The sequence below is a fragment of the Anabrus simplex genome, chromosome 11 (genome assembly GCF_040414725.1).
Source record: "Anabrus simplex isolate iqAnaSimp1 chromosome 11, ASM4041472v1, whole genome shotgun sequence".
Taxonomy (NCBI): domain Eukaryota; kingdom Metazoa; phylum Arthropoda; class Insecta; order Orthoptera; family Tettigoniidae; genus Anabrus; species Anabrus simplex.
Window position 1 is genome coordinate 93,795,781 of NC_090275.1, and position 144,179 is coordinate 93,939,959.

General features: G+C 42.8%; 1 protein-coding gene across 1 annotated transcript; it reads right to left on the reverse strand.

The window, feature by feature from the left end:
• Window positions 1-16,072: 16,072 nt before the first annotated feature.
• On the reverse strand, window positions 16,073-48,662 carry LOC136883157 (valine-rich protein-like). The gene is made up of 3 exons (XM_068229615.1): window positions 48,552-48,662; window positions 30,545-31,111; window positions 16,073-16,204 (listed from the first exon to the last, which is right to left on the reverse strand). The coding sequence occupies exons 1-2, from the start codon at window positions 48,660-48,662 to the stop codon at window positions 30,545-30,547; spliced, it is 678 nt and encodes a 225-aa protein (XP_068085716.1). The 3' UTR covers window positions 16,073-16,204.
• Between the last annotated feature and the right edge of the window lie 95,517 nt (window positions 48,663-144,179).

A 144,179-nucleotide genomic window follows, 5' to 3' on the forward strand; every position in this document is an offset into this window, starting at 1 on the left:
CGTCGCGTTAATTAACGTATGTGTTAAAATGGGAAACCACGGAAAATCATCTTCAGGACTGCCGACAGTGGGGTTTGAACGCACTATCTCCAGAATGCAAGCTCACAGCTGCGTGACCCTAACCCCACAACTACTCGCTCGGTATTTATCTTGTTGTTGTCGTTATTATTATTATTATTATTATTATTATTATTGTTACGGAGATTTCCGTGGTAGTTAGAGGTGAAAGAAGGTGCGGGGTGGTGAACAGGTCTCAAGCTACGAAAGTAAAATTAATTTAAAATTTAACAAGGTTATATTTTCTTTTCAAAATTAAGAAATAACAATTACGGCAGGTACAGAGTAGCAAGGCAACAAAAGGTGCAATTACAGTATTTACAGTATTTGGGCTTCGAGCCCCGAATTCACACTTCTAGGGCAATTAGCCCAACTTTACTCCAAAATAAGTTTTACCAGAGGGGCCGAAAACCCCATTCATGTTCCAGAGCACTTGCTCCAAATTACACAGAAAAGCCTCCTCGAGGCATACAACACTTAATTTTCAAGAAAGAGCCACACGCTCTCAAACTTTAAGCCTCTCAAAGGCCACACCAAACTCCACCTTCAAGTTGTCCTCTCTGGACATAGACACAGGGGTAAAATACCCAACCTACTGAGGTCTATTAAGTGAGAAAAAGATTAATTACATGACCTCTAAAATAACAATTTGAGGGGAGGCGAACTTGCGCTCCTAATACGCTTTGTTTCAAAACCTAATTTGGCTCTAGGCCACTGATGCAAGGGCTAATCCCATACTACGGAGGTGACTTTAGAAAAGAAACAAATTTACATAATGTTAAGGAAGAATAGGTTGAGAAAATAAGTTCACCTCAAAACAATATGAGTGGGAGCTCGAGAGGGTTAAGCACTCTCTATCCCAATATATAGTTTAAAAGATAGAATAGATACAAGTTTCTTTACATTTTAAGGAAGGTTACATAATGGAAAAACTTCGGACCCGCCCCGAGAGTTAAACTGCTGAGCAAGCAAGAAAAGAAGTAATTAATCGGCCATTACCTGGGTGTTGACTGCCGCCGAAGAAAGAGGCGCTTCCCGCCCCCTGCTATGTACTTTACACACCGAAAGATGGAACAGAAGTGGCCCGGAGACCCTAAAATCAGCAGTTTATATACTCTCGCGGAAAGTTCGAGGCGTTTGGGGAATGAGAACAACCTCCCACAAAAACTTTATTGGCTAACCAAGGAAACCCCTACACAATATGAAGAAGAGACACATAATTGGTGGAAAATTAATTCAAGAAATTCGGGATTGGCTAAATACAAAACAAGGGGAAAGAAAGGGTTAATATTGCCAACTTAAACAATGACTGAAAGAAATTTAGCAAAGAACTAACTTTTGAAATTAAATCTTCTCCAGAAAAACAGTTCTTTCACTCCGCACTAGGGTGCACTATTGTTGATCTTCAGTAGTGTCCTCTAGAAGAGAAAGTTCACACTTCTTACTACAAGCAAAACAAAAATACGTCGAAAATGACACAGTTCAAAAACTCCAAATTTTCCACGTAGTGACATCTTCTGAGAAATTTGAAAATTAATGCCGTCAATAAAGTTCAGACTTCCTCCAGCAGAGGAGTTTCAACTGGCGCAAATTTTAAATAAGCGGCATGGCGGTGTACCGCCCGGTACAGACCTCCCCCCCCCCAAAGGTTCCTCCAGGGGTGACACATGAAATTTGTTTGAAAACAAGGTCCAAGTTATGATGTGGATATGAAGATTGATTGCAGAAGCATTTATCGAAATGGCTGAAATTTAGTTTGATTCAGTTTCAAAATTTCTTTTAGTAACAGCGGAAGTACTGTCTTACTGTTTGTAGAAGGTTGAATTGAGAAGGAAAACTTTAGTTTTTAAAGTTGAGGAAAATTTTCTAAGTCCACCAAATATTGCAGCAGAATACCCAAGAAAAGGTAGTAAAGTTGATCTGGAATGTCCATATAGTTGATGTTGATTAAGTTGGATGGCCAGACCGGCCGTTGCAGCTTGCGTCCAAAGGCGGCCGCTCGGACCCCTCAAGTACCCTGAGATACCGCTCGCCCGCACTATGAGAGGAGTCGAGGTGTTGAAGCACGCCGCGCCCGCGGTGAACATATACAGGCTGCGGGCAAGTAGCAGGTCGTGCGCCGCACATCAGCCTTGGCCGGGAGGAGGGCTTCGGCTCGCCGTACACATGTGGTCCTCGCTGGGGAAGAGGGGGCCCTTCCTCTAACCCAGTCGCAGCACGGCGCCGCGCGGCTGCGGGGGCACTGAAACATTAAAGCTAGGCGGCAGAATTGTTGGACCATCATCATTTTTTGAGGGCACAGGCTTTGTGGAGAGGTTGAGGGGCCAGCGGCGTGCAGAAATTCATTTCAGATGCGAGCCACTGTGTGCAGTGGAGCAGGAGACGGGAGCGTGGTAATGGCCGTGGTAAGGACAGGATGGCAGTTTAACTAATCGGGGGAGGTTTACCAAAAATGCTTAAATATAAAAAAATATTATAGAAGGGGCAGAATGCCTTAAAAGTGAAAACACAAAAAAATATAACCTTCATAATCCTTTCAAGATTATATGAAGCAAGTTAGCACAGAAATTATACAGGTTTCACCTGCGACAGGTGAACCCTAAATATCCTCTCGGTGGCTGGATTGCTTAATAATAATGTGACCGGCGTAAGGAAATCGAGAATGACACACGGCCCATGGAATCTGGGGGCAAGCTTGCCCGCGGGAACAAAATTCTTGACCATTACTTGGTCACCTACCTTCAAAGGGGTGGGTCTCCGTCCACGATCATACCTTTCCCTAACCTTTTCATGAGAGACTTTAAGATTGGCTTTAGCCTTCTTCCAAAGATCTTTAATATTATCCGGACCTATTGTCTCGGGTAGAATGTCACTCAGAGACCAGAGGTTAGAGGGCGGCGTGTTGGGAACGAACTTGAACATCAAAGAAGCTGGAGTAAACTTGTGAGATTCATGAACCGCCGAATTCAAAGCAAAAGCTAACCAATGCAGGGACGTGTCCCACCTGGAATGATCTTCATGATGATAGGCAATAAGCGCGGACCTGAGATTACGATTAACCCGTTCAGCCAGAGATGGTTGAGGGTAATAAGCAGAGGTTGTCACATGAGAGATGGACAGGTCAAAGCAGAATTTACGAAATAAATTAGATGTAAAAGCCTTAGCATTATCAGATACAATATATTGGCACGGACCAAAAGAAGCAAAAATAGAATTTAGGCAAGTAATGGTGGACTGAGCGGTAGCCAGCTTAGTCGGAAATAACCAGGAAAATCTAATAAAGCCATCTACGCATACAAAGATGAACTTGTTGGCATTTCCCTTTGACTGGGGGAAGGGTCCTACATAATCAATATACAGGCGTTCCATGGGGCGCGACGCTTGATGCGAAGACAAAAGGCCTACCTAGGTGGACATGGTGGGTTTACTGAGCAAACAAGATTTACAAGCTTTTACTAGTTCACGGATTTCACCGTCCATACCCTTCCAGATGAACATTTCACGAATCTTCTCACGAGTTTTAAAGATACCAAGATGCCCTCCTAATGGGGTCTCATGATAATACTTGAAGATCATAGGTACAAGAACAGCTGGAACGACAACTTTCATCATCTTATCATGCCTCGATGGGCAACATAAAACACCATTCCTCAGAACATAAGGGACCACATGTTCCCCAGAAGAAAGGGTTTCCATTATCGGAGCCAGCGTCGGATCTTCACGTTGGTATTTCTCGATATCCCTAAAGAGCATGGGAGCATCTGTTAAGATGGCATTAACATCAGATAGTATGGACTCGGAAGGTGATGAACTGTTGACCGGTTCATGGGTCTCGACGTCGTTGGAAAACATACGGCTGAGTCCATCAGCAACAACATTTTCGGTACCTCTGATATGCCTGACATCGAATTGGAAGGCAGAAATACGGATGGCCCAACGGGCTATACGACCAGTACGACGCGGCCTACCTAAGACCCAGCTTAAGGCTTGATTATCTGTCTCCAAGTCGAATTTGACATGTTCCAGATAGAGACGGAACTTTTCTAAGGCAAATAAGACTGCCAAACCTTCGAGCTCATAGATGGAATACTTGGCTTCTTGAGCCGACAAGGTCCTAGATGCATAGGCGATGGGTCGCCTCCCTAGTTCAGTCTCTTGAAGAAGGACTGCAGCTACTGCTGACGACGACGCGTCGGTTTGGACGATGAATTTCTTTGAGAAATCAGGCATAGCAAGTACAGGGGCATTACAGAGAGCTAATTTAAGATCTTCAAAAGCGGCTTGTTGAGAAGGTCCCCACTCGAATTTGATGCCTTTCCTACGAAGAAGGTTTAAGGGCGCCGCTCTATTAGCGAAGTTATTAATAAACTTCCTGAAGAAATTGACCATACCAATGAATCTGGCGATACCTTTAACGTCCTTGGGAGGTTTAAAATCACGGATGGTCTGTGTTCTAGAATGATCGACTGCTACACCATCAGGTGACACAATATGCCCTAGGAATGACATAGAGGGCTTAGCAAAGGCAACCTTGGACAACTTGACGGTTAACCCAGCCTTACGAAGGCGATCGAGAACTTCTCGCAGATGATCTAGATGTTCTTCAAAAGTCTCTGAAAATACGACGACATCATCCAAGTAGTGATACAAGTACTCAAATTTGATGTCGGAGAAGACCCTATCTAGTAGCCTAGTGAGTACAGCTGCTCCCGTGGGGAGCCCGAACGGCACGCGGTTGTATTCATACAAATTCCAATCCGTGGCAAACGCTGTAAGATGTTTAGACTCTTCCGCTAGGGGAATTTGATTATAGGCCTGATTCAAGTCCAAGATAGTAAAGAACTTGGCCTTACGAAACCATGAAAAACAAGAATGAAGGTCAGGAAGGGGCACAGATTGTAACACCACCTTCCGACTGAGAGCCCTATAATCAATGACAGGCCTGAAGCCTCCTTGGGGTTTCGGGACTAGAAAAATAGGGGACGAATACGCCGACTTAGAGGGCCTAATAATACCGTCCTTCAACATCTGATCGATGATTTCTTTCAGAGCCTTCATTTTAGGTGGAGATAGCCTATAAGGTGGAAAACGGACAGGAATCGAATCCGTGACCTCAATTTTGTATTCAATAAGGTCAGTAACACCAAGAGTATCCGAGAACACCTCTGGAAATGACTGACATAATTTACGAATACTATCAGCCTGCTCCTCAGGTAGATGTCTAAGGTCTAACAACATCTCATCCTGGGTAGGCGAAATAGATGAACATGATACAGAATTACACTTTAACAAGGGAATTTTACAATTGGACGCAAATTTGAATGTGCACGACTTGCTCTGAAGATCGAGCACAAGACCAGTGTGAGAAATGAAGTCCGCTCCCAGTACGATGGGGCAAGACAAGTGCTTAGCCACAAACAGTTTGGTTTTCCATGTAAATTTAAAAATACGAATTTTGACCTGTACAGAACCTAGAATTTCTAATGGAGATGAATTAGCCGAAACATATTGAACAGTAGATGAGCCATAGTCAGGTAATTTACAAACAGACTTCAATTTTGAATACCATTGGTCCGAAATAATTGAACAAACACTGCCTGAATCTAATAGAGCGGTTATAGGCTCGTTATTTAACTCAATCTTAAGAAAAGGAACAGGTGCGGGGGTATCCGCCGCAATCCTAAGACATTCTTTGGGGCATTCGAAAGATGAATTTGAAGATAGAACATTCCCTGAATTTTCGACCTGTTTACCAGGGGCTGAGCCTCGGGAAGAGGGATTAGTCGACTCAGCCGAAGCCGCTAGTCACATTTTATTATTGGCATTGGTGGAATTTGCACCAGAAGTTGAGCAGGAGGGGGTGCTATTTGAGTTTGGGCAATTCTTGGCGATATGTGAGAAAGCCCCACATTTAAAACAGCCTTGTGATGAACCAGCTCCATTATTTGCCCTACTAGACTTGATCAGTGGACACTTATTGCGAAGATGGTCAGGCGACCCGCAAGCATAACATTTACGAGGTGTGACTGATCGGCGAGGTGGAGGCCAAGTATTACTAAAAGAAGGCGGGGGTTCTTTCGCGACACGCAAGGAATCGGCGTATCTCACTCCTTCCGCTGAAACGGCCAATGCTTCAAGTTCCGAGAAGGTTTGCGGGCACGCCGCGAAACACAAGTATGACCTATAGGGTGGTGAAATTCCTTCTACAATAGCCTGTACAATCTGATCTTCAGGAAAATGAAGGGCAAACACCCTAGTATAAAACTTAATGTCTTGTATGAAATCAGCCAGATTTTCATCCAATCTCTGTACTCGATAATAGTACTTCTGAATCAGAGATGACCTCGCGCGGGCGGGAATAAAATTTGCAAGCAAGTGTGCATGAAAATCTTCAATAGATGACTGTTCGGCTATGGCTCTTACTATTTTGTCAGAGAGAATACCAATTGCATAAGGATAGATGATTTGCAAAATTTGACATGGAGAAAGAGAAAACACAAGGGCATGATCCTGAAATTCAACTAAAAATCTTAAAAAGGAAATTACATCACTGGTGGTATTAACGGAAAACTTAGAGATACCTCTGAGCAACATTGCCAATGGATGAGGCAAACTGCTGAACCCGGGTGACATAGTAGGTAAAGGTTTCAGTGGCAAGGAAGTTAATTCAGAACGTACATTATTTAATGAGTTATGGCGTTCAGACTCGTCCAATGGGGCAGAGGTTGTTTGAGCAGCGATGGTTTTCCTATTTACTTCTCCCTTAGGAGGCTCTTCCTCGCTACCTACATTCACTGTGGTGGGTAGATCGCTTTTGGGAGGAACCTCCCCAGTTAACAATTGAGTGACCTTGCTAGATAATTCAGAAATAGTTTCAAGCAGCGTACTAGCTTCCTTTTTCTGAACGTCATTCAGCTTTAGAGACAACAGATCGTTAACTCTATTTGAAAAATGAAACAGCCTGGCTTGCACACGCTTAATTTGATTAGGAGAAGGATCATTTTCATCAAAAAAAAACCAACTACAGATGCTAGCCCAGTAATATTCTCGACGATCGTGGAAAGAGAGTCGTCAATTTCTTTCTCTCCGAAGGTGGGGATGGAAATGGGCAAATCAAGGGACTCTCTAAGCTTGTTTGTGTCTACCGCAACCGTGCCTCCAGATTGCACATTTCTAATAGTCAATTCATAGATCAACTCCTCTTTGCGCAAATAGTTAAGATGGAGAACATCGCGAGGGCCGGGCATGATGACAGAACAATTTTGAAAAACTCAAAAAATTCCAGCAACTGAGAAAATGGTTAGAGTTTGGAACAAAACAATGTTTAGCCGTCAAAAGGGGCTAAATTGAGACCCCTTCAACCACGCTCTGCTACCACTTGTTACGGAGATTTCCGTGGTAGTTAGAGGTGAAAGAAGGTGCGGGGTGGTGAACAGGTCTCAAGCTACGAAAGTAAAATTAATTTAAAATTTAACAAGGTTCTATTTTCTTTTCAAAATTAAGAAATAACAATTACGGCAGGTACAGAGTAGCAAGGCAACAAAAGGTGCAATTACAGTATTTACAGTATTTGGGCTTCGAGCCCCGAATTCACACTTCTAGGGCAATTAGCCCAACTTTACTCCAAAATAAGTTTTACCAGAGGGGCCGAAAACCCCATTCATGTTCCAAAGCACTTGCTCCAAATTACACAGAAAAGCCTCCTCGAGGCATACAACACTTAATTTTCAAGAAAGAGCCACACGCTCTCAAACTTTAAGCCTCTCAAAGGCCACACCAAACTCCACCTTCAAGTTGTCCTCTCTGGACATAGACACAGGGGTAAAATACCCAACCTACTGAGGTCTATTAAGTGAGAAAAAGATTAATTACATGACCTCTAAAATAACAATTTGAGGGGAGGCGAACTTGCGCTCCTAATACGCTTTGTTTCAAAACCTAATTTGGCTCTAGGCCACTGATGCAAGGGCTAAACCCATACTACGGAGGTGACTTTAGAAAAGAAACAAATTTACATAATGTTAAGGAAGAATAGGTTGAGAAAATAAGTTCACCTCAAAACAATATGAGTGGGAGCTCGAGAGGGTTAAGCACTCTCTATCCCAATATATAGTTTAAAAGATAGAATAGATACAAGTTTCTTTACATTTTAAGGAAGGTTACATAATGGAAAAACTTCGGACCCGCCCCGAGAGTTAAACTGCTGAGCAAGCAAGAAAAGAAGTAATTAATCGGCCATTACCTGGGTGTTGACTGCCGCCGAAGAAAGAGGCGCTTCCCGCCCCCTGCTATGTACTTTACACACCGAAAGATGGAACTGAAGTGGCCCGGAGACCCTAAAATCAGCAGTTTATATACTCTCGCGGAAAGTTCGAGGCGTTTGGGGAATGAGAACACCCTCCCACAAAAACTTTATTGGCTAACCAAGGAAACCCCTACACAATATGAAGAAGAGACACATAATTGGTGGAAAATTAATTCAAGAAATTCGGGATTGGCTAAATACAAAACAAGGGGAAAGAAAGGGTTAATATTGTCAACTTAAACAATGACTGAAAGAAATTTAGCAAAGAACTAACTTTTGAAATTAAATCTTCTCCAAAAAAACAGTTCTTTCACTCCGCACTAGGGTGCACTATTGTTGATCTTCAGTAGTGTCCTCTAGAAGAGAAAGTTCACACTTCTTACTACAAGCAAAACAAAAATACGTCGAAAATGACACAGTTCAAAAACTCCAAATTTTCCACGTAGTGACATCTTCTGAGAAATTTGAAAATTAATACCGTCAATAAAGTTCAGACTTCCTCCAGCAGAGGAGTTTCAACTGGCGCAAATTTTAAATAAGCGGCATGGAGGTGTACCGCCCGGTACAATTAATATTATTATTATTATTATTATTATTATTATTATTCCTCTTCTTATTGATGACACCTATTCATTGTATTCACTCCATTAAGAGTTAAAGGTAACGAGGGCGATGCAAATATTAACTGAAAATGAAAACCTACAACCTGTTTTCCAGTCATTGACCGGGTCAGGGATGTAATGAATGAAGCAGATATAGGCTGTTAGTACGATGGGGTCGCCACTCCCGAAGTTATTTATTAATGAATGATAGATGCTATGAAATGAAAATGGAGAGTGTTGCTGGAATGAAGGATGACAGGGAAAACCGGAGTACCCGGAGAAAAATCTGTCCCGCCTCCGCTTTGTCCAGCACAAATCTCACATGGAGTGACCGGAATTTGAACCACGGTATCCAGCGGTGAGAGGCCGACGCGCTGCCGTCTGAGCCACGGAGGCTTACGCAAGTATTAACTATTCTGAGTAAATACATCTTTTCCTTAATATTTTTGGGTCATTTTTCGCACATTTTAAGTCTTTTTTTTTTTTTTTTAGGATTTTAGGTCATATTTTGGCATTTATTAGATCATAGAAATGTGGGCCCTGCTAACTAGAAAGGAAATAAGAAGAGGTCCAATTCCGAAGAATAAAGGAATCTGCAGAATAACGGGAAGGATGACGAAGGGCATGAAAATACAAGCTTCGCTAGGGCTCACAAGAACTTAATATCGTCGTGATTGGAATAGAGTAACCGTTGACCAAGGGAGGCCAGATAGAAAATCTAGGAACCCAACACAATGAAGGTATGCCAGGATCAGCTACGGCTCTGTAGTTGCTAACTCACGCTTCCAAAATCAAAGCCCCTGTGGGTAGGAGCCCCTTACGACAGGCAAAGATACAGAGAATGTATTCTAACGCCTCTGGTGGGTCCATGACAGAAGTAGCTGGAGCTATTCCGCACTCAGCTATGAGCCTCATGGTTGTAATCCAGGGACCCCTGGGGGTGACCTTGTGACGTGACGACTTACAGTTGAGCCACTCATGTTTTGACACGTGACACGAGAACTGGAAAAGATCCAAAGGAAATGAAACGGCGTCTGGCTTGTAGTGTCGGGAGTGTCCGAGGACAAGTCGGCTCGTCAGATGCAGATCTTTCGATCTGACACCCGTAGGAGACGTGCGCATCTTAATGAGGATGAAATGTGGATAGAGACGACACATACACCCAGCCTATGTGCCAGTGAAATTAGCCAATGATGGTTAACATTTCCAACCCTGCCGGGAATCGAACCCGGGACCCCTGTGACCAAAGGCCAGCACACTAACCATTTAGCCATGGAGATGGACGATCCAAAGGAAAGCAGCACGACTTGCTCTGGGTTGTTTCCGACAAGAGAGTAGTGTTACGAAAATACTGCGAACTTTGGGCTGGGAAAACTTGAGAGTAAGGAGACGAGATGCTCGACTAATGGTAAGTTCCGAGCTGACAATAAAGAGATGGAGTGGAGCTTTTAAAAGTAGGAAAGACTATAAAATGAAGATAACATCGGAATTCAAGGGGACAAATTGGGACAAATAATCCTGTTCATACATATAATTATGTGACGCACATTATTCCGAGATATGTTGTATAAACGGGCGCGGTATTACTTTATAGAGCGAAAAATAGAGACAGGAATAATTTACCAAGGGAAATGTTCTACAGATTTCCTAATTATTCGAAAACATTTAAGAAAATGAAATAAAATGAAATGAAATGAATTGAAAGAGTTTTAATAATGGAAGGCTGTTTGACTTGAGGTTATTTCGAAGTCTAACCACAATCAGTCGGCCTTTCTGGCAAATAATTAGTCTTTTTTTGCTATGGGCTTTACGTCGCACCGACACAGATAGGTCTTATGGCGACGATGGGATAGGAAAGGCCTAGGAGTTGGAAGGAAGCGGCCGTGGCCTTAATTAAGGTACAGCCCCAGCATTTGCCTGGTGTGAAAATGGGAAACCACGGAAAACCATTTTCAGGGCTGCTGATAGTGGGAATCGAACCTACTATCTCCCGGATACAAGCTTCACAGCCGCGCGCCTCTACGCGAATAATTAGTCATATAAAGTCAAGTATTGTGGAGATAATCCTGTTGGATCGCATTGAATCCGACTTTACCCAATCGATGAAATTTGTTCGAACTTACTCATATCGATTTTGAGCGATAATTCCCGTAATGGTATTTGTGTTACTTGAATTCCATGTGCCTATGTGCGTGTGCTGTTTGAATTTTTTAAAAACTCTGTAAATCCTTGTCCCTTGTGCTTGTTTATTAGAAATATCTCTTCACTAGTCCTCCTGAAAACCTGTATTTCCTGTTTGAGCACACCTCAGGGGTTAGAAGCTGAATGATTCTATTCATGCATTTCTATTTATTTCCTGTCTCAGTGCATTTAATTTCGATATTTTTTAGTTTCATGCGTTACTTGGATATTGCTGTTATATTTTGCGTATATTGTGCTCCTGCTGTCTTGATTTTAAAGGGATTTATTATTTGTCATCATGTCAGCTTTGTGTTAATGTGTCAGTCGTTAATTTAAAGGTGAAGTTTTTTTGTAATGTGAGGTTATGCTCTCAATAACACAGAATGCCATGTGAAAGAGGAGTATCGGATCATTATTTGTAACATAGAAAGTATTTGAAAATAAATATACAGGGTGTATCATAAGTATACCGACGAAAAATTCAGGGATGCTCTTCGTGTTATGGTGCAATTGGATTGGCGAACAACATTTTTCTTTTCGAGAAAATGAGGTGCTTTGTTACTTCCGGGTGCGCGATTCAAATTGACGAACTTGCCATATTTGCTATGCTAGAGCACAGGCCGCTGCCGTGGGAGCGGAAGTGGGTGGGAGGGAAAGGTGAGATGTATGATGGAGACAGAGATAATGCTCCATGCGTATGCACAAGTTTCCTCTTTCGACTCGCACAGGATTGTCCGTGTCTCTTACAGACAATATCCACAGTTCGTTTATTAAACAACCGTAACTGCACGCATGGTACAAGAACATAATGTATTATCCGCGTAACTTTTAGTGATACTTGTATTTATGGGGGTAAGGAGTAAGGAGGGAGCTACCCCGGTTCCGGAAATACTACCAACTGAAAGGAAATGAAATCTGAATTGAATCGATAGTATGATCGATCGATAAGAATTTTCTAAACCTTCAAATTATCTTAAACCAACAACTGTGTGACACACACATTATATAACATTTATCGATGAGAATGTTGTTCCTAGCATGAATTCTATATTTTGGCTTTGTTGTATAAACAACAACCGCAACAACAGTACTAGTACGTAAAGTGTACACCAGATGTCTCACGGCGATTCATAGTTTGTGTGTCAAAGGTTGCCAGTACGAATCTCGAAGATAACCGAGGTCTACCGATTCAGGACTATGGAGCCGAAGTATCACTAAATGTTACGACTCGCTTGTCAGTCAAGGAATATGTCAGGTTTTAGATGTAGGCTCTTTCTGTCAGGTTTTACATGTAGGCTCTTTCTCTCTTTTGCCTGTGTGGTTTTTCCCTGACCCTTAATACCACACCTTAACACCACCTCACCAACACAAACTCTAGCCGTGGTAGCGAGTGATACTCCTTGTATCACTTCCCACTCTTCCCTGCTATCTCTTTTCTTCTTAGAAATGAATAGCATGTCGGAGGCCATGTAGATTGAGTCGATGGTCACGCGGGGGGAGCGGGCTTCGTTGACCCCCCACGAAAAGAAAAAGTCAGTCAAGGAATACAACAGATCGTTTTTACTCTCGTCTGTTGGTCGCAGTAACGTTCTTTATTATTTAACGTGATCGAAGACGCAACGCTGCCCCCCCCCCCCCCACGATTGTGTATTCCTTCACTCACAGTATTGTAAATGGAATTAAATATAAAACTGTGCACTGTCTACTGGGGCTGGGAAGTGACTATGCGAAACGAACGAGAAACTTATACATTCGCACTGAGGATTACCCCTGTCTACTTCCTATTTCCCTTCTTTTCCCTTCCCTCATCTAACGCACAGCAACGAGCAGTGGCTGGCGCTCTGGCATAGCAAATACGGAAAGTTCGTCAATTTGAATCGAACGCCTGGAAGTAACAAATCAATGTCATTTTCTCGAAAAGAAACACCTTCTCTGCCAATCCTATTGCACCACCGTTCTTAACATAACACGAAGAGCATTCCTGATTTTTTTATTGGTATAGTTCTGATACACTCTGTATATGAATTATAATTTATTGGGAATGGAAATAGTATAACTGTACCGCAATCGCCATGGCTGATGGCGGGGATGGTTGGGGGTGAGCTGCTTCTTGACAGGTTATATGCAGTGAAGTTATATGGAGGAGGATAAGATATCTTCTGGCATTCGTATTTTAATGGTTTTAATGGTTCATTACATTTTTGAGACGCGTAAGTTTTTTAAAGTTTTTATGGTGTTATTAGGTCATTTTTTTGCTGGCGACTGTTATTACACGTGGCTTTCATGACCTATTTTAAGTTATTTCCACGTAATTAGTGATGTTGAGATTTGTTTCCATGGTTACCATGGACTGAGGAACACGATAAAGTTTTCGTGTGTGGCTGTGCGTAGTAGCGTCTTTAATGCACATTTCCTTGTACGAATTATGTTTTTATGCCTATCAGTGGTTTTGTTATCTGTACCTATTTGAGTTAGATGGACCAACATAGAACTTACAGCTTCTTGGCCTTTGTTTTCTTCTTTTCCCAGAACCTATTGATTCTTTCACTTGCAGTCGCTTAAGTGCGGCCAGTATCCAGTATTCGGGAGAAAGTGGGTTCGAACCCCACTGTCGGCAGCCCTGAAGATGGTTTTCCGTGGTTTCCTATTTTCACATCAGGCAAATACTGGGACTGTACCTTAATTAAGGCCACGGACGCTTCCTTCCCACTCCTAGCCCTTTCCTATCCCATCGTAGCCATAAGACCTATATGTGTCGGTGCGACGTAAAGCAAATAGCAAAGATTCTTTCACTTCTCATCTTTCACTCCTCTTCGGAAATGATCCGTTTGGGTCTCCTTTATAATGGTTTCTCTTCAAACGATTTTTCGACTGTTGGCTCTTCTTCTTAACTCTCTTTTATTATGGATCATCTGCAGTGTAATACCAACTTCTGCACCCCTCTTGACCTCTTCTACCCACTAGGAGGTGGTCATTTACCCCATGATGTATTTGAAGATTTTTTTGGTTAGTCGTTTGTCATTCATTTTTACTACGTATGTATCCGTAGAATTTCAGCCTTCGCTCCCGCATTGTGGCCGGGTTTTCAGTGTACATGTAGAGCTCCTTACTTCTCCTTCTCTTCCAAGTCCCTTCAGTAGTCTTCTGCGGTCCAGAAATTTCTTCAGAATCGTCCTTTTCTTATTCTCGAGTTCTTGCAGCTCTCCTTTTTTTTAATTTAAAAGAAAGGTCTCTGGCTCTTGCCTTGTTTGCCTCTTTGTCCAGTCCGTTGTGTTGGATCCATAACCGGGTAAGTTATATGAACTTGTCTGTCCTTTTAATCTTGTCATGTTTAACCTCCACATACCTCTCACTTTGGGGCTTGTACTCCATATATTCCGTCTTTACATAAGAGACTTTAAGACCCGCTTTTTCTAACCCATTATTTACAACTGTTACTAGGCATCTTTCTGTTGTGTAAATTTGCAACATTTTAGGTTATATTAATTGGTTATACAGGTTGTTACTATGTTATACATTTCAATGAGTTATATTTTTCACATCGGGAAGGCTGAAAATGAATTCTATGGCTAGCATCATACCGTATGTCTTTCGTATTTCTAAGTTTTTTCGTTCACTCTTCTGCCAGCCAGTCTACAGTTATGCCTTGTAATGCACTTCTATGTGCACAGATTATGCTGTACGTTTATATGTTTATCAAAGGATTTTAATGTTTATTTCGTTTTATTTGGAAAAATAGTAGATATATTAAACGTCTGCTACCATCTGCAGAACCCAGTGTGGTTGTAGACTCAACCGAGGCACAGTTGATGAGTCTTCACTACCAAAGAAATGCAAGATCAACATAAAGCTCAACACCATCATCTTTACGTTTATAGATCTTGTGGAAGTCTTCGATTCTGAAAACGAAGAAGTTCTTTAGAGAGTTCTAGCTTTCTTGTGTGTCAGCCGAAATGCACTTCTTGACAAAAAAAGTGATCGTCTGAAAATGGTAAGTCCCGGAGCATAATCACGAACTAGTGGGAGAACCACAATGTTTATTGGCTAGTTAATACACGAAGCTTTATCTACACTTCAATAATAAATGGGTTCACATCCATAATTTTAGAACGAGTTTCAATGGTATTGTATGTATGTCCAACCCTTGTCCCGTTTCTTTACGAGGTTGGGTATGAAGTGATATGTATCTTCGTAGCGAATTTTATGACTGCATGCCCTTCCTGACCAGAGGAGTAAATGAGATTAAATGAATGACGTGATATATGACAGTAGGAAGGGAGAGGTTGAAACTCGGTGCTGGCACATAGCCTACGTCCCCATCCGAAAGACGAATCACCACCAACAACGTCATATGACCTCACTCCATATGAACCCTGCGGAGAGGTTTGGAATTTAACCCAGGCTTTTGGCACGCAATCTAGTGATCAAAATCGCATATAACTACCTCCTCTACCCTGCCGGCCAACATTCTGATGATGAAGATTTTTCGACCAACGGGACTCGAACCGGCCAACCATGGTGTCAGACCATTTATAGACTTCACGCCTTAACAATCACCAGGCGGACTAACGAGTTTAAATGGTAATATTCGCTACAAATTGCTCTAAATGCTACTTGACATTTTCTTACGTATTTTCGGTTTTTGGCAAATTACGGAAGATCTTTGGATGGGATGAGGTACACGAAGTCTGACGCTGTTCCCGTCAGTTTATATGTCAGGAAGTGCATATGATTCACATTAGCAATTCAAATCAACATTTTTCTTGTTTCTGCTGTGTATCCTGCACAATTCAGAATTTTCAGATGCACTTTCCATAATAGGTTCCGGATATGAGGATGGAAGGATAAAGTACAATATTACTGTTAGCATGTTTTATTATAAAACACAAAACAAATAAAAAATAAACAGCACATAAAACTGTACACACTAATAACTAGATAACAAAAACTGTACATAACAGGTGTGAGGTATTGTGAGATGAAATGATTTGAAATGTGGCGTTGGTGTGTCTCGAACAACTCAGCTACCTTCCTCAGGCATCCATTCACCAACTAGAGTCTGTGAACAAGAGAGAAAAACATTATGTATTAGACATAATAATACAGCTTTTGGACATTTTCTGTGAAACAAGAAAAATATTGATTTCAATTGCCAATGTGAATCAGTCTGGCATGCATTGCATGTAAGCTTTGGGAAAGCATAGTTTCCGATTATATTAGACGTGTTTGCAAAATTAATAACTGGTTCGACAGAAGGCAGTTCGGGTTTAGGAAAGGCCATTCCACTGAAAATCATCTTGTAGGATTCCAGCAAGATAGCCTACAGCAGGAATCCTGGATTCATGAGGTCAAATGGACTGAATCGCGATTGACCTATCTAAGGCATTTGATTGGGTAGATCATGGGGGACTGCTACCAAAAATGAGTGCAATTGGACTAGACAAAAGAGTGACTGAATGGGTGGCTATACAGTATTTCTAGAAAATAGAACTCAGAGAATTAGAATAGGCGAAACTTTATCTGACCCTGTAACATTTAAGAGTGGAATTCCTCAAGGCAGTGTTATTGGACCTTTATGTTTTCTTATATATATCAATGATATGAGTAAAGAAATGGAATCAGAGATCAGGCTTTTTGCGGATGATGTTATTCTGTACAGAGTAATAAATAAGTTACAAGATTGTGAGCCAACTGCAAAATGACCTCGATAATGTTGCGAGATGGACAGTAGGCAACTGTATGATGATAAATGGGGTTAAAAATCAGGTTGTGAGTTTCACAAATAGGAAAAGTCCTCTCAGTTTTAATTACTGCGTTGATGGGGGTGAAAGTTTCTTTTGGGGATCATTGTAAGTACCTAGATGTTAATATAAGAAAAGACCTTCATTGGGGTAATCACATAAATATGTTTGTAAATAAAGGGTACAGATCTCTGGGTTGTAGTAAGGATGCAAAGGAGAGGGCATGTAAGTCTCTGGTAAGACCCCAACTAGAGGATGGTTCCAGTGTGTGGGGCCCTCACCAGGATTACTTGATTCAAGAACTGGAAAAAAATCCAAATAAAAGCAGCTCGATTTGTTCTGGGTGATTTCCGACAAAAGAGTAGCGTTACAGAAATGTTGCAAAGTTTGGGTTGGGAAGACTTGGGAGAAAGGAGACGAGCTGCTCGACTAAGTGGTATGTGCCGAGCTGTCAGTGGACAAATGGCGTGGAATGACATCAGTAGACGAATAAGTTTGAGCGGTGGCTTTAAAAGTAGGAAAGATCACAATATGAAGATAAAGCTGCAATTCAAGAGGACAAATTCGGGTTAATATTAGTTTATAGGAAGGGGAGTTAGGGCTTGGAATAACTTACCAAGGGAGATGTTCAATAAAGTTCCAAATTCTTTGCAATCATTTAAGAAAAGGCTGGGAAAACAACAGATAGGGAATCTGTCACCTGGGCGACTGCCCTAAATGCAGAATGGTAGTGATCGATCGATCGATTGATTGATTAATTAACATTGATTGATTGATTGATTGATTGATTGATTGATTGATTGATTGAAGAAAACAATGTGAATCTCTTTACGTTTCGGAGAGAACTTGCTCCGCGTCTTCAGAAGGAAATCTCGTCTGTACACGAGGAAGACTTTTCTAATGGAGACGATTTGAATTTGAGGATACGTATAGTTGGTCTATTTACGGCCGACTTGATGCGTCGCTCTAGCTAGCTAGGTTTCCTGAAAATTTAGGTCTATGCTCATCTTCTCAGTGAGTGAACATTTAGACGGGAAGGTTTTTGAAAAAGATTGCGTGCTAAGAGCTGCCTTTCTCGTTTCACTTGCGGCAGATTGCGTGCTAAGAGCTGCCTTTCTCGTTTCACTTGCGGCAGATTGCGTGCTAAGAGCTGCCTTTCTCGTTTCACTTGCGGCAGATTGCGTGCTAAGAGCTGCCTTTCTCGTTTCACTTGCGGCAGATTGCGTGCTAAGAGCTGCCTTTCTCGTTTCACTTGCGGCAGATTGCGTGCTAAGGGCTGCCTTTCTCGTTTCACTTGCGGCAGATTGCGTGCTAAGAGCTGCCTTTCTCGTTTCACTTGCGGCAGATTGCGTGCTAAGAGCTGCCTTTCTCGTTTCACTTGCGGCAGATTGCGTGCTAAGCTGGAGAAACTTGAGAACGTTAAATGGATGAATTAGTGACGTATTTGTGGATGTTGCAACCATTGCCCGCTGGATTCTTGTGGCTAAATCACGGAACTGACTCCACCGAAGTCAGCAGAATTTTGAAGATGCCTAGATTCGACTGGGATTTCTGACCCTAATGTCCTAGACAGCTCGGAATTTTGTGATATGGTTAATTCTTGGTCGCTATTCGGGAGATGGTGGGTTCGAATCCCACCGTTGGCAGCCCTGAAGATGGTTTTGCGTGGTTTCCCATTTTCACACCAGACAAATGCTGGGGTTGTACATTAATTAAAGCCACTGCCGCCTCCTTCCCACTCCTAGCCCTTCCCTATCCTTGCTTCGCCGAAAATCACGTGTGTTAGTGCGACGTTAAACCACTATAAATAAATAAATAAATAAATAAATAAATAAATAAATAAATGAAAATTAAAATCCACAGCCTGTTTCCAGTCATTCGACCGGGTCAGGAATGGAATGAATGAAGCCCCCATCTAGCGGCGAGGAGAGGAATTGTGCCAGCTGCCGAAGCCTGTCGCACTCCTCTGGGGCGATGATTAATGAATGATGGATGAAATGAAATGATCTAGGAGAGTGTTGCTGGAATGAAATATGACAGGGAAAACCGGAGTATCTGGAGAAAAACCTGCCCTGCCTCCGCTTTCTCCAGCACAAATCTCACATGGAGTGACCGGGATTTGAACCACTATAAATAAATAAATAAATAAATAAATAAATAAATAAATAAATAAATAAATAAATAAATAAATAAATAAATAAATAATCCACAGCCTGTTTCCAGTCATTCGACCGGGTCAGGAATGGAATGAATGAAGCTCCCATCTGGCGGCGAGGAGAGGAATTGTGCCACCTGCCGAAGCCTGTCGCACTCCTCTGGTGCGATGATTAATGAATGATGGATGAAATGAAATGATATTGGAGAGTGTTGCTGGAATGAAATATGATAGGGAAAACCGGAGTACCCGGAGAAAAACCTGCCCTGCCTCCGCTTTGTCCAGCACAAATCTCACATGGAGAGACCGGGATTTGAACCACGGAAACCAGCGGTGATAGGCCGGCGCGCTGCCGCCTGAGCCACGGAGGCTCAAATAAATAAATAAATAAATAAATAAATAAATAAATAAATAAATAAATAAATAAATAAATAAATAAATAAATAAATAAATAAATACATTCTTCATCCCCACCATCCAAAATTACTTAAGTCCCGATAATGATTGTCAGAGGGGAGAAAGAAAAAATGTTAGCCGGGCTCAAGAGATATCAGGAATGGAAACGAGCCTCCAAAAATGAATTAGTCATAAGCGCTCCATAGCGGGCTTATTATTATTAATAAGAATAGTAGTAATAATAATAAACAAATTCTCAAAGGAGTCATCGTCAGAGTGCACACAAAAGCGATCACATCAGATTTTTATCTTGTACGATCTGGAGCTACGCTGTTATAGTTATTTTCACGATAAGTAGCTTCACGACAGTTTAAAACGCATTCGAAGCTCGAACTACTACACGTGATAGAAATTTAGTTTTCACATTCGCCCGTGATACTGACTTTGATCTCTTTCCATAAGTATATTACTACTCATATCACAGACCCACTTTGTCTTCAAGATTTTAAAAAAGATGATTAAAATAAAGTAATGCAGTGTGTACAATAACATTGAAAGTCATACCGATTATATATTTTATTTCGAAAATAGAAGTCCACCAAAACTTGCGACCTTCACCCCAAAATAGCTCAGTTAATTTTTTTTTTTGTCAGATTCTATAATGATTAATGAAGGAGTGAATATATACAATGCAAGATATAGTAAAGCTGAAACAAATAGCAGGCTTTATTTTAATTTGTATCAATGAAAACATGTTAGGTAAGTCATTAAATTGCTTGTCATAATCATTAAAGCATCAAATCTCTATACCTCTGACACAGTGGTTAGCCGATTCGAGTCCCGTAGACCGAAAATAAATTCACAATCAGAATGTTGGCCGGTAGGTATAAAATTTTTAATCACTAGACTGCGTGCCAAAAGCCTGCCTTTAATTGCAAACCTCTCCGTAACGTTTATATGGAGTGAAGGCAATGGCGCAGTTAGAAAAAGGCACTAATACAACTACAACATTAACAAAAGTTATTAGATACTTTGGTGGGAGAGCAGTTGTTTTTAACGAACAAGAAAACAGTCTTACTTGATATGTTACAGTTACATGTTTCAATGACTGTACAGTGTAATTACTCGTAGTTAAAGCAAAGTCATCTTCGTACAGGCCATGAAGGCCTTTGGACGGGTGGAAGGTAACGGCTTCCACTATCCGTAACCTCGGCACTTGATGGGGTAGAGTGGTTAGCTCTACGCCCGGCCGCCTTTGCCTCCAGGAATTAACCTGGTACTTATTTTTGGTGTAGGCTGAGTGAACCTCAGGGCCATGCGCACCTCCGGAAGTGGAAATGTTGTTTCTTAAATTTTTCGACTTCCTGTCGGGGAATCGAACCCACGGCCTTCCGGGTGAGCCGAGCACGCCTTTACCGCCTCGGCCAAGCAGCTCTTACTCGTAGTTAAGGAAATGTTCAAAGTGTCGTCATTTACATACAATCAAGTCGGTGGTGGCTGTTAACCACAAATTCTAAATTATCTCACAAACGGCTCGTTTGCGGACCCATGTTTACTAAGACTTTTTTGCTTCTAGTATCGTGTACTTACAGCTGTTTCGATTTGCGCTATTCATTATGACACATAATTACCTCCGTAGCTCAGGCGGCAGCGCGTCGGCCTCTCACCGCTCGGTTCCGTGGTTCAGATCTCGGTCACTCCATGTGAGATTTGTGCTGGACAAAGCGGAGGCGGGACAGGTTTTTCTCCGGGTACTCTGGTTTTCCCTGTCATCTTTCATTCCAGCAACACTCTCCATTATCATTTCATTCCACCTGTCAGTCATTAATCATTGCCCCAGAGGAGTGCGACAGGCCTCGGCAGCCGGCACAATTCCTATCCTCGCCACAAGATAGGGGCTTCATTCATTCCATCCCTGATCCGGTCAATGACTGGAAAACAGGTTGTAGGTTTTCATTTTCAATTATGACACACCCTGTATTATCACGACGTCATTCGTTTCAACTCCTCAGATGAGGCTGACATCAGAAAGGACATTCGGTTGTGAAAACTCGCTATATAATACACACACACACACACACACACACACACACACACACACACACACACACACACACACACACACACACACACACACACACACACACACACACACACACACACACACACACACACATTAAGTTGAAACGGCCACATCTCATGTTGCTTTGAGAGAAGAAATAGAAAGCAGTTCTTCCCTTTCTTTCTCCTCGTGCGAGCAAGTGATCTGTAACTCGCCTTGCATCTCCAGTGCCCTACAGCCTGAGGGGATACTCAACGTTATTCTGAACTTGAATGTTCTGCTCCGATGATCAGGTTGGATAATTAACGGCAGAGATGGCACTTGCCGGATTGTTCTGTTGAAGTTCATTTAAGAAAGTGGTGAAAATATCAGTACCGTAGGCATATAAAGTTAGTGTTGAGGAGAGGTTTTTTTTTTACCAAGTGAGAGTGACTTTTTGTTTCTTTTACGTTGCACTCTCACAGTTCTTATGGTGACCATGGGGTAGCACAGGTGCATGTGTCTGGTGTGAAAATGGGAAACATATCTTCAGGGCTGCCGTCAGTGTGGTTCGAACCATCTCCCGAAAGCAAGCTCAAATCTATCAATACGTGGATGGTGAGGTATAGCTATCTATAAAAGTAAGCATAAAACGGACATGGATTAATGAGCAATTTCCAAGCACCCTACAATCTTAATACTATACTTGGTATATTCTATATTATTATTGGTTCGTTTTGGCCTACTAGAGACCACGGGGCTCGTTTTAACTCTTAGCTATGATCTGATTTTTCTTGGCCCAGTACGCTTTCGTTTTCTCGCTGTTTGCCTGCTTCCTCCCATCCGTCCAATTAGGTCTGGTGCTTGTGAGGGACAGTGGGGAGACTGTCGGTACTGAGATCGGTTCTCTGTGGTCTATAATGGGATCTGCAGTTCCTCTAGGTCTGATTTTACTGAGATGATCCACTTGGTCTTGGAAGCCTTTTCTCTACTTGTCACTGTGAGGATTCTGTAGGTGAGCCAGCAGGATTTCAGGCGGGTCATATGCCCGTAGAAGGTCAGTCGCCTTTTCTTCACATATGTGACTATGTTTTCCTGATGTTCGTAGAGCTCACTGTTGTGCCTAATCCTGTAGGTGCCATCCTATTATTAATATTCGTAAGGTACCTGTCATCTAAGGACCGCGCTAAACAGCTATCTTAGCTTTTTTCTTCCTCCACCACTCCATCTTTTTTCTCTCCTCATTCCAGATGTTGTTTCTATCCGTAGACTCCCGGAAACCATTCCACATTTTGAGATGTTATCTGAATCGTGGTCTGTTCTGTATGTCTGCCTCTCAAATGTTGGCTTCTTCCATAGTTTTACGTATCTCTAGTATCCGCGTGCATTTTGTCTTTGGGTTGTTGTAGAAGTGATTGGTTAGCCTATCAAACAATCACTACTGATCTGCATTTAAGGCAGCCGTCCAGGTGCCAGATTCCCTATCTGTTGTTTTCCTAGCCGTTTTTTAAATGATTGCAAAGAAATTGGAAAATTATTGAACATCTCCCTCGGTAAGTTATTCCAATTACCCCAATTTGTCCTCTTGAATTCCAACCTTATCTTCATATTGTGATCTTTCCTACTTTTAAAGACACCACTCAAACTTATTCGTACCGGGCGAGTTGGCCTTGCGGTTTGGGGCGCGCGGTTGTGAGCTTGCATCAAGGAGATACTGGGTTCGAATCCCACTGCCGGCAGCCCTGAAGATGGTTTTCCGTAGTTTTGCATTTTCACACCAGGCAAATGCTGGGGCTGTACCTTAATTAAGGCTACGGCCGCTTCCTTTCCACTCCTAGGCCTTTCCTATCCCATCGTTGCCATAAGACCTATCTGTGTCGGTGCGACGTAAAGCCACTAGCAAAAAGAAACGTATTCGTCTACTAATGTCATTCCACGCCATCTCTCCACTGACAGCTCGGAACATGCCGCTTAGTCGATCAGCTCGTCTCCTTTCTCCCAAGTCTTCGCAGCTCAAACTTTGCAACATTTTTGTAACGCTACTCTTTTGTCGGAAATCACCCAGAACAAATAGAGCTATTGTCATTAATTCATTCTTACTAAGTGTCCGTAATACATCAATCTCCTGTTTTTTTTTTTCATTGTATTCGTTATTCTCTCGATATAGTTCTTCATTTCTTCTCTTATCGCTCCGTGCCGGGAAGGTCCGAGGACAACACCCTCTGTCGGCGTTGCCACAGAGAGCACAAAGCTCTTGCCCATGTCCTGGGTGCCTGTCCTAACGGGGAGGTATTGAGAGATTCCCGCCATCATTCAATACGACACATGATCGCAAACTCGCTGAGAGATCACGGTTTCACAGTGCACGGAGAGGTTTCTAGCCTAGCTACCAATGGGAGTAACAGGTGTATTGACATGACTTTTCAAGCAACCAGCAAGCAAGGACTGATCTTAGATCCCACAGTGCGCTTCGAGTCGCACATTGGCCAGGCCAAAGAGGTGGACTTTTTTTTTTGAGAGTGAGTACGTGAGAGTCCCAGGGTGAAAACTATACGGTCCCTTCTACTAATCTGTTTCCGCGACATGCCGATGAGTCGGAAAATCTCCATCACATGCACTGGCGGGGGAAAAGCGATCTGTCTTGAAGAAGAAAATGTTTTTCTCCACGTCAGGGAATGAACCCCCTCTTCGCTACTGTAATAAAAATCTAATAATGAGTTCGAAGTGAATTTAGTGGAGAAGAAGAATTTGAGGAGGTGGAAAGCTTCTCGTTATGTTAAATTTGGCCGAAAGATGGGGAGGTAACCAGTTAAAACAGATCGTAAGTTAACCAAGGGCTGCGATGTTTGAAACTGGTTTCGGCTTCTTGGTCCTTACGACCTATTTTAAGAATAGGATGCCCGGGTCGGTAGAATAATTGAAGAGGTTTCTAGACTTGGCCGGAGATCTAATAAGTGGAATACGAAGTTCAGTTCGTATCTTTTTATTAGATCTGAGAACAGGTGCTTTTTTCATTCGACGGAGGGTTTTATTTTGGAAACGTTGAAGTTTTTGCATGTGGGTTTTCTGAATATAGCACCAGCCCTCACAGCCATACAGCAGGATGGGCCTGACACAGGCTAAATATAGGTTTCTCTTTATGCAATTGGAGCTGTACCGTACATTTTATAAAGCAGAGGTCTCAGGGCTGCCAGCCGTGCCGCGGCTCGCTCTAAGGCCTGTTCTGTATTCTCTTTCCATGTTAAACCACGGTCCATAATAAGACCTAGATATGTAATGTTATTAGATCAGGAGGGTGGGACATTGTTAATAGTCAGATGACCAAGTTTGGCCGGCGCTTGGTGAAAACAATTGCCTGTGTTTTAGCAGGCTTTATTTTCACCTTATTCCGGACGCACCACTTCGAGAACAATGATATCCATTTTTGCAGCGCTCTGACGGCATAGGCATATCTCTTCTGAGAGGTATAAATGGCTATGTAGTCAGAGTACTGTTGGACTTTTTTTTAAAAAAATTAATTTATTGGCTTTAGGTGCCAGACCAAACAGCCAGCTAGATATACATTAGATAACAAAGCATATACATTAAATATACACTTAGAATATATATACACCTATGAATCTTCCATAGTATTATAATGGTATTACGTTCCGAGCCCGTACAGAATGCGCGCACACACATACGAAGAGAAAAAAAAATAGAACAAATTGGGACACTGCAACTGTAGTATGTTTACGTAGTTTTTCTGAAGTAGTATCACATCAAACTTTATAATCTTAAATCGGTATCTTTTAAGAATATGGCGATTGCATTATACGCTTCTGGTTGTTGGGATGATAAAATGCACTGGATGTTGAGTGGTAGTTGGAAGTTCAATGAAAGTAAAGTTGTTATAAATTTTTCCTGCTGTACATTATAAAGATGGCACGAGAAGAAGATGTGGTTGAGGTCAGCGATTGCTTGGCGGTCACAGGAACAGTAGGGCGAGTTTAGGACTCCTATCCGATAGAGATGATTTGCAAAACTGCCGTGGTTGAACCTCATGCGAATAAGAGAAGTGATGTATCGGCGACAAGCATTCCATTTGGAGAACCAAGGTGAGTGAGGAGGGTATGGTTGGACTGCAGCGTATTGTTTTCCCCGTTGCCCTTTTGTAATATACCATTCTTCTTCAATTTGCGTCCAGGAACGCTGCTTGATACGTGGCACGTAGTCTCGAATAGACACTGGTGAATCTAGCCGTTCGCCCAAATGCGTTGCTGCTCTAGCGAGCCGGTCAACATACTCGTTGTGTTTGATACCTTTATGACTAGGTATCCAAAGAAAGTGTACAGCAATATTGAGACGAGTAAGTTGTCGAATTCTCTGAATGATCTGAATTTGATGAACCGTTAGTTTGTATGTGGCAGGTGACTGTAAAGTCTTCAAGACACTGAGAGAGTCAGTAATTATAAGAACTGCAGAAGGTTTAACTCTTAAACTGTATGCTAGAGCTTCGGAAATAGCGACAGCTTCTGCTGTAAAAATAGACCAGTCATTTGGTAAAGTGAATAAACGAGATTCTTCAGTTGCGGGACAGTAAAAAGCGCATCCCACTGCAGGTGGTGAGGGTATTTTTGAGCCATCAGTGAAGATTTGAAGAGCATTGGGCCACTGTCTTTGAGTATATTCCACAAAGTAAGACTGAACTGTGGTTAGAGGAAGTAAGTCTGTTGTAAAAAGATGTATTGGAACAGAAAACAATAAGTAGGAGTACGGAATCTCAAAAGCAAGGCAGGACTTGTGGGGTGTTGACGATGGAAGTATGGGGCGTAGAAACTGAAGACTGTTCAGAAGGCATATATTTTTCATCCATTTTCGGTGTCCGTGTTCTCTCATAACTGTTTCTAAATCATCCAGACTGCTGCAGATTGGTGGTTCATTGTTGTACATCCTGGATAATACAAATTTGTCTGCTAAATATTGTCGACGTACAGCAAGAGGAGGTTCGACGCACTCTAGTAACAACGCATTTGTTGGGGTCGAAGCCATTGCTCCAATGCAGGTTCTGACACAGCTATATTGTATTCTGTCCAGCTTGCGCAAAGCGATTTTGCTTCCGTTATGATAAAACATACTCCCATAATCCATTTTGGATCGGATCAAACTGCGATATAGGAGAAGGAGAACACAGGGATCAGCCCCCCACCATGTTCGGGTGAGAGCACGAAGAATATTCATAGATCTTTCCAGTTTTGGTGTAAGCTCAGATATATGTGGCGACCATGTCAGTCGAGTGTCATATGTGAGACCTAAAAACCTTGCCTGAGGTTTGACTCTGATGTTGTATGGACCCAAGTTCACTACTTGAGACTTGGAAGGCGATAGGGATAAATTATTTTCAAGAAGCCAATGGTCTAATTGATATACAGCTAAAGCCATGTGGGCTTCTACAGTCTGGAGAGAGCTTGCACTAGTATATACACACACATCGTCAGCATATTGTAATATTTTAATCCTCGGTGAAAATATGGTCTCTAGATCACTGGTGTAAATGGTGTAGAGCAGGGGACTAAGCACAGCACCTTGAGGCAGACCTTGTGAGACTTTCCGTGGGCCAAGTAGTTTGTCATGATAACGCATATATATATCCATCTGGTGTGTAGAAGATTGTAAATGCCCTTGATGAGCGGATGAGGAAGGCCGAGGTCCATCAATTTAGATAATAATCTTGAGATATCAATATTGTCGTATGCAGCAGAAATATCCAGAAAAAGGGCAAGCATATAACTGTTCGAAGCAAATGTCTTATATATGTCCGTAGTGAGCAGTGCATGACTATCATAGGTACTTCTTCCTTTTCGAAAACCATTCTGAGTTCGTGGTAGAAGATTGTGAAATTCTAGCCACCATTCGAGTCGAAGTTTAATCATACGCTCGAGGGTTTTCAGTATACATGAAGACAAGGCGATAGGACGGTAAGCGTTCGGATCCTCAGGTTCTTTTCCGAATTTGAAGATGGGTATCACAATCTGTGTTAGCCAGGATAATGGAAATTCTCCTTGAGACCATATTTCGTTTATGATCCGAAGCAGCCACTGTAGAGCATGGATTGATAAATGGGCCAGCATCGGGTAACAAATATTATCAAAACCTGGTGCAGTACTGGAGGACTGTTTTATTGCATTTTGCAGCTCAGCCAATGTGAAGGGAGAGCATAAAAAATGAGTACTCGGGTTCGTGTTGAACTGAAGGGGTTGAGAATCAACAAACGGTGGAGCTATTTTGTCAAAGAATCCCTCTATACAGGCTGGTGAGATCGTATGGGATCGTGGACTATGATCTTTGTGGCGGAAGGCTTTGATTTTGTTCCAGACGACGGAGATGTTGGCATTCCTATCTAATGATGCACAGAATTCCTTCCAGCTGTGTCTTTTCCTTTCTTTCAAGAATCTCCTTACTTGAGCTGTAGTGTGCAGACATTGCTGGTACCTCTCAAAAGTGGGTTGTTCCCGGTATTGCCGAAGCGCTGTCCGTCGTCGTGCAACAGCTCGAGAGCAGTCTGGGGTCCACCAGACAGCTGGTTTTCCCTTGTGTATAGATCCAACTTTCTTCAGGGGAATCGACTCGGATGCAGCTTTCTCCATAGCGGAGATATAGAGGTTGTAGCTGACACCACTAGGATTTTGCAGTGGAAGGCGTAATATCTCTTCATCCATATTGGCTGTAAATACTGGCCAATTTGCTACCTTATAAGGTGGGAAGATCGTTCACATATAGTCCGTATAACACCGGGGAGATACCCCCCCCTGGGGTATTCCGGCTCGGAGGGCCCTTGGAGTCGATTTCTCCCCCTCACAGGAGACATAAAAACTCCTATTTGTAAAATATGTTTGGATAATTTTTACTAAATAGGCTGGAACCTTACATGTTTCCAGCAGTGTGACAATTACATTTTCGTGCCACGCAGTGTCGACGGTTTTTTCTACGTCGAGATGTACTGCTGGACGCCGAGAAGTCGACTTACAGCCAATCGTAAACTATTATAGACTATAAAGGCAAATATCACCTAGACAACATATCCGTCCATGGACTCATGATCGGAGCTCGAGGCATAATCTCTAAATTTCTCGTACAGCTATGGGATTCTCTCGGTCTCAGCCGAACACAACTTCACGACATCGTTATCGCCGCAATACGAGGTTCAATAACCATACTCCGCAATCATCTACAGTATATAGCATTTGACGAACCATACATCATGTCATATTCCAAATTTATTTCTGAGCCTTGTGATCTAACAAATTCACCAATGACTTAGAAGACATAATATTGTGTAGTTTCTTTGTCCTTGTGGCAGCCTCCTCATGGGGGAAGTTGTAATAAACTTTCTTACGTGCACCTAAACATTTTCCCAGTTTTTCTTTCTTTCTTATATCAAGTTCGTTTCTTTCTATTTACCGTCAAGCATTATGCTGCGTATAGGCACTCTATTTTGATATTATTATTTTTTCATTCTTCTTCTTCTTGTCCGTTTCGCCCACTTTGGGTGCGATAGATCAATCAATGGCTAGTGAGTCGTGTTTTCCTGTCCTCCCACTACTTTTTCATCCTTTCAGATCTTGCCTTTCTCTCTTCTTCAGAAATTCTGTATAGTCGTTTGGGCTCCACCCTGTCCTGAAACCTCTTTATTTTATCTTTGGTTATTTTTTTCGCTATTCCATTTGCAAGCATCTCTTCTGTAATTTGGAACTCTCATAGGTTCTTCTCAGTTTCCTTAAACCAGTTCGACTTGCTTCTTATTGCGGAAATAGTCGAAGATTCTTTTAGTTATCCTTTTCGGGCCCATTCTTAGGATGTGGCCTAAGAAGTCAATTCTCCTTTTCCTTATTGGGTCGGTAATCCTTTCTGTTTTCCTATACAGTGTTTCATTGCCGATGTGTGAAAGTTCGTTATTATGGAATTTGTGGCCTAAAATTTTTCGTAGTATTTTCTTTTCCTTGATCTCCAAGTTTTCCATTGGACCATATGCAGTTATAGACAGTGTTTCTGAAGCATAAAGGGCTTCAGGCTTCACTACTGTATTATACTGTCTGATCTTGGAATTCCAGGAGAGGGATTTTTTGTTATAGGTGTCTTTCGTAAGCTGAAAGGCTGTTTCTGTTTTGGTTCATCGAGATTTCATTGCTTTCTTCTCAAAACCATTTCAACTGATCCATTCACCAAGGTGTTTGTAACCTCTGACGATCTCTATTTATGTTCCCTCACTTACAAATATTATTATTATTATTATTATTATTATTATTATTATTATTATTATTATTTCGCCTCCGTGGCTCAGGCGGCCTCTCACCGCTGGTTCCATGGTTTAAATCCCGGTCACTCCATGGGAGATATGTGCTGGACAAAGGGGAGGCGGGACAGGTTTTTCTCCGGGTACTCCGGTTTTCCGTGTCATCATTCATTCCAGCAACACTCTCCAATATAATTTCATTTCATTTCATTTATCAGCCATTAATCATTGTCCCAAAGGAGTGCGACAGGCTTCGGCAGCCGACACAATTCCTATCCTCGCCGCTAGATGGTGGCTTCATTAATTCCATTCCTGATCTGGTCAAATGACTGGAAACAGACTGTGAATTTTCATTATTATTATTATTATTATTATTATTATTATTATTATTATTATTATTATTATTATTATTATTATTATTATTATTAGTATTAGTATTAGTATTATTATATGACGCTTTTCTCACACCCTGCTGAGATTATTGGTGCGAACTGTGTCACTCATGTGCACTTGGCCCTCCCTGTTTTACGGTCGAATGGCCTTCCTGACGCTAACTCTATGTGGAGTGACGTATTCATTGTGTGTTGTGGTGTGAACAGAAAGAGGGTAGTATAAAGACAAACACAGCACTAACACTCAGTTCCCGAGCTAGATGAGTTCCACGTTTAAAATACCCAAACCGCAGGGATCGAACCTAGGACCCTTTGAACTGAAGGTGCCGACGCTGGCAATTCAGCCAAGACGACGAAATCTTATTTAGTATTATTGAAATAAATATGCACTGTGGTACTTACTTAGTGCCAGCCCTTGACAGGGTAATGATGGATGTGTTTCACAATGGGCACGTGCACTGGGTATGGCTTAGGAACTGCTACTGGAACGTGTTTCTCAACAGTGACAGGGTACGGCTTCTCCACCGGGTATGGAACGGGCTTCTCGACCGGAACGGCTACCGGCTTCTCAACGGGAATTGCTACCGTCTTGACGACAGGAACAGCGACAGCATGTGGTATTGCTACGTGCACTGGGTACGGCTGTGGAACAGGAACTGCTACAGGGTGCGGAACGGCTACAGGTACCGGATGAGGTACCTGGACTCCCACGTACTTGACGACAGGGACGGCTACTGGCTTGGTCACCTCCACCGTCTGTGAGATCGGGTACGCCCCTCCGTGTCCATACCCGCCATAACCCCCATATCCTCCAAGGTCACCGGCTACCTGCGCTCCCCCGTAGCCGCCAGCATCTCCTCCTCCGTGGTCTCCAACATCTACCACTCCTCTCTTGTCATGCTTCTTCTCGGCTGACGCCTGGTCCTCTTGAGCGACTACCGCCCCGGCGACCAACAGTAACACAGGCACCTGAAAAAATGATTAATTTGTGGGTACCCGCTCACAGAGGCAATGAAAGAAATAAGAATTTTGTCTGTACATTGCTCAAAATTAAAAGAGAATGGTATTTCTGTATCGGTCGTGTCCACAGTAATAAGGAAAATGCACCTTTTAAATTTCCGTCATTTCTGTCTGTCTATCCGTACACGCATCACGAAAAAATGGCCGAAGGGAATTTAATAAAATTCCGTGTATAATATTGGGGGATAAGGCACTAAAATCTAGGCTATAAATAATTGTATACCAAGCTCGATAGCTGCAGTCGCTTAAGTGCGGCCAGTATACAGTAATCGGGAGATAGTAGGTTCGAGCCCCACTTTCGGCAGCCGTGAAGATGGTTTTCCGTGGTTTCCCATTTTCACACCAGGCTTATGCCGGGCCTGTACCTTAATTTTTTTCTTTTGCTATTTGCTTTACGTCGCACCGACACAGATATGTCTTACGGCGACGGTGGGGTAGGACAGGCCTAGGAATTGGAAGGGAGCGGCCGTGGCCTTAATTAAGGTACAGCCCCGGCATTTGCCTGCTGTGAAAATGGGAAACCACGGAAAACCATCTTCAGGGCTGCCGACAGTGGGGCTCGAACCCACTATCTCCCGATTACTGGATACTGGCCGCACTTAAGCGACTACAGCTATCGAGCTCGGTGTACCTTAATTAAGGCCACGGCCGCTTCCTTCCACTTCTTAGGTCTTTCCTATCCCATCGTCGCCGTAAGACATATCTGTGTCGGTGCGACGTAAAGCAATTAGAAAAAAAAAATTGTATTCTCGCTGAGTGAAATGTAGTTCAGGGAAAACTCTAAAATTCAATTCTCAAACATCTATGTTATTAGTGGTCCTATCGATAAATACTACGTACCTAACTAAAGTTATATAGGATTAAATTTCCAGCCATTCATGTCTGATGTCTTTTACGGTGCCGGTTATGTTAAGAGATATTAATGTATTGATTGTGCGTCGCTCATGCAAAAATTCAATCAGTAAAATGCCTCGCCGATCGAATAAACGGTTGCAAGAACCATGCCAGCTGACAGTCGAGTCTTGGCTTTCACTGGCTTTTTGCATTAAGTCCATATCAAACAGAATTTAATGAAAGTCCGTATGTAGACCTAAAGTCGGGGAATAAAGCACTACAGTCTAGTCCAGGGCCTCTCAGGGTGCATGCGCGTGGTGCATACACTGTGCACGGCGCATAATCCGACTTCGCTTGGTTGACCAGAGTGCAGACCCCCAACTCACGCCTGTCTTGCTCGCTCCCACTGCCTCCCTCTTACCCACTTGCCCCGCAGCGCTCCATATCCGAGCTGAGTTGAGCCGAGTAGAGCCGAGCTTAGCCGAGTAACCCAGAGATGGAGCGTTGGTCGGAGCCAGCCGAGCGGGACCGATGCACAGTGCACGGAGCTCTTGCGCCTCGATTTGCACGCGTGAGATTTTGGGCGTTTGAGAGGCCCTGGTCTAGGCTATACATACGAGGGGGGAATCATCCTAATAAGAACAGGCTCTTGTCACCAGCCAGTTGCGCACGAAGTCTTCCACACTCTCGTCATCTTCAAATCGTTGCCCTCCTAGAGCTTCTTTAAGCGGTCCGAACAAATGGAAATCGTAGGGCGATAAGTCTGGGCTGTAAGGAGGATGATCAAGTGTAGTCCAATATATTTCCTGTAGCTTGGAGACAGTTAGAGCTGCAGTTTGGGGCCGCGCATTGCCGTGGAGGATGGCGACCTGCCGAATCAGTTGGTCTCGTATTTTGCGGCGATATGCAACCCTCGCCTTGTTCAACAGCTCGCAGTAGTAAGCAGCATTGATTGTGCGTCGCTCATGCAAAAATTCAATCAGTAAAATGCCTCGCCGATCGAATAAACGGTTGCAAGAACCTTGCCAGCTGACAGTCGAGTCTTGGCTTTCACTGGTGCTGCCTCCCCATTCCCCCGCCACTCCTTACTGGCTTTCTTCGATTCGGAAGTGTAGTGGTGAGCCCATGTTTCGTCGCAGGTGACGATTCGACTCAAACGTTGCTGTAAGTCTCTTCTCTGACAGACCTCCAAAAACAGCACGCTCTCCCCATTCCTAACGGTCCCGCCTAAGCATAGCAGAAGCGCGGGGCCAGTTCTTCCAACTGTTGATGTCCAGGAACATAAATCCCGCTTATATTTGATCCACCTTCGTAACCTTTTTACGCTGGATAAAATGGTAATTTAAGAGAAAGTGCCTAAAATGTAATTTTTAAATACCTATGTTATTATGTAATTTAATAAAATCTTATTCACAGCGTGTATACGACTTCATCTAGAATTCTGCATACAGTGTAGAATTCCGTAGCGGAGCACGGATGCACCAGCTAGTTCTTAATAAGACCAGAAGCAGACCTTGGTATACATAAGTACAGGGAAGTCATAAGGAGCTGGTCCAGGAATGAACGTCATAAAAGGTGGAATATAACAACAGGTATCAAACATGCGAAATTGTTTAGTGAAACGACTATGTGAAAAAACAGCTAAAACACTACATGTGCTGTAGAACTCGGAGTTAAGATTCTTAGTAGCATTGCTCAAAGAACTTGTGCCTGTGTAAAAGCACTTTAAAATAACATGGGTATTATAAAGAACAACCCAGAACGCGAAGTATGCAGGAAATCATTAGAAACAACCCATCATATAATCTTTATATACGAGGCTGTAGTCCACAAGAAGTACAATATATTTGGGAATGCAATTATCAAAACAAAGAAATTAAATACGGACTCATTACCGGGAATGCATACTCTAAGAATACGGGAATTACGGATTGGTGGTAATTGAATAAGCTGCAGTGTATCCGAATTAATGCCATCGGGTCCTTGATAAATATAAATTATCGTATTTTGCGGACCATAACAGGTGCTAGTTTTATCGAAAAAAGCCTAAAATTCTTCTTCGTCTTATGGCCACTATTACTACTGCTACTACTACTAAATGTTTTCATTCCTCCCCTGAAGGGGGTGGCGGGCCTCCTAGAAGATAATGCCGTCTCTCAGGCCAAGAGATTTGTATCGGAGGAGATGTGCGGAGGTGAGAGGGTTAGCGGCCGTGGCCTATACTGGGGACTGTCCCGGCAGTCGCCTTAGTGCAGAAGAATGGAGAACTACGGAAAACCATTCTCAGGACAGCCGACGGTGGGGGCTAGCCCCTCTCCGTCTCCTATATACAGAGGCGTAGAGCCACGGTAGAGCCGTGACCACCCCTCCTCTGCTCTGCTGGCCGGTCGGAGTGCAGAACTGTCGGACCACGGACCAATCGTGCTCACTTGTGGGCCGCAACCTACTCTGCATGCGCTGACCTCGTGTCATGCTTTGAAGATCCATAGATCTCTGACAGAAATGCACTTGTAATGCCAAGGTTTTGAACAAGCTGTGTAACGGTAATACTGATATAGTGACAAGACAACAGGGTGAGAGAGAAATAAATGTTTTGTTATGTCGGCTATATTATTTCATTTATAATGAAAATCCACAGCCTGTTTCCAATGTCAACCGGGTTATGAATGGAATAAATGAAGCCATATCTAGCGGGGAGGATATGAACTGTACCGGCTACCGAGCCCTGTCGCACTCCTCTGGGGCAATGATTAATGACTGACAGATGTTGGAGAGTGCTGCTGGAATGAAAGATGACAGGGGAAACTGGAGTACCCGGAGAAAAACTGTCTCCCCTCAGCTTTGTCTAGCACAAATCTCGCATGGAGTGACCGGGATATGAACCACGGAATCCAGCGGTGAGAGACCGGCACGATGCCGTCTGAATGAAGAGGCACTGATTTTGTTTTATGCAAGACCGAAAATGTGTAGGCCACGGCCTACACAACGCAGAGTTGGATTTAAATGCATTGAAGATCATTGGTAAATGAAAGCTGGAGTGAAATGATAGGTTATATTATCTTTTAAGTTTTAGCTTTTTTAAGTTTTAAATTAAGTTTTTAAGTTACAGTGGGCAAAATTCCGACACCTCGGCGTCTCCGAAAACCGTAGAAAGTAGTTAGTGGGTCGTAAAATCAACAACATTATTAAACCCCTGTTACAGGGAGTCACCGAACTGTTGACAAGTGAAACAGATCTAGTGCGTGTTCCAAATTGATGTGGAAAGCCCCATGAGCTATCCTGGGCGGGGCTGTACCTTGAAAAAGTGAAATTAAAACGCAGTTAATTTTCTCTCGGAAATAAAATGCAGCTTGCTCCTGCCTTGAGTGGAAAGTAAAGGCTACTGCGACCAGTGGGTAAGTGAAAGTGTTGTTGAGGGTCATTGTCCCACTCACGGCCAGCGCGCAACCATTTCCCTTTCACGGTCGGCTGTGATCCTCTTTTTGTTTGTTTGACCAGCACTTCCTCGGGATGTCGGAAAAGTGCGAACACGGAAATTTGCGAAAACTAGGGATTATTGCTACCTGACTAGGATTTCCCAGGTCTTGGTAAATATTTTGTTGCTTTCCGATTTCAACATCGACATTGTATTAGCAATCTTCCATACCATGTCACAAACATCTACCAGGTAATTTTGTAACCAACGACATATATATAGACTGCTAAACATACTCGTTACAGCGCCCCTGGTTGAAGCACAGCGAACTAACTTTTGCCTGCAACTGTCATGATGGCTGCCACTTCTTGGTCCTTACAGTTAGCCTTTATCAGTTCAATGAATTGATGAGATTATACGTTATTGCAAATTAAAGACATATTTAAGAATAAACACGACATTTGTAAACATGCTTAATGTTGCATTGATGTTATAATGAAATAAGCGCAGTGAATATGGTGAGCATTTGCTTGGTTAAAACGAGAATTACGTATGTAGAAGAATGGATGATTCGGCGTCATGCACTAACAATAAAGTCATTTACTACAGAAAGACATGTTATACGTACAGCAGTTCATTGAAGAATTCACACGCGTAGAGAAAGATACCACTGCTTTTTCATGACACACCTTCAGTGTCATTCTGGTATAATTTTTGAATTTTGCTTCTTTGTCTGGTTTGTTACGTTTTATGCTTTTTGCTACTTATGGCTAATTTCTAAGAACTGCTGTGCGACATGCAGCACATACGTCCGTTGGTTGTGGTGTAGAATATTTCTACGGCATCCTCTGCCTCTCGTAAGGGGCCACTAAATGGGGTAACCCCAGATTCTAAAGTTGAGAACCCTGACCCCTGGTTGAGTGTATCATTCCTTCCACATACGGTATCCTACCAGGTTTACCACTTTAATATTTCTACCAGACCTCTCTTGGTCAAGTCTCGCCTGACTTCATTCGACTGAATTCATAGCCTACATTTATTTATTTATTTATTTATTTATTTATTTATTTATTTATTTATTTATTTATTTATTTATTTATTTTAACCTTGCACACCTTCTCAAAGACCGTACTCCATCACACAACAACTTCTGCAGAGCCTTTCTATGGCAGATTCAGAAGAAATAAGCATATGTTTTGCCTACAAGTGTCATGGCTGCCAGTGGTTCAAGTAGATTCAAAGATGGCCATCAGATTAGCAGTCAATATTTTTAATGTCGTTGTTTGTAACTAATGCGAACAATAGTGGGGATTTCCGCTGCGGCCAGTTCCACCGCCGGTTCGGGGCGCATGCCCGTACTTTTGTTCACTTTACTTCTAACCTTCATAGCGTTTTGCAATATTAAGTATGGAAATTGCTACCATGATCATTATAATGGTTACGCGTACCGTAAGTATAGAGAAGCAAAAGCAAATATTGTTACGTATGTATAAATGACGAAGCCTATAAAAGCCGATTTTAAACTAAAAATGTATGAAAAAATAACGAAGCCTATGAAGGCTGATTTTAAACACGCCGAAATCGTAAGATGATAATTATCATTTTGACACTCCAAAGCCTGTGTAAAATGTGAAGGAAATCAGTTTCAATAAGTTGTATGGATTAAAGATTATTTTATGTACAGGGGTCGCTTACATTACATGTCTTGTTTCTTATTTTCGAAGAGAGTGTTCGCGAATTTCCGGCAACGAAATATTTACCAAGACCTGGGAAATCCTAGTCAGGTGGTAATAATCCCTAGTGTGCGCGAATTTCCATTTTAATGATGTGTTCGTACTTTTCCGCACATCGTTCCTCGTGGGCTTTCATTCAATGAAAATGAGAGAAAAATATGATTACCTTAATAGAGTGTAATATTGACTTGAACCCTGTCTTATACCTGACGTAACAAAATCAAATGCGTATTATTTACTCTCACTTTTGCCGAGATTTTTGCCTCAACAGCGTAACTGTGTTCTGTTCGGCGGTGATGGGTGACGACTAAAAAAAAAAAAAAATACAAAAAAAAAAAAACAATTTGCTTTACGTCGCACCGACACAGGTATTCTGGCGATGGTAGGATAGGAAAGGCCTAGGAGTTGCAAGGAAACTGCCGTGGCTTTAATTAAGGCACAACTCTAGCATTTGTCTGGTGTGAAAATGGGAAACCACGGAAAACCATCTTCAGGGCTGCCGGCAGTGGGGTTCGAACCCACTATCTCCTGCATGCAAGCTCACAGCCCCTAACCGCGCCCAAAGATTATTGTTTTCAGAGGAACTACAACTGGGCAACCATCCTCTATTAACGCTAATCAGAGAGAAAAAATGAAGGTATCGGCCAAAGAAAGAAAACGGACACATGGTATAAAAGTGAAAGACTCCCTATGCCTCACGAACCTAATGCTGCCAGGATCGAAAAAAAAAAACAATAGTTGACCAAGAGAGGTCGGATAGGATAGGTGAAAGTTAGGAGCCTGACACAAGTAAGTGGAGGCCATGCCAGGACTCAGCTAAGGACCCCGTGGTCGTCAAACAAAGCTCCCCCCTCCTTCCCTCCCACCGGGCGAGTTGGCCGTGCGCGTAAAGGCGCGCGGCTGTGAGCTTGCATCCGGGAGATAGTAGGTTCGAATCCCACTATCGGCAGCCCTGAAGATGGTTTTCCGTGGTTTCCCATTTTCGCACCAGGCAAATGCTGGGGCTGTACCTTAATTAAGGCCACGGCCGCTTCCTTCCAACTCCTAGGCCTTTCCTATCCCATCGTCGCCATAAGACCTATCTGTGTCGGTGCGACGTAAAGCCCTTAGCAAAAAAAAAATAAAGCTCCCAACTTAAGAACTCCTGGGACTCCTTCTAGTCCTCTTACGACAGGCTATTCTACCGCACTCACTCACAAGGGGGTCGGTTCAGAGGGCCTGGGGTTCGATTCGGGGTCGGACTGATAATTTTAATAGCGTATGGTTGATTCCTCTGGCTCGGGAACTGGGTATTTGTGTTCATCTTCATGTAATCACAACTGAACACAATACCATCCGCGTTAGAAACATGCAGTAGTGGATATATATCTTCACGCAGGGTTGCCATCAGGAAGGGCAACCGATCGTAAAACTCGACCGAATCTACCTCTATTGCGATCTCCAACATGTTCGTTTAGTCTAGCCGTACTTTTCTTAAAACAGAAGACGAATATTTTAATTAGCGAACCTTTCTTGTTTCTTAAAACTGTCTTTTACTGCTATGGTATTTAGAGGTATGTTTTTGAGTTGATGCTTTGTTCTTCCCTCAACAACAGCAACTCGTTGTTAGTTGGGGTGATAAAACTCTTCACCTGTCTGTCTTAAGACGCGGCTGGAACAGGACCCCGAGAACTCTCAATATTTTAAAAATGTATTTACCAATGGCCTTCGTCAGAGCCTACATGGCTCAGGCGGCAGTGCCCCGGCCTCTCACCGCTGGGTTCCGCGGTTCAGATAGCGGTCACTCCATGTGAGATTTGTGCTGGACAAAGCGGAGGCGGGACAGGTTTTTTTCCGGGTCTTCCGGATTTCCGGTTTTCCCTGTCATATTTCATTTCAGCGACACTCTCCAGTATCATTTCATTTCATCTGTCAGTCATTCATCATTGTCGCAGAGGAGTGCGACAGGCTTCGGCAGCCGGCAGAATTCCTATTCTCGCCGCTAGATGGGGACTTCATTTAATCCATTCCGTAGACCCGGTTGAATGACTGGAAAGAGGCTGTGGATTTTCATTTTCAATGGCCTTCGTCCTTAGGATATTTGACCACCAACATTGAACATTGATTCAAATATTACAGCAAAAAACAGAGAAAATAACGATTGGATAACAAGGTAAAATACACATTTAAAGAGAGAAAGGGTCTAGAATAGAGTGAAAGAAAAAAAAACACTTGAAATAAACACATTATTTTGCTATTTCCCTGCACACAAGTAGACCTCCGGATGCCAGTAATAACTAGATATATGTTGGAAGGGCAACCCGAAGGTGCACAAGGGTGTCGAACAATTCTATGCGCTAAGATATAGTTCTAAGCCGGCCCCGGGGTGTAGATGTAGCTTACCTGCCTCTTACCCGGAGGCCTCGGGTTCGATTCCCGGCCAGGTCAGGCGTAAGAAATAGTTGTATAGTTTTACTGCACTCCAAGATGAGTTGGTTCACGTCTCCTGCACTACCCGCGCATTGTGCTCATGGAGAGCTCGAATCCTGCTGAGGTGAGCGGGCAATGAAGCATGATTGAATCTCATCCGGTAATTCTCAGACCCCGAAGCTTCTAGCTCAGTCTGGCAAAACTTCCCTTTTTTGTGCTAGGCTCCTCACTTTCATCTATCCTATCCGACCTCACTTGGTCAACCCTTGTTCTCTTTAGACTTTGTTGGCTTAAAGTATACGAGGTCTAGGGTCCTCCTCTATCTTTTGTCAACATTTTTACCTTTGAAGCATCATCACTCACTTTTTCCCCGTTTCTGGTTAGTGTTAATAGAGGATGGTTGAATTGTAGCCTACTCCCTCTTAAAACAATAATCAATCACTCACTACTGATCTGCATTTAGGGCAGTCGTCCAGGTGGCAGATTCCCTATCTGTTCTTTTCCCTAGCCTTTTCTTGAATGATTGCAAAGAAATTGGAAATTTATTGAATATCTCCCTTGGTAAGTTATTCCGTCTTTGAGTTATTCCAATCCCTAACTCTCCTTTCAATAAATAAACATTTGCCCCAATTTGTCCTCCTGAATTCAACTTTATCTTCATATTGTGATCTTTCTTACTTTTAAAGACACCACAGAAACTTATTGAGCCTCCGTGGCTCAGGCGGCAGCGTGCCGGCTTCTCACTGCTGGGTTCCGTGGTTCAAATCCCGGTCACTCCATGTGAGATTTGACCTGGACAAAGCGGAGGCGGGACAGGTTTTTCTCCGGGTACTCCGGTTTTCTCTGTCATATTTCATTCCAGCAACACTCTCCAATATAATTTAATTTTATCTGTCATTGATTAATCATTGCCCCAGAGGAGTGCGACAGGCTTCGGTAGCCGGCACAATTCCTATCCTCGCCGCTAGATGGGGGCTACATTCCATTCCTATCCCGGTCGAATGACTGGAAACAGGTTGTGGATTTTCATTTTCACACAAACGTATTCGTCTACTAATGTCATTCCACGCCATCTCTCCACTGATAGCTCGGAACATATCACTTAGTCGAGCAGTTCGTCTCCTTTCTCCCAAAGTCTTCCCAGCCCAAACTGAGCAACATTTTTGTAACGCTACTCTTTGTCGGAAATTATCCAGAACAAATCGAGCTGCTTTACTTTGGATTTTTCCCAGTTCTTGAATCAAGTAATCGCAGTGAGGGTCTCACACACTGCGACCATACTCTAATTGTGGTCTTACCAGAGACTTGTATGCCCTCTCCTTTACATCCTTACTTTCACTTTGTGTGAAGTAGGCCCAGTTATACGGCGGGATGCCCCTCCCGGCATCAACCCTATGTGGAGGGTTCCAATCAGTATTGCGTTTTTTGTGTGTGTGTGATTGGCACAGGGGCGAATTTAGCTACTTGGTGCCTCCAGGCAGAGAAAAGTAGAAATGTACAACCTGTGACAATAAAGTTCGGTGAATGAAGTCAGAACGGTCGATCCGGCAACACTGGGGACACATAACGCTGCACCTGCGTAGCAGCAGGCTTTGACCACCTGCTCCCAACGTTGTTCAATTGAGCATCGTGTGTGTGCCGTGTAAGACCTGATTGACATAGTGCGTGTTTAGTGCGTTGGTTCTGAACTGCGAACAGGAACATGAACGGCCAAAACATCAATGTACAGTTTTATTTTAAGCTTGGCAAGACACCGAAAAAACGCATGCGATGCTGGTACGTGTTTATGAAGATCAAGCACTGTCCTTGCAGTGTGTATGCGAGTGGCTCGCCCGTTTTCGAGGAGGCCGGCAAAGTGTTTCTGAGAACCCCTGTTGCGGAAGACCGGCGACCGCCGTCAGTGACGAAAACTTTCAGAAGGTGAGGACATTAATCACGAACGATCGGCGATTAACTGTGCGCATGGTAGCGGATGAACTGCAGATTAACTGTGAATCTGTGCGACAAATCGTTACCCAGAAATTAGGGAAGAGGAAAACGTCAAACAGTTCATGACAATAAAGGGGGTAGTGCAACTTGAACAAACCCCATACTCGCCAGATCTCAATCCTCCAGACTTCTTCCTACTCCCACGACTCAAACTCGCTTTGAAAGGAAAGAGATTTGATGATATTCCTGACATCGAACGAAACGTGACGAGGCTTTTGAACACCATCCCAATGGAAGCCTTCTTGCAAAGTTCCCAGGAAATGTGTCGCCGATCTCAGCAGTGCATAGTTATGGGAGGGGACTATTTCGAAGGACAGTAAGGTCACTGTCCTGCATTGTTCATCTACGTTGATAGTACATAACTATTCACCGAACTTTATTGTCACAGATTGTATGTAGCTGAATAATAATAAATATGTGCACGTTGAAGGAAGCATATCGGAAGAGCGAGGGGAGATGATATTGTGGTCGGGGGAATGAATGGCAAAGAAGTACAAGAACAACATGATGCACTGAACGAGAAATTTTAAAAGTATGGTATGAAAGTCAGCGCAGAGAAAAGTAAGACAATGACGATACTAAGAGGAGAAGGACAAGGAAGAGGCACTGTGAAATTTAGTGGTAAAGGGCTTGAAATTGTGAACAGTTTCAAATACCTACAGAGTGAATCAATGCAGAATATGATGATGACCAGGTTTGTTGTTTATAGGGCCTAACAGCTAGGTCATCGGCCCCTAATGGTGCAACGAAATGAAACGATAATTAAAACTTCAAAATGTATTCCCTGACCACCACCACCACCTCAAACCATTCTTAAATTCGTGCTGAAACTAGGAACTGAGTTCTATACAACTGTTTTATTTGGACCCTTTCATTACCAGATTTCATTAAGAGGAGATATTTAAATAATCGTCCCACCTCCTTTAACTTTTAATGCTTCTCTAACCAGACTTGTTATTATTAAAGTAATACCGGGCGAGTTGGCCGTGCGGATAGGGTCGCGCGGGTGTGAGCTTGCATTCGGAAGATAGTAGGTTTTCCATGTTTTCCCATTTTCACAGCGGGCAAATGCTGGGGCTGTACATTAATGAGGCCACAGCCGCTTCTTTCTCGCTCCTAGCCCTTTCCTATCCCATTGTCGCGACGTAATGCAAATTTCATAAAACAACAAAAACATGTGATTAGAGCAATGACCGCGAGAGTCTTCCTGCTGTGCTCACGTAGAACACACTCTCACTTCCATCTTCTGTAATATTTACTGAGTTATGTCAGGGAAGATTACCTCATAATGTCAGTGAGTTGAGTCGCTCCTCACAATCCACAAGCCTTAAAAGTGTTTGGTTCGAGCAAACAGTAGTTAGTCCGCCGTTTTAACGGAAGAGTCCTGCGACGAATACATATTACCAATATACATCCCAAGATAGCGGGTTCAAACCCGGCAGAGTTTAATCGGATTTTTAAAGAAGGGCGGAATGAACTGTCGGCATATAAAAGATCTCTAATGACACATTTAGTGTTTACCTGACAAAATTATTATTATTATTATTATTATTATTATTATTATTATTATTATTATTATTATTATTATTTTGCTATTTTGCTTTACGTCGCACCGACATAGATAGGTCTTATGGCGACGATGGGATAGGAGAAGCCTAGGAATGGAAAGGAAGCGGCCGTGGCCTTAATTAAGGTACAGCCCCAGCATTTGCCTGGTATGAAAATGGGAAACCATGGAAAACCATCTTCAGGGCTGCCGACAGTGGGATTCGAACCCACTATCTCCCTGATGCAAGCTCACAGCTGCGCGCTCACAAAATTAAGTAAAACCCAGACACAGATCACCCAAATGAGATCCGGTTTACTCTGCCATCTGGTAGCGTAGAACGTAATATCGAAATTGACGCTGAAGTAGCCTAAATGGCATCAACAACCGACGCGAAATCGGGAGGTTGTGGGTTCGGATCTCACTGGTGTCCGGTTGGCCATTTTTGTTCTGTACTAAACATCTCGTCCGCCTCTGTGGTGTAGTGGTTAGTGTGATTAGCTGCCACCCCGAGAGGCCCGGGTTCGATTCCCGGCTCTGCCACGAAATTTGAAAAAGTGGTACGAGGGCTGGAACGGGATCCACTCAGCCTCGGGAGGTCAACTGCGTAGAGGTGGGTTCGATTCCCACCTCAGCCATCCTGGAAGTGGTTTTATGTGGTTTCCCACTTCTCCTCCAGGCAAATGCCGGGATGGTACCTAACTTAAGGCCACGGCCGCTTCCTTCCCTCTTCCTTGTCTCTCCCATCCAAACATCCCATCCCCCACCAAGGCCCCTGTTCAGTATAGCAGGTGAGGCCACCTGGGCGAGGTACTGGTCATTCTCCCCAGTTCCATCCCCGACCTAGAGTCTGAAGCTTCAGGACACTGCCCTTGAGGCGGTAGAGGTGGGATCCCTCGCTGAGTCCGAGGGAAAAACCAACCCTGGAGTGCAAGCAGATTAAGAAGACTTAACATCTCTTCAACACGTACTAAATGCACGTAACACGATGTAATAGGTTGAACGTCGATTTCGATTATTATTATTATTATTATTATTATTATTATTATTATTATTATTATTATTATTATTATTATTATTATTTAATACTTTCGTCTGGAGCGTGGCGTTGTATGGAAGTGGGACGATAACTAGCTCAGAAAGAAGGAGAATTGAAGCTTTTGAAATGTGGTGTTACAGAAGAATGTTGAAGGTGAACTGGGGAGATCGAATCATGGCTGAAGAGATAATTGAATTGGTGAGAGGAGATCGATTTGGCTAAATTTCGCCAGAAGAGAGAGAATGATAGGACACATCTTAAGACATCCAGGACTTGTTCAGTTGGTTTTTGACCCGGGCGAGTTGGCCGTCCGGTTAGGGGCGAGCAGATGAGAGTTAGTATCCGGGAGATAGTCTGTTCGAATCCCACTTTCGCCAGTCCTGAGTATGGTTTTCAGTAGTTTCCCATTTTCTGTGCCTTAATTAAGGACACATAAAGCAAATTGTAAAAAAAAAGTTTGTTTTTAGGGAAGTGGAGGCGGTGAAAAGGGGCAGCCTGGCCAAGGCGGTAAAGACGTGCTCGGTTCACCTGGAAGGACGTGGATTCGAATCCCCGTCAGGAAGTCGTAAAATTTAATAAACGAGATTTCCATTTTCGGAGGTGCAAATGGCCGTGAGGTTCACTCAACCTACACAAAAAATGAGTACCAGGTTAATTCCTGGGGGCAAAAGCGTCCGGGCATAGAGCTAACCACTCTACTCCATCAACTGCCGAGGTTACGGATAGTGGAAGCCTTTACCTTCTGCCCCTCCAAGGTACGGAGATGACTTTGTTTTTGTAGGCGGTGAAAACGGTAGGGGTAGTCCAAGGTATGAATATGGCAAGCAGATTAGAATAGATGTAGGATGCAGTCATCACGTAGAAATGAAAAGGTCAGCACAGGATAGGGTGGCATGGAGGGCTGTATCAAATCAGTTTATGGACTGATGGCCCAGACAACAAAAACACATTATTATTATTATTATTATTATTATTATTATTATTATTATTATTATTATTATTATTACTGGGTTAAGAAATGTTTGCGCTTGCAAACTTTTGCTGTTTCGCTTCTGAGTTCCATTTTCGAACATTCCATTTCAGTCTCTCGTGGAGATATGGACATTTTCTATTTTTTAGAGATCTTGCGGGAATCAGCAAGTTTTACCTTTGTAAGGTATCTGGAACTATCTCATTAATTCATGTCTATTTGAATTTTTATCCTTCATTGATCGCTGCACTCCGACTTCCATTTTCATTTCTAGACTAAATATAATGCCTTGTTTGTTATCTTCTTCACTAACTCAAAATGATTCGATGGAGTTTAATGGCAATCACGCTTAAATTGTTCCATTTTCCTCAGGTTATCTACGCAAATGTTGTCGAACCCACTATCTACCGGATGAAAGCTCACAGATGCGCGACCGTAACCGCACGGCCAACTCGCCCGGTGAAACATTGGTTTAATCCTCTAAAATATAGTATTCGTTCGTTCGTTCGTTCGTTCGTTCGTTCGTAATCTATTGACCCTCCAGGGTCGGTTTTTCCCTCGGACTCAGCGAGGGATCCCACCTCTACCGCCTCAAGGGCAGTGTCCTGGAGATTCAGACTTCGGGTCAGGGATACAACTGGGGAGAATGACCAGTACCTCGCCCAGGTGTCCTCACCTGATGCTGAACAGGGGCCTTGTGGAGGGATGGGAAGATTGGATGGGACAGGCAAGGAAGAGGGAAGGAAGTGACTGTGGCCTTAAGTTAGGTTACCATCACGGCATTTGCCTGGAGGAGAAGTGGGAAACCACGCAAAACCACTTCCAGGATGGCTGAGGTGGGAATCGAACCCACCTCTACTCAGTTGACTTCCCGAGGCTGGGTGGACCCCGTTCCAGCCCTCGTACCACTTTTCAAATTTCGTGGCAGAGCCGGGAATCCAACGCGGACCTCCGGGGGGTGGCAGCTAATCACGCTAACCACTACACCACAGAGGCGGACTAAAATATACTATTACCGTACAATTTTAATTATATATTTGGTTCCACATTCCGGTATAAATTGTCCCACAAAAATGTAACGCAAATTTACACAGAAACTATTAGTGTGTTCCATTGAAAGTAATAATAATAATAATAATATTGATTTTACGTACCACCAACTGCTTTTACGGCTTTCGGAGACGTCGGCGTGCTGTAATTTTGTCCCGCTGGAGTTCTTTTATGTGCCAATAAATCTACCGATACGAGACTGACGTATTAGAACACCTTTAAACATCACCGGACTGAGCCATGATCGAGCCTGCCAAGCTCGCTTCTAGGGCCAGCGCTCTACCGCCTGAGCTACTCAACTTGGAAGATTGAGGGAATTAAACAACCGCCCCCCCCCCCCCCTCCGCATCCCTACACATTGTTGAGTGAGTTTATTTCATATTCTTCGCAAGACGAGCGGCCGGCGCCCATTCACCAGCGCTACGCAAAATCCACACGGTAACCTTTTGAACTCTGCTGGTGATCAGAATTCACAGCTCTGTGTATAAGAGAATATTGTCGCCTTGTTGATCAGCCGGTCAGTTATCCGGTAATGTTTGAAATAAGAGATGGCAAGATCAATTGGCCCTTCAACGAAAATACATCAGTTGCTGTTCCCGGGCTCTTTCTTATATTTTGACTATTACATTTAGTTATCAGTGAATCATAAATATACCTTGCTTCCTAAGGTGCCCGTACCAAGCGACCGCTGCTCAGCCTAAAGACCTGCAGATTACGAAGTGTCGTGTGGTCAGCACGACAAATCCTCTCGGCCGTTATTCTTAGCTATTTATACCGGGTGCACTATCTCTTCTTCACATAGCTCCTCAATTGTAATCACGTAGGCTGAGTGGACCTCGAACCAGCCCTCATATCCAGGTAAAAATCACTAACCTGGATGGAAATCGAACTCGGGGACTCCGTGTAAGATTCAGGAACGCTACCCCTACACTGCGGGGCTGGCTGTGTACCGAGGACCAATAATGATTAATTAACTGATTTTTGTTGTTGCAATTTTTGCAATTTACTTTACGTCGCACCGACACAGATAGGTCTTACGGCGACGATGGGATAAGAAAGGCCAAGGGGTGGAAAGGAAGCGGCTGTGGCCTTTATTAAGGTACAGCCCCAGCGTTTGCCTGGTGTGAAAATAGGAAACCACGGGAAACCGTCTTCAGAGCTTCCGACAGTGGGGTTCGAACCCACTATCCCCCGGATGCAAGCTCACAGCTGCGCGCTCCTAACCGCACGGCAAACTCATCCGGTTTAATTGATTTTAAGCTCTAATCCTAATATACTCCTCTAAAATATGGTTTCAACATTAAATAAATAAATAAATAAATAAATAAATAAATAAATAAATAAATAAATAAATAAATAAATAAATAAATAAATAAATAAATAAATAAATAAATAAATATTATTATCTCTTAGCCCTATGGTTAATCAGTGCTGTAGGTATCGGTGTAGAGGGCACAGAGCTCGATTTTCTGCCAAACCGTGGATTTTAGCCCCCTCGAGTTAAATATTACATCTCGAAAACTGGGTGTTTGTGTTTGTTATGATACACATCTCTTCATATAGAGGGCGAGTCCCGAAAGGTTTGTCGTCCTTCCTTGCATGCCGCCTGTCGGTAAACAAGAGGACGTAGGGAAGGTTTTCATCCTCCTCCCTGAAGAGGAAGGACGGACCAAGTAGAAGGTGGCGCCCTCTCTCTGGCCTAAACAAGAGCGCGGTCACTATCGCACTGTAGCTTCTAATCGGAAAGGCCGTATAATCAGCCATCGATCAGTACCGCCATGTTCTTCAATGATCGAGCGAGACGGCGTCGGGAACGTCGGGAAGTCGCCACGACGTGCGTGGCGAATGACGTCCTGAGCATATTAGCCGCTAAAACAGACGTATCCGCGTAAAACTCAGGTTTTGTCTCCGACATAGCCACAGCGGGAATTTAAAAATAAAATTGGAGAACCATCTTCCAGTGGTTAGGATTCCAAGTTAAATTAAAGGTTCCGTCCCTTCACAGTTCGTAAAATGACAAGTGTTTGTTTACATCTTGAGAACTAAATGAACTACGCGGCTGCTGTATACTTACGAGGAACTTCATGACTTTTCCGCTTGGGAGAGGCTGCAGAGTACTGAATGCGCACCACACGACTGATGTTGAATGTCTCGGCCAAGGCTTCTTATATCCTTTCAAGAAGCTCTCCACTTTCACTCGCGCCGCGAAGCAACCTGCTGAGAGCCGCGCCCTTGCTATTTTCACCTCATCTCCTCAACATTGTGTCCGCCAGCGGCCAAGGTCAAGGTACAGAAACACTGGCTGGACAGTACCTTGAGTCTGACCCTTACTAGCTGTCCTCATCGGTGAAACATGAAGATATCAGATTCTTTGAGTAATGAAGGTGTTGGCAAGAAAGCTCACCCCTACATCAACTTTGTGGATAGGGTCGCTGGATACATCAAAACTATCCCTACCAGGGGTGGTGAATATATTCACATCATCCCTGTCTGGGGGCGCTGGATACCTCCACATTATCACCTGTCTGGGGGCGCTGGATACCTCCACATTATCCCCTGTCTGGGGGAGCTGAACATTCACATTATCCCCTGTCTGGGGGCGCCGGATACGTTCACATCATCTCCTATCTGGAGGCGCTAGATACATCCATATTATCCCCTTGCCTGGGGGAGTTGAATGCATTCACTTTATCCCCTGTCTGGGGAGTTGAATATTCACATTATCCCCTGTCTGGGGGAGTTGAATACATTCACAGTATCCCCTGTCAGGGGAGTTGAATACATTCACATTATTCCCTGTCTGGGGGAGTTGAATACATTCACATTATCCCCTGGCAGGGGCTTAATACATTCACATTGTACGCTGTCTGGGGGAAGTTGAATACATTCAGAATATCCGCTGTCTAGGGGGTTAAATAAATTCATATTATCCCCTGTATTGGGGGGCGGGGCGTTGAATACATGGACATCCCTGTCTTGGGATGTTGAATGCATTCACATTATCCGCTGCCTGGGGGGGGGGGCGCTGGATACATCCTCATTAACCCTGTCTAGGGGTGGTGAATACATTCATATTATCCGCCGCCTGGGGCACGCTGGGTACACATCCACATTATCACCTGTCTGGGGGTGAGGGATACGTTCACATTATCCCCTGTCTGCGGGTGCTGGATACATCCAGATTATCCCCTACTTGGGGGTGTTGAATACATTCGCATTATCCCCTACCTGGGGGCGCTGGATTCATCTATAATATCCCCTACATGGGGGCGCTGGATACATCCATATTATCCCCTACCTGACGGTACTGAATACATTCTCATTTTCCCTGTTTGGGGGAGGGGGCGCTGAATACATCCATATTATTCCCTACCGGCGTGGCGGGGGGTCCCTGGATACATCAGTATTATCCCCTGTCTGAGGATGAATACATTCAAATTATCCGCTGCCTGGGGGTTCTGAATACATTCACATTATCCCCTGCCTGGGGTCGCTGGATACGTACGAAATGTCCCTTTCCGGGGGTGTTGAATACATTCACATTATCCCCTGCGTGCGGGGGGGGGGGGCGCTGGATATATGCAAATTGTCCCCTGTCTGGCGGTGTTAAATACGTTCCCCCATCATCCCCTGTCTGGGGACGCTGGATACATTCATATTATCCCCTACCTAGGGGTGCTGAATAAATTCACATTATCCCTTGTCTGGGGTCTCTGGATACATTGAGATTATCCCCTACCTGGGGGTATTGAATACATCCTCATTATCCCCTACCTGGGGGTGCTGAATAAATTCACATTATCCCTTGTCTGGGGTCTCTGGATACATTGAGATTATCCCTTACCTGGGGGTATTGAATACATCCTCATTATCCCCTACCTGGGGGTGCTGAATACATTCACATTATCCCCTGTCTGGGGGTGTTGAATACACTCACATTATCCCCTGCCTGGGGGCCTGAATACATTCACATTATCCCCTGTCTGGGGGAGTTGAATACATTCACAATATCCCCTGTCTGGGGGTTGAATAAATTCACGTTACCGCTGTCTGGGGGTACTGAATACATTCACATTATCCTATGTCTGGTGGTACTGAATACATTCACATTATCTCCTGTCTGGGGGTGCTGAATACATCCTCGTTATGCCCTATCTGAGGGTATTGAATACATTCTCATTGTCTCCGCCTGGGGGCGCTGGATACATTCACATTATTCCCCGTCTGGGGGTACTGAATACATTCACATTATTCCTCGTCTGGGGACGCTGGATACATTCACATTATCCCCTGCCTCTGTGTGTTGAATGCATTCACATATCCCCCTGTCTGGGTGTGTTGAATGCATTTACATTATCCCTTGTCTGGGTGTGTTGAATACATTTACATTATCCCTTGTCTGGGTTTGTTGAATACATTCACACTGTCCCCTGTCTGGGTGTGTTGAATACATTCACATTATCCCTTGTCTGGGTGTGTTGAATACATTCACATTATCCCCGTGCTGGGTGTGTTGAATACATTCACATTGTCCTCTGTCTGGGGCGCTCGGGGCATCAACTTTATCTCCTGCCTAAATTCAGATCATGGATGATTGATTGATTGATTGATTGATTGATTGATTGATTGGTCACAAACATCGAACCCCTGAGGTAGAGGACGTAGCCGAAAGTGGCTAAATCCCTCATCGCGGCTGGGAAACAAGCTCTGGGACCTCTGAACCAAGGAACCGGTCTGCCATTTTCGCCATTACCATCACAAATATTTACAATTTTTTTAAAAAATGTCCCGGCTTATCAAAGGCATGCGCGGTTTGAACCTCGATTCGATGAATGTGTGACTTTCTGTTGATCCGTTTCCTTATAAAATTGGAGATTTCGTGACGTACTCAATTGCGATATCAACAGTTACCTATTACCAGTGCTTTCTTTTTTCTATGGGTACCCAGTACCAGCACTCTTTTTGTCGTTTAGAAACAGGAATTGCTATTTATTAACAGAGGAATTCATCATAAATATTCCAGAAGATGGTGCTGTGTTCACGAGTTGAATTGTCAGTGTTTATTCCCTCAAGTTGTATCATGCTTACATATTTCACAGGCTTCATATGTTGGTAGCGCAGCCAGAGAAAGGTATTTGTATCCACTTTTGATTGTTTCCAATGTCAGATAACCACTTCGTTCACGTGAGTTTCGAATTTATTTATTGTACGTTCAATCAGTGCAATCATTCTTTTTCCTTTCTTAATCTGTTTACCCTCCAGGGTTGGTTTTTCCGTCGGCGGTGGTGGTGGTGATTATTGTTTTAAGAGGAAGTACAACTAGGCAACCATCCTCTATATAACACTAATCAGGGAGAAATAAATGGAAGGGATCCGACACTTCGAAAAATGAAGATATCGGCCAAAGGAAGACAAGGGCCACGAAGGGCATGAAGAATGAAAGACTCGCTAGCCCTCGCAAACCTAATAGCGTCGGGGTCGGAAAAGAACAAGAGTTGACCAAGAGAGGTCGGATAGGATAGATGGAAGTGAGGAGCCTGGCACAAGTAAGTGCAAGCAATGTCAGGACTCATCTAAGGGCCCCGTAGTCGCCAACCCACCCTCCAAAGTTCAGAGCCTCTGGGGCCCCTTTTAGTCGCCTATTACGACAGGTAGGGGATACCGTGGGTGATATTCTACCGTCTCAAGGGCAGTGTCCTGAAGAGTGAGTGTTTGGGTCAGGGGATACCACTGTGAAGGAGGACCAGTACTTTGCCTAGGCGACCACGCCGGCTTTGCTGCCTTTGTAGGGGGATGGGATGATTGGAAAGATGGACAAAGAAGAGGGAAGGAAACGGTCGTGGCCATAAGATAGTTACCATCCCGGCATTTGCCTGGAAGAGAAGTAGGAAACCACGGAAAACCACTTCGAGGTTGGCTGAGGTGGGAATCGAACCCTCCTCTACTTAGTTGACCTCCCAAGTTTGAGCGAACCCCGTTTCAGCTCTCGTTCCACTTTTCAATTTTCGTGGCAGAGCCGGGAATTGAACCCGGGCCTCCGGGGCGCGGGAGCTAATCACACTAAAGGCCGCTACACACGACCCAATCTGCTGGGCCCGATCTGCAGGGTCCCTGCAGATTGGGTGGTGTGTAGGTTTGTTGGGACCAGATTGGCCGACAAAACTCATGTCGGGTGGTTGGTCGGGCCGGTTACGTGCAAGATGCGACCGTGCCGGATGTGACCCGGCCATTATCGTGCCAATAGCGACCGACCGGATAAGCATCGTGCCGCATGCGACGCATCAATCACTTACAATTGATCTGCATTAAGGGCTGTCACCAAGTGGCAGACTGCTTATAAGTAGCTAACTTGGTCTTTTCTAAAATAAATGTCTGACACAATTGTTAGCAGGTTCGAGTGCCGTTGGTCGAAGGAAAAATATAATAATGTTGCTGGCTTTACGTCGTATTAACTACTTTTATGGTTTAAGGAGACGCCGAGGTGCCGGAATTTAGTCCCGCAGGACTTGTTTTACGTGCCAGTAAATCCACTGACACAAAGCTGAAGTATTTGAGCACGTTCAAATACCACCGGACTGAGCCAGGATCGAACCTGCCAAGTTGGAGTCGGAAGACCAACATCTCAGCCGTCTGAGCCACTTGGCCTGGATGAAAAAAAAAATCACCATCAGAATGTTGGCCGGCAGGGTAGGAAAGTTGGTGGTAGACAGTTTCTAATCACTAGATTGCATGCCAAAAGCCGGGGTTCATATCCAAACCTTTTCGCAGTGTTCAAATGGGGTGAGGGGATATTATGCTGTTGATGGTGATTCGGCCGTCGGATGGCGACGTAAAGCATTGAGCAGACCCCTTGGTATTATTCGAGAGGAGTAGGCGACGTGCCGAAACCGGGTTTCATCTCTCCCTACTTCATTATCATAACCCCACATCCAGACGCGCAGGCCACCCAAGGGAGTCAGGTAGAAGGACCTGCACCAGGCAAGGAATGGGAATGGGAAGGAAGCGGCCCTGGTCTTAATTAAAGCACAGCCCCAGCATTTGCCTGGTGTAAAAATGGGAAACCACGGAAAAACATCTTCAGGGCTGACGGCAGTGGGATTCGAACCCACTATCCCCCGGATGCAAGCTCAGGGCCGCGCGCCTCTAACCGCATGGCCAACTCACCCGGTGGGAAAAGACGTAAACGCATCACCATATTTCGTGTTGTAAAACGAGTTTCCCCAAGAAGTGTTATGTAAAGTAGGGGCAGTAGCTGCTTATAGGACTTAGAAATGGCATTGCACTTCGTTTGGCTTACCTTATCTTGGGTGATGACACAACTTATCAAATGTCAATTTGCTTGTCAACGCCGGTCGCATCCGGCACGGTTACAGATTATGCGGTCGCTAGTGGCACGGGTCGCATGCGGCACGGTCGCTAGTGGCACGGGTCGCATGCGGCACGGTCGCATCTGGCACGCCACCGTCGGGCCGACCACACAATCTCCCAACTTACACTCCGGAAGTCGGCCGATAAGCTATCAGTTGCCTCGTCGCCACCCAGCACGTGTGACGTGTGTCAGAGGGCAGTGAACAGATTCAGTTAGATTAGTAGTTCACTATATACTATAATATAGTTTAGATTAATTTAGTTTATAATTTTAGGTTAGTTTCTTCTCGTATTTTCTACTCATACGTAATTTCAGAAATAAATACTCTTACATTAAAGAAATATATATTATTTTAATCACTTACTTTTATGTATCCCTTCAGACTATTGAAAATAGCGCAAAATGTTTATGGAATGATTTTAGACAAAGCTGTGGTAAAATTAAGTGAAATGGCATATGGCTTTTAGTGGTGGGAGATCCCAGGAAGGGTTCGGCTCGCCAGGTGCAGGTCTTTTGATTTGAATCCCGTGGGCGACTTGCGCGTCGTGATGAGGATGAAATGATGATAAACACAACACATACACCCAGCCCCCGTGCCAGGGAAATTAACCAATGATGGTTAAAATTCCAGTCCCTGCCGCGAATCGAACCCCTGTGACGAAAGGCCAGCACGCTAACCATTTAGCCATGGAGCCGGGCAAAAGTTGTGGTTACACGGCTGCACTAAATTGCTAATCTCTGTAACTCGCTCAAGTAGCTAAAAATCTTAGAGTCACGATTAATCGTTCTTGAACACTCACACTTTCCCCCATTATAGTGTCTTGTTTCTTTATTAAAGGCGTCACTAGGTAGAGCAGATCATTGAAAGTGTCGATATCCATTCGCAGAAAATTTCTAAAATCGAATCATTCTAGTTCTTTCATAATATTTGTATGACTAAATTTCTTTCTCTGTACTAACCACCTTTTAGCCCAATATTTTCTCTTTCGTATCGACTTCAATGACAACAAAGTCAGTGCAATTCCTATTTTTTGAAATTTAGAAAATGAAGGAGCCATGATCACGCGTTTCCAGGCCAGAGCGAGCCAGCCTACTGCAGATCGGGCCCTGCAGATTGTGCCGTGTGGAGAACAGCACCCGATTTTTACCACGCCAACTGCCTGCAGATCGGGCCCAGGAGATTGGGTCGTGTGTAGAGGCCTTAACCACTACACCACAGAGGCGGATCAGTGCAATCATTGTTAACAATGAGTAAAATTGATTACATTATGCCAATGAGCTCACTTAGTAGAAACTGTCAAATCTACTTGTGATCAGCAGCGGTCGGCCCGTAAGGACTCCCAGACGATGTCCTCAATAGAGAACGAAAAGGTTCTTTTATTTCCTCTCGACATTTCAAGTCAAATGTCGGACTCGAATAATGCTAAGAAAATTACATTTCGTTGTGCAGCTGTAAATTCTCATCAATAAGGAAGAGTGTACGGCAATATCAAACTTAGATGACTGACTTTCAGCCCGCAGTTCACTGGTAAATGTTTCCAGGTTGAAAATAAGGCACGGACTCTCGAGTTTCCGCCTGAGGGTGTAGTGTGGGTGAGGTGGTTGGGATGTAAGGGGGAAACTCGCTGATGGACGGTTTCGGGGGATGGAAGGGTGCGGGAAGAGGCTTTTACTTGGGCAGAGTCCGTAGCAGTAAAGATGTCTTCACAAATCCGTACACGAGAATGCGCCAGCCAAATCTTCAGGGTCGCATGCAGTAAAATTAAATAATAATTTGTGACCTTGTTTGCCCTGTTATTTTTTAAAATAATAAATAATTCTATTGATATGTAACATTTGAGACCAGGAATTTTGATTCAAATTCGGCCTCTGGCTTACATTTCGCGTTTTGTGTCGGTTGGCGGCCTTGTATTAGTTTGTTTTCGAGAGGAAGACTCGAATGAGTGCCGTGGCACCGATCAGTAGCAAAGAAAGACTTGTGAGGAAACAGTATTGTGGCCGCCCCTCCGACCTGAGATGCCACCGACCGCCACTACTTGTGATCCTCCAAAACACGAAACTAGCACCAAAAAGTACAAGTGGTTAAGAGGGTTAAGAAGACCGAAGATCCATGAGTTCGAAAGGAAGCAGATTCTAATGTGGCTGGTTAGAATTTTGGACAGTTTGACAAAGAAAATAGCTTCTGCGGGAGAAAGGAATGGATGGGGACGACGAGGGTAGCATATATCGGAGTTTATGTAAGAAGTGTGGAAGTTGCTGCTACAGCACCTACGTGGTGAGTACCGGCACCTTTTCTCCCAGAAGTCTGGCTCCATGGATAAATCGTTAGCGTGCTGGCCTTTGGTCGCAGGGGTCTTGGGTTTCATCGCGGCAGGGTCGAGAATTTTAACCTCATTGGTTAATTCTGCTGACACGGGGGCTGGCTGTATGTGTCGTCTTCATCATCCTCATCACGACGCATGGTTTGCCTACGGGCGTGAATTCTAATGCCCTGCACTTGTCAAGCTGAACTTGTCCTCGGACACCCCGGCACTAAAAGGCAAACGCCATTTCATTTTTCTCCCAGGAAAAAGAAATCCACTGCCTATAACTGCAAATTTTATTATTATTATTATTCAGGCGATCAATTGCTGTCAACTGAACAGCATATAAAGGTAAAAGATTGTTAACGGTCAGGTGTAATTTTTTATTCTTTACAGCTCTGATTATTGGGACTCGAACTGTGGATACACTACTCTATTCCTGCTATCCACATTCGAAGTTGTATTTCGCTAACTTTCACTGTCACCACACACCTTACTTTTGGTAATCTCTTGTCTATTATGGCCATAAACACTCCGTCATTTTCTTTTCTCTCCTCCTTGAATAACCTTCAATTACGGAGTCCTTCAAACTAGATATTAGTAGAGACTCGGTCACGGTGTCTGCTCGTTTTGACAAGCTGGACTTCTCTTAGTGTCATTGCTCTCGGATCGCGTTGAAAGGGAAATTAAACAGTAGTTCTGCTACTCAACGTTTAACAGCAGAGCTGTGAATTTCTCTTAACATGCTATTTCCATGAGTATGTCAATTTATGGTCCGCCTCTGTGGTGTAGTGGTTAGCGTGATTAGCTGCCACCCCAGAGGTCCGGGTTCGATTCCCGGCTCTGCCACGAAATTTGAAAAGTGGAATGAGGGCTGGAACGGGATCCACTCAGCCTCGGGAGGTCAACTGAGGAGAGGTGGGTTCGCTTCCCACCTCAGCCATCCTGGAGGTGGTTTTCCGAGGTTTCCCACTTCTCCTCCAGGCAAATGCCGGCTAAGGATACAGCCGCTTCCTTCCCTCTTCCTTGCCTGTCCCATCCAATCTTCCCATCCCTCCACAAGGTCCCTGTTCAACATAGCAGGTGAGGCCGCCTGGGCGAGGTACTGGTCATCCTACCCAGTTGTATCCCATGACCCAGAGTCTGAAGCTCCAGAACACTGCCCTTGAGGCGTTAGAGGTGGGATCCCTCGCTGAGTCCGAGGGAAAAACCGACCCTGGAGGGAAAACAGATTAAGAAGGAGAAGATGTCAATTTATATGAATGTTACTTTGTTATTTCATACGTTTCCCACAGACGTTAGAACACAACTAAAATTGCACGTCATAACATGCTGCTCCGTGATCCGACAGATATGCAGAGCCGAGCAGAGGAGGGGTGGCCACGGATCTACCGTGGTTCTACGCCTCTGTATTCAGGAGATAGAGAGGAGCTGGTCTCCACCGTCGGCTGTCCTGAAAATGCCTAGTATAGGCCACGGCCGCCAACTCTCTCACCTTCTCCAAAACCAATCTTCTGGCCTGAGAGACGGCGTCACCGTCTAGGAGGTCCGCCTCCCCCTTCAGGGGAGGAATGAAAACATGTAGTAGTAGTAGTAGTAGTAGAAACCTATTAACGGCGAGTGCCTAGGCTTCTAGTAGCAGGTTGTTACAAAATAGGCCCTTGACTGCTCACTTACGCAAAAAAGGCATCTATTTACAGAATAATGTTAAAATATCTGGTTTCTACAATAAACTTAAACACACCTTTTTCAATTGCCTCATCCGTTCCGGATGATAGGTGCCTTCGCCACTGGCTTTTTCGCATTTAATATTTTGCCGAACTTAATTTCAATTATTATCACAATATAATTCAACTCCCATGTAGATACAATCCCAGTTGATATCCACAACAAACATTACATCTACAGGTTAAACTGTTCCTGAGAAAAGTGCAATTGCGAGAAACTTATACAATACCGAGCGGGCAATCTTTGTTTGAGTGACTGTATGGCTGTCCGCAATCATCCACCATGGCTCAATCGAGTTTCACCACTGCCATATAGGTTTTAAGGTTGAAAGCATTTCTTAACAGACAAATTAGAGGTCCCCTTACTACGAAAAACGTAAAATTAAGCTATTTCCTCAATTGTGTCAAAAGGGCCCGGAAAGGTTTCAAATTTTGGGTCTTGGATAGCTCTATCAAACTAAAAAAAAAAAAAACCAAATTTCGAAAATCGCTTCCGGCCTAAATGCAGTTCCGAAAAAGCTGCCTAAAATCGCTTGTTTCTTTACTCGTTTCCTTCTTGATTCAAATCCCAGCCAAATTACTTATTTACATAATTCTTTCCGTAATTTGTTCCTTGGTTCAATACCCTCAGGCGTTTTTTATTTTGAAAAGTGCCCAGTGAAACTCTGCATTGACTCACATTAGCACTCGTAGTGGTGCTTAAGTGAAACAATGCATTGACTTACATTAGCGCTCGTAGTGGTGCTTACGTGAAACAATGCACTGACTTCCATTAGCGCTCGTAGTGGTGCTTACGTGAAACAATGCATTGACTCACATTAGCACTCGTAGTGGTGCTTAAGTGAAACAATGCATTGACTTACATTAGCGCTCGTAGTGGTGCTTAAGTGAAACAATGCATTGACTCACATTAGCGCTCGTAGTGGTGCTTACGTGAAACAATGCATTGACTCACATTAGCACTCGTAGTGGTGCTTAAGTGAAACAATGCATTGACTTACATTAGCGCTCGTAGTGGTGCTTAAGTGAAACAATGCATTGACTTACATTAGCGCTCGTAGTGGTGCTTAAGTGAAACAATGCATTGACTTCCATTAGCGCTCATAGTGGTGCTTACGTAAAACAATGCACTGACTTCCATTAGCACTCGTAGTGGTGCTTACGTGAAACAATGCACTGACTTCCATTAGCGCTCGTAGTGGTGCTTGCGTGAAACAATGCACTGACATTAGCACTCGTAGTGGTGCTTAAGTGAAACAATGCATTGACTTCCATTAGCACTCGTAGTGGTGCTTACGTGAAACAATGCACTGACTTCCATTAGCGCTCGTAGTGGTGCTTGCGTGAAACAATGCACTGACATTAGCACTCGTAGTGGTGCTTAAGTGAAACAATGCACTGACTCACATTAGCGCTCGTAGTGGTGCTTACGTAAAACAATGGACTCACATTAGCACTCGTAGTGGTGCTTACGTGAAACAATGGACTGACTTACATTAGCGCTCGTAGTGGTGCTTAAGTGAAACAATGCACTGACATTAGCACTCGTAGTGGTGCTTACGTAAAACAATGGACTCACATTAGCACTCGTAGTGGTGCTTACGTGAAACAATGGACTGACTTACATTAGCGCTCGTAGTGGTGCTTAAGTGAAACAATGCACTGACTTCCATTAGCGCTCATAGTGGTGCTTACGTAAAACAATGGACTCACATTAGCACTCGTAGTGGTGCTTACGTGAAACAATGGACTGACTTACATTAGCGCTCGTAGTGGTGCTTACGTGAAACAATGCATTGACTTTAGCGCTCGTAGTGGTGCTTACGTGAAACAATGCATTGACTCACATTAGCGCTCGTAGTGGTGCTTGCGTGAAACAATGCATTGACTTCCATTAGCGCTCGTAGTGGTGCTTACGTAAAACAATGGACTCACATTAGCACTCGTAGTGGTGCTTACGTGAAACAATGGACTGACTTACATTAGCGCTCGTAGTGGTGCTTACGTGAAACAATGCATTGACTTTAGCGCTCGTAGTGGTGCTTACGTAAAACAATGGACTGACATTAGCACTCGTAGTGGTGCTTACGTGAAACAATGCATTGACTTCCATTAGCGCTCGTAGTGGTGCTTAAGTAAAACAATGGACTGACATTAGCACTCGTAGTGGTGCTTACGTGAAACAATGCATTGACTTCCATTAGCGCTCGTAGTGGTGCTTACGTAAAACAATGGACTCACATTAGCACTCGTAGTGGTGCTTACGTGAAACAATGCATTGACTTACATTAGCGCTCGTAGTGGTGCTTACGTGAAACAATGCATTGACTTACATTAGCACTCGTAGTGGTGCTTACGTGAAACAATGCACTGACTTCCATTAGCGCTCGTAGTGGTGCTTGCGTGAAACAATGCATTGACTTCCATTAGCGCTCGTAGTGGTGCTTACGTAAAACAATGGACTCACATTAGCACTCGTAGTGGTGCTTACGTGAAACAATGGACTGACTTACATTAGCGCTCGTAGTGGTGCTTACGTGAAACAATGCATTGACTTTAGCGCTCGTAGTGGTGCTTACGTAAAACAATGGACTGACATTAGCACTCGTAGTGGTGCTTACGTGAAACAATGGACTGACTTACATTAGCGCTCGTAGTGGTGCTTGCGAGAAACAATGCATTGACTTATATTAGCGCTCGTAGTGGTGCTTACGTGAAACAATGCATTGACTTACATTAGTGCTCGTAGTGGTGCTTACGTGAAACAATGCATTGACTTACATTAGTGCTCGTAGTGGTGCTTACGTGAAACAATGCATTGACTTACATTAGTGCTCGTAGTGGTAGAAAAAGACAAACTGCTAATCTAATCACGGCCGACTTAATGTGTCGCTCTAGCTAGCAAGGAGCGCAGCGAGGGATCCAGTCGGCCGTAATCTAATCGACCGGATATCAATGATTAAGACAAGGATTGTAATAAATAAATATCACGCTCTCATACTTTATTATGTTTTAATTACCTAAAATTCGTAGCTCATATCTCTAGGATGTTTTCAATATTGAGCTGCTTGCCTCAAGGGGTAGAACTGTGGATTTTTGTGGGGGACATGAAATTTTGAGTAGTTCACAGTACAACTGCAACTGTGTCACATTAAAGGAGCCTTTTTTTAAATCTGGGAAGGAAGCGACCGTGGCCTTAATTACAATACAGCCCAACATTTGTTGCCTGGTGCGAAAATGGGAAACCACTGAAAACCATCTTCAGGGCGCCGACAGTGAGGTTCGAGTCCAGTATCGTCCGAATGCAAGCTTATAGTAAGGGTTCAAAACCAGCTGCCGTAAACTGTAAAAGCGCCACTTGGCTGCTAACAGGTGAAATACTGTGATGACATAGCATGGAACATCTGGTAGACTGTTACAAGATGTGCGCCGTTACTTACCACAATATCGATGTAAAAGTATGTTGCTACATTGTCTATCGCATTAGAGAAAGTTTCCTCAAGATGGGGATGGTGGTGATTATTGTGTTAAGAGGAAGTATAACTGGGCAATCATATTCTATTAACACTAATCGGAGGGGGAAATGGAAGGGATCCGACACTTCGAAAATTGAAGGTATCGGCCAAACAAAGACAACGGCCACGAAGGGCGTGAAAATGAAAGACTCCCTGGGATTAGGAAACCTAATACCGTCGGGGTCGGAACGGAACAAAAGTTGACCAAGGGAAGTCGGATAGGATAGATGAAAGTGAGGAGCATGGCACAATGCCAGGATTCAGCTAACGGGCCAACTCACGGTCCAAAGTTAAGAGCCCCTGGGGACGTTTATTAGTCGCCTCTTACGACAGGCAGGGGATACCGTGGATTTTAATCTAAAACCCCCACCTAAAGGTAGATTTCCTGCAATTCATGCTTGTGAAAGGCGCTGGGAAGATCATGACTCGTACTGTTGAAAAAAAATGTCAACAATTTGTGTCGCATATATCCAAACCTTGCGATTCCAATTGTTTTCAAAGTAGATATACCTGTTTGTACAATGAAAACACCGCATCCTATCTTATTGACACTGTGAACGGCATTTTTCCTTCTTTTAATGTATGTTCCGGTGCCTCGACAAAAACTTAACGAGACATGTACGAAATTGTCCAGTTTTATTTATCTGCATTGAATAGATATAAAAATAACATTAAAACATGTAAAAATCAGAAATTGGAATGGTGCTGCACTCTTTTGGCAGGTTGCCTTACCTATTAATCTTGTTCTTTCATTGAACAGGCAAGTAGGCTATCTCGTCACTTGGGCTACTGCCCTAATTGCAGATCAGTGGATTGAAGATCTTGGTGTATTTAGAAGGCTATGTAAAAGGAAGACGTCATTACATTGTGTGGCAAGCTGGTGGCGAACCTAGGAGTTTTATAGCTAAATCAAACCTTTTTATGTTTTCATTTCCTTTAGCAATACATTCAGCATACATTTAATAGAACAATATAGAAATGTATGTGTAATTGAGCTGGTTAAATAACTTCATTAATAATCTTTAGTGAGTATATCTATGTATTTTGTAAATAAAATGTTCCGTAATTTGTTGTAAAATTAGCTACGTGTGGGGTTCATTATTTTGTACACACTAGAATATGATGTAACATGTCTCTGACCTTATGACATCACTTTATCAAAATGTTCGAGAAAAGTGTCCCACCTTTTCTGATTCTAGATGTGACCGCCCTACTCTAGAATATTTACGAAGAGAGAAGACAATATCTATGAGCTGTCTCAGGTAGAGTGTCCTACAATGGATACTGAACAATAGAGCGTTTGTCATCAATACTTGTACTGGGTCATCCAATTATCTTGGAACCGAAACGGTGCTGTGGTTGGGAGCGGTTAAGCCGATAACTGCGCGGTTCTGTCTTTGTCCCACAACGCAGTTACGTACTCACTTACGATTCGTATGTCCGTTCAGAATTCAGTCGTGCTCTTAGGAGATTATTTCAAGAGAAATTCCTAGGGATTCGAGTTCCAAATCGTGGGGACGGTTCATAGTTTAGTTACTGAATTTCGTGAAACAGGTCCTAACATCGCAAATGTTGCGTTTAGTTAGATAGACAAGGAGAGATATCTCTAAAAACACAATTTTCAGGAGCACTTTGCTCCAACGTTACAATTTACGGCCTCCCAAAGGCACCACTCAATATTACACAAATATCTATTACATTACCACAAAAGAGCTTACATGCTCTACAAATTCTACCAAGGAGACAGCGCTCCCGAACTCTTACGGCCTACTCAAGGCAACAATTAACTATTACAAAACTGAAAAGAACGTCTCTGCTCAAAACAATTACACCTTCAGGTCTCTTTAGGCACAACCTGCAATTTACAATACCATATTAATTACCTCTTAGTTTACACTGGAGTATCTAGTACCCATTTTAATGGGCCTTCGTGAAAAAGAACAGGTAAAATTACTACCCCAAACTCAAAAATGGATTGAGGCGTACACTTGCGCTCCTTGAAAAATAAGATTAAAACCCTACTTGGGCTTGCGGCCCGATGATGCAAAGGCCAATCCCAAACTACTGAGGTGACTAGACGGACAAGTTAATTTTCAATTTACAAGAGAAAATCAGTTACAAAATCACAGTCACCTCAAGATTAATTGAAGGGGAATTCGAGGGGGTAACGCACTCTCCATCCCCGATTTACACTTTAAGTCCTTAAGACTTACATGAAATTTTACATGAGAAGGATAAAAGTTTACATTTTAGGAGATTGACAGTTACATAGTTAAATATTGGAACCTTCCGCTCGGGTCAGCTTGCGGAGATAACTACTTAGATGGAAAAACTGTTGGGCATTACCTTAGCTGATGTTCTGCCTGCCGAAGATTGAGGCCCCCGCCTCCTGTCTTAACATACACACACTCATTAAGACAACGATCGGAAAGACAAGTTAAGCCGAAAAAGCGACAGCTTTTATACCCGGGAAGAAATTTCGAGAAGGCTCTGGACTAAATCCGGATACACCCTCTCATTTTATTGGGCAGACAAAAAGTTACAAGAATCCTATGATTCGCTGAAAAATAAATACGCAAAATTTCCGATTGGTAAGAAACCAAAGCTGGCGGGATGAGAAGGAAGTGTTGCAAACCTTGAAGTATCAAAAATAATGAAAGTAGATTCAGTTGAGAAAACTTATAAACACAAAACTTATTTAATTCTCTAGTTATTCCACTTTTCATCAGAGTGCATGACATCAGTTCTTTAATAGAGGCATCTATGGAGAAAAGTATGAACTTCCCGTGATACACCAAAACAAAACAAAGAAATCCAATCAGTTTAGTACACTTTAAAATAACACATTACTCCATCATTTAGTAATGACATCGTTTGATCAACAGATAGCGTTCTTCAAGGAGTTTCGTTTATTTTATTTATGTAGTATATGATGAATAGTTGAAAACCCCGTACAAACTAATTATACAACTGATGTGAAATCGATCAATGAATGAAAAACACCAAACCAAACCAAAACCAACTACAGCCCTTGAAGGGCCTTGGCCTACCGAGCGACCGCTGCTCAGCCCGAAGGCCCGCAGATTACGAGGGGTCGTGTGGTCAGCACGACGAATCCTCTCGGCCGTTATTCTTGGCTTTCTAGACCGGGGCCACTATCTCACCGTCAGATAGCTCCTCAATTCTAATCACGTAGGCTGAAAGGACCTCGAACCAGCCCTCAGGTCCAGGTAAAATTCCCTGACCTGGCCGGGAATCTAATCCGCGGCTTACGGGTAAGAGGCAGGCACGCTACCCCTACACCACGGGGCCGGCAATGAAAAACACAAATAACAAAATGATTTAGTTCTTCTTTCGGATTTAATCGTGTTGTTGTTCTCTGTACATTTCGTACAATTTTCCGACATTTCGAATACATTGCAATCTTCTTTGTCAAGGCGACTGAAATATCCTTACTCGATCCTAGGTAATCAGTCTCCCAGGCAGCAATAGAACTGCTTCCTTTTTTTCGCTAGTGGTTTTACGTCGCACCGACGCAGATAGGTCTTATGGCGACGATGGGATAGGAAAGGTCTAGGAGTTGGAAGGAAGCGGCCGTGGCCTTAATGAAGGTACAGCCCCTGCATTTGCCTGGTGTGAAAATGGGAACCCACCATAAACCATCTTCAGGGCTGCCGACAGTGGGGTTCGAACTACTATCTCCCGAATACTGGATACTGGCCGCACTTAAGCGGCTGCAGCTATCGAGCTCGGTCGAAACTGCTTCTAGGATACAAATAACAAAATTTACGCACAAGTAGAATTAATCAGATTAAATATCTGATACAGAATCATACGTGCACAACGAGTACAGTATAATGGCGGGAAATGTTAATGATGGGAAACGAAAAAGGCGACGTATAGTGGTAACAGAAGAAAATATTGAAGACATAGGACAACGCGTAAATAAATCTCTTTAGCCATCTTTCTCGGCAAACGGGAATTTCTTTTCGTTTCCGTACAAAGGGCTACGAAGTTACAAAATGTATTAGAATATCAGGCAGTCACTCTAGCTTGCTCTGGTATTGTTCGGCCGTCGGGAGGCGATAGCTTGCCGGCCTCAGCCTCGCCTCAACTGCGGTTCTGTTGCTGCTACTACTACTCAGCTACCTTACGCACATATCTTAATTTGGTCCTATTTGGGATGCGTGCGTACCTAATTTGACCTATCATTGCTCCCTGTTAGATGGCAGAAAAACCATAAATCCACTGCAAGACCTATAGTTGTTTTTAATATTATATTTGGTAAACACCAGATAAGTCACCATACCTTTTAACAGGTCGATATCGCAGGATAGAGAAGTCGGATTTCCTCTGCTGGAACTGAACCCTCGATTTAGGGATCCAGAAGATGGCACTCTACTCTGCCACTGATCCACAGAGGTAGGTGTGTGACGCCACCTAGCAACCGTACAGGTTATATTTTTACGGCTGGGAGTCATAATGAAATTAGCTATACAACATGTGTAACGCTATGTTACCTAGCAACAATGCAGGCTGTGATGTGAAGTATTGATGGATGGTCATGACTGAGAGACGTATTTATGATCATTTGATTTTCCCAAAGGTGAATTTGACAAAGTATGAAAGCTAGTATTTGATATATTAATGGATACTGAGCCCATAATTCGACATTGCTGCAATGACAACTGCGAGATGGAGAACAAAAACGCGTATCCATACTTTTATTGCAAGTTTGCCTCGTGTTCCGTGGCTTGTCAACTCACAGCGGGAGGCGATCTCCAAAATGACGAACGAGGTCGGAACATTTCGGAAGACCTCGGGAAATTAATAATGAAATTCTGACTAATAATCCTGATTGTGAGAGATTTCGGCACTGTCATTAACGAGGAAATCAGAAATTAATATTTTGGGAAACATTTGATGAAGCTAACTTCACAGGGTGGAAATGTATTTAATTGTATTGGGAGAGAAGTTGGCATCCATCCTGGCAGAGTGGAATTACACGTGTCAAGGACATACGGTCAAAATGCACGGGAATCATTGTACACGGAATTAATTAATTACGGCCGTTAAATAAGCAGGAGAAATCAGCGAACAACACCATTGTGATTGTAGAAATAGGCGTAATCTCTGGAGCGAGTCTCAAAGAAATCGGTCCAGCGGTCATCAAATGGAACGACTGCGCAATAATAGGTAATGTAACGTGCCGCGTCTCTAGAGAATGCATAAATACCCCCTCTACCAGCGAGACAGTCAGTCATCATTCAGTTGTCCAAGAGGGTGAACCTACGTCGAGAGATATCAAGAAGAGGACTTCTAAAATTAAAATGTGTGATATAGACTGGGGAATCTCAAAAGCCAGTTGGCTTGAGAGATGAAAATTTTACAAAGTAGTAATGGGGAGTGAAGACAATTTAAATATTGAAACATTGTATTACCGAGCTCGATAGCTGCAGTCGCTTAAGTGCGGCCAGTATCCAGTAATCGGGAGATAGTGGGTTCGAGTCCCACTGTCGGCAGCCCTGAAGATGGTTTTCCGTGGTTTCCCATTTTCACACCAGGCAAATGTCGGGGCTGTACCTTAATTAAGGCCACGGCCGCTTCCTTCCAACTCCTAGCCCTATCCTGTCCCATCGTCGCCGTAAGACCTATCTGTGTCGGTGCGAAGTAAAGCAAAATAACAAGAAACATTGTATTTACGACATCCCTCCTGGAAGGTGGGAATATCATAGGAATATATTTATAGGATTCATGTACTTCTGCGTAGGAAGACAGCAAAGTCACAGATAGCTTTTTAGAATTCTGCGGACAAGGTTATTTTGATAATCTGTAAGGGAGAACTCTTGGACTCTAAGCAGAGATAACATCAGTTGTCTCACCGTCATTTACATCTGTGGAACACCTGATGAAGAGGGGGTGGGAATTTTCCACAAACTGCATCAGTTGAATACTCGACATGAGGCTATGTGGTTTAATTTTTGTGTATATGTATATAATAAAATTTCTTATTAGACTAATTATTTCAAGAAAATTAATGTGTGTTGCTTCAAGACGAGTGCAGAATCAGTGTGTTGATAAGGTAGTATGTAAGCGAAGAATGCCCCCTACCATTATGAGGGGCTAAATTCAGAGGTTGCTGGCGTGCAAGATGTAGCCAAGACAACCACTAGTCAAGTAGCACAATTACAGATCTGTCTAATTAAAATATTATGTTTTTGTAGTTAGACATGTAAATGCTTGTACTTTTAAATTAATGAATAAATCATAACACCGCGTTGTATATGTGGCGTGTGTAGTAGAATTAAGCATATTGCGATGACGATGATGTGTCTTGTCGTTACTCCATTGTAGAGGTGTATTGTCTGTTATTTATCTTAGCGAACGAGACGTTAAACTGTGTTTAAATTTCTAAAAAGTGAAGTTAAATATTACAATGAAAATCAGTAAAATAATGCTTGGGCTTGTGAAAGTTATAATAATGATAACGATAAAAATAATCATTATAAGTGTGATAAAGTCAAGTAACAACAACATAATAATAATAATAATAATAATAATAATAATAATAATAATAATAATAATCACGTCTGAATTAAATTGAGATAATAATAATAATAATAATAATAATAATAATAATAATAATAATAATAATAATAATAATAATAATAATGCGTTCAGCAGTTAGGTAAGCAAGATTATTTGCAGTGTATATCTAAATCCAGTGAAACATTATAAAGTTTGGCATTCTGGGAAATTTACATTTTGTGACACTGTGTATTTGTGATACAGAAAATTACGGCATGCTATTTTGCTCTTGAGGTCTGGAAAAATCTCGAGAAGTTAATTTTGAGATCATTATAAAGTTGTTTGGTTATGGGATTGCTTGTAGTTAAAAGTTATCAAGTAAGAAGAAAATGGATTGTAATGGAAATGAAATATTATAAAAATAATTAGGAAGTTAAAGGCAGAGTAAGCCTGTATTTTATGAGTCATGTAGAATAAGCAGGATGCTGAGGATAAGAGGCCCTTTAGTTCGATGAAGAGGAATTTTTGTGACATGGTGTATAAGTTGATGTGCAATATTTCTGAGACAAACTGTATAAGAGGAGCGATGTCCTGTATCGATCCAGAACGATTGAAAAATGTAAGGATTGTCAACAAGTGAGTGCGTTGCAACGCCCATTTTAAATACAAGTTGATGTTCTCCCATAATTTTTATTTTATGTACCAGGTAAGACCGTAGGTAGCGGCAGTTAAGTCAAGGTGTCGATTCGATTTGATATCAGCGAAGTGCATTTTGTGATAGCCAACCTCACGAACAAAATACATTCTGAGACACAGTCAAGATAATACTTAATTATTGTAAATTGAATTTTATTCTGTATCTTTACGAGACGAAAACTTCACGGATTGGGAACATTGCGGGTGAGAGTATGCATTTTATTAGATTGAGTGTTTAGCCTGCGTATGTTGATGAGAAGTTACTTCACTGGACAGTTCACGATGATACATGTTTGGAGTGTTGATATTGCAGGTCAGTTGGAGCCTCACACTCGAGTTATGCCGTGAATATCGTGATGGTTGTGATTATTGTTTTCAGTGACATTACGTAATATCAAACGAGATTTGAGTTTATCTTTATTTAGCGAACTTCACCGCATGTGTTTAAATTGTAATGAAGAATAGAATAAACTATTCGAACCTGTTGTTTAATTTCGATTTCACGCTTTATGGTAGGAAACATACACAGTAATATTTCCAGATTCGTGTTCATTTCAGTAGCTAATTTCACTTCATGTGTTAGAGTTTCAACGAGGATCAGATTTAAATATTCGGACATTGTGTTACAGTTTTGATTTCGCTTGGCAGTATGAGTGATGTGTAGATGCCATAACGTTGGCTCAACGGTAGATTTAGGATGCCACGTATATTATAATTATTATAATTATCGTTAGAGGTGAGTAGACCCTGTAACGTTGACTCAACGACAGGATTAGGACGCCGTGTGTGCATAGCCAAGTCATAAGTTGGGCATTTTTGCGAATCTACTTGAACGATGTTAGTGTCAGCAGTAATAATAATAATGGCGTATTGCCTCCGGAGAGGCCTGGTGTGGGTCTTTATCTCGTAGATGGACTATTAGGCGACCTGCATGAGGGCCCTACCTAGGATGAATTCTAATGCTCTATACGCCACACACACACCCAGCCCCCGAGCCATTGGAATTAACCAATTAAGGTTAAAATCCCCGTCCTGACCGGGAATCGAACCTGGGACTCTCTGGGCCAAAGGCCAGCAGGTACTATTTAGGTCATATTTCGGCATAATCTTTACTAGCTGGAAGGTGCTGCCATAATAGCATTGCATTAGTAGCGGCATGAATGTATGGGTTATCCCACGTGGAAACCTGGCTAATGGAGACTGGTCCCTATTACTTAGCCGCGTGCGTTCAATTTCGACGAGTTTTCGTCTATTTATTTCTTTCTTTTTACTTTCAGATTTATTGTTCGGGCATACGGTATATTATGCTCGTGCAGTGTATTGACACTTAGTTGATTTTTGTAGGATTTACACTACGAATGCGGTTTTGATTCGTTAGCTGTTGTTATATTTTATTTTCATTTTACGTTATTCACATCATTTAGGTGAGACGTTGATCTACCGATTACTTGTAGTGACAAGTGTAGGTAGACAGATTTGCAATAATTGTAGTCGTAGTTATAGAGAATTGGAAAGATTTCATGTTGTTTGTTTTATATTGTGGACTTGTATTTTAGCTAATTTAACGGCGTAACTGAAAGTTGGTTTAGTAAGAACATTTTCAAGTGATTTATCACTTTTCTTTAAACCGAGCTCGATAGCTGCAGTCGTTTAAGTGCGGCCAGTATCCAGTATTCGGGAGATAGTAGGTTCGAACCCCACTGTCGGCAGCCCTGAAAATGGTTTTCCGTGGTTTCCCATTTTCACACCAGGCAAATGCTGGGGCTGTGCCTTAATTAAGGCCACGGCCGCTTCCTTCCCACTACTAGCCCTTCCTTGTCCCATCGTCGCCATAAGACCTATCTGTGTCGGTGCGACGTAAAGCAACTAGCAAAAAAAAAAAATCTTTAACTTCAGTGTTTGGCGTTTCTTCCAAACGCGTAATGAATTAATGCTTTCCTGCATTTCGCAGTTTTGTTCCTTCGGAACTATATAACGTAAGATACCCTCGGATCAACTGTTGCCGGTTCATTCTGAACATCTGTTTGGGGTGATGCATGTTTCAGTATCGGGATTCCTCTGTAACTTAAGGGTGTCACGAGATGACAATACATGGTGGAATTTTAGTTTTGATTGTGATAATTGCTGTGAACTTGTAATGAACACCATGCTTTCAAGTAACATTTCGCAACCTATCCAAAGCAACTGATAGTCAATTTGGTTCGATTAAGGATTCATTCGGGGGATGTTCCCAATATCCGATAGGGTAGTCGACTGGCGGATAACCTTAATTAAATGTAAATCTGGAATTATACTTTTTGAAGGTCAGATTTTCCATGGATCGTGTGGGTTAACTCTCAGTTATCGTTTGGATCAATGTTGCCCGATTTTCAGGTTTTCTATTCTTTTTCTGGTTTTGCTGTCCGCAAGTATTACCGTACATTGAGTTTTTATTCTTACCACTCACGTTATGCATTGTGACAAATTTAACTGTTCTTGCCTAATTAGTAACATTAATTATCGTGATTGCATTGAATAAAATTTAGTAAGCACCTTTTTGCTCCTAATTTGAAATAGTTATGCTCTCCTCTGAACTCTATCAATTGGTCAATGAAGTGACAGAAAAAAAAAAAAAAAAAAACGCGTAACGACCTCAAGATCCGAGAAACGACATTGCTCTGCCGAAGTAGCCGAGGCAGACGGCCAACGATTGAACGGCATGAATGCAAGGGCTCAATACCTGTACAGTATAAAGTTAGTTCGACAATATCAAACAGCGAAACTCAAACGCAGAATGGAGTTCATTCGGGCAGCCGTTGTTAAACCCCACCACATTCTGAAAAACTGTTGCTTCATGGGTTTCGGCGGGGTATATGACCAGAAACTCGAAGAAATGGACCATGGAAAAGAGTGGAGGCGCCCTATGTCCGGAAAATGACGGCTCTCCCTACAGGCTGAATAAGAAGAAGAATAAGAAGAAAATCTGAATTTCCTTAATAACAATAATAACAATAACCGTCAATAATCTTCATCATCATGTACCTTCTAACCAAGGATGTCTACAACAAAAGATCAATATCCTTCAACGCGAAGCTTAGACACTACCGCAACATCATTTGCCCGGAGGACCTCTGTGCAGAGGAGTGCCTTGCAATGAACCAAAAAGGACCTTACTGATAAATATTTTGAGGAAAATCCTAGGTCCCCTCAAAGACAAAGGTGAATATAGAAGATGGCACAACAACGAGCTCTATTTCCACGCAGAAAAGACAACCGATACGGTGCGGAAGAAGAGGATTGCTTTGTATGGTCACATGACAAGAATGGGCTCTGCAAGGTCAACCAAGCGGATCTTCTCCTATTTCCAGATTAAGAAGATAAGAGGCCTGGTTTAGTGAGATAGAGAGAGATCTGCAAGAGGTAGGTATCACACATTCTGGAACGCAACCCCCTTAAGAAGAAACTTTAAGAGCACAAGACTTTCCAAGAAAAGCGAAGCTGAAAACAGGGAAGACGTGCACATAACCAAGGAAGGAACAATACCGGCAGCGAATGCGGGAGTACTGGGCAGGAACACATTTTCACGATGAGAATTCATTTTTTTTAACGCAAAGTGCTTTCAAATAACTCAGATCGACAGTTTGAGACGCAGTCATTATTCACACATTCATTGCCCTCTTACTGCTGCCGTGGTGAGAGGAATGACCGCTCAAGGGTTCTGGGCAGCTTTTCGTGGTAAAACGAAGACGAAAGCCACCAGAGGCAATTTTTGGCACCTCTGGTCTAAGCTGTTCTGGTAACAGAGTAAGTCAAATTCCTATCGTCAACTTTTACTTATCATTAACCTGGGAGCCAAACGACTTGATAAAGTTTCATGGGTTACGAAATTCTTGTCCCGTCCTGAGAATCATGAACAAGTTGAACTACTGTATGTAGAAAGTCGAACCTGGATGCTGCCGCGTTTGGAATATACATGAAATATCTAGGCCCACTGAAATACTTTCAGTTAAAAATTTCTTAGAGCCTCTTCTCCTCCAATCGTCCCTCCCTGAGGAAGTCTGCGTCAAATGGGAATCTGTTTCCATTGCAGCCGTCTTCATGGAGTAACACTATTTTGACTCGGCACAAGTGATATTTATCAGAGTGAAGTTTTTCCACGCAGCCCAGTGCGTTGAGAGACTCATCGTCATCACCACCACCACCACCACCACCACCACCACCACCATCATCATCATGTGTTTGTACCCCCTGCGAGTGGGGACGGTAGAATAACACGTACGGTATACTCTGCCTGTCGTACGAGGCGACGAAAAGGGCTCTGAACTTTGGAGCATGGATTGGCGACCACGGGGCTCTTAGATGCGTCCTGGCATTGTTTCCACTTACTTGTGACAGGGTTCTCACTTTCATCTATCCTCCCCCTGTGGGTGGGGGCGGTAGAATAACACCCACGGTATCCCCTGCCTGTCGTAAGAGGTGACTAAAAGGGCCCCAGGGGCTCTGATCTTTGGAGCGTGGGTTTGCGACCACGGGGCTTTCAGCTAAGTCCTGGCATTTTTTCCACTTACTTGTGCCAGGCTCCTCACTTTCATCTATCCTGTCCGACCTCCCTTGGTCAACTCTTGTTCTTTTCCGACCCCGACGCTATTAGGTTTGCGAGGGCTAGGGAGTCTTTCATTTTCACGCCCTTCGTGGCCCTTGTCTTCCTTTGGCCGATACCTTCATTTTTCGAAGTGTCGGACCCCTTCCATTTTTTCTCTCTGCTTAGTGTTATATAGAGGATGGTTGCCTAGTTGTACTTCCTCTTAAAACAATAATCACCACCACCACCACCTTTCATCTATCCTATCCGATCTTCCTTGGTCAATTATTGTTATTTTAAAACCCGGACGATATTAGAGTACTCGAGGCCTAGGAAGTCTTTCATTTTCACGCTCTTTGTGTCCGACTCGTTGGCTGAATGGTCAGCGTACTGGCCTTCGGTTCAGAGGGTCCCGGGTTCGATTCTCGGCCGGGTCGGGGATTTTAACCTTCAATGGTTAATTCCAATTGCCCGGGGGCTGTGTGTTTGTACTGTCCCCAACATCCCTGCAACTCACACTCCACACAAAACACTATCCTCCACCACAATAACACGCAGTTACCTACACGTGGCAGATGCCGCCCACCGTCATCGGAGGGTCTGCCTTACAAAGGCTGCACCCGGCTAGAAATAGCTACACGAAATTATTATTTTTACGCCCTTTGTGGCTCTTGTCTTCCTTTGTCCGATACCTTCATTTTTCGAAGTGTCGGAGCCCTTCATTTTTTCTTTCTGATCAGTGTTATGTACAGGATGGTTGCCTAGTAGTACTTCCTCTTAAACCAATAACCACCACCACCACCACCACCACCACCATATGTTTGTATTATAATGTTGAGTGAGTGGCGGTGATTATTGTTTGTAGAGGAAGTACAAGTGGACAATCATCCTCTATTAACACTATTCAGAAGAATAAATGGAAGAGGTCTGACACTTCGAAGAATGCCGGTATCGGCCAAAGAAAGGGAAGGGCTACGAAGGGCGTGAAAATGGAATATTCCTTAGGACTCGCAAACCTAATACCGCCGGTCCGAAAATTCTCAGTAGTCTCTTGAGGTAAAATGTTTTCCATTCGACACAGGCATTGTTTCTAAACCTGTTAAGCTTGGGGTTAAGTAATGTACTCATAATTTCCAAATATTATTACTTGTCTCTGACTGATCAAAGTGAGAAATACGTTGACATGCTCCGCATTTATTGGAAAGTAAGACAAAAAGCGTGCGAGGCACTACGTCTGTACCAGGAGCGGTATCTCGATAGGCGACCGCCGGCTGCTACGACATTCCGCCGTGTTGAAAGACGCGTAAGGACAACAGGCGTGATTTCCAACCAGCAACAAGTCCGCGATAGGCCCGTTCCATCGGGTGAAACAGAAGAGGCCGTTCTGGAGGCAGCTCGTAATAATCCACACGTCAGTACAAGGGCGATTGCACGGCAGCCAGTCGTCCGTCTGACGAATAGGCCTACTGCATGAACATAAATTTAACCCATACCATCTTGAGCTACACCAAGAGCTCCATGGGCGGGATTTCGAAGATCGAATGGAGTTTTGTCGATGGCTATTAGGCAGGCTGGGAAATGATGCAGCATTCGCATCGCATATCTTGTTCTCGGACGAATCGCGCTTCTACAATAATGGGAACGTCAATCGTCACAACATGCATTATTGGAGTCCGGACAATTCTCACTGGGTGTGACAGGCAGCCCATCAAGTGCGATGGGGAGTGAATGTTAGGTGTGGAATCTTGGGGGATCGCCTGATTGGACCTTATTTCTTTGAGGGCCATTGGACGGGCCCACGCTACCTGCACTTTCTGCGTCAGGAACTCCCACTGCTGCTGGAGAATGTGCCTTTGCACGATCGTTTGTCGATGTGGTTGCAACAGGACGGAGCTCCACCACATTTGACTTTGACCGTTCGTAACCATCTGAACGAGGAACTATCAGGGAAATGGATGGGACGAAGAGGCCCTGTTCCTTGGCCCGCCAGATCACCGGATTTAACGCCGTTAGACTTCTTCTTGTGAGGACATTTGAAGAACGTCGTTTACACTCAAGCGCCGGAAAACCCCGACCAGCTCCGGCAACTCATCACGGACGCCTGCCGAGCAATTTCACCTGGAATGGTTCAGCGCGCAAGACGATCTATTGGACACCGTGTCCGAATGTGCATAAACCAAAACGGCCATCACATCGAGCATTTGTTGCTATAAAACATTGTCAGGGCAGTTGTGTTCCTATTCCTTCCGGTCTGTATGTGTCCGGCCTGCTGACTAATCGGGCCTTCTTAGGGCCACTTTCACACACAATTTGCATGAAAGCGGGTATTCAACTTACATTGCGTGCGGTACGTATTGGCGGGACCTAGTGTTTACACTGCACTAAGTCTTCTGGTATGGGCTAGAGCAATTTTGTTGCTTTCATTGATCTGTCTCTGTCTTATCCTTGGCTTTGACAATATGAAAGTGACTAAGGTATGAGCGATGCTAGTAATGCCATTCCTTACGCAGCCAGTCCCTGCTATGAATGGTGTGAAACTGTTGCTCATAGGGTCGGTTGGTGCATGCATTTCATTGGGCTTGGCAGACTGATATGTAATAGCAACTTCTGGCTCGGTGAGGAAAGCAACGGGAAACTACCTCACTCCTCATTTCCCTAGTACGCGTCTTCAGTGATGCCTAGGCCATCTATGATAGCTCATTGTGGAACTGTTGAGGATCCAACCAGCCTTCGGGCTTATGACTAAACATACATACGTATTAAAAATATTTCAAAAATTTGTAATCTTTACCCCGGACTCGAACCTCCCACCTGACATGCAAGCCCGCAACTCCTAGGCCTTTCCTATCCCATCGTCGCCATAAGACCTGTCTGTGTCGGTGCGACGTAAAGCCACTAGCAAAAAAAGAAATACTGCATGGAAGTTTCGTTACCATACCATGGTTATATAGGTATGTTTTCAATTTTAGGATTGACATCTGTATACGTTTGATGTCACCGAAGCGACAGTTTTGTTCGAGAACAAGTGTCAGGCAGACCCCAAGGCACCGGACTCCCCGTACCACGGTTGGCTGTAGAACGCTTCACTTATCAGAATTTTATCTCTGTTGTGTGCCGTTAATCTGAAATGCTAAGTTGAGTGAAACTGTCCACAGGTAACGTGCCGAATTAAAAAGTAGCCGGTAGTGTGACGTCGCCATCATGTTATTTATGATCCTGTGAGCTCAAGGAACGTGGATACCAAACCCACAGTAGCTGTCGACACAAGTTAGAAATCATCTTCGTCACGTGGCTGATACAAACTGGACTTAAAGTTTCCGCAAAACACTTTCGAAAGGACTAGAATAAGAACACGTCAAAGGTGGGCAGAAATCTGGATCGAAAATCATTCTACTTGGTGGTTATTGTTTGAAAGGGACGTACTGCTGGGCACGCATCTTCTATTAACACTAATCAGGAGGAAGAATGAAGAGGCCAGTCCTTCGAAAAATGAAGATACCAGCAAAAGAAAGGCAATGGGCACGAAAGGCGTGAATGAAAAACTCCGTAGACCTCTTAAACCTATTATCATTGGGGTCGGATGAGAATAAGGGTTGACCAAGTGAGGTCGGATAGGATGGATGAAAGTGAGAAGCCTGGCACAAGTAAGCGGAAGCAATGCCAGGACTCAGCCAAGGGCCCTTTGGTCAACAACTCACACCTCCTAGCTTTTTTTGCTAGTTGCTTTACGTCGCACCGACACAGATAGGTCTTATGGCGACGATGGGACAGGAAAGGGCTAGGAGTGGGAAGGAAGCGGCCGTGGCGTTAATTAAGGTACAACCCCAACATTTGCCTGGTGTGAAAATGGGAAACCACGGAGAACAATTTTCAGGGCTGCCGACAGTGGGGTTCGAACCTACTATCTCCCGAATACTGGATACTGGCCACACTTAGGCGACTGCAGCTATCGAGCTCGGTCACTTCCTAGTTAACAGCCTCAGGGCACCTTTTGGTCGACAGGCAGGGGTACAGTGGGCGTTATTCTACCGATGGTGGTTATCTTGATAATAATAATAATAATAATAATAATAATAATAATAATAATAATAATAATAATAATAATAATAATAATCGTATGGCCTCACCTACCGTGTGCAGGCATTTTCATTTGACGCCATCTGGCTGTCTGCTCGTCAATTTCGACGTTCCGTTTTACTCTAGGCCCACTAGATGGCAGACCGAGTAAACCGAAACTCTCTTGGGCGTCTATGACTGAGATTTAATGAATTTTGTCGGGTAAACACCAAATGTGTCACCAGAGATCTTTTACATGCCGACGTCGTACGACATAGAGTGTCGAATGGACTTTTTTCCGCCCTTCAAAAATTCGACTGCCTCTGTCAGGTTGAACCCGCTATCTTGGGATCCGTAGGCCGACACTCTACCACTGATCCACAGAGGCAGCTTATAATGATGATGATGATGATGCTTGTTGTTTAAAGGGGCCTAACATCTAAGGTCATCGGCCCGACTCATTTTAAATCTTCTGTTTCCCTTTTAAACAATAATCCCACTTGTATGAAGGTTATGAAAAGTGTAAGTCCCCTATAGGTCATCATTGCCCGTACGGAGGTTCATTTATATTTCTATAATTACAGTACTATTACCCGTCAAATGTGCCACAATGCGGTAGTATTTTCACTGATAAACGTACTCACTTACTTTCCGCTTCCAAAATCAGACTAGAGTTTAGAAATCGTGAATAATTTAAGAGATGCTGTAATTTACCTCACAAAGGAGAGGATGTGACCCTACTTGAACAAAACCCGCAAATAACTGGGTTCGAAATCATACTGCTCAGTCAGTGAATGGCGTGACGGAATAAAAATTACTGCTAATGTGTGAGCTGTTCGATCTATACTTGGCAGGTCCTAGAAGGGAAACCTCTGTCGGTATTGGCGAAGAGAGGTAGAAATCTTTGCTAATGTTTTGGGTCCTTGCCCTCATGGAGAGCTGCTGCAGAACGCCAAGCATAGCAAGATCCTTAGTAGCAAATTCCCCCAGAAAGAAAAGTCAAAGTGTAGCCGAACGAGTATCCCAACTTGCTGATAACGGTAACAGTACGAGAACTGACATCATAGCCTACAAGAAATCAGAGGGTGTGGGATATACACTGACTGACAGAGCAAATGCAACACCAAGACGGAGTGGTCAGAACTTTATGCCAATTGCAGGGTAGACTGACGTCACTGAGGTATGCTCATGATGTGAAATGCGCCGCTGTGCTGCGCACGTAGCGAACGATAAATGGGACACGGTGTTGGCGAATGGCCCACTTCGTACCGTGATTTCTCAGCCGACAGTCATTGTAGAACGTGTTGTCGTGTGCCACAGGACACGTGTATAGCTAAGAATGCCAGGCCGCCGTCAACGGAGGCATTTCCAGCAGACAGACGACTTTACGAGGGGTATGGTGATCGGGCTGAGAAGGAAAGGTTGGTCGCTTCGTCAAATCGCAGCCGATACCCATAGGGATGTGTCCACGGTGCAGCGCCTGTGGCGAAGATGGTTGGCGCAGGGACATCTGGCACGTGCGAGGGGTCCAGGCGCAGCCCGAGTGACGTCAGCACGCGAGGATCAGCGCATCCGCCGCCAAGCGGTGGCAGCCCCGCACGCCACGTCAACCGCCATTCTTCAGCATGTGCAAGACACTCTGGCTGTTCCAATATCGACCAGAACAATTTCCCGTCGATTGGTTGAAGGAGGCCTGCACTCCCGGCGTCCGCTCAGAAGACTACCATTGACTCCACAGCATAGACGTGCACGCCTGGCATGGTGCCGGGCTAGAGCGACTTGGATGAGGGAATGGCGGAACGTCGTGTTCTCCGATGAGTCACGCTTCTGTTCTGTCAGTGATAGTCACCGCAGACGAGTGTGGCGTCGGCGTGGAGAAAGGTCAAATCCGGCAGTAACTGTGGAGCGCCCTACCGCTAGACAACGCGGCATCATGGTTTGGGGCGCTATTGCGTATGATTCCACGTCACCTCTAGTGCGTATTCAAGGCACGTTAAATGCCCACCGCTACGTGCAGCATGTGCTGCGGCCGGTGGCACTCCCGTACCTTCAGGGGCTGCCCAATGCTCTGTTTCAGCAGGATAATGCCCGCCCACACACTGCTCGCATCTCCCAACAGGCTCTACGAGGTGTACAGATGCTTCCGTGGCCAGCGTACTCTCCGGATCTCTCACCAATCGAACACGTGTGGGATCTCATTGGACGCCGTTTGCAAACTCTGCCCCAGCCTCGTACGGACGACCAACTGTGGCAAATGGTTGACAGAGAATGGAGAACCATCCCTCAGAACACCATCCGCACTCTTATTGACTCTGTACCTCGACGTGTTTCTGCGTGCATCGCCGCTCGCGGTGGTCCTACATCCTACTGAGTCGATGCCGTGCGCATTGTGTAACCTGCATATCGGTTTGAAATAAACATCAATTATTCGTCCGTGCCGTCTCTGTTTTTTCCCCAACTTTCATCCCTTTCGAACCACTCCTTCTTGGTGTTGCATTTGCTCTGTCAGTCAGTGTAATAGACCACAAAATTCGTTTCGAAATCTTCACAGATCGACCAGAAGACGTTAATAAGGAAAAGAAGCTGAACGATGAACCGACCATCAGTGGCGAAGCGTGAACTAAGTAAGGGGGTAGACAGAGATTTATTTCATTTAAACTGTTTCAAGCATATTATTATAATAAGGAATTTTGTTTTCGACGCATACATCTGTATTCAGTAGTATATTAATGACTGAAAATAAGACAAACCCCATAACAACCTATAACCCTACGTGTACTTGATTTATTGTTAAATATAGACGAAATATGCCGCGGGAGTTGTCAAATAACATATTTTTAAAATAAAAAATAGCAATATATTTCATTGTTGTGTAGATTTAATAAGAGAAATAAGAAATAAATAGTTGTTCGTACAAGTCACCTTAAACAATATTCTTGTAAATGAGTTTAATCCGCCTGTCCTTCATTTCGGCAAATATATCTATTACTTTCGTCTTGAAGTCGGGCGTCTTGCTAAGATTCCACAGAACTTCCTTCTCTATAGCTAGAGTTCCCAAGTTAGACAGTCTCTGGTTGGTCATCCAGTTCCTTAAATACGTTTTAATTCATTTGAATTCACTCATAGCGCGTTCACTAGAAACTGACTTTAACGGAATATACAGCATCAAGTTAAACCATTTTTTCCGTATCGTACTCTGGAGTATCTAATTAAGACTGGAAGCCAATAGCTGTTGGGGTTATAATACCGCAACTAATATTGGCGGGCAAGAAAATGCACGTACTTGAAGGGTTTTGATGCTGTCATTCATTTATTAGGTGTAAATTTACTATACTGTGTATTTGAATATTATTAATTTATGTTTAGACGTGTCTTATAATAAAGTAAATTCAAATTAATTACATTAAAAGCATGTCTGAGATGGTAGCCAATAAGAGCACCTTTACAAGAGAGATACAAGTACTAACCAATGAGAGCAAGAAGAGACGCTGGTAAGTCTGTCTACTGGGTGGAGACATCTCGCTATAGGTAAGTCCTAGTTCGACAGTTAGCACCTACAGATAGCGTTAGTGTTGCTCTATCTGAAAGCTTGGAAAATCAAAGGGAACATACACAGAATGGACAGCGTCTACTTTCGTCTACGTGCTCCGTGTTACTGACGAGAGCCCGAGCATTGCAGAAGTGAGAAGAAAATAAGTAAAGCGGGGAATACAATAACGTCACGAATGTGGAAATAATGAATGTTCTAAAAAGTAATTGATTTAACTAGACAATATTTCTTTCACAAAATTTTAAGGGTACACGCTGTCTACCCTGTCTCCCCTGACGCTTCGCCCCTGCCGACCATACCTTATTATAAACGTAAATTAGGATTGAGGGACATTAAAGCGATAGGATTAAGCGTAGGAACTCTAGGGACTATTTCTCGATTTGTAGCAAATTTTTGGAAGCAGTTTAACTTACGTATTCGATTACTGCTAAGTATATCATTGTTAGATTTACGAGATTCAGTTTCATTGCTTAGAAATCAGTGGTGTACTTTGATGCCATTATAAGAATAGTATCTTTCTTTCTTAATCTGTTTACCCTCAAGGGTTGGTTTTTCCCTCGGACTCAGCGGGGGATCCCACCTCTACCGCCTCAAGGACAGTGTTCTCGAGCTTCAGACTCTGGGTCGGGAAACAACTGGGGAGGATGACCAGTACCTCACCCAGGCGGCCTCACCTGCTGTACTGAACAGGGGCCTTGCGGGACGATGGGAAGATTGGAAGGGATAGACAAGGAAGAGGGAAGGAAGCGGCCGTGGCCTTAAGTTAGATACCGTTCCGGCATATGCATGGAGGAGAAGTGGGAAACCATGGAAAACCACATCCAGGACGGCTGAGGTGGGAACTCACCTCTAGTCAGTTGACATCCCGAGGTTGAGTGGACCCCATTGCAACCCTTTTCAAATTTCGTGGCAGAGGCGAGAATCAAACCCGGGCCTCCGAGGGTGGGAGCTAATCACGCTAACCGCTACACAACAGAGGCAAACAATGAGAAGAATGCAATGAACAAAACCATTAAAAGCTGAAATTATACATTTCATTATTTAGTTTGCATTGTGGCAACCTTTAACTGAGGGAAATTTTTATAAGAAAATAATATCTCAAAAAGTTATCTAAAAATCTAATAAAGGAACATGGATGTGAAATGTCATCAAGAATACGTATTTTGGTTTTCGACTTGTTAGAATGGAGTAGAATAGGACATGCATTAAGAAAAAGCAGACGGAGCTATTGAAAAGTCGGTCTTAAAATGAAATCCAAATGGAAAGTGAAAGCGTGGAAGATCTAGGAACTCTTGGAGACGAATAGTTAGAGAGGAATTGACTGGAACTGAGAAAACTTAGGATGAAGAAAATGACATGGCTACATAACGCACCGAATGGAGAGCTTTCCTTGGATGCTCTTTGCTCCACAAAGAGGAATAGGAATTAGATTTGAGTATGGTAAGCTTGTAAGCCTCCGTGGCTCAGACGGCAGCGCGTCGGCCTCTCACCGCTGGATACCGTGGTTCAAATCCCGGTCACTCCATGTGAGATTTGTGCTGGACAAAGCGGAGGCGGGACAGATTTTTCTCCGGGTACTCCGGTTTTCCCTGTCATAATTCATTCCAGCAACACTCTCCATTCTCATTTCATAGCATCTATCAGTCATTAATAAATCACTTTGGGAGTGTCGACCCCATCGTACTGACAGCCTATATCTGCTTCATTCATTCCATCCCTGACCCGGTCAATGACTAGAAAACAGGTTGTAGGTTTTCATTATGGTAAGCTTTCCTGAATATCAGAGTATAGCAATAAGACAGGCCAAACTATCGGGGGTTGTTATATGAACTTAGGTCCGGAAACACTTTATTTGCATATTAAAACTCATTTTATGCTCGACGATGCCGAAATATAAATATTATATGCCAGAAAACTGAATCTTAATGAGGCTCATTATAGTTCAAGTTTCATTATGATAAGGTTGTCCACCAATCAGAGTTCAGATTTTCGTTATGATACAGCTGTTTGACCAATTAGGTAAGGATAGCTTCGCACTTGTTTCCAAAGTCAAACATGTCGGACACACCTATTAACATCAATGCACCTTCTACTTCCAGTATTCCACAACCACACGGCACATTCCCGAAAATTCACTTCACCAACTCTACAATAAACAGTTTTTAATTGAAATAAAGCTAGGTTATGATGAAACGATCAAAATGCCCTCCTTTAGCATTGGTACGGTGCTCGAAGACTCTCTGCATTGATACATGCATCCAGGGATACATCAGGGCATTTGGGATGGTTACCCAGTTGGACTTCCTCATGTCGGGCTGAGTGGTTCAGGTGGTTGAGGTGCTGGCCGTCTGACCCTAACGTAGCAGGTTCGATCCTGACTCAGTCCGGTGGTATTTGAAGGTGCTCAAATATGTCAGCCTCGTGTTGGTAGATTTTACTGGCACGTAAAAGAACTCCTGTGAGACAAAATTATGGCACTCGGAGTCTTCAGAAACCATAAAAGTAGTTAGTGAGACGTAAAGCCAATACTATTATTATTTACTATAAAACAATATTACCAGTTATAATAATACTAATAAGAAGAAGAATGGACCCGAAAAGGATTACGAAAAGAATCTTCGACTATTTCCGCAATAAGATAACCAAGTAGAACTGGTTTAAGGGAACTGAGAAGGACCTACGATAGTTCCAAATTACAGAAGAGATGCTTGTAGATGAATCCGCGAAGAAAATAACCAAAGATAAAATTAAGAGCTTTCAAGACAGGGTGAAGCCAAAACGACTATACAGAATTTCTGAGGAAGAGAGGAAGGCAAAATCTGAAAGGATGAAAAATTACTGGGAGGATAGGAAAACACGACTCACTTATCATTGAATGATCTATCGTACCCCAAAGTGGGTGAAACGGACAAGAAGAAGATGATTATGATGATGAAATATACCGGAACATAGAAAACATAGCAGATACAATGCGAAAGAGGCGATTGATATATTTTGGATATTTACACAAAATGGATGACAACAGGTTAACCAAACAGATCTTCAAATATCTTTGGAACAAGAAATCAACAACAACCTGGATTTATGAAGTCAAGAAAGATTTGGATAGGAACTCGATAAGGGAAGAAGAAGAAACAGAGAGAGAGAGAGATTTTTAGAAAGACTGTGTTAAAAATGCAAGGACTCCAAGGTCGCGAGGGAAAGAAAACAGGCTCAAAATGGTCTGAGGAGGGGAAGAGGCGTAATAGTGAACAGATCAAGGAGTATTGGAGGAGGGAGAAGGAACAACAAAGGATGAAGCATTGAAATTGTCTCGTGGTCCCTACAAGATCCTAACGGAGAAAGAAAGAATAATAAGTTTGAGAGGTTATTGCTAGTCTGGTGGAGTCCTTGAAAGGCAGATACTCGGACGAGTTTGGGCAGCGTCTGCTTAGTATGCGAAACTGGGTGTTATTATGGTGGAGTATGGTTTTGTGCGTGGTGTATGCGTAGCAGAATGTTTGGGAACTGCACAGACATCCAATCCCAGAGACAAGGGAATTAACTACATGTATATGAGATTAATACACCCGACCCGAGCGGGAATCGAATGCGGCTCCCTCTGCTTTGACGGCCACCATCCTGCCATTCAGCTAAGGAATGGGACACCTCCAGTTGATATTATATAGGCTATGTTTTTTGGTTACTTAATTATAAAAGTGATCAAATTTGGTTGTCTTTGAACAAAGAACTTCTTAGGCGCCTATTCACCAACGCGAGTAAAAGCTTTTATCTTGGTTTAAAGCTAAGAAACCCGAGATAACAGTTACATTTATATTCACCAACAACATTATCTCGGATAAGGAGCATTATTTCGGTTTGGCTGGTAAAACAGGAAATCTAAGATGATAGACTTTCAAGATGGCAGTTCATAGACGGCTGGGACATTTAACTGAAAGAGAAAATCACAACGGCGAGGAATATAAGCAAAATTATGAAATAAAACGCCCTAAGTGGATAAAAAGAACGCCCTACATACTTTGAGGACTATGATGATACTGATTTTGGAACATTTTTTAGGTTATCTAAAGCTTCCACACTCAGTGTACAGTATGCATAATTGAACATAACCTAGAATTCCCAACACATAATAGGTAGGCCTAAGATGAATACTCGATTATAACTTAGGATCGTGTACGGTACACGACTGCATGACTTTTTAATGAAGAGTTACGGAATATTGCCCTATATTTTTAGTGAAATACTGTATACGATGTGTAGGCTATAGGCTACTTTGTTTTCTTATTCTCTATGATGTTAATGCTTTCTGTTATCAAATTCAATAACAATTCGCTCTCTTGGAAAGTGATATTAGGCTTCCTTCTTCATTTTTGCTCAATAGCGGAAATAATTTATGACAAATTATTTGCAAACCCCGAATGGAATCAACAACTTGTTTAGATTTCGATAGCACGTAGTTATTTGTTTCCCGTGCGTCAGTATGAAAAATTTAAGGTTCAAATTCAGATTGAAAGGAAAACTTAGATTTGGCGAACCGAGATATAATATTCTGTGGTGAATACAGAAGTGAGCGTCATCCCAGATAATGACGCTATCCGAGTATTTTGAAATCTAAGATAACAGCAAATAAGCACAGGTCAGGCAAACAACTCATTGTTGAAAACATCCTAGGGATATGAGCTATGAATTTTAGGTAAATAAAGTATAATAAAGTATGAGAATATATTGTTTGTTATTCCTAAAAATTACAATCCTATTCTTAATCATCTTTATCCGGTCGATTAGATCACGGCCGACTGGATCCCTAGCTAGCTAGAGCGACGCAACAGGTCGGCCGTGATTAGATGAGCAGTTTGCCTTTTTCTACCACTACGAGCGCTAATGTGAATCAATGCATTGTTTCACTTAAGCACCACTACGAGCGCTAATGTGAGTTCATGCAGAGTTTCACGTAAGTCCTTATAACTCCATTCGGTGTGGACATTAAAAAAATAAAGAAAACGCTTGAGGGAGGAACACATTACAGAAATAATTATGTAAATAAGTTAATTTGGCTAGGATATGAATAAAAAAGAACCGAGCTCGACAGCTGCAGTCGCTTAAGTGCGGCCAGTATCCAGTAATCGGGAGATAGTGGGTTCGAGCCCCATGGTTTCCGTGGTTTCCCTTTTTCACACCAGGCAAATGTCGGGGCTGTGCCTTAATTAAGGCCAAGGCCGCTCCCTTTTAATTCCCAGGCCTTTCCTATCCCATCGTCGCCATAAGACATATCTGTGTCGGTGCGACGTAAAGCAAATAGCAAAAAATAAAATAAACAAAAGAAACGAGCGGTTTTAGACTGTTTTTCCGGAACTGCATTTAGACTGGAAGTGATTTTCAATTTTTTTTTTTAGTTTGGTAGAGCTATCCAAGCCACAATTTGAAACTTTTCCATGCCCTTTAGAACTTCAACTTTCGGCACAATTGAGGGAATTGCTTAATTTTAGGTTTTTCGTCGTGCGGGGATCCCTACTTTGTCTGCTAGGAAATATTTTCAACATTGAAGTAATAGACGAGCTGTTCGACTAAGTGGTATGTTCCGAGCTGTCAGTGGAGAGATGACTTTGGAGGACATCAGTAGACGAATAAGTTTGGATGGTGTCTTTAAAAGTAGGAAAGATCACAATATGAAGATAAAGTTGGAATTCAAGAGGACAAATTGGGGCAAATATTCGTTTATAGGAAGGGGAGTTAGGGATTGGAATAACTTACCAAAGGAGATGTTCAATAATTTCCAATTTCTTTGCAATCTTTTAAGAAAAGGCTAGGAAAACAACAGATAGGGAATCTGCCACCTGGGCGACTGCCCTAAATGCAGATCAGTAGTGATTGATTGATTGATCTGACGTTGTTGAATACAGACCTAAGATATAAACCTATAAAATGAACCTTGAAACATGCAGTTTTCACGTTCATTTGCTGATAAGTCACGGGAGTTATGACGACAATTGTCTGTCAATGTGAAGATGATTCTGCTCCATCGCCGGTACTTGTAGATCAAGCAGAGAGAAATTTCTGTGGCTAGTCTCAGGATCTGGAGTAAATCTCATCTTGTTCCGATTTAAGAGGCTGGACATACGGTGCATAAACCAACATTGCTACCGTTAATATGACTGTGCACTATTGAGGAAATCAGTTGTACTGTAACCGCGAGGTTTTCTAGAAAGTTACATTACAACTATAACAGCTTTTTGTTCTCTCGTGAACTTTTAACGACTGAGATCCGCGCGCGTAATCGAGTTTCACCAGCTGAGCTTTCTTCCTTGCGCGGAATGCTTGATGGTCATCACTTGAGGAATGTAACATTGGCATTGGTCGCGCTAACTAGAGCAAGTCACTATCTCGTCTTCATCAAGTAGCATGTTGTTGAATATTCATGGGTGAGATGCAATCCACGCTGTCAGGAGGAATTCGCGATAAGACTCAGTATTTTCAATTGCGACTGATGGTATTGTTGACTGTGGTTTTACAATCTAGAACTTTTCCACCTATTTAGGCCCTATAATGCACCAATGTGGTCCATTATTATAATATCCTAAAATATATATTTTTAAACATAAACATAATTTACTTGCGCAATGTTTCTGTTTGATTATTTACTCATTGCTTATGGCTCTAATGGCCAATCCGATATGAGAATATCACGACCTTCGATCTACTAGAAGATGTCAGTCTCCACAATATTATCATTTTTTGTGTTATCACTTTCGTATTTTCGCACCTGGTGGACGAGTGAAAATTTGCATCACGAAATTAGCGATGTAAAATGTGCAACGCGATATTAGCTACCAACCGTGCAGGCTGTGATATGAAGAGCTGAAGGATGGCCATGATCGAGAGCCATATTATCAAAGAGGAGCCTTATAATACATGTGGTCGATGTGATCTTGCAGGCTGTGATGTGAAGTATTGATGGATGACCATGACAGGGAGACATATTATCAAAGAGGGCGTGAGAATACATGCGATCGATGTGATCTTGCAGGCTGTGATGTGAAGTATTCATGGATGGCCATGAATGAGAGACATATTATTATCAAAGAGGAACGTTAGATTTACAGATGGTCGATGCGATTTTGCGAGCTGTGATGTGAAGTATTGATGGATGGCCATGAATGAGAGACATATTATTATCAAAGAGAGGTGTTTGCGTTACAGATGGTCGATGTTATCTCATAGGCTGTGATGTGAAGTATTCATGGATGGCCATGAATGGGAGACATATTATCAAAGAGTGACGTTAGATTTACAGATGGTCGATGCGATTTTGCAAGCTGTGATGTGAAGTATTGATGGATGGCCATGCCTGAGAGACATATTATCAAAGAGGGCGTTAGAATACAGATACTCGATGTGATCTTGCAGGCTGTGATGTGAAGTATTGATGGATGGCCATGAATGAGAGACATATTATCAAAGAGAGGTGTTTGCGTTACAGATTGTCGATGTTATCTCATAGGCTGTAATGTGAAGTATTCATGGGTGGCCATGATTGGGAGGCATATACAGGAGGTCTTTTCATCAAAGTGGCCTCACATAATCACACTCTAGAGAACTGATTGTTTCATTCGTGCTAGTTTCATAGGCCCTAAGTAAGTTTCGATGCACTGAATCGATTCGACTCCATATTCCATAAAGTTGTCTCCCGAAAACGATTCGTTAGATGCAAATAAGTTGATCATTATCAAACTGAGTTTCATAATTTGAGACATATATGATTTTCCAAAGGAAACTTCGACAGAAATGTTTAATTATAAATCGATTCATTCATTTTATTTTATTTTTGCCTTCGTTTCGGCCATCTATGGACTACGTTTGACAATTTCTGCAGTATTTTTAGCCTCCTCTATCTACATTCTCTGCCGGTATCTTTTCATCCTTTTTCCTACTTCCTTCTTCTGTTCTTCTGTATGGGACATCCGGGTCACACACGCTAGACACATGTCTTAAGTTATAAATCCACGCATCGCCCTTTTTTTCGGCGGAACGTTTTGACGAGTTGTGTAAATCGCTTTATGTCCATTATATCATCTTCCGAAACCCCCATCTTAGCCAAGACCAACCATTCCAGCTCTGTCTTCCTTTTACTGAACAATTCAAAGATTCTCTTCGTCTGTCCATTCTCAACAAGTGTTCACAGAACTGTAACCTTCTCTTCCTCAACAATTCAACCACTGCCTCTGTTCATTTTTTACATTTGGACCTAGAATTTTTCTTAGCATTTTTCTTTCTCTTCTTCTTTTATTCTTTATCTGTTAACCCTCCAGGGTCGGTTTTTCCCTCGGACTCAGCGAGGGATCCCATCTCTACCGCCTCAAGGGCAGTGTCCTGAAGCTTCAGACTCTGGGTCGGGATATAACTGGGGAGGATGACCAGTTCCTCGCCCAGGCGGCCTCACCTGCTATACTGAATAGGGGCCTTGGTGGGGGATGGGATGTTTGGATAGGAGAAACAAAGAAGAGGGAAGGAAGCGGCCATGGCCTTAAGTTAGATACCATCCCGGCATTTGCCTGGAGAAGAAGTGGGAAACTACAGAAAACCACTTCCAGGATGGCTGAGGTGGGAATCGAATCCACCTCTACTGAGTTGACCTCCCGAGGCTGAGTGGACCCCGTTCCAGCTGTCCTACCACTTTTCAAATTTAGTGGCAGAGCCGGAAATCGAACCCGGGCCTCCGGGGGTGGCAGCTAATCACACTAACCACTACATCACAGAGGCGGACGTTTTTCTTTCTCTCTCCCGCATATTTTCAAGCCCACTTATTTATTTATTTATTTATTTATTTATTTATTTATTTATTTATTTATTTATTTTATGGCTTTAATGCCAAGAGTGTCCGAAGATATGTTCAACTCGCCTGGTGCAGGCCTTCCTATTTGACGGCCATGGACAACCTGCGCGTCTGCGTTTGAGATGATGATGCTGAGGCAGGGAGATGTTGAAACTCGGTGCCGGCACATAGCCTACTCTGGTCGCATAGCACCAATGGGTCTGCTCAAGTGTTAACGTCCTCACGCGACGGACGAATCACCATCAACAACGCCATATACTATCACTCCATATGTAGAACACTTTTTCTTCTCTTCCTCTTCTCTCGGTGCCTATCCGTTTCGGATGTTGGCGATCATGATGGCTATTTTCGTCTTGTTTGTGGCAGTGCGGAACAGTTCAGTTGGTGATATAGTGCACCAGCCTTTAAGATTGTCAAGCCAAGATATTCGTCTTCTTCCAGGACCTCTTTTGCTGTTGATTTTACCCTGGAGTATATTTTGGAGTAGGTTGTATCTATCTGTGTTGTGCGTTATATGTCCCAGATACTGCAACTTTCGGCATTTCACGATCTTGATCAACTGAGGTGTTGTGTTCATCCTTCTCATTACATCCACGTTTGTCATTCTCCGGGTCCAAGATATTCTCAGGATCCGCCTATAAAGCCATGTTCCAAAGGCCTCCAGCTTCTTCTCTGTGTTTTTCTTTAAGGTCCATGTCTCTACACCATATAAAAGAACAGAAAATACATAACAGTGCACAAGTCTGATTTTAGTCCCTAAAGTTAGATTGTGGCTTTTAAACACATTACTCACTGCACGGATAAATCCGCGAAGTTAGTGTCTTGGCGGATGCAAACTGTATGTCAGTGCAGATAATTTTGTTGATAATTTCTAAATAATTATGTTTATTGATTTTCCCTCGGGCATACTCAGGTACATCTCGACAAGTCAGTCTTTCATACATTTCATGCAGTTATTTTTGCTTTTGTTGAAGCGACCCTTGATATTGGTAAGGGTGAATGCAAACTCGTGTCCTTACCCTGAGGTAGTGCAACTCTTTTCACGCACACCCCCAATGGGCGTGAGTTGCATGTACCATTTCAACCACATACCAGCCCTCCTGCCATTCTTAAATTTCTGGTAGTACCGGTAATCGAACCCGGTGCTCTGAGAACGGCAGCTAATGACACTAACCGTTGTACTATGCAGAGCATGATGATATATAAGAAGCCTTGAGTTCGTAAAGCCGTAAATTTGACCCAAGCCTAACTGGCTTCTGCCCGCAATTTGTGGAAGGAAAGCACAAGGATTCTGAACGAGAACCGCTCAATAGTCGGTAGTTGTCGCAAGTAAAAATCCCTCATAAACCCGTCACTGTAGGGAGACTGGTGCTAGGTATCAGGCCTATTGTATTATGTTAACAAACTTTCCCACACCTGTGGGATCACCGGTAGTTGGGGTAATCACATAAATGGGACTGTAAATAACGCAGATTGCCCATGGCCGTCAAGTAGGAAGGCCTGTTGAACATTTCCTCGGACACTCTTGGCACTAAAAGCTATAAAATAAATAAATAAATAAATAAATAAATAAATAAATAAATAAATAAATAAATAAATAAATAAATAAATAAATAAATAAATAAATAAAAGGGAAAAGTGGGCTTGAAAATATGCGGAAGAGAGAAAGACAAATGCTAAGAAAAATTCCAGGCCCAATTGTAAAAAATGAACAGAGGGAGTGGTTGAATTGTTTCAATACCTTGCTTGTAATATAGTTTAATGGTAGCAGTATCCGCGGATAACCATTCGCGGCCGCGGATGGGGATAATATTTTGTTTATCCGCACAGAGATGTATCCATACGAACACTGCGGAGAGGTTTGAGAAAGAATCCAAGCTTTTGGCACGCAATCTAGTGATCGCCGGCCAACATTCTGATGATGAATTCTTTTACCACCGAGACTCGAACCGGCGAGCCCCGGTGTCAGAACGTAAATACGATCATGGCCCCCATGCGGGCAATTCATTAAACAAAATAGCGCACTCGAACATCTTCAGTGATATATTCGAGCACTGACCGCGCAATCAGTACGCCATAACTGCGTCATTGTGATGAAGCCAACAGCAGACATTTTGGTAGACTGGAGCCCAAAGAACAGAAATGCAAAAGTGAAACTGAAATCCTTATCAAATTAAATTGTTTATTCCCCGCAATCATGATATTAAAATAAAATTCCCTGTAGAGCGTATCATTTTCTCTTTGCCTGAATGGTCAGCGTTTAGGCCTTCGGTTCAGAGGATCCTGGTTTCTATTCCCGGCCAGGCCGAGGGTTTTAACCGCTTCCGGTCAATTGTTCTGGCTCAGATTCTGGGTGTTTATGTCTGTTCCAAGACTCTCCACTTCTCCACCTCATATTCCGACAACAAACCACACTGCCAGTCACCACAAAAACACGGCATAGTGAATACTTCCCTCCACGCAGGATTGGCATCAGGAAGGGCATCCGGCCATAAACAGGGCCAAAATCTACAAGAGCAAGCCAGTTCACACCGGTCAATTACTATCAATCCATCACTACTGATCTGCATTTAGGGCAGTCGTCCAGTTGGCAGATTACCTAATCTGTTGTTTTCCTAGCCCTTTTTTAAATGATTGCAAAGAGATTGGAAATTTATTGAACATCTCCCTTGGTAAGTTACTCCACTCCCTAACTTCCCTTCCTCAAAACGAATATTTGCTCCAATTTTTTCCTCTTGAATTTTAACTTCACCTTCATATTGTGATCTTTGCTAGTTTTGAAAACACCACTCAAAGTTATTCGTCTACTAATGTCATTCCACGCCATCTCTCCACTGACAGCTCAGAACATACTACTTAGTCGACCAGCTCGTCCCCTTTCTCCCAAGTCTTCCCAGCCCAAACTTTGCAACATTTTTGTAACGCTACTCTTTTGTCACAAATCACCCACATACCGAGCTCAATAGCTGCAGTCGCTTAAGTGCGGCCAGTATCCAGTATTCGGGAGATAGTGGGTTCGAATCCCACTGCTGGCAGCCCTGAAAATGGTTTTCTGTAGTTTCCCATTTTCACACCAGGCAAATGCTGGGGCTGTACCTTAATTAAGGCCACGGCCGCTTCCTTCCCAGTCCTACTCCTATCCTGCCCCATCGTCGCAATAAGACCTATCTGCGTCGGTGCGACGTAAAGCAATAGCAAAAAAGAAATCACCCACAACAAATCGAGCTGCTTTCCTTTGGATTTTTTTTTCGAGTTTTAGAATCAAGTAATCCTGGTGAGGTTCCCATACACTGGAACCATACTCTAGTTGGGTTCTTACCAGAGACTTACATGCCCTCTCCTTTTCATCCTTACTACAACCCCTAAATGCCCTCATAACCATGTACAAAGATCTGTATCATTTATTTACAGTCCCATTTGTGTTATTACCCCAACGACCGGTGGGAAAAGTGGAAGGAGAAAGGGAAGAAGAACATATCATTTTGATGAATGTTTTGGGAGTTACTGTCGTCTTGGGGAAAGCACTGGAATGGTTTAAATGTCGCATGCGGAAGAAAGTGAGCTAACAAGCTGGTGGACGGAAAGGAAGTTGGGAAAACGTCGTACTGAGTTACGGCTTCGTACTAATTTTATATTTCAGGAAGAGAACAACTATTTTACTAGTTGCTTTACGTTGCAACGTCACAGATAGGTCTTATGGCGAGGATAGGACAGGAAAGGGCTAGGAGTGGGAAGGAAGTGAATAAATAAATAAATAAATAAATAAATAAATAAATAAATAAATAAATAAATAAATAAATAAATATATAAATAAATAAATATCTTTATTATCCACCCTAGTATACACCATCGGCTTACAGGTAATAAAGACAGAACAGAAAAAAATTGCCACTACATCTCTCTTAAAACTACTTAACTAAATTAACTACCTCTACATCTACTCAGTAACATCCCACACGTACGCGGATAGCCAACACACATGCAGGATGCCACTGCACTACAAACTACCCTAAACACCTACTCCTACCCACCTCCTTATATTTTAGTAGACTGGTCGCTGGGTCAACCCCAGTATGGAACACAGGCCCACGAACCCTTTGACGCAGCCACCAGCCTCGCCACGTGAGAACTGATACCATATCTCACCTAAACTTGCTGACCATGTGTTCCTTCCCTATCTTGCGTGACAAGCCGCCTGTGTCTGAAACCAGACCCAGCACGCGGCCTGCCAAGCTCTTCCCCTGTGTACGACACAGCTACTCTGATCCATTTTCAGCGCATTTCCTTTTTCGGGAAGGAAGTGGCCCAAACCTTAATTAAGGTACAGCCTTGTGCGAAAACGGAAACCACGTAATATCATCTTCTGGACTGCCGACAGTGGGGTTCGAACCCACTTTCTCCAGAATGTAAGCTACGTAACCCAAAACACGCGGCCACTTGCTCGTTATAAGAAGAGAAGTTGCCGCAAGGGAGAAAGGAATACGCAAGGGACGAGCCGTAGGCATCCACTGTATGGCCATCAACCTGCCAGATCTAGACTTCGATCTCGACATAGCTTTCTGGCAAGAACAATGCCTTTAAAAGGAAACAGGCAAGTTAGCAGGCTTCAGAAATGGAGAGTTCACATCGTTCCAGTAAAGGAAGAGCTACTGACTGGACGTAATTCGCCTTTTCCTGTGTACAACACTTTGAATCGCCTCCGCACAGGGGTTTCAAAATGCAAAGCCAATTTAGAGTGATAGGGGATGCTCCCGGAAAGAAAAACACCCTGTGATTCTGTGGGATAATGCAGAACACCCAGCATTTATATAAATGTAGGTCAAACGTGCACGAAAAATTCCCTTATACTCACAAACGAAAACGCAGACGACGTTTCAGATGGACGTCGTGTAATCCAGGCACGAAAATTATAAGTAAAAGAAAATTTAGTATAGGGCCTAAGAAAACCTACAACCTGTTTTGCAGTCAGTGACCAGGTCAGGGATGGAATGAATGGAGCCCCCATCTTGCGGCGAGGATAGGAAGTGTGCCGGCTGCCGAAGCCTGTCGCACTCCTCTGGGGCAATGATTTAATTAATTAATTAATTAATTAATTAATTAATTAATTAATTAATTTGGGAAACCAAAACAGCGAGAAGCCGAATTACAGAGTTTCCGCAATAAAAAACAAATATTTACAATGAAGTAGCACATAGCAACATAAAAAAGTAAGTGGGAGAACAGTGAGGAAAAAGCATCTAATGATAAAAATAGAGGAAAAAACTAAAAAACCAACAAAATAACTGTAGAGACACCAATTAACAACAAAACATGAAGGCAAAAGAAACAACGAGGAAAATTAAAGATTGAACGTAAAACGCACACTAAGATAAATACAGATATAATACATAAGTAAGGGTACAGTACAGTAAAAAATATACATTTTACTCTCTGTACAAAAGAGGGGACAGCAATGCGAAGAGAAAAAAAGGAATATGTAGAAAATGAACTAGGTTAAGTTAAGGAAAAATCGATTAAAGGGAGTATACGAAGAAAAAACGTCCAAGTTTCCGTCAGAAGATAGAAGAGTTAAGGAGGGTTGGTATGCGGATAAATAATGACTGACAGATGAAATGATATTGGAGAGTGTTGCTGGAATGAAAGATGACAGACTAAACCGGAGTATCCGGAGAAAAACCTGTCCCGCCTACATTTTGTCCAGCACAAATCTCACATTGAGTGTCTGTGATTTGTAGTATAGGGCCTATCTTCTTAAATTCAAAATTATTCTCTAGTTTTATCATATCTTGAATGAACACATTTTTACTTTAATACACTATATGTGAGAAGGTTATAAGGCACAGAGAGGAACCGAGCGAGTTGGCCGCGTGGTTAGGGTTGCGTAGCTGTGAGCTTGCATTCAGGAGATAGGGGTTCGAACCCCAGTGTATGCAGAAGATGGTTTTTCGTGGTGTACCATTTCCATATCAAGCAAATGCTGGGGCTGTACCATAGTTAAGGTCACGATCGCTTTTTCACCACTCCTAGCCCTTTCCTGTCCCATCGTCGCCATACGACCTATTTGTGTCGGTGCGACGTAAGAAAAAAAGTGACGCAATGAGTTGACTTGACTACGATGCAAGGACATCTAGCGCGACTTTGTCGGAGCAAGTGGATGTGGACAAGCACATCCATGTATTACAAGCTACTGGACACGGTCCGATATACTGTCTATGAGGTGCAATTCCAGAGATCGTCGGATTTTGAAGGACACTGGAAGTTCGTGAATGAACATTTCCAGAGGACGTTTGAGATAAATCCCTTAACATACCATCCCTCCGATACAGCCTAGCTCATTTTGTGTGCATGTGCAGTTTCTGGGCCAGTATTTCGGTAAGATACTCCCTTAACTGTTTTCGCAAATACTTTTACGATTTTCGGAGACGCCAAGATGCTGAAATTTCTTCACATAGCTTTTTTAGACGCCATTAAATCTATTGATAAGAGGCTGATGTATTAAAGCACCGTCAAATACCCACGGAATAACTCGTCAACTTGCGCTCAGAAAGCTAGCGCTTCTACCGTCTGAGCCACTTTGGCAAGTGGAACTCTTACACGGCAACCTACACTGAGTTTAATATTGAGGTGGTCCGCTGCTTCGACCACTCCCTTCCATTCAGATCCCGTTCATTCTCAATGATTACACCTTACAGGTGAAAGTTAATGGAGGTGTGTCCTTGGGTCAGCACTGAGTGATGTCCGAACGACCATCTACTTATTCTTCATCCTTGCTGTTTCATTTGGCGTTCTCTGGGGAGTCCATTCACTGGGCGGGTTAGGCTTTCTATAGGAAGTTGGATGGGCCTTCACGATATTCTTTATTTGGGAAAGCATTGTTATATCACAAGAATTATAGTGGGTACTCTGATGTAAGTATACCAGGTTGTTAACCCGGGGCTTGCAGTTCTGAGAGCGAGCCCCGAAGGAGGAAGATAACGAGTGAATGGGAAAGAAATAGAGGGTGTGAGGTGTATGGACGGTATATTTTATGAGTAGAATCCGGATTTTTAGCCAGAAACAAGTAAGAATGCAAAATGAACTGAAGCGGGTAACACGTATAGTCTACCCTACACAACAGTTATGCTATGAGTCTTGCATAAACTTTAGTGGTACGGCCCATCAGTACCCCTAGAATTTATGTTACTTTTGCTACACAACGAAAGAACTGGCTAGACGACACTTCCTAATAACCAAACTACGAGGTTAGCCCACAAAGTAATGCAGCACATTTTTCTTCAAAAATTATTTATTGGACACAATGAAATACACAAGAAAGTCTGATGTTTCTTCTACACTCTCTATTTTTCCACGTAATCTCCTTCCTGTTCTATGGTCTTCCTCCAGTGAGACATAACTGCGTGTATACCCTGCCAGTACCTCTCCTTGTTCTGTTCACGAAGCCATTTATTCACTGTGCGAATCATCTCTTCGTCATCCTCAAAATGTCTCCCACGAATGGCATTGTCCAATGGCCCAAAGAAGTGAAAGTCTGAGGGGGCTAGGTCAGGGCTATAGGGTGGATGGGTTAACGCTGTCCAAACCTGTTTCGTGATGTGTTCCGACGTTCTCAAACTTGTGTGAGGGCGTGCGTTATCATATTGAAGAAAACAATCACCTGGGTTGTTATGACGTCCAAGTCGCTGAAAGCGCTTCTTGAGTTTGGTTAATGTGTTCACATGTGCCTTAGAATTAATGGCGGTGCCTCTAGGCATTTCATCAATGAGTATGACACCATCACAGTCCCAAAACACAGTGATCATGACCATACTAGCGGAAGCAGTTGCTTTGAATTTTTTTTCTGTGGCGCCATTCCATCGATTGCCGTTTTGTTTCGGACTCAAAATGTTGAACCCAGGTTTTATCACCTAGCTTCCCCCTCAGCTTCAAAACGTTGTAGCAACCCAGAAGAAATGTTTTTTCTCAGACTTTTGTGTTCCTCCGTAAGACGGCACAAAACCCGTCGTGAACACTCTTTTTGCGTAATCAAGAGCACTGACGATTACACCCGCCCTTCCTTTGCTGATTGACAGCTCCCGCGCCAACTGCCGAGTCGTTTTGCGTCGGTCCTCGCGAATGAACATATCAGCACGTTGCATCTTGTCAGGTGTGACAGCCGTGTGTGGCCTCCCCGACCGCTGCACATCTTGGAGCTCTGCTTCACCCTCTGTGCCAAGGGACTAACCGTACTTCTGTCGACTGTTGAAGCTCCATAAACCGCACATAAATGTTTGTAAATGTTTCCAACCGTTTCTTGCTCCACAGTGAGAAATTCAGCGACGATACGCTGCTTGTAACTTACATCACTTACAGACTCCATGTTGAACCATTGCTGCAAATACGCTATCTGTTTGAAGAAACGGAAACTTTGCGCGCGCACTCCGAAAACTTCAAAGAGTTCATATCTAAAGTTTCCCATTCGTACCATTGTTGGGGGCTGAGAAATAAATTGTGGTGCATCACTTTCTGGGCCACCTTCGTTGTTGGCATTCTAATCTGTTACTGCCTAAAAGTCCACAGTCTAATAATAACAGATTATGTCGGAAAAGAGCCTCCCCTCTGAACCACGTGACCTTGCCGCGGTAGGGAGGCTTGCGAGTCCCAATGAAGCAGATAGCCGAACCGTAGGTGCAACCTTATCTCTATCGAGAGACCAGACTAACAAATGATTAATCGAAAGCGGGGTAGCAGCTGTTGGATGTAGCAAGGGTGGCAGTCTGGATGATTGAGCCTAGCATGGCTTAGCTGTGTTGATGCTAAGAGCAACGGGAAATTACAGCCGTAACTAACTCCCAAGGACATACAACTCTCTCGGTAGATTTACCGACATGTGAAGGAACTCCTGGGGGCTAAAATTCCGCACCTCGCCTGGGATGAATAACCTTCTTTGCTCGTATCGGCCTGCTAAGAACCACGTCATTTCGACTGTATTTTTGGGTTTTGATCTTTGCCCAGTTCTCCTTCATTCTTTACCGGTGTTGCTCTTATCTTTCCCCCGTCCACGTCCTCCCGGCTTTGGCCTTTCTTGAAACCCCGGTGGTGACTTTTTAATTTCCTCCTGATTGGGTAGCGTTCTTGTATACCTTGATATCTCGAATCACTTCGGGAGATAACTTTTATTTCGAGTTACTGAAATTTCGAGATATAGAGCATACCGTTTCTGTCTGTTAGCTCATCAGCCCAGAGGCTGGTTGCATCCTCAAATAGCACCACTAAAAGTTATGCGGTTATAAGGAAACCGCAAAAAACAATGGCAGCACCAAAATGAGGCGTACTACGCAAGACGAGGAGTGAGGTAGTTTGCCATTGCTTTCCTCACAGGGTCAGAAAGTGCTATTGCAGCACGACTGACCCTATGAGTATAACACCTTTCATAACACTCAGATGTCCGACTCGTTGGCTGAATGGTCAGCGTCCTGGCCTTCGGTTCAGAGGGTCCCGGGTTCGGTCGGGGATTTTAACCTTAATTGGTTAATTCCAATGGCCCGGCGGCTGGGTGTTTGTGCTGTCCCCAACATCCCTGCAAATCACACACCACACATAACACTATCCTCCACCACAATAACACGCAGTTACCTACACATGGCAGATGCCGCCCACCCTCATCGGAGGGTCTGCCTTACAAGGGCTGCACTCGGCTAGAAATAGCCACACGAAATTAAAAAAAATAACACTCAGATGCACTAGTCGTGCTCTGAATGTCATTACTCAGCACCACTCATACCCCAGCAGCTTCCGTATTGTCACAGCCATGGATGAGACTGGGACTTCCGTGGAACCTACACTTTGCTCTGGACTATGCCAAGAGATGGATACAAAAGTACTGTATCCATCAAGAAATGGCAACGAGCATACCGTTTATGAGTATATAAAGCACATAATTGAATCATATGTGTCTACGGGCTAATACTAAATACAGTATTTTTTTTACAGTATTTAAAATTATACTAACAAACTCGTATTTTACATCACTTAAATTATGACTCTTATTAAAGTAACTTCTTAGAAGATAGAATACAGTACATACAGTAGTGAAACAGAAAACATACCCCCGTTAATATCTTTGGAAAATATTCGTTAATCTCTTCTGTTTTCTAACTGTTAACCTTCTTTTATCCATATAATTTTCAACAACATTTATTGCTGAGAGAAACACTGACTGACTCTGTATGTAGGTTCGAAACCCCGCAGCCAAGGTTCGTAAATGGAGCTTGTCATCCACGACTTCTGGGGTTGCTTTCGTACGTGGCCGGTAATGAATTCACGCCCGAAAAACAACGAGGCTTCGCCGATTTTCTGATCACTAGAAGTTTGTTTTTTGATTCCCGTCATATTAACTCCCAGCATCACTGTAGCCTTTCTTTACTTGTCAACTGTTCCTCACAAACCACAAATACTGTATTGCACAGTCAATGTTGTACAAAATTCGAGTTACAGACTATTTTTTTTGCTTGAAGGGAGGAAACATTAGCTTCGAGAAATCGAGAAATTCATATCACCGAATTTCGAGTAATAGAGAAATAAATGCACGTGAAGAATAGGACAAACGCCCGGGAAATATAAGTTACTTCGAGATACTGAAAATTCGAGATATCGAGGTTCGACTCTTTATAAGTGATTCCCACCTCCTTCAAGCAAGTTGGCTGGATGTTCTTATCTTTAAAATAGATAAAGATCTAGTTTGATAATCGTTTTGGTTTCATTCTTAGCAAGTGGCCATAAAATAGAATTCTTCTACTTCGTATGACATCAGGATTATTATTATTATTATTATTATTATTATTATTATTATTATTATTATTATTATTATTATTATTATTATTATTATCATCATCATCATATATATAATTCGCTGGGGCCATTAAGGACCACGTTAAGTTTTGTTGCATTTGACACTGAACTTGGCCTTCTTTAGAGCCCAAATTTCCCTCATTCTTTGTGAGTGGGCCTGCTTACGCTCCTCTGTCCAAGGGGCACCGTGTCTTCTCTTCGGTTGCTCGTCTCGGTTTAGCCCGTTCGTCAATATTTTGATCTCTGTTAAGGGCGTCTTCAGCTGAGATATGTAGCATTTGCAGGTCGTCTTTGGTATTTCTAAACCAGGGAAATGTGGTTATGGGGTTTGAATAAAAAAAGTGAAAGATTTCTTTAGTTAACTTTCTTCCGTGCATTCTTTTCAGATGACCGTAAAATCGTGCCCGTCTTTTTCTGATTGTGTCGGTAATTTTCTCTATTTTGCTGTGGACTTCCTTGTTGGATCTCTTTTGATGGATTCCATTTCTGTACTTCGATCCCAAGATTCCTCTCACAATTTTGCGTTCTCTTTTCTCCAGTTCTTCAAGGAGTCCTTTGTTGGCATTTAGAGACAGGGTTTCGGCTGCATATAGAACTACTGGCTTCAGAACTGTTTCATAGTGACGTATCTTGGTGTTTTGGGAAAGACTATTATTATTATTATTATTATTATTATTATTATTATTATTATTATTATTATTATTATTATTATTATTATTGCATTTTGAAGTGTTCCCTCTCATTTATTAAGGAAAATAACTTGATCTGAAAAGTATAATAAATTGTAATGTCACTTTGTCGTCTGTTAACAGTCTGAATAACTTATGTAGGCCTAATAAAATAATACAAGCCTGCGAAAACCCCATAAATAGTTAAGAACTGACGATGTATACGTCGACGTTCCGGGATTTTGTCCCCCAGGAGTTCTTTAACGTGCCCGTGGATCTGTCAGTCTGGGGTAGAACTCATCAGCACTGGCTCAGATGGTCAGTACTCTGCCGTCTCTCTCGGCTATTTCGTCTGGCTGTTGAACTTGTACTACGCATTGTCATTCAGACAACAGGAGTATGGTCTGATGAAAGGAGTTCGCTGTGAGATGAGTGATGGTATCTGTAACAGCCGTGAAAGTTATCATCTTATGGCCAGACATCTCGATAGCTGCTGCGTTTGTTGTTCTGCTGCACCACTTTCTCCAGGCGCAATTCCCTTCGCTTTGATCTCTCTCCTGATTTTATAAGCAACTTAACTCGCACTTGAAATGCAAGAAACATGTGCATATTTGATCCTTGTAGACCAAAGTGTTACAGTGGCGGCCAAAATTTTAAGAACCTAATAGTCTGCCCTAGAAAAAAAAAATCGGTGAAATTTTTTTTTCTCTCGAACACTTAAAGTGAGAAAGGGAATGTTGTACCGCGATCGTACAGGTTAACAGACAATGGTGTATGGAAGGTATACGTGAAAGGCAAAAGTATGCAGAGAATGATCAACATATTAGCAGAAACTTTAGGCAAATGGAACCTCAAAATTAATACAAGGAAAACAAAAACCATAACAATATGTAAATACAAAGAAAACACCTATAACACACTTCAAAACTGGCCCTGATAAAATTGAACAAGTGAAACAGTGTTGCTACCTAGGAACCCTAATCACGAGTAATCATCGGAGCATATCACGAAACGGATAACCGAGCTCGATAGGTGCAGTAGCTTAAGTGCGGCCAGTATCCAATATTCGGGAGATAGTAGGTTCGAACCCCACTGTCGGCAGCCCTGAAGATAGTTTCCGTGCTTTCCCATTTTCACACCAGGCAAATGGTGGGACTGTACCTTAATTAAGGCCACGGCAGCTTCCTTCCAACTCCTAGCCCTTCCCTGTCCCATCGTCGCCATAAAACCTATCTGTGTCGGTGCGACGTGAAGCAATTAAAAAACCAAACCAAACCCCATGGCACTACAGCCGTTGAAGGGCCTTGGCCTACCAAGCGACCGCTGCTCAGCGCGAAGGCCTGCAGATTGCGAGGTGTCGTGTGGCCAGCACGATGAATCGTCTCGGCTGTTATATTTGGCTTTCTAGACCGAGGCCGCTATCTCACCGTCAGATAGCTACTCAATTCTAATCACGTAGGCTGAGTGGACCTCGAACCAGCCCTCAGGTCCAGGTAAAAGTCCCTGACCTGGCCGGGAATCGAGGCTGGCGTAAAGCAATTAGCAAAAAAAAAAATGAAACGGATGGCAATGGCAGAAAGAGCCTTCGAATATAAAAAGCATCTGCTGGCCAACAAACATATAGATATTCAAACTCGGAAGGACTAGCAAAAACCTTTGTAGGCCCTATGTAGCTTCTATGCTTCTGTATGGTTGCGAAAACTGAACATTAGGAATGCAAGAAAGGAAAGAAAACTAGAGGCAATTGAAATGTGAATCTGGAGAAGAGTGCAGAGGATAAGTTGGACTGCAATGAAGAGCAAAACCGAAGTCGTTAGACAGATGGGAGAAAAGCTAAATCTGATAACTGAAATTGAAAATTGGAAAATAAAATTTATTGTCACATTCTGCGGCATGAAGAGTTCCTTTGTAACATCATTGAAGGAAGAATTGCAGAGAAAAGACGAAGAGGACGGCCCACAGTGGTTTATTTCAAGAACCTGCTTCTGAGGATGAACTGCAAGACCTACGATGAGTTCAAAATGACTGGCTCGAGATATACATCTATGGCTGCAGCGACAAGTCTTAGCCTTTAGAATATGATGATGACGTGAAAACAATTTGTATTTCTCGAACATACCGTAGACACTGTAATGGTATAGCCATGACGCTGCGAACCACAATATTATTATCCACAATTTGCTTTACGTCGCACCAATACAGTTAGGTCTTATGGCGACGATGGGATAGAAAGGCCTAGGAGTGAGAAGGAAGCGGCCGTGGCCTTAATTAAGGCGTGAACATGAAAAATCACGGAAAACCATCTTCAGGGCTGCCGACAGTGTGGTTCGACCCCACTATCTCACGCATGCAAGCTCAGAGCTGTGCGCCCCTAACCGCACGGCCAACTCACCCGGTCACAATACTTTTATCCAAGGAAATACAACACGTAAGAACACGCTCAGCAGTACAGTGGCTTGCTTCTGCATGCTGTGTGTCACTCCAGTTCCAAGGTCAAGCGATCTGTTGTGACAAAGGATTGGCGTGTGGTTTGCAATCTCACGTTCACGAATTATTGGGCCGATATTTTTCAACAGGATGGTAGATTCAGAAATTTATTGTAATTAAATATTGCATCCGTTCATTGCGGCATTGAATGAAACAGAAATTATGGGCTGATTCTTCCGACAACAGCTCATACTTCCAATCGCTCCGTTCAATTTTTAAATGATACATTTGAGGAATGCCGCCTCTGTGGTGTAGTTGCCAGTCTCGGAGGCCCGGATTCAATTCCCGGCTCTGCTACGAAATTTGAAAAGTGGTACGAGGGCTTGAACGGGGTCCACTCAGCCTCGTGTGGTCAACTGAGTAGAGGGGATTCGATTACCACCTCAACCATCCTAGAAGTCATTTTCCGTGGTTTTCCAATTGTCCTTCAGGGAAATGCCGGGATGGTACTTAACTTAAGGCCACGGCCCTCTTCCTTGTCTATCCCTTCCAATGTTCCCATCCCCCAACCCATAAGGCTCGTGTTCAGCATAGCCGCCTGGGCCTCCTGCCCAGTTGTATCCCCGACCCAAAGCCTCATGCTCCAGGACACTGCCCTTGAGGCTGTAGAGGTGGGATTCCTCGCTGATTCTTTGGGAAAATCAACCCTGGAGGGTAAACGCATTAATAAAAGAAAGAAAGAAAGAAAGAAAGAGAGAAAGAAAGAAAGAAAGAAAGAAAGAAAGAAAGAAAGAATTTGGGAATGGATTTTTGTGTAATGCATATTTTTAGTAATTCTCTGGTAAGTACATTAATTATTTTTTCCTGATTCTAATTTTTAAGTTAAATTAAAAAGTAAGACCCTCTATACCACCGGACTGAGCTGGGATCGAACTCGCTGCTTCAGATGGCCAGCACTCTACGGTTTGAGCCACTCAGCCCCGCTCGAAGAATAAAATTGACTACGTTTGCCTTGTTCTAGATGAAATAAAGTGAGTATTGCTGGGTTATTGTGTATTGCCTTTTTGTGTTATGGTGCCGTGCCCATGGTGACCTACCTGTTTACCGAATGACGGACAAGCGAGTACTAATGTTGATGGTGTTGATTATTGTTTTAAGAGGAAGGAAAACTAGGCAACCATCCTCTATATAACAATATAATAATTTCGTGTGGCTATTTCTAGCCGAGTGCAGCCCTTGTAAGGCAGACCCTCCGATGAGGGTGGGCGGCATCTGCCATGTGGAGGTAACTGCGTGTTATTGTGGTGGAGGATAGTGTTATGCGTGGTGTGTGCATTGCAGGGATGTTGGGGACAGCACAAACACCCAGCCCTCTAGCCATTCGAATTAACCAATGAAGGTTAAAATCCCCAACCCGGCCGGGAATCGAACCCGGGACCCTCTGAACCGAAGGCCAGTACGCTGACCATTCAGCCAACGAGTCGGACTATATAACAATAATCACAGAGGAAAACAATTGAAGGGATCCAACACTTCGAAAAATGAAGGTATCACCCAAATAAAATCAAGGGCCACGAAGGGTGTGAAAATGAATGACTCCTAGGTCTCGAGTGCTCTAATACCGTGGGGTTCGAAAAAGAACTAGAGTTGACCAAGGGGTTCGGATAGGATAGATGAAAGTTATAAGCGTGGCAAAAGTAAGTGGAAGCAATGCCAGGACTCAGATGAAGTCCCCGTAGTCGCTCCCAAGTTAAGAGCGCCTGGGGTCCCTTTTTGTCACCTCTAACGACAAGCAGGGAATACCGTGTGTGTTGTTCTACCGTCCTCACTCACAGGGGGACGAGTACTAACAAAGGAACATAGCCCAGTACAAGAGTGTAGGAATGACCTGAAGTGTAAAGGATAAGTTACGAGAAATCTTCCTAAAACACACCAGTCAATCCCATATCCCCTTTCGGCACTGGTTACCCGGCGCTATCCCACTGCCGTTCAAGTGCCACTGTGATCCCCTGTCCATGGCCGCCTGCAAGGTAGAAACTTTAAAAGTTAGCAAAGCCTTTGGCACCAGTAGGTAGTCAGTGAACAAAAAAATTGACGCGCGTTCACGAAGAAATCAATAAAGGTACTCTTGCAATTGTCCATGTGGCTGGCCAGACATGCAAAAGCTCCTGCCTACAGAGATACTTCGCGTTATTGGTGCCACCTCGTATAACATTAAGGACGGACCGCATAGAGAATGTGGTGCCGCACCATTGTTAACATGCAAGGCAAGTTAGGAAATGTCTTAATACTTAATAATCCGAGTTTTGTTTATTGAAGCTTTCCACAATCTTCACGTCCGATAGAGGAGAAAAATGAATGACACGGGGAACATCATACCTCGGACAGCCTTCAGCTCTGGGAAAAAACTCCTCTTCGGAAAGTAGGTAATTTCCTAAGCCTGTTTGAAGAAACGCTGAAGGTTATGGCCACCCGAGGCTGTGCTCAGGGAGGAGTTCTTTCGCCTCTGCTGTGGAACCTCGTGGTGAACAAAATCATAGCAATGCTCAACGAACATGGTTTTTATACACAAGGATACGCAGATAACCTAGTGGTTGTGGTACCAGGTAAGGTGATGAGTGTTATCCAGGACCTCATGCAAAGATCACTTAACCTTGTGGAGGACTGGTGTTGGGAAGAACAACTATCAGTCAACCCGAACAAGATAGCTGTGGTCCCTTTTACAAGAAGGAGAAAATTAGAGGGAAAGAGATAACTGAAGGTCGTTGGGCAAGAACAGGTACTGCACCTAGGGTGTTAGATAAAAATCTAACCTGGAATCCACATATATAAAGGAACATAACCCGAGCCAAGAACTTGTTGTATGCATGTAAAAGAGTCGTTGGGATGACATGGGGCCTAAGACCATCATTGGTAATGTGGATATACATAATGATCATTAGACGTTGATGGCCTATGCTGCAATCATCTGGTGGCAGAAAGTAAGTCAAGTAAAAGTCAACAGTAGATTGGATAGCCTACAGAGAACGGCATGCATAGTCATAACTGGGGCTATGAGAACTACGCCGACAGAAGCCTTGGATACTTTACTAGACTTCCCATCACTATGCAATTTCACAAAAGGAGATGATATAGTGTGGTGGACTGATGGCTCAATGTCTGTGGATGGCGCAGGAGGGGGGATCAACGGGGGAAGACCTGAGAGATCAATCCAGATGAGCCTGGACAAACACAGTACAGTCTTTCAAGCGAAGTGATAGCTATCACAACATGTCTTGAAGATAATCTGAAAATGAATTATAGGAATAAGAATATTTTCATTTTTACGGACAGCCAAGTGGCCATTAAGGCACTAGAAGCAGTCCAGATAATATCCAGAACTGTCTGGTATTGCCATTCAATTCTCCTGAAGCTCTCAAAGTACAATATTGTCAAAATAATATGGGTACCAGGGCATGAAGTTATAGAAGGAAATGAAAAGGCAGATAAACTGGCCAGGAAAGGGGCAGAAACATATTTTGTAGGCCCAGAACATGTATGTGGGATTTCCTATGGACAAGCCTGACACTACATAGGAAAATGGGCACAAAAGAAACAAATGGAGAACTGGAAAAATACTCCAGGATCCAGGCTTTCAAAGGAACTGATAAGAGGGCCAAACAAGAAGCATACTAAAGAACTGTTGAAACTCAGCAGGGAAAATATAAGATGGGTAGTAGGACTGTTGACAGGACACTGCCATCTGAACAAAAACACCTACATAGAATTGGAGTAATAAAAGACAATATATGTAGAAAATGCAATGAAACAGAGGAATCAGCTGAACACATACTTTTCGAATGTGAAGCGCTGGGTAGAATCAGACTCTCCACTATAATAATAATAATAATAATAATAATAATAATAATAATAATCGTATGGCCTCAGCTACCGTGTGCAGACATTTCGATTTGACGCCATCTGGCTGTCTGCTCGTCAATTTCGACGTTCCGTTTTACTCTAGGTCCGCTAGATGGCAGACAGAGTAAACCGGATCTCTCTTGGGCGTCTATGGCTGAGATTTAATTAATTTTGTCGGGTAAATACCAAATGTATCACCAGAGATCTTTTACATGCCGACATCGTACGACATGGAGTGTCGAATGGACTTTTTTCCGCCCTTCAAAAATCCGACTACCTCTGCCGGGTTTGAACCCGCTATCTTGGGATTCGGAGGCCGACACTCTACCACGGATCCACAGAGGCAGCTACTCTCCACTATAGGACTACTAGATGAAGAGAGAGAAAAAATCCAAGAAGACCCAATAAGAACAACCTGTAGCTTTGTGAAGGGAGCAGGTATATCTAGGTGGGAATGATGGAAAAACTTGGTAGCAAAAGGTCTTAGAGGTAGACGCTAATTAGGAACTAATATTTAGAGGCCCCATGAAGAGAAGAAGAAGTAGAAGAAGGTAATATCCTGTGATATTTACATTCTTACTGCTGGTTGTTTGACCAAGAGCTCCCAAATGACACAGGACAAGATAATAATAATAATAATAATAATAATAATAATAATGCTTTTTACGTGGGAGTGTGGGAATTCTTTCATGGGACACTTGTGAGGGTCGCACTTCACAAGCGTGTGAGAATCCTACTCACTAAAACCCACACACCCTTTTCCCACGACGCATATCTCCGCCCCGGAAGCTCTCTCGCATTACTTCGGGGCGGTGCCGTGCACATTTCTCAGGTTTGTTCTTCCTTTATTTCTCCTTTACTGCCGTTCATGAGCATTCATATCCCTCTTTTTCTGACGCAGGATGTCTTCTACATATACTGCTACCTGATCCCAACATTCTTGGTTTCGTAGCAAATTAGTTTCTGGCGTCAGTCCTCCGTGCTTAGCTTCTAAACATCTTCTCTGTGTTTACCAATGATAACATAAAAAAATGTGTGAAGTACATCGTCAACATTATTCCAAAAAATACACGCCGAATCACTCGCTCTACCTACTCCGTGTAGAAATTTCCGGAAGTATCCGTGACCCGTCAAGAGCTGCGTAAGATAAAAGTTAACCTCACCATGAACTCGTGCAACCGAATCAGCTAAACACGGTATCAGCCGCTTAGTTCCTTTTCCTCGACGATCTTCCTCCCATCTTTGCTGCCATCGTTCCATTCATTACCTATTGACGTCCGAAACGGGGGAGGAGCTTACGATCAGCTGTTTCCACTATGGCGGCGAGATAGTGACGGGAAGTAAACACGACAGTGATCGGGTGTGCGTCTGTAGGATTAAGTGTTATTAAGTGTTCAAAATGTCTTTGGTGTCGTATGCGCAACTGTTGAGAGTTGTCGGAGATTTCACGCGTCCATTAGTGGAAGGGGAAGAAATATTCAAGCGTAATTACTTGATATGTGTAGGTAAAAGTTTGAAACAGAACATAAAACTGGTGTTGTAGCGTTGTGTTTACAATCCCACATCAATTCAAAACCCCACAAAGTTAATGTTGTCTTGAACAAAGGGGGTGAAAATGTGAAGTGAAACTGTACATGTAAAGCGGGTTTGTCAGAGAAATGTTACCGTTGACACGCTAATTCACCTTAACAGTTAAGCTACTGTAATTTTCCACTATTGGAGGTTATGGAGTAATTTCTTGTTGATTTGGTCCATGCCAAAGCCTCAGCCATGTGACGGGGGAGTTACCTGTTTTGTAAACTGTAATCTTGGGGAAGAAATAAAATAATAAATCTACTAAGTAAATGTTGTAAAGCAAATAAATCCTAGGCTTTATACAGGCTTGTGTTGGAACAGCCCACATAATCTTAATGATCTTCCATGTTTACCATCAGCACAAAAGTTAGAACTTAGAACCGACAATAATAAGTATAAAAATTATAACCTACAGAATATGCAGATCAAAGTTTGAAAATTATAATTTAAGAGTACTATAACCTCTACAGGCACAGCTGTTTGGGGTTGAAGAATACTTGGTTTGTCCAATTCTACCAAATAATTAGGTTATGGCTTCTAATTTATTATGACCGAGCGAGTTGGCCGTGCGGTTAGGAGCGTGCAGCTGTGAGCTCGCATCCGGGAGATAGTGGGTTCGAACCCCACTGTCGGCAGCCCTGAAGATGGTTTTCCGTGGTTTCCCATTTTCACACCAGGCAAATGCTGGGGCTGTACCTTAAGTAAGGCCACGGCCGCTTCCTTCCCATTCCTAGACCTTTCCTCTTTCCTCTTTCGTTTTCCAATTGACAGTGCGGAAGGCCATCTTTCTGTCTGAACTTTTTGTACAGGAAAGTAGTGAAGAGATTTCGCATCCGTTTTATACGATTTGCAACCGTATACAGAGCAGAACCTCCTCAAATTTGACAATTTTCTTTCTGTTTCCATCACGACGTCAATGCTTCGCCGTGTAAATAAACCTCACCAGTCACTATATTACAGCTTCAACATTCTGCCGCGTGGCTGCGCCATCCAACTTTTCTGACGTCAATAAGCTAGCTCCTTAGCACGCTTCTTTCCGAGCTCACCTTGAATTCGCCAGACTTCCTGTCTCCCTAAGGCAAGCAAACCAATCGGTGCTACCGCTGCTACCGTAAGATGCAAGTTAAGATACTGTGCGATATGCGCTTGTAATACGCAAAGCTGATCTCCGCTGTACTGCAGCTATCCTTTGGCGGTATTTTTCAAACTTCAGAGATTCAGCCCAGACTTCAGCACCATACAGAAGTGTCGAGTGTCCCAAAATGTAAGTTTTGTATCAAGTGTAACACCGAGGTACTTTATACTTCTAGATGTTTCGATTACTGTTTGTCCAATATACATTGGAATAACGGTCGTGATCCTTTTTCTTGTCAAGAGAACGATCTCTGTTTTATGATATGCCAATTGTGATCTGTGATTCGCCATCCAATCTTTCACCCGTCGCATCACTTGATCTAGCTTAAACTGAGCCAGCTCCAAATTTCGAGCTACTATCAAAACAGTTATATCATCAGCATAGCCCACTATCATCGTGTCTTCCGGCATCTCTAACCTCAACAATCCATTACACATAATGTTCCACAGATTTAGGCCAAGGATGGACCCTTGTGCTGCACCAGCTGTGAGCCGTTTCACTCTCTGCCCATCTTTTGTGTGATATACTAGAGTACGATCTTTCAAATATTTTCTCATTATGCGCATGACATACTCCGGTAGTTTGAAAGATTCTCGAAGCGCTTCCAACAAATCATTCCACCTTACCGAGTTGAAAGCGTTCTTGACATCCAGAGTCACAAGAAGTTTCACTTTCCGAGAATGATGATTACACATTTGTGCACTTTTCCGCTGTATTCAACACTTCCCATACTGCATCGATTGTCGAATGCCCTCCTCGAAAACCATGTTGACGATCAGAGAGGTCCCCAGCTAGTTGAACTGCTGAAAGTATACTTGGCTGCAAAAGTTTCTCTAATCCTTTAGCAGCAGTATCCAGCATACATAAAGGCCTATAGCCCCCAGATTTCCCTTTGCTTATTTAAACTAGCCGAGCTGTTTTCCAGCGAACACTAAACACTCCCGATAGCAGGCAGCTATTGTACATTTTTAGCAGCAGATGTGGGCAGAAATCTGCTATCATCTTTAGTATCCCTGCTGGAATACCATCTGGTCCTGGGGCCTTTTTATTTCTAAGGGAGCTAATCGCTCCCGTCAATTTTTCTGATGTAAAACGTGGTACGTCATCTATAAAGTCATCATCATCATCATCATCAGACCTCTCAGGATGATTTGGGAATAATGTATCTACAATATGTCCACTCACTGGAAACGTATAAATAACACCACAAACTTCACACACAAATACACGTGCTCTTATGACAGAATCAGTAGTTTTCAGGTCTACTCGCTAGAGAGAGCTCCAATAGCTGTCCCTCGATATCTCGCTCAGTGTCGCGTATTGTCTCTACTGTATTTGATCCAGCTTAGCCTGAAAATCAAATACTGACTCATTTGGAGTAAAATAATATTTGCATTTGAATCCATGATCGAATTCGAGAAACTACCAAGTTTCTTCATAACGGTCTTGTATCCTAAACTCCATGAGTCGTCATACACTTCCTTAGCCATTTGTCGACTTTACTCTTTTTAATAGCATTTCTCAGTTCTTTCTTCGCCAACTTATACTCAGCTGTGAGTGAGGTGTCTTCTTGGCTGACTTGTGCTCTCTGTGCCCTCCGTCTAAGTTGCAGACAATGTCTTCTCTGGTCAGCAATTTCTTTGGTCCACCAATACGCTGAACGTTTCCTGTTTCGTAACGTATTTCAAGTAATGGACAAATCACATGCTCTCCAAATAAGCTGCATGGTGAGTTCAACACATGTCTCAGCTGCTTCCTTCCCTTTACAACAACTTTGTTCTGTTATACTATCCTTTTCATTTCTTAAGCAGCAAGAAATTTCTCTTTGTCCATACTTTCTGTATTCCACCGTGCTGGTTTTACACGATGTAGTATTCATCTGTTGAGTTTTAGGAAGGAAACGAAAAATAATGTACTGGTGATCACTTCCCGTGTATTCTTGAATCACGGGCCGGTCATTGATTTTTGATACGATGTCCTCAGATACAAAAGGCACGTCCGGTATAGTTCCCCTGCAGCCCGGACGTCGAAAGGTTGGCACATTCCAATATGAGTGACCATCAAACCCAACCTAGCGGCCATCTCTATAGTTCGGCGCCCTCTAGAGTCGTACTGTGACATACCCCATTCTAGTGGTTGGGCATTGAAATCTCCAGTAAGGATTAAACTGTTGTCAAACCTTTGTAATACATCCTTTAGGCCATCCAGATTAGCCTGAAAATCAAATACTGACTCATTTGGAGTAAAATAACAGCTCACGAATTTATATTTACCAGTGCGGACCCAAACAAAACCGTCTCCGGATCCTTGGTTTGATACTGAGCATTTACCCAAATCTGGTATCCAAATTTCAGCTGTTCCAAAATAATCCACGAACCACCCTGGAAGGTCCCTGTCCTGATAATGTTCACTAAGAAGAAATATGTCTACTCTTATCTCAAAGGTCATCTGCGTCAATAGATCATTGGCAGTTCGACTCCTGTGCATATTTGCCTGAACAACCTGCATAATTTGCCACTAGTTTTAGTCTTTACGAGAGCTTCACGAAACACTGTGCAGGATCCTGAGCCAAGGACATGACTTCGATTAGCTTCATCAACATTTAAAAGCAAAGCAAAGCAAAGTCACCTCCGTACAGGCCATGAAGGCCCTTGGAGGAGTGGAAGGTAAAGGCTTCCACCATTGTTAACCTCGGCACGTAATGGGGTAGAGTGGTTAGCTCTACGCCCGGCCACCTTTGCCCCCAGGAATTAAACTGGTACTCATTTATGGTGTAGGCTGAGTGAACCTCAGGGCCATATTCACCTCCGGAAGTTGAAATCTCGTTTCTTAAATTTTACGACTTTCTGACGGGGATTCGAACCCACGTCCTTCCGGGCGAACCGAGCGCGCCTTTACCGCCTCGACCAGGCAGCCCCTCGTCTACATTTAAGTCTGTACAGATAATGCATCTTGGATTTGCTTTGCAATCTAGTGCCCTATGCCCGGATTCTCCGCACTTAAAGCAAAGTTTGCTTCTATCTTCACCTTTGCAGTTTCGTGCATGATGCCCATATGAGAGACATCGAAAGCAGCGAGGTATCATGATTCTTTTTCGAATTCTACAATCCAACCATCCTATTTTAGTTTTACCAATTTCCAGAATTTCTGAGCCTCCTTATTTTCTATCTCAACAATAGCAAGATTTTGCCCTCTGCTGTTCGGATTATTAATTGAGACTTTCAGTTCTCCTTCGAAATTCTGAAGATCCTGTCTTACAGCTTCCTCTACCAAAGCAGTGGTGATGCTGTCCATGTCCCGAATTTCCAAGGTAGTGCGGAAGTCAAAGTCTGCACATCACCATCCGTTCCAAGGTCATCTTTCAAAGATGTGTTAAAATTGTCCCTGTTCTCGTTTTGTGCGGCTTTATTAAACTCGAGAAGAATCGCCCCAGTTTGAGTTTTACGAATACATCGAATGCTCACACCGCTGTCTTACGGTTTTATTTTACTCCGAATACCCTTCAAAACATCTGCAAAGTTCTTGCCATTTGTTGGTTTGATAAGAACATCTGAACGATCCCTTTGTTTTAAATGGTTCTGTTTATCTTGGTTTTTCCCACTACCAATGAGCTCCACTCTGCCAGAATCCACCCCATTTATTACAGGCTGAATATCTTTATCCTCCTTCATTTTTCCTCCTTTTGTTTTCCTTGTAGGCAACCTTTACCCATATCTCCTTATCTTTCTCCTCCCCGTTTGTCACTAATGGTATCGGAGGCAATTCATTCATCTCTACGGTTGTTTGTTCCTGTTTTAGATTTTCTCTAGCTCTCTTCCAGGATGTCCTGCATGCTGCTCCAGCATCGAGAGCTTCCTCCAATTTTCGTGAGCCATTCTGAATTTCCAACTTAAGTTTTTTAAGCGGTATAGCCAGAATGCTTTTCATCAATTCCGTAGCGATCTTGAAATGTTCCTCCTCCTTACGCTGTTCGTCCACTGTCATTTCCTGCGTTCCAAAGTTGGCACATTCAGGTACGAGAGAGAGAACTCTACCGGGTCTCTCTGAACTTCTGCCTCCGTCATCATGCAAGAATGGAATCTAACTGGCCGCGAGTGAGCCGCGGCGGCGAGAGATGTCGTATGTTCTTAAAAAACAACTTATAAACTATAAACCTGATTGGTCAAGCCCCAGGGGCTCTGAACTTTGGAGCGTGGGTTGGCGACCACGGGGCCCTTAGCTGAGTCCTGGCATTGCTTCCACTTGCTTATGCCAGGCTCCTCATTTTCATCTATCCTATCCGACCTCTCTTGGTCAACTCTTGTTCTTTTCCGACCCCGACGCTATTAGGTTTGCGAGGGCTAGGGAGTCTTTCATTTTCACGCCCTTCGCGGCCCTTGTCTTCCTTTGGCCGATATCTTCATTTTTCGAAGTGTCGGGTCCCTTCCACTTTTTCCTTCTGATTAGTGTTATTTAGAGGATGGTTGCCTAGTTGTACTTACTCTTAAAACAATAATCACCAGCACCACCACCTGATTGGTCAAACATTTATCTACAATTAATTTGTCTACAAGCTGACGAAATGATATGATAAAGCTGTAAATCAATACTACGGGTACTATAAGAATATTCTCGCTCAGCTTCTGGTGACGCATATCATTAATTACTTACGAATACATCATAAGAAGTACACACAGATATTCCCCCATCTTTCCATCTCGCAACCAACAACTCTCTCTCTTTCTTAGCATTAATCCCGACTTGCAGGGTCTGCTGCTTTGCTACATCTCCTCCATTTCTGTCTGTCGTTGACATCTTCTGGTGTTAAGCCAACACTGTGCATGTCTGCCCTGATGTTGTCAGTCCATCTCTTTGCCGGTCTTCCTCGTGGTCTTGTTCCCTCTGGGTTGATGTGGAGCGCTGTTTTGGCAACTGAGTCGTCCTGTTTTCTCATGACGTGGCCGTACCAGTGGAGACGGGCTTCCCTCACTTTGTCTATGATGGGCGCGACACCAAACCTTTGCCGGACGTCCGTGTTCCTTATGTGGTCGCATCGGGTCAGCCCCATGGACCATCGAAGCATCTTCATCTCCATGGTTGTCAACATTTGCTTCTGTTGTTTCGTCATGGGGCGACATTCAGTCCCATAGATCGCTGCTGGCCGTACCACACTCTTACAAACTTTTGCCTTTAGATATTGAGGCATCTTTTTATCACAGAGGACTCCAGTGACCTGTCTCCACTTGAGCCAAGCTGCATTTACCCTCATCCGAGTATCAGGAGTGGTGTCACAGTTTTAGGTGACGACGGATCCCAAGTACTTAAATTGCATGGTCTTCTGCAGGTCTTCTTCACTGATACTTATGGTACCTCTGGTTTGGGGGCCACATTCTAGGTATTCTGTCTTCTGGATATTGAGGTGCAGTCCATTTTCAGTCAGTCTGTCCTTCGACGTTTGAACCTGATGCTGGAGTTCAGGGCGGGTTTCTTGTGCAAGTACCGCATCATCGGCTTAAAGAAGGGTCCAGGGATGTGAAGTCTGTATGTCAGCTGTTGCCGTATCCATGCAGAGGATGAATAAGAATGGTGAAAGGGCAGAACCTTGATGAACACCCACAGTGATATCGAAAGGCGGAGAGATTCCAGCAGGACTCCGGACGACACTAGTGGAATTGCTATACAGAAGTTGCACCCAGCTTACATACTCTTCAGGGACGCCATGACAGCGAAGAGCTCGCCAAATAAGTTCGTGTGGGATACGGTCAAAAGCCTTTTCTAGGTCTAGAAATGCCATGTGTACACTCTTCTGTCCCTCTCTGTGCTTTTCCATCAAGAGGCGTGTGGCATGGATAACATCGATGGTACTGCATCCCTTAACAAATCCACACTGGTTTGGTGTTACAGAGACAATACATCTGAGTCTGCTGTCAAGTACACGTTCAAAGATCTTGAAAGTATGACAGAGGAGTCGTATAGGGCGATAGGCCGAGCAATCACTCACATCTCCTTTTCCCTTCCAGATTGGAACTGTTGTGCTAGTTGTCCATGAGTGTGGAAGCTGTTTCTCGGCGATGATTTGGTTGAAGAGTGAGACAAGGAACTCTGAAGCAGGCTTTCCGAGCATTTTCCCGATTTCCGCTGGTAAGTCATCTGGACCAGTTGCTTTTCCATTTTTCATTTTTCTAATGGCAAGCATTACTTCCTCGGATGTAATTGAGGGAACAGGGCCTACGATAGGATCAGGACTAGACATTGGTGGATGCGTAAATTCTTTGTTGCTGATGTTATTAAAGTAATCTGCCCAACGCTGGAGAATGGATTGTTGATCTCGTAGCAGTTTGGCGTCGGCTCCCTTGATGTGCATGACGTGTCCAATGTCCTGAGTTGAACGGTGACGGGACTTAGCAAGACGATATATATTGTTTTCTCCTGATTGTGTGTCGAGCTGGTCGTATAGTGACTGGTAATAATGGTCCTTTGCTGCAGCTACAGCTCTTTTTGCTGCAGATTTCAGGTCGCGATATTGCTGAAGATCAGTATCAAGACGTGAGTTCCACCAAGTCTTGTAGGCTATCTTTTTCTCCTTGATTGCTTGTTTGACTTCGTCTGTCCACCACCAGGTTAGTTTATCAATATATTTTCGTCCGGGTATGGTTTTTCCCAACGTTTTTGTCCCCGCCTGATGTATCTGTTCCACAGCATCTTTCCACATGTCTTGATCGGACTTCACGGAGAAGTTTGCCAAGGCTGTCATCAACTCGTTTCGTTGGGCATTCATCCGCCACCACTTTATTCAGTCAGGCCCAGTCTTAGGTTTAGGTTTGGGTTGTGTAACATTGCTACGAATGTCGAGGACAAGCAATCGGTGTTGAGGGGCAATGCTGTCATACGGAATTACTTTAGTGTCCGTTACCAGCTTAAAATCTTGTTGACGGATTAGCCAATAATCAATCTGAGTAGCATGACCACCGCTTGTATAAGTAGCCAGATGTTTTGGCCTCTTTTTAAAATATGTATTGGTAACAATCAGATCATGAGCCTCTGCGCAATCGAGTATCCGACATCCGTCATCGTTTCGCACACCGAACCCATGTCCTCCATGGCATCGCATATGTCCTTCTTTGTGAGACCCGACATGCCCATTTAAATCTCCTCCAAGAATAATGGACTCATCCTGGGGAATTGCTCGAAGGAGGGCATCCAGACTGTTCCAAAATTCATCCTTCTCATCCTCAGTGCATCCAGTTTGAGGTACATCGCAAGATACAATGTGGGCAGTGATGGAAGTTGAGTCAATCTTGATAGACATAAGCCTATCTGACACCCTGTTGACACTGGTGACATTGTTGCGGTAGTTCTGGTCGACGACTATTGCTACACCATTTCGTGTACTGGTACCATGATAGATGAGTTTGTAGCCATCTCCGATTTCTTTTGCCTTTGAACCTTTCCACTTGGTTTCCTGGATGCAGGCAATGTTGACACGTCTGTTTTTAAGCATTTCTGCTAGTTCACGATGTCGGCCTGTCAACGTACCAATATTGAGAGTAGCAAATCTCAGTAGTTGTTTGGGTTGAACTAGCTTCTTCAGCCTACCCCGTCCATGAGTAGGTAACCCTTGCTCATTTATCACGTCACTCGGGCGTAAGTGGCGCGCGTCGCTTTGAGGGGACGCCCTAGTATGTTCAGAATTTAGAAGAGACGTAGCCATAGATGCGACAAATGATTCCTCAACCGACGGGTCGCTTCGTCTGTCGTTGAGGGCATTTTATAGCTACTGCCAGCATATAATTAGGCCGCCCCTAACCTGGAGAACAGACGCCTTTTGCAGCCGCCCCTCTGGGGTACAGACGCTGCAGCTCAATGGTATTTCAGCAGCATTTTCTCTGCTGAGGGCCCATTACCCTCCCACGAGAGCTCATCCGCCCGAAGCCGTTGGCTCTTGTGGGGAGTCAGGTTATTTTCCGCCGCCCAACACTCGGCGTCGAGTCCCTGGCTGTACGGTCTACTCGGTTACCGTAGCATGGACAGACAGGATCGCAACCAACAACAATAGTCTAATAATAATCATAATAATAATAATTTTGGGGGGTCGAATTCTGACCCTTTTGAAGTACACAGGGGTGTTCGGTAAGGAGATGGACTCCCTCCTCTTCTGTTTAACTTGTTTTATATAAAATCATCGGATAGTCAGAAAAGGATATCACAGGCATAATTATCGGGACTGGTGGGGACAGAATCAAAGTGAAATCCTCGGCCTTCGCATATGACCTAACAATCATCACTAAAAAAGGAGGAAACTAGATATGCTATTGAGGCATTACACAGAATAGCATCACAGGCAGGCCTTCAGATGTCATTCGAGAAAACCAAATATATGGAGAATTTTCAGCAAAAATGCAAGAAAGATAAAATTCAAACGGTATATGGGACAATTTCACAGGTATTTTTTTTAAATACCTTCGGGATTAGGCAGTTTGGACAATATAGAAGGGGCCTCAAAACTTCAGAGGGTATTTAGATTGACATGGGATCACTACAATAAACGAGTGATGTTACGTAATGCTAAATTGAAACATTGCAGAACAGTATCATACCGGAAGCTCTACGTGCATCAGGAACCTTTAACTTTAGGAGGTCATTCTAAAATTGTAGATTTTGAAAAACATGAACGTACAATTCTTAGGAGAATTTTCGGCCCCGCAAAAGAAAATGGAATTTGGATCAAAAGGCGAACTGCAGACCTCTGTAGTTACACAGATAGTTTCATCAATACTGTGCAGAGGAGACGTTTATGGGCACATTTTTAGGATGGATAAAATTAGATTCACAAGAAGATTATTCAACGTAATAAAATCCTAAAACAGGAAAGTAAATTGGCTGGAGGAAACAGGGGTAGAAAGCGGTCAGAAGAGCGGAAGAAGCAACAGTGATTTCATACAGAGACTTTGGAAGAATAGGAAAGCGAAAGTCATCAAGCCAATGAAGAAGTTCCAACGCACTGTCTGAATGTGCATAACGAAATAATAATAATAATAATAATAATAATAATAATAATAATAATAATAATAATAATAATAATAATAATAATATAAGTCTGAGCTGAGTATCACAAGAAACGAGATATTAGACAAAACATTTTTCAGGAAAAGGATTAAGGAGTTTGGGGGCTCCAGGAGAAAGAGAAGAAGCAACCTAGCGGAGTGGCTCTGTGTTCAATGGCTATGGAGCCAAGCTCTGGATTCAAGAGACAAGTGGTTTTGAACCCCACAGTCCCGTCTTTAGAACTTAGTCACATATGTTAACTCCCAAATATGAACTATGATAAGTCGTAACTCGTTTAGAAACATCTCACTCGTAACGTAAAAGATCACTTTTCGTGGCTGTTACGGAATTAACTTATTGAATTAATAACAGTAATTTTATTTTTCTTAGGGGAAATTCCGTCATTTCCGTACAAGAAATTGTTGCTTTCACGCTTCAAGTCTGTATATTTGTACAATGTAGCACGGAACTTGTAAGGTTTCAGTTTTATTTGAATGTGTAAACATAGGAAAACAAAACCATGTCCATCAATATCGAGTGCAGTGTAAATCAAACCCGAATATTTTTAAAAAGTCGGTTTCATTGAGTGGTGCGAGGAGACCTTCGTAGTCAAAATCGAACGTCACTGCTCCTGCCCCGTGCCGAGTGTGTTCGCTCACTCGCTTGACTGTGTCTTAGGCTGCCCGCATTTCAGACAAGTGAGCCCGGCCGCTCTGCGCTAGCAAACTTATTTTTGAGTAACAGTGAAGGTCAACCCAGACAGAAAGCTAAGATAAGCTACGCTATGTTAAGGGTTACGTCTCAAAACTCACTAGTTTCAAAACCACGAGCTAAAATTAGTTACAAATAGTATCAAAACTCACGACTACAAATCGGTAGCTAAAGTAAACATTCTAATGAGTCTCAAAATTCACGACTCCGAACAGCAGGCGCTTGCGATGACCGCAGGAGGGATGAGGTGCCCGCTGACTCAAGCTTTCCTTACGACAGGCAGGGGATACTATGGATGTTATTCTGCCACCCAGACCCACAAGGGAAAAATAATGGCTGGTGAATAAAAGAGACCGAAGTGTATTATCATCATTGTTGTTATTATTAAAATATGTTGCTGTTGTCTTAAAGCTAATATAATGTATTTTTTACCTTTCACATAAATTCATAATAATGACGTGTGGCCTCCGGGGAGGTCCGGTGCAGGTATAGGGGACCTGCACGTCTGTAAGGATGAGGCCCTACCTAAGATGAAGTCTAATGCCAGTCCCCGAGACATAGGAATTAACTAATGAAAATTAAAATCTCCGACCCGACCGGAAATTGAACCCAATACCCCCTGGACCCCTTGGACCAAAGGCCAGCATGCTAAAACTTTATGCATCTAGTTAAAAGAAACTGTCAGTTGGTAGTACTGGGGCTTAGTTCCATTATGCGGCCAGAACGCGGCTGGCATTCACTGAAAAAAGAACTTTATTTAGAAATATTAAAGATCAAGACAGTCAATTCACCCATTTAGTTTCAACACTTGCAGATTCATTTGAAAAAAAAAAAGCGTATTTCTATTTTTCGTAAGTGTTCATCTATTTGCTTATTTCAATAGATCGTCTAACCGACACACTTTTTTTTGCTATTGGCTTTACGTCGCACCGACACAGATAGGTCTTATGGCGACGATGGGACAGGAAAGGGCTAGGAGTGGGAAGGAAGCGACCGTGGCCTTAATTAAGGTACAGCCCAGCATTTGCCTGGTGTGAAAATGGGAAACCACGGAAAACCATCTTCAGAGCTGCCGACAGTGGGGTTCGAACCCACTATCTCCCGAATACTGGATACTGGCCGCACTTAAGCGACTACACCTATCGAGCTCGGTACCGACACACTTGAACCGAAAAAATATTCATGACGCATCCGATTATACTGTGCGATATAACTGAATGATATCTGAAACTCATTCGATTATTTAAATTGATTATTCATTATCTAAATAATCGGATGGAAGTTATTGGATTATTAAAAGAATTCCATTATCCCATCACTAATAGGGAGGACATCAATCCATTCAAAGAAGAAATGGCCCTGCTCGTGAGTTTTGAGACTGACCCAGGTAGGGAGACCTGTTCTTACTAATTCTCTTCCTTGAATTCGTGAGTTTTGAGACTCGTGAGTTTTGAGACGACACGATGTTAAGTAATGGAAGGATAGCTCTATCTTGTTACCACTGAAAATTAGTATCCAGTGTCTTCGTGCTACAGACCTGAAGAAAATAGATTCTTTCCAAATGCGGTGTTGTCGAAGAATATTATCCATACCTTGGACAGCATTCCGCAGAAGTGATTCCATTATAAACCAGCTCAACCTCAGAATCAGGTTATCATCAATATATAAACAAAGAGTTTTACAATTCTTTGAACGCACTATGCGACGTGGGGATGACAGCATAGAAAAAGTGATCGTTCTTGGAAATATTCCCGGCAAGAGAGATCGTGGACGAGTTCCCACTCGATGGTCGAACATTATAATAATATAACTGGGTTGAACAGCTTTGGTGCAACACGTCTGGCCGAGGAGCGCAAGGGATGGAGACAACTGACCAGTAGCCTTCTAGGAGATGACGATAAGAGAGAGAGAGAGAGATTCTTAAACATTTCCTTGCTAAAATGGTGAAATTTTATTTGCATATTCGTTCGTACCAAGGAGGCTTCCTGGAGCTACTACCTAATCAACGAAGCCCCAGTATTCGATAGTATTTATTTATTTATTTATTTATTTATTTATTTATTTATTTATTTATTCCACACTACAGGACTTAGTGTCCCAATCACAATGGCAATTGCGTTATGTAACTAATATGGCGGTACTTATATCTAAACTATATTCTAATTTTATCTAACCTAATCTCCTATCATATAAATATAAAGTATCGAAGTATTTTTCTAAAATATAAATAGCCTTATATTAATATGGTGATAAAATACACGACAAAGTAAAATGACGAAAGAAATGAAGCAATTCACGTAGAAGCACAATGTTAAAGAACTTCACCTCACAATACATAGTTCTTAGATTTCACCTATTTTTTGACTTCATACAATTGCGCGATGAACTTTGGTTAGAACATCGCGCATTGACAGACTGAAGTCAAGGCCGTTGTTTTTCTGAATGGCACTGTTGACGATACTACAAAGTCTGTTCACCGGCGAGTTATCATGGGCACACGTCCTGGTTTTTCATTTAAAAATGTTATGCTATTTCTGGAATTGAAGCGAGGTACATAGAAATTTAAGAGAGACAATAATTCAGGATTAGCAATACCATATTTTACTTTTTAAAATACATTTTACTGCATCCTTCCGTCTGCGAACTTCTAAATTCTCCACTCCGAAATTTAACAGAATATCACTGTGTCATTATACGAGGACATATGATTGACACCTAGGGCTCTTACTATGGTAGTGAACAGATGAATGCAAGTTTGTGTGTTTTGAATGGTTTTGTATTTCTGATAATGAATTCTAGAGTCTTGTATGACTCAGCTACCACTTCCACTATATGCGAATTGAAAATAAGTTCGTGGTCGAATAAAACTCCGATTTTGCAAACCGATCGTAAATCACTGTCACCTGACTTGTAAGTGTAGTGGACGGGAATTTTCCTTCTGTTGAACAACACCGATACACATTTTCCTGCATTTAAATACTGTTTATTTTCAGTCGCCTACTGCAAAACACTTTTCAAGTGTAGCTGAAACTGTTTTACAGTCGTTGATGTTTTCAATGGCTTTGAATACTTTGAAATCGTCCGCATACAGCAAACAGCTGGAATATTTCACTTATTCAGGCAAGTCATTATCATTATCATCATTGATAAGTGCAAGAAAAACTAAAGGGCCTAAATTTGACCTCTGAATTATTCCTGAATTTACACGATATTCCCGGGAGGAATACCTCTGGAAAGAAACGAACTGCTTCCTATCACACAGACAGGAACTGAAAAGATGCAATAGTTAGTGTTAGGTAACCGTTTTTAGCACGAATATAGTACGGAGCAGAGCAAACGACTTTTAAAACGCGCAGATCCTTATGAACCATCAAGCGTAATATTGAGTTAGTCACTCGGCTGGCGTAACCACAAGACTTCTTTTACGATAACGACTGACTTCGTGTCTGGCGTTTCTTCCTGCGTAAAGAGAGCACGGCTAACACTTTCGCTCGGCGGATCTCGAAGGAGAAAGCCTTGTCCACAGACCGACCACACGTGTTACGGTGCGATCATTCACGGCTATTCCCATGACCTTCACTGCCTGTTAGTTACTTCCTTCCTTCCTTCCGTATTCAGTGTTGTCCCGCTACACACCTCAGTGGAGTTAATCATCTTCAAACTACTCGCACGTAACGGAGACATTCTGTAAGCTGGCAGTTTGAGTCTAACCTGTAACAGATATGAAGGTAAACTCCAGTTTATTGTTGGTTGGAGCGATTAGCCTACGAGTTAAGCGACATACAGTATACTGTAGACTTGCGTGCAGAAGATGGTAGGATTGAACCACGCCATCGAAGGCCCTAGAGATAATTATCCGTGGTTTCTTACTTTCACACCGAGCTCGATAGCTGCAGTCGCTTAAGTGCGGCCAGTATCCAGTAATCGGGAGATAGTGGGTTCGAACCTCACTGTCGACAGCCCTGAAGATGGTTTTCCGTGGTTTCCCATTTTCACACCAGGCAAATGCTGGGGCTGTACCTTAATTCAGGCCACGGCCGTTTCCTTCCCATTCCTAGGCCTTTCCCATCCCATCGTCGCCATAAGACATATCTGTGTCGGTGCGACGTAAAGCAAAATAGCTTACTTTCACACGTGCCTTAAGGTGCCTGTTGGCCTTAAGGCAGTAGTTTAATTAAAAGAATTCAGTGGAAATTTCAGAAACCACAAGAAAAGTATCTATTACATTTTTCATGGGTCAACATTTAAAAGAAGAAGAAGAAGTCGTTAATATATGCTATTTGATATTTGTTTTACGTCGTACCGACACAGATAGGTCTTTGGCGACGATGGGATAGGAAAGGCCTAGGAAGTGAAAGGAAGCGGCCGTGGCCTTAATTAAGGTACAGCCCCGACATTTGCCAGGTGTGAAAATGGGAAACCACGGAAAACCATTTTCAAGGCTGCCGATAGTGGGATTCGAACCTACTATCTCCCGATTACTGGATACTGGCCGCACTTAAGCGACTGCAGCTATCGAGCTCGGTCGTTAATATATGAACCTTCTTCTTCTTCTCCTTCACGTGCCATATCCGGTCTCCCAGAGGTTGGTGATCTCCCTGGAGAAAGCACCCATTTTCTTTAACTAACTTGAAGAGTTGTTCGGTGTTGTTGCTGCAACTCCAGTCTTTGATGTTTTGGTGCCAGGACATCGGTAATGAAATGAAATGGCGTATGGCTTTTAGTGGCGGGAGTGTCCGAGGACAAGTTCGGCTCGCCAGGTGCAGGTCTGCGCGTTATGATGAGGATGAAATGATGAATAACATCGGAGGTCTACCAGCTCCTTTTTCCTTGTAATGTGAGGTGTAGAAGTCTGTACTTTCTACCTCGTAGAACATGGCCTAAATAGGCTGTTTTCCTAGCTTTATGATGTTTGCAAGCTCACGCGCAGATCTAGTTTCCCTTAACACTTTATTATTCGTTACAAAATGTATCCAGGATTTTCTAAGCATTCTCCTATGTAACCACATTTCAAAGATTTTTTTTTTGCTAGGGGCTTTACGTCGCACCGACGCAGATATGTCTTATGGCGACGATGGGATAGGAAAGGCCTAAGAGTTGGAAGGAAGCGGCCGTGGCCTTAATTAAGGTATAGCCCCAGCATTTGCCTGGTGTGAAAATGGGAAACCACGGAAAACCATTTTCAAGGCTGCCGATAGTGCGATTCGAACCTACTATCTCCCGGACGAAAGCTCACAGCCGCGCGCCTCTACGCGCATGGCCAACTCGCCTGGTTTCAAAGATCTTGAATATACAGATCAGACCTTAGTGTACCATAACAATCGACAGGCCTCTTCGCTGTTACTTCAAAATATTCATATAAGAACCTCATTTTTAACACCCTTACTCCGAATATATGTGGGAGCTCACCGTGGCCGCGACCGTTAAGGCGTTGCAGTCTAAACGGTCTGACACCGTCGGTAGCCCGTTCGAATCCCGTTGGTTGAAAACATTTTCACTATCAGAATGTTGGTCACAGGGCAGCAGAGATGGTGGTATACAATTTTTAATCACTAGATTAGAAAAGCCTTGATTCAATTCCAAATCTCACCGCAGTGCTCATATGAAGTTCTTGATGCTGATTAGTCCGTCGGATGGAAACGTTAAGCCTAGAGCCTTGGTTTTATTTAGCAGACTATGTGCCCGTCCCGTGTTTCACCCTCTCTCTATTTCATTATCATTATTACTTTTCACCATCGACTCACACAGAGATGCGAAAGTCACCTGTGGGTTTCAGCTAGAAATACCTGCACCACGCTTCTCCTGAGGCCACACGGCATCAATCAATAGGGATGTGTAGAACTAGCACCGATAGAGCGCACTGCTGTTGTACTGGGTAAGCGTAATGCGCTTTTCATTTGTCTCCTCTGTAGTCATGCCGCTAAATATCCATGAATTTAAGTTGTTTAAATTGTTATTTTCGTGACTATGTCGAGCTATTGCAGTGTTGTTCTTTGCAAAAATCAGGAAAGCCCATTTTCGTTTCTCCAGATTCCACAAGATAAAGAAATGGTTACGTGCTATTAAAAGGAAAAGTTTCGGTGAGAAGAATCTAACCGAAAATATTAAAATGTATTCCCATTATTTTCAACCCGGTGACTTCACGAAAACTTTGTTGGGTAAATGCGATTTACGAAGGGAAATGATTCGTATTTTCTACCTAAGGTAAGGTAAGGGTTATTCTACCCGAAGGCAGGTCCGAACCTCCGGAGAGGTGTTCCTGAGCCGGAGTTTACGTGCGGTAGGATGGCCAGTTCCTTTCCTCTCCTCCATTCCCTTACCCCCCACCAACAGCGCGTGGCAACCCATCCAACTCCTGACCACGCCCAATGTTACTTAACTTCGAAGATCTCACGGGATCCGGTGTTTCAACACGGCTACGGCCGTTGGCATGTACTACCTATAAACTATTAGGCATTTCAATAACAACCACCGAATTTATGCGTTTGTATTTAAAGGTAATAATTTCGTGTGGCTATTTCTAACCGAATGCAGCCCTTGTGAGGCAGACCCTCCGATGAGGGTGGGTGGCATCTGCCATGCGTAGGTAACTGCGTGTTATTGTGGTGGAGGATAGTGTTATGTGTGGTGTGTGAGTTGCAGGGATGTTGGGGATACTACAAACACCCAATCCCCGAGCCGTTGGAATTAACCAACGAAAGTTAAAATCCCCGACCTGGCTGGGAATCGAACCCGGTACCCTCTGAACCAAAGGTCAGTACGCTGACCATTCAGCCAACGAGTCGGACGCATTCAAACGTGAAAGAGCAAGTTTTTATTATTATTATTTTTTTTTTTTGCTATTTGCTTTACGTCGCACCGACACAGATAGGTCTTATGACGACGACGGGATAGGGAAGGCCTAGGAAGTGAAAGAAAGCGGCCGTGGCCTTAATTAAGGTACAGCCCCGGCATTTTCCTGGAGTGAAAATGGGAAACCACGCAAAACCATCTTCAGGGCTGCCGACAGTGGGGCTCGAACCCACTATCTCCCGATTACAAGAGCAAGATTAAAACCGGGCGCTGTTCCATCGCTTTTTCCTCATACACCAGAAAATTGCCAGATTAAAACGGTAAGCCTACAATATTGGAATATGCAGAAATCACCTCCTTTGAAGTACGGGAAGAAATCGTGAATATACCCGAAGAAGTGAGTGTAACATTTGTGACTTCCATTTTCAAATACATCAGCACTCAAGCAAATAGGCCTACTACAGGTAATTTGGTAGTTGAGCAAACATTGCGCAATCCTGATGCCATATTGCTTTAGGTATACAGGGCTTGTAGACGTCCAACATTGTAACTTGGTGTTTGCTGTTCTGGGAGAAAACGGATACAATTTACAGGTATTCCCTCTCGAACCCACACTGTGTTTCTTCTTGACAGTTACGAAGCTAAGGACCAACAAATCTGACAAGGAATTAAACCTTAACTTCGGAATCCATAAAACTACTGTCAGGAGAATATTTAATGTTTGGATTAATTTCATGTACTGCCAATTTAAAGAGTTGAACATTTGTCCTGATAGAGAAAATATCCTTGGAAACGGCTCCCTTGCTTTTAGACAGAAATACCCCTCGACTAGAGTTATAACTGGTGCAACTGAGATTATAATAGCCAAACTTGTTCCAAGGGCAAACATTGCTAACTGGCCTCAACCGTTTGGTAGGGGGATGCTGAAAAGTTTATAAATTTTGGCTGCATGTTTCTGGTCACCGAATAATACCAGTCTTGGGGAAGTGCTCTAATGCATAGCTTACAGCTGCAATATGCTTACATGCCTTGGGGCCTGCTTCAGCAAAACATTCACATTCCCCTCCTATAACGTCACCAGGTACTCCTAAAATAAGCTTCACATTATAAGTCTTATATTTTGTGTACTCGAATTTCACAGCATTGCATTTTAGAATTTCACCCGATTGAAATTAACCTGTTATAAACAAACCAAACTTTTAACTGAAAAGTCTGTATCCAGCATAACACAATGATATGTAGTTGGAAACAGGTGCTCCATCAATTTCCGATTTTCTAAATACGATATAATCCATCAAATGCAAATTTGTGATAGTGATCTTCACCTTATGGCTGATGGACAAATCTTCAAAGGAACCGGCACTGGGAAACTCAAGAAATTCACATGCCCTTGGTGGTGGACAAGGCTGTATCTGCAGTTTCATGTAAGCCATCAACCTTAAAAAAATACATGAATCGAAGTCTATAAGCAAGGGGAGCAAATGCGTATTTAAATCTCTATTTATGATTTAAGTCTTGTGGAGGTATATTTATTGATGTGCAATACTCAAGTAATTGTAATCATTAGTAAAAGGCATGCTGACACCTATTCATTATTTGGATAATAGAATTTTCTAATTATCGCTGTACTGATTCTTCCTTCCTCCCGCTAGTTTTAGCGTCTATGGTCCGTAGCTCATTTTGTAGCTGTTTAGCGATTAAACGCTCAAAATCGTCCGTTATGTACTAGGGGATATACCTATACAATTAATTAATTAATATACTCTTGGAGTAAAATTAGAGAAGATACAATTGGCTTTAGCTCATAAAACTCGGTCACATTCTATACATTACTCGCAGCTGACTGGGCGAATCATAAGACGATCGCCTTGCGCTTACCCGGTAATACACGAGCGCTATCTGGCGCAAACTTTCTCTGCCTATATCCCTATTCACTTAAATTCAATTCAATGCAATTCAGTTTAATTTTATTCCATCCAATCAACTGGTTGCTTTCTTCTTCTTCTTCTTCTTCTTCTTCTTCTTCTTCTTCGTCTTCTTCTACTTCTTCTTCTTCTTCTTTATCTGTTTACCCTTGTGGGTCGGTTTTTTCCTCGAACTCAGCGAGGGATCCCACCTCTACCGCCTCAAGGACAGTGTCCTGGAGCTTCAGACAACTGGGGAGAATTACCAGTACCTCGCCCTGGCGGCCTCAACTGCTATGCTGAACAGGGGCCTTGTGGAGGGATGGGAAGATTGGAACGGACAGGCAAGGAAGAGAGAAGGACGCGGCCGTGGCCTTAAGTTAGGAAGTGGGAAACTACGGAAAACCACTTCGAGGATGGATGAGGTAGGAATCGAACCCACCTCTTCTCAATTGACCTCCCAAGGCTGAGTGGACCCCGTTCCAGCCCTCGTACCACTTTTCAAATTTCGTGCCAGAGCCGGGAATCGAATCCGGGCCTCCGGGGGTGGCACTAATCACACGAACCACTACACCACAGAGGCGGACGGTTGCTTTCACATTGTAACATTCATAATGTATTATAATGTTTATTATGTTTTGAACAATAATAATAAATAAATACATAAAAAAGGCCACGCCTGGTACTTTGCTAGATCAAGTCCTTCGTTGTATCAGTGTCACAGAAGGAACTATCTTTGTTAGTGTAACACGTCCTTCGCTGTATCAGTGTCACAGAAGGAACTATCTTTGTTAGTGTAACACGTCCTTCGTTGTATCAGTGTCACAGAAGGAACTATCTTTGTTAGTGTAACACGTCCTTCGCTGTATCAGTGTCACAGAAGGAACTATCTTTGTTAGTGTAACACGTCCTTCGCTGTATCAGTGTCACAGAAGGAACTATCTTTGTTAGTGTAACACGTCCTTCGCTGTATCACAGAAGGAACTATCTTTGTTAGTGTAACACGTCCTTCGCTGTATCAGTGTCACAGAAGGAACTATCTTTGTTAGTGTAACACGTCCTTCGCTGTATCAGTGTCACAGAAGGAACTATCTTTGTTAGTGTAACACGTCCTTCGTTGTATCAGTGTCACAGAAGGAACTATCTTTGTTAGTGTAACACGTCCTTCGTTGTATCAGTGTCACAGAAGGAACTATCTTTGTTAGTGTAACACGTCCTTCGCTGTATCAGTGTCACAGAAGGAACTATCTTTGTTAGTGTAACACGTCCTTCGCTGTATCAGTGTCACCGAAGGAACTATCTTTGTTAGTGTAACACGTCCTTCGCTGTATCAGTGTCACAGAAGGAACTATCTTTGTTAGTGTAACACGTCCTTCGCTGTATCAGTGTCACAGAAGGAACTATCTTTGTTAGTGTAACACGTCCTTCGCTGTATCAGTGTCACAGAAGGAACTATCTTTGTTAGTGTAACACGTCCTTCGCTGTATCAGTGTCACAGAAGGAACTATCTTTGTTAGTGTAACACGTCCTTCGCTGTATCACAGAAGGAACTATCTTTGTTAGTGTAACACGTCCTTCGCTGTATCAGTGTCACAGAAGGAACTATCTTTGTTAGTGTAACACGTCCTTCGTTGTATCAGTGTCACAGAAGGAACTATCTTTGTTAGTGTAACACGTCCTTCGTTGTATCAGTGTCACAGAAGGAACTATCTTTGTTAGTGTAACACGTCCTTCGCTGTATCAGTGTCACAGAAGGAACTATCTTTGTTAGTGTAACACGTCCTTCGCTGTATCAGTGTCACCGAAGGAACTATCTTTGTTAGTGTAACACGTCCTTCGCTGTATCAGTGTCACCGAAGGAACTATCTTTGTTAGTGTAACACGTCCTTCGCTGTATCAGTGTCACCGAAGGAACTATCTTTGTTAGTGTAACACGTCCTTCGCTGTATCAGTGTCACCGAAGGAACTATCTTTGTTAGTGTAACACGTCCTTCGCTGTATCAGTGTCACCGAAGGAACTATCTTTGTTAGTGTAACACATCCTTCGCTGTATCAGTGTCACAGAAGGAACTATCTTTGTTAGTGTAACACGTCCTTCGTTGTATCAGTGTCACAGAAGGAACTATCTTTGTTAGTGTAACACGTCCTTCGTTGTATCAGTGTCACAGAAGGAACTATCTTTGTTAGTGTAACACGTCCTTCGCTGTATCAGTGTCACAGAAGGAACTATCTTTGTTAGTGTAACACGTCCTTCGTTGTATCAGTGTCACAGAAGGAACTATCTTTGTTAGTGTAACACGTCCTTCGCTGTATCAGTGTCACCGAAGGAACTATCTTTGTTAGTGTAACACATCCTTCGCTGTATCAGTGTCACAGAAGGAACTATCTTTGTTAGTGTAACACGTCCTTCGCTGTATCAGTGTCACAGAAGGAACTATCTTTGTTAGTGTAACACGTCCTTCGCTGTATCAGTGTCACAGAAGGAACTATCTTTGTTAGTGTAACACGTCCTTCGCTGTATCACAGAAGGAACTATCTTTGTTAGTGTAACACATCCTTCGCTGTATCAGTGTCACCGAAGGAACTATCTTTGTTAGTGTAACACGTCCTTCGCTGTATCAGTGTCACAGAAGGAACTATCTTTGTTAGTGAAACACGTCCTTCGCTGTATCAGTGTCACCGAAGGAACTATCTTTGTTAGTGAAACATTAAATAGCTGTTACTATCTCCCTCTGGATGGGGACATCCATTATCAGACCCGAAGTATCCGGATACCCTATATGCTAGTAAACAACAACAACAACAACAACAACAACAACCTGTTTGAAAGGAGACAGGGAGGATTGTATTGCTCACTGAGACTATGGAATAACTACATGGGTATGCCAGATGAGCTTAGTGATTTTCACCGTGGGCTAATGAAATGGCGTATGGCTTTTAGTGCCGGGAGTGTCCGAGGACAAGTTCGGCTCGCCAGGTGCAGGTCTTTCTATTTGAAGCCCGTAGGCGACCTGCGTGTCGTGATGAGGATGAAATGATTGATGAAGACGACACCTACACCCATTCCCAGTGCCAGCGAAATTAACCAATGATGGTTAAAATTCCCGACCCTGCTGGGAATCGAACCCAGGACCCCTGTGGCCAAAGGCCAGCACGCTAACCATTTAGCCAAGGAGCCGGACACCGTGGAGTAATCATTGGCATCTGTAAGGGACATTTCCAATCTTACGAATGTACCCAATCGACTGTCAGTTATGCAATTGTAAAGTGCGAACGTGAAGGTATAGCCACAATACAGCCACGATCTTGTCAGCCACATATACTGACTCCCCGGAACCAACGAACATTGAAGAAGGTGGTGCCAGGCCATCGTTGGTTGTCTGTAAAAAGAATCACCGGGGAATTTCGAAGTGCTACACAAAGTACAGCCAGTCCCATAGCTGAAGAATAGGGTATCATGTTCGTGAAGCTGCCCATAAATCAAAAATTTCCTCTCTTAATAAAAAGCGCCACTTGTCAGTTCATGGTAGGAAAGGTTATTCCTGTGAGATTTCAACAAGAATAACAGATATTTTAGATTCAGGATGTGAAATGGACTGTATCGCTATTGACCTAACTAGCGCCTTTGACAGGGTAGTTTATGGAAGGTTCTTGATGAAAATGGGAACTATTGATATAAACAAAAGAGTGACCGGACTGACTGGGTGGTAAAATTTCTCCAAAATCGAACTCTGAGAATTACCGTAAGTTAAGCGTTATCCGGTCCTGTAATGATCCAGATGGGGGTCCCACAAGGCAGTGTTATTGGACCTCAGTGTTTTCATATGTGCGGATGATAATAATAATAATAATAATAATAATAATAATAATAATAATAATAATAATAATAATAATAATAATAATAATAATAATAATAATAATAATAATAATAATAATAATAATAATAATCCACAGCCTGTTTCCAGTCATTCGACCGGGTCAGGAATGGAATGAATGAAGCCCCAGTCTAGCGGCGAGGACAGGAATTGTGCCAGCTGCTGAAGCCTGTCGCACTCCTCTGGGGCAATGATTAATGAATGACAGATGAAGTGAAATGATATTCGAATGTGTTGCTGGAATGAAAGATGACAGAGAAAACCGGAATCCCCGGAGAGAAACCTGTCCCTCCTCCGCTTTGTCCAGCACAAATCTCACATGGAGTGACCGGGATTTGAACCACGGAACCCAACGCTGAGAGGCCGGCGCGCTGCCGCCTGAGCCACGGAGGCTCTAATAATAATAATAATAATAATAATAATAATAATAATATAATAATAATATAATAAAACCAAACCCTATGGCACTACAGACCCGATGGGCCATGGCCTGCCAAGCGACCGCTGCTCAAACCGCAGGTCTGCAGATTACGAGGTGTCGTGTGATCAAGTTGACGAATCCTCTCCGCCGTTATTCTTGGCTTTCTAGACCGGGATTAATAATAATTGTTACGGGAGTACCCGTGGAGCAGAAAGAGGTTAAAGAAGCTGCTGGGGTGAATGGGTCTAACTACAATATCAAGAACTGAATTAAAATTTTAACAAAGGTTATATTTCTTTAGAATTACAAATATTAACAAATAACAACATGACAGGTACAATTAGCAATCTTGAAACGAGACGTGGAAAAGCCCAAAATTCGGAACTTTAACAATTTTGGGCTTCCAGCCCCTAATTTCTGAGTTACCAGCTCAAGTTTACAATTCAAAATGAGGAATAATTAGTCAAGGGCAGAAATCTCCTAATTCAAGAGCACTTGCTCCCTAAATTACAATGTCTAGCCTTCCAGAGGCACCCTTCACTATTACAAAATTTCGGAAAGAGTTAACAAGCTCTCAGTTTCCTCCAGCCTACTCAAGGCGACATCAAAATCTTACAATCTCTGACCTCTCAAGGCCCAACTTACAAATTGAAACAGTACCCAACCTATAGGGCCTTTGCGAAAAAGAACAGGTTAAATAAACGGCCCCCAACACAAAATGAATGGAGGCGTACACTGCGCTCCCAGATAATGAAAACTTAAGGGCTCTCGGCCGATGAAACAGGGGCTAGTCCCAAACTACTGAGGTGGCTCGTATGGAAATTATTACTTTAATACATTACAGAAAAAAAACTGTTACTAAATCGTAGTCACCTCAAACCAAGATGAAGGGGAGCTCGAGAGGGTAACTCACTCTCTATCCCCGATTTACAGTTAAAGACTTTATGAAATTTTACATTAACCAAAAGAAGATTTACATTTTAGAAAAGTTTGTTACATAGTTAAAGATTCGGACCTTCCCCTCAGATAAAGTTGCGGAGACAGCAAGAAAGATAGAATTTACGTGGCCATTACCTTGTAGATGATCTGCCGGCCGAAGAAAGAGCCGCCCCGCCTCCTGCCTTAACACACACACTTGGAAAGACGGCGATCAATTGACAAGGTAGCCCAAAAAGCCGCAGTTTATATATCCTCAGGGAAGGTTCGAGAAGTTATTGGACTAATCCGGATACACCCTCTCAATTTTATTGGTTGAACTCAAAATCGAACAAGAAGGCTGAAAATTAATTACAGAAATTTTTCATTGGCCAGATTCAAAACTGGCGGACTGGGACAGAAGTGTTGCAAACCTAGAATTACATAAAAACGAATGAGGGTTGGGAAAACCTCTAAACACAAAATTTCTTTCAGTAACCACTTCCTTTACCTTGCACCAGAGTGCATGATCATAGTTTTTTGGTAGTGACATCTGTGGAAAAATGTTCAAACTTCTTGATGTATAGCAAAACAAAACGAGGAGAAATTCAATCACTTTAGGAAACTTCACAATAACACAGTTACTTAATATTTCAGTAGTGACATCTGATTAAAGTTCAAACTTCATGTGGTATCAGTTTCACCTTTTGATCGATAGAGGAGTTCATGAAGGCCCTTATTTTGAATGGACGGTGTTGTGGTTACCTCTCGGTATAATAATAATAATAATAATAATAATAATAATAATAATAATGATGATGATGATGATGTTTACAATTATGCTTTCACGGCCTCTACTTGTAGACATGCTATGGCTTTTGGATTATGCCATGTCAATAAAACAAGGTGAAACTCTTTGCGTTTTGCAGAGAATTTTGCTCCGCGTCTTCAGAGACTACGTACGAGGAGGGCTGGATGGTGTTTAATAAGGACGATGTTACTGGCATTCGATTTCTTTCACTACTCGTAAGGTTTTCAGATGCGCCGAGGTGTCGGAATTTTAACCGCAGGAGTTATTTTTCCTCTTACTCCACCGATACGTGTCTGACGTATTTAAGCACGTTCAAATACCATTGGATGGAGCTGGGATCGAACCTGGCTACATGGGTTCAGAAAGTGATCACTCTGCCGTATGAACCACCAACCCAGCACTCCGTGGCCCCATCCATATTTCTTTTTTCATTCGCCATTAAGAAGAATACGATTTTCAAAATCCCGAAGCAAGATGATCATAGATCTGCCTTGTATGATCGACGTGATGTCCGGACTAGTGTGCGGAGAAAGGAACTCGTCAGAGAAAGTGATCAACTTCTCCCAGTATAACTCATCCTCCTTACGTGTCAGATGAAGAGCCAGCTGTTGTTTGAAAGGAAACTGGTTACATTCTACAACAGAGACTCCTAGCCGCTAAGTGGATCCAGAAACTGGTTCAGTGGAGCTCTCCATGTCACCTTGTCCTGTGATAACAGTTCGATCTATCCTATTAGGAGCTCGGAGTCCAAAGGAGTTTGCTGCGGACTACAGGTCGTGTGGCTTGCATTCGGGAAATGATAGGCTTCAATCTGGATCCCAAATGACTAGACTCCGGAATTTTAGGTAGTAATCGTTTAGAATGCAAACTAATTTGGTTATTAGGAAATGTTGACTAGCCCGTTCTTCCGTTATGTGGCGAACGTAACATAAATTCTAGGGGTTCTGATGGATCGAACCCCTACTGTTTATGCAAAGCTCATAACATAATTGTTGTGTAGGGTAGACTATACTTGTAACCCGCTTCAATACGTCTGCATTCTAACCGATTACTGCCTAAATTCGGAGCTCTACGTAATGACTTATCCGTATTTTTCTTTCTCCACACCGCTCAAATTCAGGAGCTGTACTTGATTTAGAGCATGGTCGTTATCTTTCCAGTTCTTTCCCATCCCACGATCGCCGAAAGCCTAGTGCTTTGAAACCAATTCTATTGATGTCTCTTACTTGTACCAGGGTTCTCAATTTTTTTTTCTTTCTTTCTTTCTTTCTTTCTTTCTTGACCACACTTGGTCAACTCTGGTTCTATTCGGACCCCAGCGGTGTCAGGTTTGCGAGACCTTTCGTTTTCGAAGGGTCACAAATATTCCATTTTTTCTCTTGTGGTTAGATGTAAGAAGGAGTGTTTCTCTAGCTGTACGCTACCTTAAAACAATAACACCACCATAACCAACCATATCGTTCACCTGCTGCAAGTTGACAATCTCCTGTGCAACTAATTTTCGATACTCCCGTATCTATCAGGCCTAAAAAATACACCATTTGAAGAGAAGTTGAAGTAATAATAATAATAATAATAATAATAATAATAATAATAATAATAATAATGATGATGATAATAACAACGCCGCGCATTTATATCTAGCGCCTAAAAGAACTCCTCTACTGGTGAAACAGTGAAAATGAAACTAGACCAACTTATAAATTTACTCAGAAGATATCACCACTCAAATATGATATAATTTTGTTATGGTGAAGTTTCCTGAACTGACTGTATTTCTACTTGTTTTGTTTTCCATTCATTAAGAAGTTTGGACATTCTTCCATAGATGTCACCACTAAAAACTATGATCATGCACCCTGGTGCGAAGTGAACGAACTTTGGATTTAAAGAAGTTGTGTATTCATAAGCTTTTTACTAATTTATGTTTATTTATTTTTGGGTTGACAATATTTATCTTTTCTTTCCACCAGTTTTGAATAGAGCCAATTCCTAATTTCTGTAATTAATTTTCTACTAATCACAGTCTTCTTCTTCTTCTTCTTCTTCTTCTTCTTCTTCTTCTTCGATTTTGAGTGTAACTTTTATATTCACCAATAAAATGAGAGGTCTCGAACTTTCCCCGAGGGTTTATAAACTGCGGATTTTCATGTCTCTTGGCCATTTGATCGTCATCTTACTGAGTGTGTGTGTGTGTCAAGCAGGAGGCGGGAGGCCTCTTCGTCAGCTGCTAGAACTTCTATAAGGTAATGGCCACATAACATCTTTATTTGTTGCTAGCTCCACAGTTTAACCAGAGGGAAAGGTCCGAAATCGTTAACCATGGAACCTTCTGTTCTAAAAATGTGCTAATGTACCCTCTCGAGCTCCCCTTCATCTTGGTTTGAGGTGCCACGTTTTTGTAATCTTTCGTTTCTGCCATGTATTAATGTTATTTCTATACGAGTCCCCTCAGTAGTTTGGGAATAGCCCCTGTTTCATCGGCCTAGTGCCCCTTAGGTTTTAAGAGTTCATATCTAGGGGTGCAAGTACACGCCTCCCTTCAATTCGTGTTTCGGGCAATTTTACTTAACCTGTTTTTTCCGCAAAGGCCCTGTAGGCTGGGTACAAGATACCCCTGTTTCACATTATAAGTTGGGCCATGGAAGGCCAGAGAGTGTACGATTTTTGATATTGCCTCGAGGAGGCTGAAAGGAAACGGAGAGCCTGTTAGCTCTTTCTCAAATTTTGCAATTGTAAAGTGGGCACAGGCTAGATATTGCATATTTAAGAGCAAGTGCTCTTTGAATTAGGGGATTTCTGCCCTTTACTAGAGTTGTCCTTTAAATTGTAAATTTGAGCTGGGAGCTCAAGCATTGTAAAGCGAGGAGCTTCAAGCCCAGGACCTGTCGAATTCACTAATGTTGTATTTTCCTTGACTTGTTCCAAAATTGCTAATTGTACCTGTTATATTGTTATTTGTTGATTGTTTGAAATTCTAAAGAAATATAACCTTCACTTTAAGTTTTAAATTCTATTCTTGACATTGTAGTTAGACCCATTCATCCCAGCACCTTCTTTCACCTCTACGATCCATAAATACTCCGGAACAATAATAATAATAATAATAATAATAATAATAATAATAATAATAATAATAATAATAATAATAATAATAATAATAATAATAATAATAATAATAATAATAATTCTTTTCGTTTTGGCCACCTGAGGACTACGTCAACTCGTATCAGCTTAGTTTCTTCTGTTCTTTCTCCTTGTCTAATATTCTTTCATTCTCATACCTTCTTCGCTCATCTGTCCATGATGATTTTCTCTCATGAAAACCTGTGCAAGCCTGAATTTTTGATTTAAAAATCACTCTGTTGTATATCTCTGGTTACTGTATTCCCATTTCTTCTAGATCTTTTAGCACTTCTTGGATCCAGCGTACTTTGGACCTGGTATTCACAAGAAACTGTATTATTTGCTGTGTTAATCTCTCCTGGTCCATTCTCAGGATGTGTCCGAAGAACACGTTCCTTCTTTCCCGTATGATGTCCGAGATTTCCTCTGTCTTAGTATTCAATTCGCTCGTTTTCTAAATTGAACGTCCTCTGTTCTTTGCGGTCCCAATATCTTCTTGAGAATCTTTCGTTCTACCATTTCTAATCCCTTAAGTACTCCTGTTCTTATTAGATTAAGAGTTTCTGTGAACCCGAGCTGAGTGCTCAGACGGTTAAGGCGCTGGCCTTCTAACCCCAACTTGGCAGGTTCGATCCTGGCTCAGTCCGGTGGTATTTGAAGGTGCTCAAATACGACAGCCCCGTGTCGGTAGATTTACTGGCACGTAAAAAGAACTCCTGTGGGACTAAATTCTGGCACCTCGGCGTCTCCGAAGACCTTAAAAAGTAGTTAGTGGGACGTAAAGCAAATAACATTAAGAGTTCCTGTTGCATATAAGGCTTCGGGGTGGATCACTGTCTAGTAATGTCCCGATTTTGTATTAATCGAAATATTATTCTTATTGTAGACATTTATAGTTAGTTTGTATGCTAAATTCATGTTGTTTATTCGAGCTCCCATTGCTTCTTTTCTGTTAGCGCAGTTTCTATCCATTCTCCTAGGTACTTAAATCTCTCCACCTTCTGAATTTCCCCTCCTTCTATTGCCATCCACCTAGGAGCTGCCTTGATGTTTGTCGCATACTGTATCTTGTCGACAGAGATCTGTAGGCCTGCTTTAGCCGCTTGTCTCTGTTGTTTCGTAGTTTGGTTAACCGCCTCATTTAATGATTCCGGCAATATCACAATATCACCTGCGAATGCTAGACAATCTACCCGAAATCCTTTTTATTGCACCCACTTCTTTTATTTCTCGTCGCCATTCCCTGATCACCTTATCAAGTAGTCCGGCTCAGTGGCTAAATGGTTATCAACAGGGGTTTTGTCACAGGGGTCTCAGGGTCGATTCCTGGCAGGGTCGGGAATTTCAACCATTATTGGTTAATTCCGCTGACACGGGGGGATGGGTGTATGTGTTGTCTTAATCATAATTTCATCCACATCAGGGCGCGCAGGTCGCCTACGGGAGTCAAATCAGAAGACCTGCGCTTGGCGAGCTGAAGTCCTCGGACACCTCCCGGCACTAACAGCCATACGCCATTTCATTTTACCTTACCAAGTACACAGTCAAAGAGCAAAGCGTCTGACTCCGGTTGTAATCTTGAAGGTCTCTGAAAGCTTTACTCTTAACTTTAACTTGGATGTTGTGTTGTTTAAGGACTGTTTGATCAGTTCACTGGATTTTCTATCCGAACTCATCTCCTTTAAAATTTGGAACAGTGTTCGTCTGTACTGTATAGTGAATCATAGAATAATAATAATAATAATAATAATAATAATAATAATAATAATAATAATAATAATAATAATAATAATAATAATAATAATAATAATAATATAATTCCGCCTGATGTTTAAGGCGTGAAGTATTAATTTAAGGTCTGCCACTGTGGTTAGCGAGTTCGAGTCCCGTACGTCGAAAAATGTTCACCATCAGAATGCTGGACGGTGGGGTAGGAGAATGGTGTCATACCATTTCTAATCACTAGATAGCGAACGAATAACCTGGATTCAATTTCAAACCTTCAGGGCAGGGAACAAAAACTTGTTAATAGTAATAAGAAACGATGGTTTGATCAAGGAAGACATGCGATCGGCCAGTGTCAACAATGAAGATGCTGGAGACAGTGCAAAAGAGAGAAATATGTACTGAAGATTCGACCGTGCTACGCGGAATAACAGTTATGCTAGAAGAGGAAGAAGAAGAGGGGAAATAATCGTATATTCCTAGGCACCGGAAATGCAGAAAATCGAAGTGGTGCCATTTATGTAATCTGGGTACCAATTTCGATGTTCCGATTGCGGTTCCATCTAGCAGCGGTAGGCTTAGTGATGGGATAATCGAATACTTTTAATAATTGAATAACCTCCATCCGATTATTTAAATAATCGAATAAATAATCAAGTGAGTTTCAAATAGCATTCGTATATATCCTATAGAATAATTAGATACGTCAGGAATAAAGTTTTCGTTTTTAAGTGCGTATGCCCTATATTTTTTCAAATGAATCTCCAAATTTTGAAACTAAATGAGTTTAGTGAACTGCCTTAATCTTTAATATCTGGAAAATAAAGTAAATGGCGTCTTCTGATCACAAGCCCGAGTACGCCTACTTGTGATCCTCTTCTCTATCTTCAGATCGGGTTGTTCCACTCTTCTTCTTTGGTCATTCCTCTTAGTCAGCATGCCGTTTATGAATTTTGGATCTGAAATTTACCCTGTTCTGGACATCTACTGGTGTAATTTCTGCCTGTTTCAGATTATTATTATTATTATTATTATTATTATTATTATTATTATTATTATTATTATTATTATTATTATTATTACTGTACTTTGGTGGATCAGCAGAGGTGAAAAAAGGTGCGGGCTGGAATGGGTCTAACTACAAGTCCGAAAGAAGAATTTAAAAATTTAAATAAAGGTTATATTTTCAACAGACAACAAAAATTTAACCACTTTTCACTAGGTGAAATAACAATGAAAATTCAGGTACGCTAGAAGTTTTACAAACAAAGCACAAGTTAAGAGGACTTTACAAATTCTGGGCTTCGTGCCCCAAGTTACAATTCCTGAGCCCTCAGCTCACCACCACAAATTACCAAAGGGCAGAAAACCCCTCATTACCTGGAGCACTCGCTCCCCACGTTCAACCTGAAGCCTCCCGGAGGCACTTTTCAAACCCAAGAAAGAGCTGAGCCGCTCTCAATTTTCCAAGCCTATTAAAGGCTTTACCTAGACTTCAGGATCCACTGGCATCAAGGCACAACTTACAAATATAAACAGGGGTATCTCGTACCCAATCTAATGGGCTTTCGTGGAAAAAGAACAAATTAATTAAATGGCCCCAAAATACCAAGGTGAATGGAGGCGTGGACTTGTACTCCTACATGAAGCTTGTTAAAACCTAAGTGGCGCTAGGTCGATAAGCGGGGGCTATTCCCATACTATGGAGGTGACACGTAGACAGAATAAATTTAACACATTAAGAAGGAATAGAAGAACGGTTACAAAACGTAGTCACCTCAAATTCAAGATGAAGGGGTAGCTAGAGAGGGTAAGGCACTCTCTATCCCCGATTTGCAGTTAAAGTTATATGAAGATTTTACAAAGACCGGAAAGATTTTACATGTTTCAATGGATTGTTTACATATTAAAGGTTTCGGACCTGCCCCGAGGGTTAAACTGCTGAGCTAGCAAAAAATAAAGATGTTAAACGGCCATTACCTTGTTGAAGAACGGCTGCCTGAAGAAAGAGGCGCTTCCGGCCCCCTGCTACATATCCACACACTGAGCTAGATGTTGTTCGAGTGGCCAAGAGCCGTGAAAATCAGCAGTTTTTAAACCCTCGTGGAAGCTTCGAGACCTTTCATGAATAATTAAGACACACCCACTCAACTTTATTGGGTAGCTAAAAGTTATACATCAACATCGAAGAAGAAAGACACTATTGGTCAAAAATTAATTAAAGAAATTCGGGATTGGCTGAGTTCAAAACTGGCGGAAAGAAAGATTAATATTGCCAACCCAAAGAATGAAAGAACAAAATTTAGTAAAGACAAACTTTCGAGTACAAAATTTCTTCAAAAAGTTCCTTCCCTTCGCATCAGGGTGCATGATCATAGTTTTTAGTAGAGACATCTGTCAGAGAAGGTCCACACTTCTTGATCAACCAAAAAAAAAAAAAAAAATCGAAATACACACAGTGGCATCTTCTGAGGAACTGTTGGATTAATTCAGTAGTTAAAGATCAGAGTTTCTGCGGTAGAAAGTAATTTAAGGCGGAAAATTCAAATGTGCGGCGTATAGGTGTACCAACCGGTACAATTATTATTATTATTATTATTATTATTATTATTATTATTTTCGGGCTGTTGTAGACGACATTATTTCAATATTAGTGTGCAAAAACTGGTTTTGAACGGAATACTTGTGTGCTGATAAGATTTTTGATTTTAATAATAATGATGATAATACCAACATTTTAATTTAAAATTACAATTTTTATGCATTGATTGTATTAAAAGCCACACGGTTCAATTAAATACTTTGCGGATTGGTAGCTGTATATTTTTTCCTCTCCGGATCACTATCGAACGAGTCTGCGCGTGATCGTGTTCGAGATCTTTCCAATTAATCATCCTAACAGGATAACAACCACTTCCTTTCCTTTTATCACTGAGAAAGTCAGGACAAATCATTTGACCTCTGTAATTCATTGAGTTAGTGACCCGAGTTCAGTCACACTTTCTTCATCATTTGTCGGTGATGTCGCAACGGAGAAAACAAACCGCGTTTACTGCAAGAAGTTTACCGGTATCACGAACTTCTGTCCGGTATAAAAAGTGAGAGTTTGAGCTTGACCTGCGTGTCCCGGAGACTGGACCTTGTACTGACCAGCACTTGTTTGGTTACACTGCCGGACTTTCCCCGCAAAGAAAGCTCTGTACCGGTAGACAAAGCTGGTAATTTTAATCTTTTAATACATAAGTAGAGGACCCGTAATACTCCGCAGTATTCGTTGTAAATAGGTCACATAACTTCTCTTGATATGCCTGCCGTAGTCATGTTGTTTTGCCTGCCCTTTTATGAACATTTAATAACAAGCACTTTGTGGTATGCCGCAGTTCGCAGTCAGAATTAATCTATTCTGACGGTATCGTGCCGTCTGCTTGGTAAAATTCTATCCATACATTCGCTTTTTATCCTGCTGTTCGCCCTACTGTCGGCAGCCCTGAAAATGGTTTTCCGTAGTTTCCCATTTTCACACCAGGGAAATTCTGGGGATGTACTTTAATTAAGGTCACGGCCGCCTCCTTCCCCCTCCTAGGCCTCCCCTGTACCATCATCGCATAAAACCTATCTGTTTCAGTGCGACGCAAAATAAATTGTAAAAATAAAATTAAAACATCCTGTAGTTCTTAATGTAAAGCTTAGTATTGTGTCGTAGAAGGCAACGGTATTTTAAATCGCAGTTCTTCTATATAGAAGGGTTGTCTTGTGAGCTCATAGGTTAGTCTCGAAGGAGCGTCTTTATCCAGGCAGAGAACTTTTCAAGATACATGGCCTTCACTCTTTATTAGGTCATCCTTCGATAGGGGTTTCCAGATAATGTATAAGGCGTATGTCTTGATGGTGTCTGTTTATACGTAGACTTTTTTCTCTTAGCAGCATGTAAGTTATTAGTAACGCTCTGCTATCTGTTGAATATACTTGGAAGCTGGGAATGGTTAGAGAATCAAAGAGTATCTAGCAGGGAAGAGTATTGTTCCGTGATCAGAGGAAGTGTGCACTCTCTGGCTGGACAGGTAGTAATCGAACATGGCTGCATGCAATGACCTTACTAAGGATGAAAATCGTATGTATCAGAATATTAATGAAAGTATTAATCTCTTAGCAACCCGCTAAGTACAGAATGTATTGCGGGTTAGAGTAAACGTTCGCCTGCAATTACTGGAGTGGTCATTTAATCACTTGATTTTATAATTACTAAAAGTTGGCTAAAATAAAAACCTATGAATACCTCATGATTGTCCGGCAGGTAATTTCGGAGAGAATAAAACACAAATGAAGGATATCGGTCCACTAGAATGGACAGACGGATTTTCCAAAGAGGAAAAGAGAAAATAACGTTTAGGATAAATTATTATTAGTAGAGTCCGACTCTTTGGCTGAATGTTCAGCCTACTGCCCTTCGGTTGAGAAAGTCCCGGGTTCGATTCTCGGCCGGATTGAGGATTTTAATCGCTTCTAATTAATCCTTCTGGCTCGGGATCGGCATTTCTGTCTCTCTCAACTTCGGTTGCCAGGGTTTTGAAATTTCAATAAGGGACAGGTCATGTCGACAGGACATAACGACATTTGCTCAATGAAACACTCAGGTATAATTTGCTGTTCTAGGTATTATCACATTGTAAGCAGAAATTTTCTTACGGTATTTTTCTGTTTCATTTTCCAGATAAACAGTTTAAAATCCTTTTCGCCCTGAAGATAGTTTTCCGTGGTTTCCCATTTTCACACCAGACAAATGCTGGGGCTGTACCTTAATTAAGGCCACGGCCGCTTCCTTCCCATTCCTAGGCCTTTCCTGTCCCCTCGTCGCCATAAAACCTATCTGTGTCGGTGCGACGTAAAGGAACTAACAAAAAAAAAAAAATTCTTCACTTTTAACCTTTTTCATTAATGCTGATTCTCTTTTAATCGCACGTTATAGCAACACACTTGCTATAATCCCACTACAGCACAACACAAACTGCTACCTTTAACAATTCCTGCTGAAAGCATTAGAAAACGAAAGATTCCACAGTT

Coding starts and splice junctions, on each gene's coding strand:
- LOC136883157 (XM_068229615.1), bottom strand. CDS start 48,662: ATGTGGAGGTATCCAGCGCCCCCAGACAGGGATGATGTGAATATATTC. Junction 31,112..48,551: donor TCCACAAAGTTGATGTAGGG/GTGAGCTTTCTT, acceptor TCATTTTTTCAG/GTGCCTGTGTTACTGTTGGT.